The sequence below is a fragment of the Microtus pennsylvanicus genome, chromosome 7 (assembly GCF_037038515.1).
Source record: "Microtus pennsylvanicus isolate mMicPen1 chromosome 7, mMicPen1.hap1, whole genome shotgun sequence".
Classification (NCBI taxonomy): Eukaryota; Metazoa; Chordata; class Mammalia; order Rodentia; family Cricetidae; genus Microtus; species Microtus pennsylvanicus.
The window spans coordinates 118,803,051-118,940,149 of record NC_134585.1 but is presented as its reverse complement, the minus strand read 5'-3'; the positions used below and the strand labels follow the sequence as shown (position 1 = coordinate 118,940,149).

The 137,099-nt window shown below is 42.3% G+C and overlaps 3 protein-coding genes and 1 long non-coding RNA gene across 8 annotated transcripts; 3 read left to right on the top strand and 1 right to left on the bottom strand.

Annotated features, from left to right (window-relative positions):
* Nucleotides 1-37,129: 37,129 nt before the first annotated feature.
* Nucleotides 37,130-38,663, bottom strand: LOC142853914 (uncharacterized). The gene is made up of 3 exons (XR_012911288.1): nt 38,494-38,663; nt 38,252-38,346; nt 37,130-37,452 (listed from the first exon to the last, which is right to left on the bottom strand). It is a non-coding gene; the product is annotated as an uncharacterized LOC142853914 (long non-coding RNA).
* Nucleotides 38,664-39,524: 861 nt separating this feature from the next.
* LOC142854076 (histone-lysine N-methyltransferase SETDB1-like) lies at nt 39,525-49,203 on the top strand. The gene is made up of 5 exons (XM_075979190.1): nt 39,525-39,601; nt 41,736-41,907; nt 45,422-45,521; nt 46,061-46,186; nt 46,348-49,203. The coding sequence occupies exons 1-5, from the start codon at nt 39,525-39,527 to the stop codon at nt 46,608-46,610; spliced, it is 738 nt and encodes a 245-aa protein (XP_075835305.1). The 3' UTR covers nt 46,611-49,203.
* Nucleotides 49,204-49,700: 497 nt separating this feature from the next.
* Nucleotides 49,701-119,292, top strand: Arnt (aryl hydrocarbon receptor nuclear translocator). Of its 3 annotated transcripts, XM_075978161.1 has the most exons (22): nt 49,702-49,889; nt 68,283-68,394; nt 72,797-72,841; nt 75,561-75,605; nt 81,338-81,382; nt 89,196-89,409; nt 91,094-91,307; nt 92,784-92,886; nt 96,213-96,278; nt 97,215-97,300; nt 99,397-99,473; nt 103,888-104,022; nt 106,012-106,086; nt 107,320-107,471; nt 110,890-111,000; nt 111,178-111,274; nt 111,863-111,986; nt 112,174-112,276; nt 112,638-112,785; nt 115,576-115,723; nt 116,386-116,552; nt 117,397-119,292. In XM_075978161.1, exons 1-22 carry the CDS (start codon nt 49,865-49,867, stop codon nt 117,484-117,486), a joined length of 2,382 nt encoding a protein of 793 aa, XP_075834276.1. In that variant the 5' UTR covers nt 49,702-49,864; the 3' UTR covers nt 117,487-119,292. The 3 variants fall into 3 exon arrangements, with proteins under 3 accessions (XP_075834278.1, XP_075834276.1, XP_075834277.1); XM_075978163.1 differs by lacking the exon at nt 103,888-104,022 and having other exon boundaries at nt 49,701-49,889; XM_075978162.1 differs by lacking the exon at nt 81,338-81,382.
* A 98-nt stretch (nt 119,293-119,390) lies between these two features.
* Nucleotides 119,391-130,749, top strand: Ctsk (cathepsin K). Of its 3 annotated transcripts, none has more exons than XM_075978166.1 (8): nt 119,391-121,065; nt 122,515-122,635; nt 123,065-123,187; nt 123,276-123,434; nt 124,343-124,561; nt 128,208-128,373; nt 128,515-128,620; nt 130,278-130,749. In XM_075978166.1, the coding sequence occupies exons 2-8, from the start codon at nt 122,516-122,518 to the stop codon at nt 130,375-130,377; spliced, it is 993 nt and encodes a 330-aa protein (XP_075834281.1). In that variant the 5' UTR covers nt 119,391-121,065; nt 122,515; the 3' UTR covers nt 130,378-130,749. The 3 variants fall into 3 exon arrangements, with proteins under 3 accessions (XP_075834281.1, XP_075834280.1, XP_075834279.1); XM_075978165.1 differs by having other exon boundaries at nt 122,455-122,635; XM_075978164.1 differs by lacking the exon at nt 119,391-121,065 and having other exon boundaries at nt 121,072-122,635.
* The last annotated feature ends 6,350 nt before the right edge of the window (nt 130,750-137,099 follow it).

The following is a 137,099-nucleotide window of genomic DNA, read 5'->3' as shown; positions in this document are numbered from 1 at the left end:
ACCATGACCAAGTCAGCTCTATATTCTTCTGGGATTAAAGGCGTGTGCCACCACTGCCTGGCACAGCCTCAGAGAAAATGAAGCATCTAGGAATAACCCTAACCAAAACAGTGAAGAACCTTTGCAATGGACTTTAAAACTGAAGAAAGAGGTAGAAAAAGACATTCTAGAAAATGGAAAGACATCCCATGCTGATGGATTGGTAGAATTAACATTGTGAACTGGGCAGTGGTGGTACATGCCTTTAATCTCAGCAGAGGCAGGCAGATCTCTGTGAGTTTGAGGCCAGCCTGATCTACTGAGGGAGTTCCAGGATAGCCAGGACTGTTACACAGAGAAATCCTATTTTGAAAGAAAAGTTAAAAAAATAAAAATAAAAGGAAAACCCAAACATTATAACCAAAAACAAAACAAAAAAACCTACCAACCTAATTGGGACTGTGAGGTGCTAAATTAACTTTGAACAATATCAAGAGGACTACGTTGTATCCTGGGTCACCAAAGGTAACTGAGCCTCAGACTGTGCGAGAAAGCTGGCCTGGAGCTCCTCCTCATGGCCAGACCATGGAGATGGCTGGGTGGATATCTGCCCCACCTCAGTGTACACAGACCAGCCACACAGACACAGCATCCTAAGGCGGTCCTTCTGAGCAAGGTTATATGCTTTCCGTGTGATTTAAATCGTGATTCCTCCCCGCTAATACCCATTTTTCATCAGTTTTGAGATTATCATACAAAGTAATGGGTTTTATTATGGCAATCTTTTGCCTTTTTTAGTGAAATATTGTTTTCTCTTTCCAAAGGATTCTTATTGGTTTTAAACAACATCTCACGTAGAGTAAGGTGATGTAGAACTCACTATGAAGGGGAGGATGACTTAAACCCTAATCCTCTCAGGCGCTGGGATCTGGCTTCCGTGGGAAATCCTTTCCCTAGTTCTGTGTGGGATGCCATTGAATTTTGATGGTGATTATGATGACTCTGTAGATAGTTTTGCTTTGGTAATTATATAGTTTCGCAATATTAATTCAGCCATTACACAATCGTGGAAGTCCTTTTGTTTTCTAGTGTCTTCTTCAGTGTCTTCAAGTTTTCCTTGCCGCAGTATTTCACCTCATTAAGGTTTATTCCTTTTGAAGCTGTTGTGAGTGGGATATTTTTTTTCTCTACAAGTTTATTAGTATATTGAAAAGCTACTAATTTTTGTATGTTGATTTTTTTTCTTTTGGTTTTTGGTTTTTTGAGATAGGATTTCTCTGTGTAACAGCCCTGGCTCTTCTGGAACTCACTATGTAGACCTGGCCTTGAATTCACTGAGATCCACCTGCCTCTGCCCTCCGAGTGCTGGGATTAAAGGCGTGCCCTATCGCTGCCACTGTCTGCTGCAGATTGACTTTGTATTATGCCACTGTGCTGAAAGTATTCATCAGATCTGAGAGTGTCCTCAGGACCTTTCAAGGGGAGGGTCTAGTCACCTGCAAATATACATGATCTGATTTTTTCCTTTCCTACCTGCACTTGCTCCATCTTTTCCCCATTTATTGTCCTTTTGCTTTAGCTAAGACTTCAAGCACGATATTGTATAGACTAAGACCAGGGGGCACCCTTTTCTCACTCCAGACTTTAGAAGAAAGGCTCTCAGTTTTCCCCAAAAGGTGAAGTACCTCCCTAATTTGTGTCATCTTTGTGCAGGCACATGCTGCCCCCTCTATGTCATTCCCAGCTCAGTGTGTGCCGCCCAGTATGCATTCCTTATATCTATTCATTTCTCTGTGGACCTACTTCCAAAATGCTTCTTTAATTATCTCTGCAAGCCAGTTGCTACCCCCGTGCTCCAGGAGATCAAATGCCAAATTTCTGTAAATACACTCTGATTCCTAAAAATGCTCTGATTCCCCTCCAAACCACCAAGTAATCTCCCCCCACCCCAGAAACCCTTTCTATGTAGCCCTGGCTGTCCTGGAACTCACTCTGTAGACCAGGCTGGCCTCGAACACATAAAGATTCACTTGCCTCTGTCTCCCACATATGCGGGGATTTAAGGCATTTGCTACACACCTGGCTATATCTAAACTTCTTTCCCTCTCTTCCTCTTGTCTGTCTGTCTGTTTTCAGATAATATCTCACTAAGTAGCCTTGACTGTCCTGGAACTCAGGACATGGATGTAGATAGACAACGTTGGCCCTAAACTCACATAGATCCTCCTGCCTCTGCTTCCCAAGCACTAATAGTACTAAGGAGTGTTCCACCACCTGGGTTTCTTGCTACATTCTCTCCCTTGTCCCTTTTGTTCTTAAGGACTTGACTGACTTCCTGAGTTCCATGTGTCTTTCAGAATTCCCTTCTTGTCTCTTTTTCCCACTAAGAGTTTCTTTGAATTGTTTTCTTCCCTCTCTACTTTCAGGCCTTAGCTTACATGTTAATTACCCAGGGAGATGATCATGTGATGGCCACTATAGTTTATTATGCTTAGAGTCTGTATTATCTGGCCATATAATAATAATATATAAAAAGAGAGAAAGCCAGGCCTTTAATCCCAGCACTCAGGAGGCAGAGGCAGGCAGATCTCTGGGAGTTCGAGACCAGCCTTGTCTAAAAGAGCTAGTTCCAGGACAGGCACCAAAGCTATAGAGAAACCTTGTCTCAAAACAAAACAAAACAAAACAACCCAAAAAGCCAAAAATAAATAAATAAGAGAGATCATATTTATTTCTTTGTGTAAAGATTTATTTTATGCATATCTGTGTTTTGTCTTTATGTATGTATGTGAACCACATATGTTCCTGGTGCCCTTGAAAGTCAGAAAAGGACATCAGATCCCCTGGAACTGGAGTTCAAGATACTTGTGACTTACCACGTGGGTAGGGGTAACCGAATCCAGTTTGTCTATGGGAGCAACCAGTGCTCTCAGTTGCTGAGACATCTCTCCAGCCCACATATCTATTTCGAGGCTTAGAATGTGTAGTAAATATCTGTTTAGTAAATGAAGAGCTATGTCTTGCTAATGTGTGCCTGTAAAAACGGTCGTTGGTAACTGGAGATGGAACTCAGTAAAAAGAGCATTTGCCTGGCATATGGGGAGCCCTGGGTTCAGTTTCTACACTGCATAAACTGGGCGTGGTGGTGTAGACCTGTAGTACTAGTACTTGGGGAACAGAGGCAGGAAGAACAGAAACTCATCATCATCTTTGGGAGTTCAAGGCCAGCTTGAGTTGTGTGTGAGCCTGATTCAAAATGACAAAAAGTTCAGAGTGAGGTGAACGTTAGAACTCAGAGAGCCGGAGTGTCGTCAGGGCTCTGCCTTTATACGCCAATGGCCTCCATGGCTCTTCTCACCCTGTTTTCCTTCAGTGTGACTTTGAACCCCCAGATTGGTATCAAGAATGGGTCTATACAGCTGTGCAGTCTTTGTACTCAGGGGTCAAGGCAGGAAGATCAAGGCAAGTTTGAAGCCAGTCTGGGTTACATAGTGAATTTCAGACCAGCCTGGGACTAAAGAGATACTGTCTCCGTCTGCTCCCCACAAAACAGTGAGTTTGCAGGTTCACAATTCCCCTTCATGCCATCTTTCTCTCCTCCACTCCCCAGGACAAAGGAACGTTTCTGTCTGAGTCAGGATTCCTGATTCTGAGCAATGGAAATGGAGTCCTGTAAGTAACGGAAAGACATTTGTTGGAGAGAAATCAAGCAGCTTTCAGGGGGATTGTTAGTCTTATAACCAGGTGAAAGTCCAGACAAGTCCGAGTGAGCAGAGTCCGGTTAGGACAATGGCAGCAGCAGGCACTGTTGCCACCGGACAGGACTGACCGTAGGGAGAACTCCCGCACAGCTGCAGCTGGTTCCTGAGCGTTGGCATGCAGCCTTAGTCGGTCTCCGGCACCTTCTGTTTGGCATATGTGAATTGCGTCTGAGAGATTCCCAAGGGTACGAAGCCTATGTGAAACTTGGCTGGGAAAAGCCCAGCACACTGAGATATTCCTTAATCAACAGTTCACATTGGCATCGTCCCTCTGGAAGCTTAGGTAGGAAGTTTAGGAATATGGACATCAACTTGCTAAAGGTATAAGGTGGAGAACAATAAAGAGGCCCTTGGCTAAGGGAAGGTGTCCCCACCCCACCCCACCCCCGCCGAAGCTGGAAAGGCTAACATTGTTCTTAAGGTGCCCTGTGCCCTGTGTCTTCTTCCACAGACCTGTGTGAACCCCCACCTATCGACAACATTTGGGGCCTGATGTGAGGTGTGAAGACGTACAGTTGTTCTGGACACTTTGAAGGACTGGACGAAGCATGCTCTCGGGGTAAGAGGACTCCAGTATTGGCAGGGTCACGGGACACTTCCCATCTCAGGGGCAGCAGTATGTGCACCTATTAAAATGCCTGTTAAAAGGAAGCGGAGTGGAAGGGAAGGAGACGCAGCTACAGAGCTTTTGATCTTAATTAAACCACACTGCCATTTGGTTTCAGGCAGCTCCTCATGCTCTGTTAAAACTGGTGGTGTGGAAGCAAGAGTTTTTCTTTTTAAAGATTTTATTTACTTATTATGTATACAGTGTTCTTCTGGGGACACCAGGTCTCATTGCAGATGGTTGTGAGTCACCATGTGGCTGCTGGGAACTGAACTCAGAACCTCTGAAGAGCAGCCAGTGTTCTTAACTGCTGAGCCATCTCTCCAGCCCCAGAAGCAAGTGTTGAGAGCTTTGAGGAGAGCTCATCAGAAAGGAGAGTCCATACCATTAAAAATTTGACCTTTATACAATTTAATTTAAAATGTCTGGAGCTGTTGCAGAGTGAGGTGTCTCTTAAAGCTCGATCTGAAACAGGGAAGTGAAAGGGAGCACATTCTGCCTGGAAACTGTCGTCAGCAGAGGAGAACGCTCTTCTCAGAAAGACAAGAGTGCTGTTTCAGAGGAAAGTCAAAGTGGGGAGAGCCAAGTCTGTGGAGATGACTCTCCTCCCTCTCCATCTGATGAAACAGATTTACAACTGAGAAGGGCTACAAGGCCCTGAGACAAAGAATGAAAAGGGAAAAAGGAAACTTCTCAGTAGAGAAAAGGAAAAGAAAGGAAATAAAAAAGGAAATCTTCCCAATAGAGAAGAGGGAAGGAAAGGAAGGAAATTTCTCTGTGGAAAATGGAGAAATGTTTAATCAAGAAAAAAAGATTTTCTCAGTAAAAAAGGGAAAAGATTTTAAACAAACCTAAAAATTAAAAGGTCCCATAAACTAAAAATAAAGGAAAGAAAAAAGCCTCTTCCTAATAGAAATAGAGGAAGAAAAAAGGCTCTTCCTAATAGAAATAGAGGAGAAAAAAGCCTCTTCCTAATAGAAATAGAGGAAGAAAAAAGGCTCTTTTCAAAGTAAGTGAGGTAGCTGAAATGCTGACCTCTTCCTGCCGGTCAGCTTCCTCATGGATCTGCCCAAGAGCTCAGAGTGGCATCTGAATCACAAAGAATCCAGAGGTGACCGCAGGCGCACACAGGGCTGCAGCCTCAACAAGTACAGGTGGACCACACTGCTGCAGCCTGAAGGAGCACAGGTGACTGCACCTCGGCAGCCTGAATGAGCACAGGTGGCCAGCTCCCTGCAGAAGTAGCCATTATTCATTGTCGGGGACATCAGTCCTCCAAGGACCCAGTGGCCTTAGGCAATGCCAGCTCTAACTCAGTGGCCTGGGGGCTGGCCTCCAGCTTCTCAGATTCCACAGAACATATTTTGTTCTTGACTCCCTCCTATCAGCCCTGTTACCAACCTATAGAGAGGGACAAGCTTATAAAAGGCAGAGGGGGGGGGGACACAAAAACAAAGGACCGATGGTTCTATTTAAATAACCGTCACATCCTTCCTCAAGACCAGGCACTGTCAATCATTTCAGACATCCACCAGACCTTACACATAGGCCCCAAAGCTTTGTTCTGCTTTTTGGAGCCTCTTTTTGATCCCACCCATCTCTGAGATCGTATTTTACAGGTTCACTCCTCCTGCCAGACGTGTGCCCAGGCCAATCCACAGGGGGCTCTCCACATACGTCAGTCTCTACACCAGCTTCGCGGACACCAACTGGGCAGAGATTGGCAGGTTGATTTCACTCATATGCCTACTCATAAGAAGCTCCATTGTCTCTTAACACGTGTGGACACTTTTACAGGATGGATAGAAGTGTTTCCAATCTCCAGGGAAACAGCAGATGTGGTGGCTCAGGTACTCCAGGACCACATCATTCCTTGGCTTGGTGTCCCACAAACCATCCAGACAGACAATGGTGCCAGCCTTCACTTCCAGGGTCATGGAGCTTGTGTCAGAAGCTCTTAACATCTGGCAATTCCATACCCCCTACCACCCACAATCCTCGGGAAAGGTGGAGAGGGCCAATGGACTCATCAAACAACAGCTAACCAAGCTCTCCATTGAATTCAGGTTATCTTGGCCCTCCCTTCTCCCCATTGCCCTTACTCACCGTAGGGTCACCCCATGCTCCCCTATGGGCCTGAGCCCTTTTGAGCTGTTTTATGGCAGGCCCTTTCTCCTTAACCATCACCTCCCAGTCCAAACTCCTCCACTGGTGGGGTACCTTCCCTACCTCTCCCTTTTAAGGTCCCTTCTCCGTTCACAAGCTGACAGTTGTCTCCCTGCCACCGCACCAGTGGACCCTAATGCCCCTAAACCTGCCCCACTCTCCCCAGAGGACAGAGTACTCCTCAAACAGTTAACTCCTAGGTCTCTTGAACCTCAGTGAACAGGACCTTACACGGTAATCCTCACCACACCCACGGCTGCCAAGCTCCTGGGACACCTGCCTTCTCACCTCCCCTGAGAAGCAGATGCCTCACATCTCCAGGATGACAGTAAACAGGATGCCTTTCCAGCCACACTTCTCACTGAGCTTGGACCCACCAATGATGTGGGAGTCCCCTCTGTGTGCCGTGATTATCATTAATGAATAAAGAAACTGCCTTGGCCTGTTGATAGGGCAGACCTTAGCTAGGGAGAGAAGACTGTACTGAATGCTGGGTGGAAGAAAGCAGAGCCAGGGATGCCATGGATCCACCACCTGAGATAGACATGCTGAAAATTTGCTGGTTGACCACGAACTCATGGTGATATACACATTAACAGAAATGGGTTAATTTAAGATGTAAGAGTTAGCCAATAAGAAGCTAGAACTAATGGGCCAAGCAGTGATTTAATTAATATAGTTTCTGTGTGATTATTTCGGTTCTGGGTGTCTGGGACAAACAAGCGGCCCACTGCAACAAATTGACACCAATGTGGTGAACTAAATCCACTTAAAAACCTGAGAAGGAGGGGGCTGGAGAGATGACTCACTGGTTAAGAACATTGCCTGCTCTTCCAAAGGTTCTGAGTTCAATTCCCAGAAACCACATGGTGGCTCACAACCATCTGAAATGAGATCTGATGCCCTCTTCTGGCCTGCAGGCAAACACACAGAATATTGTATACATAATAAATAAAATTTAAAAAAAAACCTGAGAAGGGAAAAAAAAACCTGAGAAGGCTTGAAAGGGAATTCTAGACAAAAAACAAACAAACAAACAACAACAAAACCAGCTTCTTGCTGTTTGCTGTTGGTGTGCTGCAGCTCCTTTAAGAGAGGGCGGTGGTGGCGCACACCTTTAAGAGGCAGAGGCAGACGGATCTTTGTGAGTTTTAGGCCAACCTGGTTTACAAGAGCTAGTTCCAGGACAGGCTCCAAAGCTACAGAGAAGCCCTGTCTCGAAAAACAAAAAATAAACAAAAAAGAGGTTTTCCTGACTCAGCAGCAGCTGCAGAAAAAAAAGCTGTGCAGTTTTAAAACGTGGCTTCCTGGGCTGTGCCGCCAGCATGAACTCTGGCTATAGAGTATTTCGATAGCATTTGTGGGCCCGGGTGTTTATGTGCCCACTCAGGGTTGGGAGAAAAGTAGCTGAGACCACAGCCACTGCCCAGTGCTCCCTGCCTGGGCAGGCAGCGGGATCAGGACTACTAGGCTTGCGCAGGTGGGAGAACATGGCAGATTCATGCTGCCATACACAAAGATATTTCCAGGCCGTGCAGCGCACTGCATGGCAGATTTAGCTATTACTCAGATAAAAAGGGTTTATGTGCTGCACGCTCATTCTCAGAGTTAAAGTGCTGAGTGTGGTTCCTACCTGGCGGTCCCAGAGCTAGCAAAAATGTTATGTCCACCATTTTGAAAGTGGAGAGAGGTGGAGCCAACATCCAGAGCAGCCACAACCAAGCTGCTTGGTATTTTAAAAGCTCTTCTGGACACTAAAGAATTACAGATTCACAATAGGACAGATTCAGACATAAAAGACCTCTAAATGGGTCACAGTGTGAATAAATGTATATAGGCTTGGAAGAGAGAAGAAAAAGAGTATAGAGAGTTAAAAAAGAAATAAAAAAGTCTTTAAAGAGACAGAGAATAGATAGTCATAAATTAAAAGGAGTAAAGAAAAATAAGCCACGTAAAGATGGAAAATTCACAGAGAGTCTAGATTATGTATATTTTTGTGTTTTCTTTGAATATTTTGATTGTGAAGTAGCTAAGTACAGAGAAACATTCCATTGTATGGGCTGCTAAGCTAAATCAGCACATATATTATAAAGGTATCACAACTTTCAAATTTGGACCTAAGGATATGTTGCTTTGGAAAAGAGGTTCTTCTTTTGTTTCCACAGAGGATGAGAACCTGTGGAATCCTTCCAGACCAATATGGTTTCATGGAACAAAACTCCCAGAAAGATGTCTGTGAACACCCCAACAAAGAAAATATTTTGCCCAATTGCTGACTGAGATGAACCTAGCACACAGGATACACCATGAAAGACCTGATTAACAGGGTCCCCAAACAGCAGGAAGCAGTATGGACAGAACTATCCCCATATTCCCAAATATTGTTTATAATTGTTTGTTTACATTTAAAGGGGGGATATGATATAGAGATTTGCATTGGTATGAATCTTGGTTTATTGATACAAATTTAAGGTCACTTTTGTTATATGTATATTTCTGCTCTTGATTAAAGTATTGTGATTGTGTAGTTCATTTAAAAATATAATGTATAGGGGCTGGAGAGATGGCTCAAAGGTTAAGAGCACTGCCTGATATTCCAAAGGTCCTGAGTTCAATTCCCAGCACCCACATGGTGGCTCACAATGATCTATAATGAGATCTGGTGCTCTTTTATGGCCTGCAGTCATACATGCAGGCAGAACACTGTATATACAATAAATAATTTAAAAAAATAAATAAATAAAATATAATGTATAATTAAGAAATATAGGGTAATAGATAATCATCTATAATAGTCAATCTTGTAGTCATGTTAGTTAGAGTTTTTTAGATGTATAGAGATATATTTCAGATGGATAGGCATTCTTCAAACCTTTCAAAGACTAGAGAATATGGCATTTAAAATGTTTAAGAACTTAAGACTTTTCACGACAATGAGACACATCTGCTCCTAGCAGCACTAAGCTACTTCAAAAGGATGATGGGCATTTAAGAGGTTCCTTACGGCAGTGATTTAATTAATATAGCTTAATATAGTTTCTGTGTGATTATTTCAGATCTGGGTGGCCAGAATGAATGAGTGGTTCCTTGCAACACACCAATATTCAGCTCTTCCCTGCCCCACATTGCCCAATGCCAGACTTGAGTCAATGCCCCTTTTACCGAAGTCATAAAAATCACCTCAGCTTCCTGTCACCCCTATACAAAGGATCTGGAATATAAATCCCAATCTCAGGCCTCCATCTCTGGATGCCCTGCCCCTGTGCTTCTAAACCTTGACCCCTCCCCAGGAATGGTCAAGACTACTCCCACAGGCTCTTTAAACTGCTCCTGGAAATAAACACGTGGTTTTCCCTCTTTCCCCCTGGTGTGTTGCTTTGGCAGCTTTCTGGTTCCTCCAGGGGCCACCCAAGAGCGCAGGAGTCCAACTATACTTGGATATCTTTTAATTTGGTCTGATTTGGTTTGATTGGAACTATTTTGCGTTGGCAGAGAGCTCGTGTTAGAAAATATTCCTAACACTTGTCATAGCTAAAAATGTGATCAGCCCACCTGGGGTAGTCCTCCTGCACTAACACTGCTTTAAAATATGTTAAGCTGCTCTTTACTATTGTCAGTTCTGCTGTTAACCTTCTATTGGAAGCAGTTTTTTATGCTTTCTGTCTTTTACAAGTATAAATCTTTCCTGTTAAGCTGAGAGCCAGTACAGTGAAGCTTGGACCCAGCTCTCCAGGCAGAACCTATAACTTATCTATACCTGGTAAACAGCCCTCAACTGCTCAGAGATCTAGGGAATAGGCATTTAAATGCTCAATTATTAAAAGACTTTTCATAACAAAAAGACAGGTTGGCTCCTAGAAGCAGCACTCTACTTCCTCCAAAGACGACAGAAGACAGTTGGGCACAAAACAACGTCCATCTGCAATTCACTTCAACTGCAAGCACTAACCACTGGGAGAAACTGCCTTTCATCTAAACTGAAGATCACCAGACAGTGGACAGAATCGCTGGAATCAAAAGCATAGCTGATCAGGTCAAGATAGGCTTGTCTTCCTACAGATTTCTTAACCCACAGGATCTTCTGGAGCCTGGCAGGCCCTGTGCTAAACAACAAGAGGCAAATGCAACCCTCAGCGACCATGGAGGACCCTGAGGAGAGGCTCTAGGTAGACAACAAAGTAAGTTCTCATTTTTAATCAATAACTCAAGTAAAATTTTATCCTTCTCAAAGATCTCTTATGCAATTTGACAGCTGAGAGGTTTTGTCTCTTTTTATTTTATTGATATTTATTGAGCTCTACATTTTCTCTGCTCCCCTCCCGGCCTCTCCCCTCCTCCCCCTAACTCTCCCCCAAGGTCCTCGTGCTCCCAATTTACTCAGGAGATCTTGTCTTTTCCTACTTTCTACTTCCCATGTAGATTAGATCTATGTGAGTCTCTCTTAGTGTCTGCATTTTTGTCTAAGTTCTCTGGGATTGTGGTTTGTAGGCTGGCTTTCTTTGCTTTATGTTTAAAAACCACCTATGAGTGAGTACATGTGATAATTGTCTTTCTGTGTTTGGGTTACCTCACTCAAAATGATGTTGGTGTCCAATTTCTTGAGTTCTTTGTCTATTTTGGAGATCAGACTTCTGTCTGATGTGGGGTTAATGAAGATCTTTTCCCATTCTGTAGGCTGTCATTTTGTCTTATTGACCTTGTCCTTTGCTTCTCAGTTTCTGGAGGTCCCATTTATTGTTTCTCTCAGTGTCTGTGCTGCTGGGGTTATATTTAGAAAGTGGTTCCCTGTGCCAAAGTGTTCAAATGTACTTCCCACTTTCTCTTCTATCAGGTTCAGTGTGGCTGGCTTTATGTTGAGGTCTTTGATCCATTTGGACTTGAGTTTTGTGCATGGTGATAGATATGGGTCTATTTTCATTCTTCTACATGTTGACATACAGTTATGCCAGCACCATTTGTTAAATGTGCTTTCTTTTTTCAATTTTATATTTTTTGCTTCTTTATCAAATATCAGGTGTTCAAAAATGTATGGATTGATATCTGGGTCTTCTATTTGGTTCCATTGGTCCTCCTGTCTGTTCTTATGCCAATACCAGGCTGTTTTCAGTACTGTAGCTCTGTAGTAGAGTTTGAAGTCAGGGATTGTGATGCCTCCAGAAGTTCTTTTATTGCGCAGGATTGTTTTAACTATCCTGGGTTTTTTTGTTTTTCCAAATGAAGTTGAGTAGTGTTCTTTTGAGGTCTTTGAAGAATTTTGCTGGGCATTGAATTGAATCTGTGGTTTTGTCTTTTAAAAGGACAGCCTCACTAAACAAATTTTAATAAGGTGCAAGTTAACAAAATTCTCTCTCACACTGCCTTTCATAGTCTTAAAGATACTTTTCAGTATGCAAACATATCTGTCACAGTCATTCTGCTGCTGTTTAAAACTTATGTTTTACAAACCCAAAACATTCTTGTGAGTTTCACAGAGCTGAATTAAAGGATCCACCTTAAACAGGTCAGATACACCCTTCCCAATTCCCTGGTCCTAATTTTTTCCCCCTAAACTTAACTTTGTCCTGTGTTCTGCCAGTATCTTAAACAGGTCTAAGAGACACTGGATATTTCCATACCACAAAGACCAGACAGGAGCAAAAAGGCCAGCTACCCCAGGATGTGACCAGCACCTAGTTTTCTCAGGTCCCCTCCCAAGATGATGCCCACAAATAAGCGAGAAGCAGTCTTGAGGATCCACCATCCCAATTCCTCTAACCTGTTGTGCCTAACTTCCTGTCTTTTTATTATAAAAGAGAGATGGGAATGTAATGGTTTGTCCTGTATCCTTAAGAGACAAGCCCTGCCCATTCCCCCACTTCCACTGAGGCAGGCAGATCTTCCTTCTGCTTCCAGCCTGGGCTCTCTCTGTCCTGTCTCTCTTCAGAAGAGGTAGATGCTGCCGTGGCTTCTCTCTCTCCCCCCTTCCCTTTCTTCTCATAACCCATTAAATAAATACTCACTCTGCATGGCATGCTTATCCATCTCTGTCTCTCACCTGCTGTGGCACCTCATGGAACCAGCTGCCCTGCTGACCCGCCAAGGTCTCTCACCCACTGCCTCCCACTTGCCTGGGAACCACAGAAGCTTCAGGTGGTGAGATTGGCTGCCCTAAACCACTGGTGGTCCGCTGCCACCCATCAGGGAACCGCAGTATTTTATCTAAATCGTTACAGTACCCATGTGTGCTAGTATTCTTTAACTTACTAAAATATTCCTTTTAATCTTCCTACATTTACTAGCATTGGTAAGCTGTAACTAATTTAGTAAAATACATGTCTAAATTTAACTTATATGTCTAATTTAAATATAACTAACAGTTAATGGTACCTAATTCTCAAGTGCCTTTACAGAGTATGGCATTTAACAAAAGAGCTTCTAACACAGAGACATGACAGCTCCTACAGCATCCTATATCTTCTCCAAAAAGATCCTTGATTGCAAAAGACCTTCTGCCTGGAGACTTGCTTTGGGGTATGACAAAGCCACCCATGCAGCAAAAAGTGGCCTTCTATCTCATCAGCTTCCTGGTTGCTACACTGGGGGATTGATCATCTCATCCTGCCAAGACAGGTAGACTATGTCTTCCCCCGTGGAAAAATCTTCAGGCACCTTGGACTCAGCAGCTAAAGGCAAGCATTGCTTCTAAGACTGGCATTTTCCAAGGACTATGGAGAGACTTGGGATTGTCTGCATAGCTAAAAGCTGTCTCATTTCTGCTCATTTATCCCTCCCAGATCTGTCTAATAGCATTTGATGACTTAAGGTACAGGTAGCTCATTACTTCATTTGTTAAGTTTTCTGCTAAAAAAAATAGAGACAGCCTCTTTCACAGGCTTCATAGTCCAGGATTAACAGGTTTCAGGTGTGTCTTAAAAGATCCAGCTTTCCCAATTCCCTTTAATTGTCTTCTAAAATGTTTTTGTTCCAGTTGTCTTACAGATATCTGCAGGTTCCTGAAAAAGTTCTGCTGCTTTATCAGGAAATCTGGTCTGGCAAAAAATAACAATTTCCAGAGCCTGTTTTAACCCCACCCATTTTCAAGCATATTTTTACAGGTCACTCCTGCTGTCTGGGCCAAGACCAACTTACAAAGGGCCCTCCAGACAATGCCAACACCTGCACCAGCTCCTGGGACTTCACCATTGGTACCAACTCTCCTGGTGCAAAAGGACACCTGCCAACTAAAATCTGATTTTAAAAGGGCATATCTACTCTCGTGTGTCACTTATACGCCCAAGCCTCTCCTGTACAACCAGGGCACTTCTCTGTCCCATTCTTTCTGGCAGTTAATGACCCTTTCCATCGCTAGCCACATCCATAGGGCCAAAAATAATATATATTTTTCTCCTAGCTACCTGCCTTCTCATCTCCCTAAGGAACAGATGCCTGACATCTCCAAGATGGCAGTAAACTGGATGCCTCTTCAGCCACACCTCTTGCTGAGCATGAGCTCACTAACTCCCAGCTTTCCCCTCTCCCATGTCACCCCATGCCTGCAGGAAGTAGCCAGATTTGAGCCGGCACCCCTTTAGCCAAAGAGTCTGGAATGTTTGGTTGGAAGCCTCACCCCCATCCCCTGGCATCCATATATTCAAGGAGTCTGGAATGTTTGGCTAGGGGTCTAAGCCCTTTTCCTGGGAGTGGCTTCAGTCCAGACTCCACCTCCAAGAAAGCCTGCCAAACAGTGACCCCTTCCCAGGGAGGGTCAAGACCACTCCCACAGCCTATTTAAACTGCCACTCAGAGAACAAACATGTGGTCTCCCCCTTTCCTCCTCTGTGTTTTCCCAGGGGGCTGCCCAGGAGCACTGGCATCCATTAAACCTGAACTTCTTCTAAGTCAGTCGGATTTGGTCTAATTTGGATTATTTCATTGGCAGAAAGGCTTGCTAGGCCAGAAAAAAACTTAACAATTACCAGGGAGAAATTAAAATTTCGGCACATGTAAAAAGGACCATGCAAATAGAAGCTGATGATAATTGCTCAGTGGCTATGACTTCCATATTTTAAAGGCAAAGCACTCCAGTGAGTAGGACAGGAGGTTTGGGAAGTACTGGAAAAAGTATTTTGGCAAACGGTCATCAACGATGAAAGGCCTAAATAAAAAATAAAACTAAATGGGACTGAGATTGAAGGAATATTGGATTCTGGTGCTGATGTATCTATAATTTCTCAAAAATCCTGGGATCCCAGCTGACCTTTTCAGGAAGTCTCTACTCAGTTTGTAGCCATTGGAACCTTATCACAGGTAAACAGAGTTAAGAGTGGATTAAATGTGTAGGACTAGAAGGACAAATAGGGATGCTAAAGCCTTAATGTAGCTGATACAGCCATGGTTTTATGGAGGGAGAGATTTATTATAACAATGGGGAATTCAAATTAATATTCCTCCATTTTCAGAGACAGCTTGCAAAATGATATTAAATGCCAGGCGGTGGTGGCGCACGCCTTTAATCCCAGCACTCGGGAGGCAGAGGCAGGCAGATCTCTGGGAGTTCGAGGCCAGCCTGGTCTACAAGAGCTAGTTCCTGGACGGGCACCAAAGCTACAGAGAAACCCTGTCTCGAAAAACCAAAAAAAAAAAATGATGTTAAAAATGGGGTGTGTTCCTGGAAAAGGTCTTGGAAAAAATTGTCAGGGAAAATCACAGGCCATACAGACTGTCCACTGCCAGGACAAATAGGAATTGGCTATTCATGTGGAGTAGGGGCCACTGCCAACTGTTCTGCCTTTGAAAGGGTCGACTAGTAAGCCTGTGTGGGTAGATCAGTGGCCCTTAACTAAAGAGAAATCTCAGGCACTTGAAGAACTGGTAAAAGTACAGTTAGAAGCTAAGCACATTGAGGAAATTACTAACCCTTGGAATTCTCCTGTGTTTGTAATAAAAAAGAAATCTGGAAAATGGGGAATGTTAACCCATCTAAGAGCTATTAATAAGATAATTCAACCTATGGGATCTTTATGGCCTGGGATTTCTTTACCTTACCTATTATCTAAAGATTGGCCTATTGTAGTTATGAATTTGCAGGATTTCTGTTTACTGGTTTTTTTTTTTACAAGAACAGGATAGAGAAAAATTTGCTTTTACAGTTTCTGCTGTAAACAATGCCCAGCCAGGGAGATGATTTCATTGGAATATCCTACCACAGGGAATCCTAAATAGCCCAACTTTGTGCCAATATTTTGTAAATCAACCAGTGAAAGTGGTACATAAACAATTTTCTCACTCTATTATATATCACTAAATGGATGATATTGTATTGACTGCTTCTGATACAGATACCTCAGGAAAAATATTTAATGTAGTACAGAAAATCTTACCCTGTTGGGGATTTCAGATGTCTCCTGAACAAACAAACAAACAAAAACAATGGGGATATTCTTTAAACTACTTAAGAGTTAAATGAAATAAACAAAAAATTCAGCCACAAAAGATACAGATTAGAAGGTATCAATTTCATACTCAATGATTTAAAAAAATTATTTGGTGATATTAACTAGTTGCTGCCGACTTTTGGATTATCTACCCAGGAATTGAGTAATTTGTTTCAAACTTTGCAAGGTGACTCAGATTTAAACAGTCTAAGACATTTAACAGCTGAGGCTGTAAGGGAATTAGCCCAGGTAGAACAAAAACTACAAAATGCCCAATGGATTGATTGAATCTTACAACTGAATAAATTTTAGTAATTTTGCCTTCCAATCATTCCCCTACTGGACTCATCATCCAGAGGGAGGATAGTATTTTGAAATGAATTTTCCTAGCTCACAAATAGTATAAAAAATCAAAGACCTATACAGAGAAAGTTTCTGAACTAATTTTAAAAGGAAGAATAAGACTTTGTCAATTGTTAGGTATGGATCCAGCTGAGATTGTGGTACCCTATACTAATGCTGAAATTGTGCAATTGTGGGAGATTAATGATGATTGGCAAAGAACTTGTAGTAATTTCTTAGGAGAAATTAGCAACAAATATTCAAAAAGTAAGTGGATTCAGTTTATAAAAGAACGGAATGGATTCTTCCCTGCATAGTGAAAAGGGCACCTATTTCTGGGGCTCTTACATCTTATACTGAAGCAAATAAATTAGGAATGGCTGTTTATAAAGCAGGAAATATCAGTTAAGTAATTCAAAGTCCATATGACTCAGTTCAAAAATCAGAGTTATAGGCCATTCTGATGGTTTTATTAGCTTTTAATGAATCTCTTAATGTAATTACTGATTCTCAATATGCAGAAAGTGTTGTATTGCATGTAGAAACAATTGCACTTATTCCTGATAATTCAGAATTAACTTATACTCCTACAACAGGCAATTCGAGAAGTAAATTCCCACTTTATATTACCCATATTCAGTTTCATAGGGGATTGCCTGGGCCATTAGCAAATGGAAACAAAGAAAATGATCAATTATTGATAGAAAATTGTTGGAAGCTTCAAAATTTTTTAAGAAACATCATGTTAATACTAGGGGCTTAAAAAAATGTTCCACTGGGCAGGAGAAAACACTCAGACAACAAATGGAGACCACGTGGACAACTGCATCCACACAAAGCCTGAGAGAGTTTGGAAAGTAATCATAGACAGAAAAGAATAGAGTAAAGCATGGCTTCTTGATAGCAGCATTTTCTCAGGTGGACTCTGTTTGCTAGAGGCAAATGAGTCTCTAAGAAATTTGGATTCTTAGACCCTGAGGCAAAAGCCTCATTCTCCTGTGAAGACTTCTCACTGAGATTTGTTAGGCTCAAGCTTTTCTTTCCTTTCTCTCCAAAAGTACAAATAAAAATATCTCCATGGCTCTTAATTTTATGTGCAGAGATCTAGATTTTACAGGACCTAACATTTACAAATACCTCTTTAATAAAAAGAATACAAGTGCCTAAGTACAAAATTAAATAAATATTGTTGCTGCCGTGGTTTTGAGACAGGCTTTCACACCAGAATTCACCTTATAGCCCAGACTGGCCTCATATTTGTTGATGATAGGCTTATCTCAGCCAGCTAAATTCTAAGATTCCAGATATGAACCACCATGCTCAGATCTATTTTTTTCAAGCCAGGGTTTCTCTGTGTAGCCCTGGCTGTCCTGGACCTAGCTCTGTAGACCAGGCTGGCCTCAAGCTTGGAGATCCCCTGTCTCTGCCTCTTGAGTGCTGGGATTAAAAGTGATCACTGACACTACTCAACTAAATAAATTTTTAATGGAAAAAGTCTACAAATTGTTGGAAGCCGGAGAAATGGAGCTTATGGAGTACAGCTCATCTGAGAACACAGCTAAGATCAGTGCATCCTAAGAGGCGCCCCGAGAGGCACCCAACTCCAGGGTTGGCCTCCAGAACTCCCCTCAGCCCTGCTGTGCCTTCTGTTTGCTGCTGTTGTGTTCTCACTGTATTTGGCACGGTATTGCTACTATGTGAAAACATCCCACTGTATCTAGTATAGTGTGATTGTTTCATGGGAAAATTCCACTCCTCACTGGGCAACTTACTAGCAGATCATAATGAAGATGATTTTTACAAGAACAATGATGCTTAGTTGGATCAATGATTTAGTTAACTTTTTGAGTCAACCAAGAAGATATAGGTGGTTAAGACAGTTAGTGAAGATGATTAGGGAAATGCTTTAGACTGTTCTGCCAGTCACTCCAATGAGTGTAATGCAAACCTGAAGGAAGAGGCAATGGTAGAAAAGGTCTCAGTTTGTATTTTAAGACAGGGTTGTACAATGTAACCCTGGGCTAGTCTAGCATCTCTGTGAAGTCCAGGCTGGCCCAAAATCTGAAACAATCCTGCTGCCTCAAGCCCTTTGAGTGTGGGAAAATAGGCATGTAACATATTGTTCGGATAATGAAAGTTTCTTACAGCATTTCCTAAAACAAAGACAAAGCCATGCCCAAAATGATCACACACACCCCCAATGAATGTTTCAGTTGTTAAAACAAAGTTCTTTACTTCTTCTAGGGGTTTCTCCCATAGTTTTATGCTCCTAAAGTCAAAATTATTGGAATTTTCCCCAGTAAAAAAATACCACCAAGAAAGTAACACAGGCAGTCACTTACTTTTGAGAGACCCATCCGAAGACAGGCTTGTCTGTTGCCAGGGTGTGCTTGGGGCGGTCTCCTCCTGTTCACAGGTGAGCCTGGGGCAGACTCCTCCTATTCACACACATCTTTTGGCAGCCTTGCTCTTTTTATCACCCCTCTAAGGAGAGCAGAGTGTTTGGTTAGCTCTGTCCCCTCTGACTTGCACCCTGAATGCAGAAGGTTCATAAATACTTCAACTAAAACAGAATCAAGTTTCAGACACGCTGCGAGTTGGAAATTGATCCACTACATTGAATCGGAACCCTGAGAAGCAAAGAGATATTTCCAAAACTTTGCCGGGGCTGGGCACCTGTGGGGGTTTGAATATGAATAGCCCCCATAGGCTTGCAATTTTGCAGGATTGGTCCTCAGGTGATGAGCTGTCAAGAGAAGAAAATGGAGGTGTGATCTTGCTGGAGGCGTGTCACCCGGAGAGGGCTTTGAGGTTTCAAAAGCCCAGGCTAGGCCCAGTGTCCATGTCCTGTCCTGTTAAGTCTAGCTTTAAAGAAGAAGAAACAAATCTAAGGGAGGTTGGCTGCTGGTATTTTCTTTTCTTTTAAACTGTATCTTTCTTATTTATTTATCGTAAGTTATTATGTGACTCTGGACCAGGGTGGCCTGGAACTCACAACAATCCACCTGCCTCTGCCTCCAAAGTGCAACGGTTAAAGTTACGTGCCACCACTCTTAGCCTAAAATTTATTTAATTTTTATTTATTCATTTACTTTTTATTTTTTGAGGCAGAGGCTCATGTAGCACAGGCTAGACTCAATGCCTTGAACATCTGACCTTCTTCCTACACCTCCCAAGGATGGAAGTTACAAGCGTGCACCATCACACTTGGCATCTGGAATTTTGTTTTGTTTTTGAGACAGGGTTTCTTCTCTGTGTAACAGCCCTGGTTGTTCTGGAACTCATCCTGTAGACCAGGTTGGCCTCCAACTCACAGAGATCCAGAGATCCACCTGCTTCTGCCTCCTAGGTGCTGGCTGGGATTAAAGACCACCACACCTAGTTGTATCTCTCTCTCTTTCCTTCCTTCCTCCCCTCCTTCTTTCTTTGTTTAAATTTGTTAGAGACAGGGTTTCTCTGTGTAGTACTGGCTGTCCTAAAACTCACTCCATAGATAAGGTTGGCCTCAAACTTATAGTGACTCACTATATGCCTCTGGCTAAAAAAAAAAATTTATAAGAAAGATGTCAGAGCTGTCCAAAACAAAAATAATTTTAAATTTATTCTTTGGGCTGGAGAGATGGCTTCGAGGTTAAGAGAACTGGCTGCTCTTCCGGAGGTCCTGAGTTCAATTTCCAGCAACCACATGGTGGCTCACAACCATCTGATCTCTGGTGCCTTCTTCTGGCCTGCAGGCAGAACACTGTGTACATCATAAATAAATAAATAAATAAATAAATAAATAAATAAATAAATAAATAAATAAATAAATAGAAACAGAAAAAGAAAACGTCTACCCACTAGGAAATACAAGCACATCCTTTTTTTTAAAAAAAATTATTCTTTGACAATCATATATTTTGATAATATTCATGAACCATTTGTTATTATTTACGGCATGAGAGGGACCTTGATGAATTCCCATAGTGGGTTGGGTACCATGCAGGAAACAGAATATGCCTTGCAGAGATAGTTTGGGTATGGGGAGTTTATTTGGTAGGTATTGGGAGGATATAGAAGCGGAGGGCATATGGGGGAAGAGAGAAAAAGAAAAAGGGAGAAATTGAGGGACAGAGAGGGGGAGAAAGGAGAGAGAAGAGGAGAGAAAAGGAGAGAAGGCAAGGGGTAGAGAAACAGAAAGATGCCTCTTCAGAAGAATGGCAGGGAGAGAGAGAAAGAGAAAGGGGGCTGAGGCAAGCTTGCCTCAGGAGGCCTACAGAGACTGGGAGTGGGCAGAGCTTGTCTCTTAAAGGACAGGCTACTGACAGGGCAGCCAGCAAAACCGTAGCATCCCATCTTCCCTCAATCACAGAAGGCAAGGAGCAGGCATGGCAGGTTACGGGATGAGGGCCTCTAGTTCATAAAACTGCTTCCTGCGGATTTGTGGGTATCAAAATCTTGGGGGATCTGAGGAAGCTGAGGTGCTGGCCACGTCCTAGGGTATCCAGTTGCTTCCCTGTTTTCCAAGCTCTATGGAACTGTCTGGTGTCTCTTGAGCCTGGTGAGGTGTTGGCAGAGCAGAGGACAAGGTTAAGTTTAGGAAGAAAAAATTTTCTTTAGGTCCTGGTGATTGAGGAGGAAGGTGTCAGGACCAGGGAACGGTGGGAAGACTTGGGCTCTTAGGGTCCGGTAATTGAGGGAGGGGTGCATCGGACCTGTTTAAGGGGAACCCTCCAAGTCTGCTCCCTGGAACTTAGGAGAGTTTTTGAGTTTGTGAAAACAGAAGTTTTAGACACATACATTGTATAAACGGCAGCATAGTTGTGCCAGAAATGACTGCGACAGGTGTTTTTGCACAATGAAAAATATTTTTTAGGTAGAAAACAACCAAAGAGAATTTAAAATCTTGACTTTGCAGTGTAGTAGTGGTAGCGCTCTGCCAGAGCTAGATTAATAGTTTATCAGAATTTTATTGATTAATGTTAAGACTATGAACGAGAGAGAAAAATCTGATAGCTTGCGTTTGTACTCCTTAAAACATTTTCTTGGACCCTAAAACATTGTTAGATCCTCACATCTTGAGCTTTGCATCTGAAAACACCTTTTATTTAAACATAGTAAAAAGTTATGCTAAAATCTATTTAGTGAGATTGTCCTTTTTATTTTTTATTATTATTATTATTATTATTATTATTATTATTATTTTTGGTTTTTCGAGACAGGGTTTCTCTGTGGTTTTGGAGCCTGTTCTGGAACAAGCTCTTGTAGACCAGGCTGGTCTCGAACTCACAGAGATCCGCCTGTCTCTGCCTCCCAAGTGCTGGGATTAAAGGCGTGCGCCACCATGTCCTTTTTAAACTGGCAAACCTCTCAGCTTTCAAACTGCATGGCGGCAGGCAGTCACGTGGTCGCCCTTAGTTAAGTTGGTGGTGGTCACATGATGCAAAACACTGAGAATAACAAGAGAGAGAGAAACAGCATTTACAGGCAGACGGGGTATCTCACCCCAGACAGGCTTAGATGCGGTGGGCGGCCCAGCTGGTCAGAGTTTAGCATGGCTGGATGTATAAAAACTTCTCCATCTGCATGTTCACTGACAGAAATTAGAAAGCTCCCGTGTTGGGGTCTGCTGTTAGGTGGCTACTTTAGATTAAGGCCTATTTCCCATAGCTGAGGAAAAAAATAAGATAAATGAGACCCAATGGCTAACTTATCTCAAGCATCCTTGAGACAGAGCGAGGGTCGGGTGAAATGGTACAGACCCGTTGAAGGCCGGTCGGCACAGGGAGTGGGGTCCGGGGCTGAGGAGTCCGAGGGACAACAGTCCTAGAGGAGAAACGAAATCTAGTCCTCCCCCGTGGGGAACTGCTGGAGGTGAATGTCAACAGAGCTGACATCCTGGAGGAGGGGATCTACCAGTTGTAGCCAGTGTTGTGCGTGGCGATGATGCAGTGGACAGGGAGCTGGAAAGTGGGCTGGTCCTGGTCTGGGTCCAGGACCCGCATGTGCCTCAGCCTGTCTGCCCAAATGCAGGAGGGAACACGAGAGAGCCTGGTGAGTCACACACCAGTGCTACGATTTAGGGCATGAGGGACCTTGGTGGATCCCATAGCGGGTGGGGGACCATGTGGGAAACAGAGTACGCCATGCAGAGAGAGCTTGGGTATGGGGAGTTTATTTAGTGGGTATTGGGGGGGGGCCGTAGGGGGTATGGGGGGGAAGAGCGAAAGAGAAAAAGAGAAAGAAATAGAGGGAGGGAGGGAGGGAGGGAGGGAGGGAGGGAGAGAGAGAGAGAGAGAGAGAGAGAGAGAGAGAGAGAGAGAGAGGAAGAAAAGAAGGAGGAGGAGGAGGAGGAGGAGGAAGAGGAGGAGGAGGAGGAGGAGAAGGAGGAGGAGGAGGAGCAGGAGGAGGAGGGGGAAGGGGTGGAGAGACAAACAGCTGCCTCTTCAGAAGTGGGGGAGAGAAAGGATTGAGGCAAACTTGTCTCAGTGGGCAGAGAGGTTGGGAGTGGGCAGAGCTTGTCACTTAAAGGGACAGAGTACTAACAAGGAAGGCCAGCAAAATCATAACACCATTCTACTCTCTTACCCCTCTCCCCAGCTCCCTCTGGAACGCTTCTTTCTAACACATCCCTTTTTGGTTTTGTTTTTTGAGACATGATCATCTGTAGCCCTGGATGGCTTTGAACTCCTTCTGTAGTAGAAAGGATCCCAAAACTCCTGAACCTCCTAATTCCACCCCCCAATGCTGAGTTTATATGGTGTACTATATTGCTCTGTTTACAACCAACTAGTTTCTTAATTTTAAAATTATTCTTATTGTATGTGTATGTTTTGCCTGTATGTATGTCTGTTTACCTTCTGACTGTGCTCATGGAGGCCAGAAGAGGGCACTGGATCCCCTGGAACTAGAGTTATAGAGGGCTATGAGCCGACATGTCAATTCTGAGAACTGAACCTGGGTCCTCTTGAATGGCAGCTATTAAACGGTAAGCTCTTTCTCTAGCCCTAATTTCTTAAGTTCTCTCTCTGCTTGTTTTATAGTAATTTCTTCAGCATAACATATCCCGAAATCTTGAAAGAAAGCTCCTTAATACATATGATGTTATAAAGCGAAGTGAGACATTTCATCCTATGGTGATCCCTTGCTTGTGCTCTAACAAATAAAGCTTGCCTGAAGGTCAGAGGGCAGAACTAGCGGCTAGTTAACCGTAGAGGCCAGGCAGTGGTGGCACACACCTTTAATCCCAGCACTAGGGAGGTGGAGACAGGAAGTGATATGGCTGGACAAAGAGAGGAATGTAAAGAAGGAGGAGACAGGAGCTCAGCCAATGTCAAGCTGAGGAGTTGGCTGGGTAAGATGGCTGTGGCTTGCTCCTCTGTTTCTCTCATCTTTCAAGCTTTTAGCCCTGTATCTGACTCCGGGTTTTTATAAATAAGACCAATCAGATTCATATTACACCATTCTGTAGGAAACTTCCTTAAAACTCAGCAAGTAAACACCTGAGAAGCTTCAGGAAGTCCTTAAAACTGACCAGATGCACTTGGCCCCTCCTCCCTCACACTTACTAAGCAGTAAGGACTACTGTGAGCAGGTCGCAAACAAGCTGAGCTGCCTGTGACAGGTTCCCACTACTGTTCAGCTTCCCGGAAAAGACAAACCAGCCAAGGGGCCTGGAGAACCCACTCCAGCTCGTCCAGTGGACTGCAGGTTTCCAGCTTAGGTGAGCTGTCCCTGATGCCGAGGTGCGCTTTGGTGGTGCAGCTGTCTTTGAGTCATTTCTGTTCCTGTAAGTACCCCTCATTCATGGGTCTGTTAATGATTCCAATAAAAGTTTACCAAGTTGGGTTTTGGAGGTATCCTTACTTTGGTCAGTCATTAGTTCCCTATTCGGGGTGAGAAGATGACATTTCTTCACATCTTCCCAGAAATAGTGTTACACAATACAACAAAACTGGAAACCCTGAGTTTGTCGGGGTTTTGTTTGTTTGTTTTTGTTTTTTTGGCTCCCAGGTGACTGTAAATAGTTAGAGTTGACATAAATGCACAAACATAGGTAGGCTACTATTATCATTGCTATTGTCGTCCTCTGGAGGCGGGCACTCACTGTCTAGCCGTTGGCTGATCTAGAAGTCACTATCAGATAAAGCTTGTCTTGAGCTCACAAAGGTTCACCTGCCTCTGCCTCTCCGGGGTTAGGACTGAAGGCATGAGCCACCAGGCCAGGCAAATCACAGACAGTCTGTAGCGGAAGGTAGCTTTCTGGAGTTTGCCATATTCTAAGTGAAAGCACAGAGAGTAACTGCAAAAATTGAGTGCTTTAGTTTGAGAGAAAGCAGAAGTTGGGCTCAGTTGCCTTAAGCACTGCAAAGTGTTTCCTGATTGTGTTGCAACACTTGGAGGTCATTTGAAAAGTTTTCAATAATGGGTTAGTCTTTTTTTTTTTTTTGATGACTAGTGAAAAAAATCATGTGTTGGAAAATAAACTCTTGATGGTCAAGCCATTTATATCAATTTGGTCTTCTACAAAATCTTTTAAAAAATCTATCATCTACCTACCTACCTACTTACCTACCTACCTACCTACCTACCTATGTATTGTATATATGGGGCTGAGTATATGTGTGTACAGCACCTGTGTTCAGTGTCCTTGGGGATCAGAAGACTTCAGATCTCCTGGAACTGAAGTTACAGGCAGTTGTGAGGCACCATGTGGGGGTTGGGAACAGGTCCTGGGTGCTCTTAACCTCAGAATCATCTCTCTATCCCCCTCAGAGAAAATATTAATGCTCTTTTTGACAACAGAAAACGTGGCTTTGGAATTGAAGAGATGACTCAGAGGTTAAGGTTGCAGACTTCTGCTCTCCAGAGCTCTGAGAGGACATTTCTGTCCCTTTATATAACCCACCAAGGGAATTGTAACAATCACAGGAAACTTATTGATAATACTGGACACATATATAAATACATACCTACAAAAACCAGAACATACTCACAAGAGGTTGTATACAGTGTATGAAAACACCATGCTATTTTACATAAGAGACTTGAGTATACATGGATTTTGTTACCTATATTTACTGAGGATAACTATTGTCTGTAGTTGTTAGTTGGGTTTTTTTTCTTTTTGGGAGTCTGCCACGCAGTTCTCAGATAAATACCCAGAGACTTATTCTTACTTATGAATGCCTGGCCTTAGCTTGACTTGTTTCTAGCCAGCTTTTCTAACTTAATTTATCCTCTTTCTGTTTAACTATGTTTTACTTCTGGGCTTTTTACCTTTCTTTACTCTATATATCTTCCATTCCTTCTTACTCTGTGGATGGCTGGTCCCTGATATCCTCCTCTCTTCTCCCTTTCTTGCTCCTCATCATCTTCCCTAGATTTCTCCTATGTATTCTTTCTGCATGCCAGCCCTGCCTATCCTTTCTCCTGTCTAGCTATTGGCTGTTCAGCTCTTTATCAGACAAATCAGGTGTTTTAGGCAGGCAAAAAAAAAAAAACCCACAGTGTTACAGAGTTCAACAAATGCAACATGAAAGAATGCAACATATCTTTGCATCATTAAACATTCCACAGCACAAACAAATGTAACATGACTTAACCTAATATTCCACAGCAACTGTCCCTTTGTAATGATTTCACTACAGACCTGGGGACCAAACTCAGAAGTGTCCTTATCCACTGAGTCATTGCAATTGACTTTAAAAACTCATGACATTTATATATTTAGTCTATGTGCATGTATTCCTTTACTCACTGAGCCTTCTTACTAGCCGGGGTTTCACTTTCTGGGGTTCTTAGTTCTTTGAGGTTTCAGTCAATCATGACCCAAAAGTATTAAACATGAAATATCAGAAATAAACAATCCATCCATTTTCAGTTGCCTGCCGCTTCCCCAGCATGTCCACTGCACACAGACATGTTTGCAGCAGCTGTCTCACTAGGCTCCACTCACGCCATCCTTACTTTGCGCAATCCTGGCCTCAAAGCTCAAGGTTAATCAAGCTGGCAATTTGGATGTGCTAAACATACCACAAAGTGACTGCCTGCTCTCTTTTATTTCCTTTCTCTCAGCAAAGTTTGAGATTTTATTATAGTATTTTAATATAGACTCAAGCAGGAGGGTTAGGAGAGACACTCACTTGGAAGAAAATAAGACATGAAGAAAGCTTGTCTGTGGGCTTCTCAAAGATGAGTTGTGATATTTTTTTTTTGGGAGGGGAGGTGTCGGGTCTTGCCTGGCTTTCAACTCAGACTCTGTTCTCTTCCTGCCTTGGCTTCCCAAGTCCTGGGTCCACAGGTATATGCCATCATACACTAAAAGATTCAAAAGGATTTGACTGCAGTGGTGTTGGTTACACTGGGAGTCAAAGACCTTCCTATCTTAAGGATAGGGAACTGTTCCGTTATAATAGTAGTTTTAGAAGTGACAGGGCCTTTAAATGCCCTTTTGCCTTATACTTTTGAGTCTCAAACTTGTTGACATACAAAGAGTTCCACAATAACCCAGAATGGAGTATAACAAAGGTTTATTTATTTGGGAATAAACTCACGGAAAGGGTAGCGATCTGCAGTCCTTTGTATGTACTGTGAACTGGAACCGCATCCAGCAGCCAAGAAGCACATACACACTTTGCATCTGCATTTATAGTACATGAGACCACACCCAAAGTGGGCTGGTATCTTAAAGGTTATTGGCTGAAGGAGTTCCCATAGCCCCTCCTCCTTTTGTCTAATTAAGAGAGTTCTAAGCCTAATACAAAACTATATATAATAAGAACAAATATCAAGTACTGTCCAGGGAAAATAAAAGGAAAGAACATGCATAAAATTAGAATTACAGCCAGCACGAACAACATCAAACAAGAAACATATGCTAAATGTTTCAATAGTTGTTGTAGGAGGCCACTTGTTGTTCCCAGCTGCTCAGCCCCGAAATAACCACTCAGAAAGTGTATTAATTAAATCACTGCTTGGCCTATTAGCTCTAGCTACTTATTGGCTAGCTATTACATCTTAATTTAACCCATTTCTATTAATCTGTGTATCACCACATGCCAGTGGCTTACTGGCAAGGTTCTGTCTGGTGTCTGTTTCTGGCAGAGCTACATGGCTTCTCACTGACTCTGCCTTCTTTCTCCCAGAATTCAGTTTAATTTTCCATGCCTAGCTCTGTTCTACCTTGCTATCGGCCCAAAGCAGTTTCTTTATTAATCAATGGTAATAACAGCATACAGAGGGGAATCCCACATCAAATAGTTGTCCTATCCTAAGGAGTCTAAGTCTTATATTAAAAATGGCTTACTAAGTCATGAGAGAAAATTAACTATGTCTATCTATTCTTCAATCCCATTAAAGACCTGAGAAGGGAAATAATATTACTTGAGTAAACAGGAAGTGCAATCAAACAACTTCCAAAAGGTGCAAGAAATGACAGAGACAACTGGCTACCAGTGCAATCACCCAAAGTCTCATTTGCATCATTGGTGAAACCAACTTTGGCTAAGGCCCAAAGTATCTAACAAACCATTTTCAGAGTCAGGAAAATTTTCAAAAACATCTTACCCTGTCTTGGCAAGGTTTGGCAGTCTTTTTCCTTGTGTCCTGCTTATCCAGACTGGACACCATGTACTTTGTCAGTGATTGAGACATGGGCAGTTCCTTGCCCAAAGGCCAGTTTTGCCAAGAAGAAAACAAGCTCCAAGTAGAGTGTCTTCAGTGCTCAACCTTCTCTCAGGAATAGATTGGTGCTTTCCAGAGCAATCGTGTCTCACATCAATGGAATCTGAAGTTATTTAAATGCCATGTTCTACAGTTCTTTGAAGTGGTTGAAGATTACCTATCTATGCCGAATACAATCTGTATGCATCTCAAGAACCTGATTAGTCTAACTATAGGTATGACAAACATGGATGACTATTGACCTGTAATTCTTAATACCTATATAGTTTAAAGACTAATGCTTCATATTAAAAAATTAAACAGTCTTTAAACAGATGTTCAGCAGATGAAGACAATTATCTTAAAATGTAAACAATATATAAGCATCTTGATCAGAAATAGAAATGTATAGTGCAATATGATAAATATATCCTCAAATTACATCAATATACAAAATATCTTAAGCAGAGCTAGAAACATTCATGTCATACAAATATGACAAAATAACTTTGCATAGGTGCACAAATATTGTAATCAGAAATAGGAGCATATAACAATAGCAATATAAAAAATATAATTCAAATTTGTATCAATATACAAGAACCTATACCAATGTAGATTTCCTATAAATAATCACTCACAAGTAAGCTCACTATTACTCACTATTATTATTAGTGTGAGTAATCTCACACTAATCTACATATTATCCAATGCCATCCATTCCCATTTTTTTTCAAGAGAGATTCCTGAGGGCTGGAGAGATGGCTCAGTGGTTAAGAGCATTGCCTGCTCTTCCAAAGGTCCTGAGTTCAATTCCCAGCAACCACATGGTGGCTCACAACCATCTGTAATGAGGTCTGGTGCCCTCTTCTGGCCTGCAGGCATACACACAGACAGAATATTGTATACATAATAAATAAATAAATATTTTTTTAAAAAAGAGAGATTCCTGAGCCTACTTCATTTCCAATCCCAACCCTATACCAGTTATAACCTTAATAATGTTCCTAGCCCTGAGGACAAACTTCGTTGGGAGAGGGGATGTTTTCTAGAATTACTTCTAGCTGTCCTTGTCATGGGAGTAATGTTATTTCTTTTCTTTCTTTCTGGTTTTTTTTTTTTGGTTTTCTGAGACAGGGTTTCTCTGTAGTTTTGGAACCTGCCCTGGAACTAGCTCTTGTAGACCAGGCTAGCCTTTAAGCCTTTAACTCACAGAGATCCACCTGCCTCTGCCTCTCCAGTGGGGGTTGATGTTATTTCTATGGGATCCTATAAAAACTAAAATGATGATTAAGTTTCAAGATTACTGTCTGGTATAATTGGAGATAGTATTTGGTACAGTGATGGAGAACCTCCGCCAATCACATTCAGTTTTGGGCGTGTTCCCCCAGGGCCCCAAATAGCCTATGAAACCATCTATATGCGCTTGTTTTTCCTCTTTGTTTTCCTGCGCTCACTGGAACTCTGGCTTTGTAAGTTCACTTTTTCTTCCTTTTATTAAAACTAAATGTTAAAGCTAGTCTGGTTAATTCTATCGACCACTCGCCAACAATACAGCACATTTCCAATTAATAATCTATCGATTTCTGCATTACCTTGTTCTAGAGGACCTGAGAGACCCATATGGGATCGGATGTGTGTTATGTATGTGGGACAAAGCCTATTCATGATTATATCTTGAAACTGAATAAATAATGAAGTCAATTTTGTATCACCTGGTATAAATTTAGCGGTTTCAATATGCAAGACAACTCTTTCTGCATATTGTGAATTAGTAATTATATTGAGAGGTTCTTTAAATTCCCCGAGTACAATGAGAATAGCATATAATTCTGATTTTTTTTTCGAGACAGGGTTTCTCTGTGGTTTTGGAGCCTGTCCTGGAACTAGCTCTTGTAGAACAGGCTGGTCTCGAACTCACAGAGATCCGCCTGCCTCTGCTTCCCAAGTGCTGGGATTAAAGGCGTGCGCCACCACCGCCTGGCTATAATTCTGATTTTTGACAGAATCATAAGGGCTTTGCTCCACTTTACTTAACTCTTCTGATTTATAACCTGCCTTTCCTGATCACTATAAAATGTACAGGTTCCAGGTATTGCTGTGTCATGTATAATGCACAGAAGGCTCCAATTCTGGAACTAGCCCTTGTCGACCAGGCCAGCCTTGAACTCACAGAGACAATTAGTTCTCTCTATAAGGTTAATTCTATTGCATTTTGGATAGTTGTTATTAATCTCTCCCAAAAAATTAGTAGAAGCCGGGTGGTGGTGGCGCACGCCTTTAATCCCAGCACTCGGGAGGCAGAGACAGGTGGATCTCTGTGAGTTCGAGACCAGCCTGGTCTACAAGAGCTAGTTCCAGGACAGGCTCCAAAACCACAGAGAAACCCTGTCTCGAAAAAAAAAATTAGTAGAAGCTCTTTGCCAGAGTTCATTGTCTTCTCATAATTTTCTAATTTCATCATTATTAAAAGGTACTATAATTTCTGCTTGGTCTATTCCTACTAATTGATGAATTTCCAATTTTTCTTTTTTAATTAATTCAGAGACCTTTTCTACATAAGATTTAAATTTTTCCTTGGTTTATTCAGTTAAAAAGATCCATTTGAAGATAATATCTCCCTTCTGCATTAAAATTCTGGTAGGGAAATATTTGTAGGGTAATATGACTAGAATGTAGTTAAGATTAGGATCCATACAATCCACGTGTACCTCCTGTAATTTCTCTTCAATTAAAGTCAATTCTTTCTCAACTTCAGCTGATGATTCCCTGGGACTATTTAAGTCTTTGTCACCATCTAAGGTTTTGTTTAAATGAGTTATTTTATCAGGTTTTATTTTAGAAGTGGGTCATATATTGGAAATGTCTCCTAGCAATCTTTTGAAATCATTAAGAGTCTGCAACCAATCTCTCCTAATTTGCCCTTTTTGTGTTCTAATTTTCTGTAAACCTATTTTATAATCCAGATAATCAATAAAATCTCCTCTTTGTGTTTTTTTCAGGATCAATTTGTAATCCCCAACTAGGTAAAACTTTCTTTACGTCTTCAAACATTCTTTCTAAAGTATCTATATTTGAATCAGAAAGCAAAATATCATCCACGAAATGGCAAACTATAGACTCTGGAAATTGCTTACGTATTATTTCCATTGGCTGACTTACAAAATATTGGCACTGGGTGGGGCTATTTAACTTTGTCTATGGGAGGAGCCTCCATTGTTATCTTTTAGTAGCTTGAGAATTACTGTAAGTAGGCACTGTGAAGGCAATTTTTTTCTGTATTTTTCTTGTAAAGATATAGTGAAGAAACAATCTTTTAAATCAATAACTATGAGACCATCCTTTAGGCAATAGGGAAGGCAAAGGAGTTCCAGACTGTAGAGAATCACCTATTAATAGCTCTTTGATCTGTCACCATTCTCCATTTTTCAGATTTCTTTTTAACATCAATTACAAGAGATTCTCAATTTGGTTGATTCTTCAATATGCTGAGCATCTAGTTGCTTCTGTACCAGCTGTTCTACAGCCTGCAGTTTGTTTCTCTATTGTTAAAGGCCATTGTTTCACCCATTTAGGATTCTTAGTTAACAATTTTAAAGGTAGGGCCGTTGGTACCTCTGAAGTTTTATTAGTTATTTTGTGTTTTTGTACAGCCTGAATGGTTGGTGACAGTTTTTTATAGTCCTTTATAATATCCTTCCCAGAAACATGAGCTGGCTTATGGTCTGTTTCTGAGACTGCAGGAATGTTAATCTGGGCATTCCATTGTTGTAACAGATCATGGTCCCATAGATTCACTGCTATATTAGCCACATATGGCCTCAGCCTTCCTCTCTGTCCTTCTAGTCCTATTCATTCAACACATCTTGTGCTTTGTCTTACCTGAGATAGGGTTCCAATTCCTAAGAAATGGACATCTGCCTTCCAAAGAGGCCAATTTGTATGCCATGATTCTGGAGTAATAATAGTTACACCTGGCCTGGCGGTGGTGGCGCACGCCTTTAATCCCAGCACTCGGGAGGCAGAGGCAGGCGGATCTCTGTGAGTTTGAGACCAGCCTGGTCTACAGAGCTAGTTCCAGGACAGGCTCCAAAACCACAGAGAAACCCTGTCTCGAAAAACCAAAAAAAAAAAATAATAGTTACACCTGCACCTGTGCTTAATAATAATCCTTCAATTATAATGTTTTTTATTTGTACTCTGAGCTTTGGTCTTTGATCATTTATAGAAGTATTGCAAAACATACTTTCCCTATTCCCTGCAAGAATTTTTGATTCATCCTCCATGTTCATTCCATCATCCAGAGCAGTATGGTATTTTTACACTAGGCAAAGGATTTTATAAATTTTCGGTGACTGGGAGCAGCTGGACAGTGTTTGACCTAGGTGCCTGTGAGAGGCCCCCAAGGAGTTTCTCAGTGGTAACAGGTTTCCTTGTCTGTCTCTTGTTGATCTACATTGATTGGTCCAGTGTCAGCCTTTGCTGTATCTTCTACATAGCCCAGAAACTTGAGATCTTCTATTTTTGTCATTCCCAGAGGAAACATTATTTCTAGGAATGCTTTGTCTACAATCTCTTCTCAGATGTCCTCGTCTACCACAATTAAAACATTTGGTATTTTGATGTCTCTTTATACTTTTGGAAATCACTTCTCCTACCCAAGTCTCAGTGTTACAGTCAAATGAATCAACATTGGCTGTGTGCAGGACCCATTCATTCACTGATGCTGATTTGACCTTTAAAGGCCCATGTATCTTTTTGCATTCTAAGATGGCTTCTTGTTTGTTTGGTTGGTTTTGGTTTTTCAAGACGGGGTTTCTCAGTAGTTTTGGAGCCTGGCCAGGAACTAGCTCTTGTAGACCAGGCTGGCCTCAAACTCACAAAGACCTGCCTCCCTCTGCCTCCTGAGTGCTGGGATAAAAGGCGCGCACCATTACCACCCAGCCTAAGCTGGCATTTTCAAAAACCAATGATTCAATAAGTATTTGTCTAGCTTCTGGATCTGTTACCCCTATTTGTACAGCTTTAGTTAATCTTTGTAAAAAGTCACTAAAGGGTTCTCTTGGTGTCTTGTATGACCTTAGTATATGATTCAAATTTTCTTTCTAGTTCTTGAATCCTGTCCCAAGCATTCCAGGTTACTGTATAGCATGGGGACAAGATGTGTTCATTGTAAACAGCTTGACTCTATGGATCAGCATAATGGCCCTCACCCAGAATTTGATATTGGGAAGCCTCAAACCTTTTGACTCTATCTTGATGTTCCGGGGCTTTAGCTTTCTCTCTCTAATAGCACTTTCTCTGTAACTGTGGTCCATCTTCTAGCACCACAAAGACTAATTGAAGCCAACCATGTAGAGTGACCGTATTGCTTGAAACTCATGCCTCTACCATCTCCCTAACAAATGGTGAACGCATGCCATATGATACCACTTCTTACTTAATTTCTTTTAGATCTTTCAGACCTATAGGTTTCCATATACATTCTGTATATCTGTTTGGGTTTTGAGTATTTGCTGGAAACTCTTGTTAAGTCTTCTCTGACTCTGAGAGGTACTGGCAGTGCTCAATCCTGTACCTTCTTTCCTTGCTTATCAGTTCTGACAGGTTCCTCAATCGATTCACATGTTTTTATCACTCTCTTTTGTAAATCCCAAATCTCTTGACCTGTGAATATTTCTAATGATTTCATCAAATAAATTAACTTCAGGGTCTCATTCTGTACATGTGATTGCAAGGTTTTAAAATTTTCCATTAATGTTATCTTCTCATCCTTAGATATTATTTGGGTGGCAAGTAGATTGCCTTCCTGGAAGGATGTTCTATCCGCTAACTTATAACTTTTTAACAGATTTTGATTGTCCATTTCAACAGTATGAATCCTTTCAGTTAATATCTCAGTACCCCTTTGTAAGGCTTCATAACCCTTTGACATGAATTAAATTTTGCCTATCAAATTAATATTATCATTTTCTATAGTCTGAATCCTTTCAGCTGAAGACTGTATCATTCCTAAAAGTTTCTCATTCTTGACTCTGTTATCAAACCATTTCTTCAAGGATATAAAAGTTAAAAGCTGCCAAGGCCACAAAAATATACGTACCAGTTAGGTCACATAACTCTTATAGAATTTCATCCATAGTAGAAACAAAAAGGTTGTTAAATTCGTGGATTGTGGTATTGTCTGAAATTATCTTTGGGTTGGTTTACAATTTTCAAATTTATTTATTAATCAAATTAACTTACCTCCATTATACTTTTCAGTAAATTGTCATAGGTCTAATAATCTTGATTGGCCAGCAGGTGTCACAGTTGCAGCAGTAAGGCAGGTCCTAGATCAGTACCTGAATTACCTGAACTTAGAATTAATATCAAATTTAGATAATTACTTAAGAGCAGCACAATCACATACAGACAAGGTTTGACTTGGGCAGGATATCAAGGAACCCAGAGCTTGCAGGTAGTGGCAAGCTGCAAGGTTACTGGACAGATCTCGGGCCAGGCATTTGCAGATCTGAACTGGGAACACAAGCCTGTGTTCCAGGTGCATGGTTAGAGCCCCTGCTCCAGGAGGCAGAGCTCGGCCTGATGAGAGTAGACCCGGAGCAGCCAGATAAAACGTGGAGGAGTTCCGGTAGAAATCCACAGGCAGCAGTGACTTTGCCGCTTAGTAGGTCGGACCAAGCCACGCTGACAGGCTGGCAAGTATTGCCATGTTGCCGGGGTGGGCCAGTCGAACCAAACCGCGCACAGCTTCACAGGGGTATTTCAGCTGCTTGGGGTGTGAGAAGGTCACAGGCAGGGCTCTGGGCAGGACCCCCGCAATGCCGTGGACTCAGGCCCCGTGGGCGATAACTTGTTGGCATACAAAAGCGTTCCACAATAGCCCAGAATGGAGTATAACAAAGACAGAAAGGGTAACGATCCGTAGTTCTCTGCCTGCGCTGGGAACTGGAACTGAATCCAGCAGTCAAGAGGCTTGTGCACGCTTTTCATCTGCATTTATAGTACACGAGACCACGCCCAAAGTGGGCTGGTATCTTAAAGGCTGTGGGCTGAAGGAGTTCCCACAGTAGAAACTCAGGAATTTTCACACATGCAAGTCAAATGTTTACCACTGAGTTATATCCCCAGCACTAAGAAGTGCTTTCTGTAAGTGCAGAGGCAAAAATTCTCCACTAATAAGGAAAGGGGTTGGAGAAATGGCTCTGTTGTAAGGAGTGTTTGCTTAGAGGACCCAGGTTCAGTTCCCAGCATCAACATGGCAGCTCACCTCCTAGTCCTCCAAAACTGTGATAACTAGTGACCAAGCATCCCAATGTATGAGTTAATGGGGGCCATTCTGGTCCAAACTGCCACACGTGGCTTCAGGGATGCAAGCTCAGGTCTTCACTGAGGAGCACTGCTTTTACCCACTGACCCATTTCCGTAGGCTATGACATTAAAAAAATTATTTTATTTATTTTTTTAAATGGAAGTATCCCTGCCTCTGCACCCCCTGTCTCCCCTTCCCATGTGTTCTGTTTTCCTGCAGGCACCACCATACTGAGTGAACATGAAGCATAGGAATGGAACCAAGTATTCCTATGTACTGGGCAAGCACTCTACCAACTGAGTTATAGCTCCAGCTGAATCTTGTATTTTGAGCAAGATTTCATGTCAGTAGGAAATATATCCTTGATGGATTTTTTTATGCCTGACATTTTTTTTTTTTAACCTTGGGTTCTGGTACCTGAACTCAGGTTCTCATGCTTGTGGTGAGATTGAGCCAGGGGCCTCTTTTTTACCCAGCAAGCACCTCCCCAACTAAATCTTAACTCCATCGCCTTTTGTTCTTTTTTTAAAAACAGATGAAAAGTATGCCATTGTTTGAGTAAGCTGTGAAATTACGAATTACTGGAAACAAATCTACATTGTTTCCAAATCTTCCCCCTTCTCTTTTCCTGTTCCTTCTCTTTGATCCCTCCCTCCCTCCCTCCCTCCCTCCCTCCCTCCCTCCCTCCCTCCCTTCCGTTCCTTGAGATGGTCTCATGTAACTGGTCTTAAACTTCCGATTCTTTTTTCTCCCTCATCTCCAGGCTGGCCTCAATAGGGAACCAAGGCTAACGCTGAACCATTTATCTTTCTGCCTCCATCTCTAAAATGCTGAAATTATATACATTGGCTACTGTGCCCTGCTTTGCTTCCTACTCACAAGTCCCACTGTCCTTTGAAGAAAAACACAACTTTGGAGCTATAAAGGTAAAGAGCACTTGCTACTCTTGCACAGGACTTGGGTTTGGTTCCCAGAACAAACACAGCAGCTCACAACCCTCTGTAACTCCAGTTTCAGGGGATCAGACACCCTCCCTGGCCTCCACAGCCACTGCACATGTGGTGCACAGACACGGTGTTTCCATCTGGGCGCCAGCTTCCGTCATCTCTGCATGTGGCCTGTGTGAGGCCAGGATAAGGAGGGGAGAGCTTGCTTGAATTTCGCCATCGGCAAGACTGTTGTTTTGCAATATCCAATGTTAAAACAGGAGAAAAAATCTGACTAATTCTGTACTGGAAGTGTTTGCCTTTAAAGATGAGTAGGCAGAAAGACACAAAGAAGGAAGCGAGAGAAACACACACAGGTAAGATCTCTGGACCAAACCTCGAGGATAAGCCAAAGCATCAGCAAAACCAGAGAAGGAAAAACCACAGGAGGAGAGAAAAATCAAAAGAAACTTTTAAGGAAATGCTAATTCAAGATCTTCAGGGTCTTAAAGACGACACACAAAACAGGCATTAAACATGAGACTCTGGTGAGAGAAGAGGGTGAAACATGACCTAGGGAGCGTGAGAAACACACAGTGATTCCTTGTAAGGCTAAATAGTGGAGTTTGCCTTGATTTGTGTTTTATCTGAGATTACCATGGCAATATAGCTGTCTAAATAAATATTCTCTTCACATACTTTAACCTCTCTTCCTACTTTGAGTCTGTTGCTCTAAATGGTTTTACATGTATTTCTTCTTATCTTGTTGCTTTTTTAAAATTATATTTGGAATAAACCTCCAGGTTTCCATAAGACAGCATTACATCACTGATTTACAAAGCATGTGCTTCCGATGGGATACTTTTTTAAAGGTTTCCTGATATTAAGTCTCTGCTGATGCAATAAATCAGATCAGGACTAATTAAAAGTCCCGGTTTAGTGAGCAAAGCAACTCCCGGGTGGTCTTGGGTGGGGGAACAGAAATCGCGTGGCAGGTGAGGGGGGCTACATCCTAGTCTTGAGGATCTCGAGGGAGTAGGATCTTGGTGGGTGGGTTTTCTCAGGTTTGGAAAGGGAAGAGTGAGACCAGATGGTGTTTCCATCTAAACATCCCAGACTCCTTGGCTATATGGATGTAGGTTCAAGTCTGGCTACTTCCTGCAGGCATGGGATGATGTGGGGACGGGAGAGCTGGGAGTCGGTGGGCCCACGCTTAGTTTGGAGGTATGGGTGAAGAAGCATTTGGTTATTCTGGAGACCTCAGGCATCTGCTCCATGAGGAGGATAAGAAGGCAGGTTGCTAGGAGAAAAAATAGGTTAATAGTACCAGCCCTATGAATGGGGAGACTGCCAGAAGGGATGGAATGGAGGAACGCCCTGTACAAGAGAGACGACAACAGCAAGACACAACAACAGACATGCTCTTCATTGGGATATCTTGGAAAACCAGGTCCCAGTTGCTGGAAAGGTGTCCTCTTGAGCCGGGAGAGGTGGTACCAGCACTGAGGTCCCAGGACTGTCGGGGTCCGGTGGACCATAAATTATTTCTCTGAACTAGACCCCAACATAAACTATCTCTCTGGACCAGCATGAAGGTGCAGGAATAAAGACACAGCTCACATGGCTTTATCAGGAGGGAGATTCTCAGTGGTCCCTCATGAAGTCCTGAGTTCCTGAGAATTCTTCTCACTTTATTCTCCAAACAGCTTTTATACCAAAACATACACTGAGGGGTAAATACATTAGCATTCTGTCTCCTAGGTAACCAGGTGAATGTCTTTTACTCTTGTCCACATCTATCTATTTGCTCTGTAAACTAGCTGTCATGTAGGCCTGAATTAGCATCTCTATCAGGCTTCCTCCAAATTACAAAGAAAGGAGGAAAACAACATCCTGACCTTTTGTTAGGTTAGTGACAGCGTGTCTGGAATGTTACCTGACTTCTCTGGATACTAGTCATGGCCTGAGAACTTGGCTGTCACACCACGTAGAAATATGGTCCTACAATCCACTCTCTCTTATTAATTTTAATAAAGCCTGTGCTTCTGCAACAGGACAGACAGATCATGCCTGGCTTGGGCAAAGTCCTCTTCATTTACCCAAAATTTCCCGTCTTTGGAACAGGTATTCTTATATGCAAGCTCCTGTCTTAGGCATCTGAAGAAGCTTCACATTCGTCATTGACTGCTGATCTCTGAGAAGAAAAGAGATTAATGGAGAGAGATACTTTTGGGCCCTGTGTCTTGGAGCCATACTTTCTTGTCAGGGTAAATTATAATGCTTTATGAATAATCACGCTCCCAAAGGCTACAGTATACTATTTAAAGGAGAAGAGAATCACCTGAGTTGAGAATGCTTCTTCAGCTAATTTAGTGCAGCTCTTAAATCTTTAGATTTTCATACAATGTAAAAGATTGCTCCTGGCCAGGATTTGTGGTATGGAAATATCTGATGTCTTTTACACCTGTTTAAGGTATTGGCAGAACAGAGGACAAAGTTAAGTTTAAGAAAAAAAAAATTTAGGACCAGGGAATTGAGAGGGGGTGTATTTGACCTGTTTAAGGTGGATCCTTTAATTCTGCTCCCTGGAACTCATAAGAATTTTTTGGGTTTATGACTGTGACAGATATATTTTTTTAATATTATTTATTTATTATGTATACAAGGGCACCAGACCTCATTACAGATGGTTGTGAGCCACCATGTGGTTGCTGGGACTTGAACTCAGGACCTTTGGAAGAACAGGCAATGCTCTTAACCACCAAGTCATCTCTCCAGCCCCCTGTGACAGATATTTTTGCATAATGAAAACTATCTTTAAGAGTATGAAAGGAAGCATGAGAGAGAATTTTGTTAACTTGTTTGGTGAGGTTGCCCTTTTAAATGACAAGCCTCTCAGCTGTCAAACTGCATCAGAGATCTTTGAGAAGGATAAAATTTTACTTGAGTTATTGATTAAAATATGACAGAGAACTTACCTTGGTTGGCACCTACATATTTGCCTTTTGCTGTTTAGCGCAGGGCCTGCCAGGCTCCAGAAGATCCTCTGGGTTAAGAAATCTGTAGGAAGACAAGCCTACCTTCACCTGAGCAGCTAGGCTGTCGATTCCGGTAAGTCTGTCCACTGTCTGGTGGTCTTCAGTTTAGATGAAAGGCAGTTTCTTCCAGTGGTCAGTGCTTGGCAGTTGAAGTGAATTGCAGATGGACGTTGTTGTGTGCCCATTTGTCTTCTGTCTTCTTTGGAGGAAGTAGAGTGCTGCTGCTAGGAGCTAACCTGTCTCTTTTTGTTATGAAAAGTCTTTTAATAACTAAGCATTTAAATGCCATATTCCCCAGATCTCTGAGCAGTTGAGGGCTATTTATCGGGTATAGATGAGTTATAACTACAGTATAGAATCTGCCCGGAGAGCTGAGTCCAAGCTTGACTGTACTGGCTCTCAACTTAATAGGTGATATTTGTACTTGTGAAAGACAAAGTTTAACAGTGAGGTGCAGATCCCTGAGGGTGGGTAGCAGTGGCACCAGGGCACCACCTGAGGCCTCTGTGGGTCCCAGGCAGGTGGGAGACAGTGGGTGAGAGAGCTTGGCAGGTCAGTGGGTCAGCCAGTCCCACAAGGAGCCACGGCAGGTGAGAGACAGAGACAGATGGGCATGCCATGGAGAGAGAGGGCTTGGATTTAGTTTATTCAATGGGTTACAGAAGGAAAGAGAAGGGGGTGGGAGGGAGGGAGAGAGAGAAAGAGAGAGGGTGTGTGAGTGAGAATGATCGGGCTGGAAGCAGAAGGAAGGTCCCCTTGCCTTGGGGGAGTGTATGGGGCTTGTCTCTTAAATGGACTGGACAGACCATTACAGCCCAGAGCACAGAGTCTCTCCAAAACCAACTAGGAGACCGAGTCCTGTATATAAAAGCAAAGAGCCTTTGTTCTTACACAAGTTTGCAAACTTGTACTCTCTGTGTGTCCAACATATTGGAGTCCTCGGAGAGCCCTGAGCTCAGTTGGGGTTGGGTTTTTACAGTAGCAAAGGTGAGAGTGAGGGATTTCTAAGGTTCAGGACCCCTGATTGACCCACATTTATCTAGGGGTGTCCTGGTGAAAAGTGGTGGGTGTGTGCTGGCAGGTGATCCAATCTACAATGTTGGGAACGTTAGAAATTTCCTTTGGATATGTTCCTGGGTGGTGCCTGGGTGGTCTCAGTTTGTGGTCTTTCTCAGAACCAGGTATTGCCCTAGGGTAAACTACTGAGACTCAGTGCTGGGAGCAAAGCCCTATATTTGGTTATAGTCATCTAAGATCACAAAGTTAAGTAAGCTATTTACCTCTGCAGGGTAAGTTCCAGGTCCAGGAAATAACCCAGTATCTTCCTGTCTCCACCTGTGAGTTAAGAGTGCCTATACCCTTGCAGGCCCCAGGCCCCTGAAGTAATTAGAATCCCCCTCCCACCACTTAGTAAACATTTGTAGACCCTCAGCATTTCCTTATCTCTTCCTATAGCTAGGGATGTCTCCAGACCTGACATTCCAGCATCCTACCCTCCCCCCTGTCTTTTGCTATATAATGCTCCTGGGAAAAAATAAAATTGACAGCTTGATCAGAATACAGACTTGCTGTCCGTCTCTCGTGTCTCTTGCCCCTTTCATTCCTCTCCTTCAGGGTTTGTGCTCCAGATTCATATCTGCTGGTTGGGACCACTTAGGTCTCTATTGAGCTTGTCATAGCTGGGTCCTACAATGGTTTTCAATCTTAAGATGGAGTCAGGTTGGTCCATCATAGGTAAAACACACATAGATATAAAATTAACTTAAAAAATAATATATAAATAAAATTTATAAAACATATATATATATACCGTGTGTGTGTGTGTATATATATGTATGTATATACACACACACAAAACGGACGGTCTCACTGCATAGCTGTCGCTGTTCTAGAACTCACTATGTACCAAGCTGGCCTTGAGCTAACAGATATCTACTTGCCTCTGCTTCCCAATGGCTAGCTTTAAAAAAAATATTTACCTATTTATATGTGCATATAAACATGTATGCATATGTGTACACATACATATGCAGCACATACATGTGTACGGGCATACATGTGCATGCACGCATAATTGCATGCACAGACATATATACATGCATACTTGTATGCATATGCATGCACGTATATATTTACATGTCTAATATATGCAAACATATATTTGCATATTATATTTTTTTTTCAGTGACACACACACACATACAGAGAAAGGGAGAGGGAGAGAGACATAGGGGCGCCAATAGTGGTGGCAAGTGCCTTTAATCCTAGCACTTGGGAGGCAGAGGCAGGTGGGCTACAGATGGACAGCCAGGACTACACAGAGAAACCCTGTCTCTAAAAACCAAAAATAAAAATTAAAAGATATCTGAACAATAATAAATGGACCACTAGGGCGGGGAGCCTTCATAAAATAAACCTGTCAAAGCCCACTTTGTCCAACCAGCTCCTCCTCCAGCAATGCCCTGCTTGATGCCTCCATAATCTCCTTATTCTCACCGGTCCACAATGGCAGGCTGTGAAATTTGACCCCTTCGGCCTACCGTAGCCGGAAGTGCGCTCGACATTGCTTCCCGGCCTTCCCTTTGCTTTTCTCCCCCTCGTTTCCCTCACGCTGCTTCCCCACCCGTGCTGTTGCTCGCAGCGGTTTTTGTGTTTGTCGGCGAGGCCGAGCCCTGGCTTCGAAATCTGGGGTCCGTGTGGAGAGACGCAGCCCTGTGGTGAGGAGCGGCGTTGTGGGGAGGACGGACTGAGGGAGGCTGAAGCGGACCCGGGCTGCTTTTCTCGGAGCCCGCGGCTGTGCGAGGAGACTCGGCGGAGGGCGGAGAAGGCCGGGGGCGGGGCCGAGCGGGCGGCGGGTGTGAGGCCGGGGCTGCGGGCGCTGCACCGGGGCCGCCGCTGCTGCTGCCGCTGCGATCCCGTCGCCGCCCCGGCCGCCGAGCCCCGTGCGCGCGGTTCCTGGAGCGTGGGTGTGAGTGGTCGCCTTCGCTGCAGGCTTTGCTCTGTTCACGCAGGGAGACCTTGTCTGTCTTCCTTTGCTTTCTGCTGGGCATGGAATCCGGGGCCTGGTGCCGCTGAGAACCCCTTCCCCAACGCAGCCATCCCCCTGCCTGGTCGTAGGAGCTACTTTTCCACCGGGAAGCCAAGTAACGTGAGAAAGAGGAGTAAAAGAACCCAAGATGGAATTAGTTAATTACGATCCGCTGTCTGCAGGTGGCCGTGGCACTTAGGTTAGACGCAGTGTCGAGATAGAGTCATCCTATTACTTTTAATAAACACGAGATGAATACCCTAAGTGTTGTAGACGACCACCCGTCTACTTCATCTAGAGGTAAGCTTTGGCAGGCGCTTACTTTTTTTTTAAACTCCAGACTCCTTTCAATACTTTCTGTCCTCTATACTGGGACTTGAACCTAGGGACTCATATATGTTACCAATAAATGTTACTGCACCGGCCTTATACTTGTTTGTTTGTTTTGTTTTGGAGTTTAAGAGTTGGTTTTGCTCTTTTAAAGATTTATATCATTTTTTTAAAAAATTTATTTTTTTCTTTTGTTTGTTTGTTTGTTCATGAGATAGGGTTTTTCTTTTAGCCCTGGAACTCTCTCTGTAGAGCAGACTGGCCTTGAACTCAGAGATCACTTGCTTCTGCCTCCTGAGTCCTGGGATTAAAGGTGTGACCACTACTACCCATCTTCGTTTGAAGCCTTTAGTCAGCAGTTACGAGCGGGTACTGCTTTTCCAGAAGACTTGAGATCAGTTTCAAGCCTCCCCGTGTGGCAGATTTCAGCTCTCTGTAGCTTCCATGCCAGATCACCAGAATCTCTCTGGGCTCTGCAGGCACCTGGATAGAGGGTCCTGTCTTGTACACAGATACAAATATATCATAAAGTAGTCTTTAAAAAGCATTACAGTATTATATATATATACACACATAAATATTCATCTACATATGAATTTCAGGGACTGCAGAAGTTTCTCATTAGATAGAGTCCTTGCCTAGTTGCAGGGAACCCTGGGTTTAGTTCCAGCAGTGTGCCAGCAGCCGGGGTGATGCGTGCTTACAGTCTCAGCACTCAGCAATAAACGGTCATCTGCATGCCAATATTAAGTTCAAGGCCAACCTGCATTATGTATGACCTTTTCTTTAAGAAACTAATATGAATTTAAAAATGGCAGTAAGTTTTGACCTGGTCCTACCTTCAGTTTAACCTATGTATTCCTCATACAGTAAGCTCTGAGTTACAGTCTTCTCATAGGCATTGCCAGAATGCAGAAAAAGTAGGAAGAAGCTGAGGAGATGATGGCTCATGCCTGGTTTTGAAGTGTGAGGGACCCTTGGACTCACATAAAAAATTAGCTGAACAAGGCTGTGTATGTAATCCTAGCACTTGTAGGATAGGAGTGGGTGGATTCCCCAGGATCTCAGTGGCCAACTAGTGCATTGCAAACTTCTGGCTCAGTGATAGACCCTGAAGGCCTGGGCGAGCAATGCAGGATGATAACCTGGTGTTGCTTTAGCCTCTGCGTGCTTGGGGTTCTCATGCCTCCTGCTTGTTGCACAACATACAGAATACACATCAGAAACACAAAAAATGCAAAAGAAAAGTTACCAAGGGCTGTGTACACTGTTTCATTATAATAAGATCAGCTGAGTTCATGCCAGGGAGATAAGAAATGCCACTTCAGAATGACTTCTGTGTCAGATTAGTAAGAAACAGTATCTTGACAAAGTAACTACAAGCTCCCAAAACCTTTTTGTTTGTTTGTTTTTTGTTTTTGAGTCAGGGTCTTGCAGGCAGAGTTTTTCATTGGAACTGCTAGCTCCCAAATAACCACAGAGAGACTTATTAATTATAAATGCTCAGATAGCTTAGGCTTGTCTCCAGCCAGCTCTTACAACTTAAACTAACCCATGCTATTCATCTGTGTGCTGTGCTGAGGCTCTTCTACCTCATCTATGAACTTCCAATGTTTCTTCTACACCTGACTTGCCCTTCCTCTGACTCCGCCCTCTTCCACAGCATTCTTTTTACCCTGAAATTCCTGCTTAGCCATTGGCCAGTCAGCCTTCTGTTAACAACGAGAGCAACACATCTTCACAGTGTATAAAAGGCCTCAAATTCACAGGTGGATACCTGCCTCCGCCACCACTGCCCAGTTCTCTCTCTTTTTTTAAAAAAATTTTATTTATTTATTATGTATACAATATTCTGTCTGTGTGTATGCCTGCAGGCCAGAAGAGGGCACCAGACCCCAGTACAGATGGTTGTGAGCCATCATGTGGTTGCTGGGAATTGAACTCAGGACCTTTGGAAGAGGAGGCAATGCTCTTAACCTCTGAGCCATCTCTCCAGCCCCTGCCCAGTTCTCAAATACTTTATTTGTATTTTATATATGTGATTTATGTGTCTGTCTGTGTGTAATTGTGCCTGTGTACTTTCCTCTACCTTATTCTCTTGACACAGTATCTCTAATAGAATCTGAAGCCTATTGTTTTCAGTTCTGGGAAATACCCAACAGCACTGGTCTTATAGGCATGTAAGTCTTTGGCTGACTGTCATTGTCACTGTTCTTTTGCTGCGACGAGACACTGTGACCAAGGCAACACATAAAGCATTTAATTGTTTTGCTTCCAGTTTGAGAGGCTTAATTTATTATCATCATGCTGGAGAGCATGTTGTTGCTCATGACACAGCAGCAGTAGCTCAGAGCTACATCCCGATTCCCAGACTGAGTGATAGACGCAGGACCCGACATGGACCTTTGAAACCTCAAAGCCCACCCCTCCCCCTCAGTGACGCACTTCCTTTAACAAGGCCATACCTCCTAATTCTTGTAATCCATTCTAACAGTTCCCCTCCCTGGTGACTAAGCCTTAAAATATATGAGCCTGTGGGGGCTGTTCTCGTGTAAACCACACTGGTTTTTTAATATGTGTGCTGGAGATTTGAACTAGGATAATCTTGCTTGCACAGCAAGCTCTCCTACCCACTGAGCCCTCTCCCAGCCCTTCAAATATAGCTGAATCTCTTTTGGTTGTTGAAGATAGTTCTTAACAGGTAGCATCCCTTTTCTTGTTTGATTTATTCATTTGTTTATTTGCAGCACTAGGTATGTGAAGCAGGGGTCCCTGGACATGTTAAGCAAGTTCTGTCTCACTAAGTCCCTGGCTTTCTCATTGTGTCTTAACTCCTGATAACTGCATCCCTGGACCCTTCTGTTTTCCTACAGCTCCGTGAAGCTATGGCTGCCTTAAGAAAATCAGCTCAGGATGTCCAAAAGTTCATGGATGCTGTCAACAAGAAAAGCAGTTCCCAGGATCTGCACAAAGGTTGGTGTTGAGGAGTAGCTACAGAGATGAGAGGTGTCCACAGTCGGCCTGAGCTTGTTTGATGTGGTGGCTCAGGCTGGTAACTGTTGTTACTATTGCTGTTAGTAAGGACGTGCTGGTAGGGTGTGCCGAAGGATACCTTTAGGTGTGAACGTGGGGATGTTCGGTATTCAGCGTTCTGTTTCTCCTGTTAGCATAAACAGTTGAGTTGTCTTGTGTTGCTGCCTTTGTCCAAGAGTTCAACAGAAGTGTCTAGTGGTCGCAGGATACCTCAGTTTCCTTTATTTCCTATACTACGTTCTTGTTTTTGAAATAGTATCTTTGGTATTCCAGGCTGACCTTTAAATTTGCTGTGTTGCTAAGGACGATTCTCCTCCCTTCTCTACCTGAGTTGCTGAGGTTCACATTCAGGGCTTTGTGCGTGCTAGGTAAGCACTCCACCAGCTGAGCTGCACCCCTATCCTACCATACTGCCCTCTTGACCTTTCCTTTTTCTAACCTATGACGTCACTCTTTATAATAACTCTATGTGTCCGTAGGAACCTTGGGTCAGATGTCTGGAGAACTGAGCAAAGATGGGGACCTGATAGTCAACATGAGAATTCTGGGCAAGAAGAGGACCAAGACGTGGCACAAAGGCACCCTTATTGCCATCCAGACTGTTGGTATGTTCAAGCCAGAGGACGGACTAAGGAAAGTCTCCTGTGGGTCTCCATTGCTGATCCTTTCCCCAAAGCCTTTTCTTTCATCTCCTACATTGCACCCAGGTCTTAGAGTTGTGTTGTTGTCGTTGGTTTTGTTTTAATTCTGTTTGTCTTACACCCAGGGCTAGGAAAGAAATACAAAGTGAAGTTTGACAACAAAGGGAAGAGTCTGCTGTCCGGCAACCATATTGCCTACGATTACCACCCTCCTGCCGACAAGCTGTTCGTGGGCAGTCGAGTGGTGGCCAAATACAAAGACGGAAATCAGGTCTGGCTTTATGCTGGCATTGTAGCTGAGACCCCCAACGTCAAGAACAAGCTCAGGTACCTGGGCGGGTTTGTAGATTGTAGGGGAGCTGGGAGCACAGCACCCCACTATTCATAACCATGGGCAAGATTTCCCTGCCAGCTTTTGTGTTCTCATCCTTTGTAATCAGAAACCCTTCCTCTCTTCCCATGTCATATATTTTCTTCTTTTAAAGACAGCATCTCTATGTGGCTATTGTCATATTTTTGTTTGTTTGCTTTTTGAGATAGGGATTCTCTGTGTAACCCTGGCCATCCTAGAACTTGATCTGTAGGCCATGATGGCTCAGAACACAGAGAGCTACCTGCCTTTGCCTCTGGAGTGCTGGGATTAAAGATGTGCACCACCATGCCCGACTTTCTGCCTGCTCATTTTAATATAGTGTAGGATAACCTGCTTAGGGTTCGCCCTCTGCAGTGTGCTGGACTATCCCACAAGAAAATGCCTTACACATTTGTCTGCTGGCCAGTGTAATGGAAGGATTTTCTCCTTCCTTTTCAATTTTTTTTTAAATTTTTATCTATCTATTTATTTATTTATTTTGGTGACGGGATCTTTAGCTCTGGGTAGCCTAGCACTCAGTATATAGCCCATCCTGCCCTAAGGCTCACAGAGGTCCACCAAGTATTGGCATTCAAGGTTGATGTTTCCTCTTCTCAAATCATCTTATACTTGTGTTATATTTGCAAAATAAACAGCACACTTGAATTTATAAAATTGTAGTTTAGCCATGTATGGAAGCGAATGCCTTTAAGGAGGCAGAGGCAGAGGGCTCTCTGAGTTGGATCCCAGCGTGGTCTACAAAGGCAGTTCCAGGACAGCCAGGGCTGTTGTACAGACAAACCTTGTGTCAAAAAAACCAAAATAAAATACATAATTTGCAATTTAAAAAAATTGCTGTATGACTTGCAGGGTGACTCAAAACTATAATCTTGTCAAAAAGCTGTGGCACAAAGATCACTTCAAATTTGAGGATAGCCTGGGCTACGTGGTGTGGTCCAGTGTAGCCTAAGTGACACTGTGAGATCTTGTCTCATAAAGCTATCAATTGTTAGCTGGGTGTGGTTCCAATTGCTTATAATCCCAGCACTTGGGAACTGGTAAGAAGAGGTTCTCAGTAGTTCAAGGTCAGCAGCCTTGTGGTACTGAGACCCTATTTCAACAAAGGGCTAAAGACTTGTGTATGGGAGTACTTGCTGCTCCTCTAAATGACCTGAGTTAGTTTCCAGCAGCCATATCTGATGTTCACAACTATCTGTAGTTCTCCATGGGATCTGACATCTCTGCCTATTCAAGTGCCTGCTCTTAGGTACACAAACTTAAATGTAGGCACAGATACATATAATTAAAAATAATAAAAATTCACCCAGAGTTATATGGAGAAACCTTGTCTTGAAAAACCAAAACAAAAAAAAAATCAAAGAAAAATTTAAAACTACTATCCAAAGCCTCTAAAACAAACCATCCATTCAACCAATACAACCAAAGGCAACCAACAAACCAATTAAACAAGAAGCCAACATGATATGTATTCTCTCACTATATGTTCTTTTAGTGGATGATTTATTAAACTTTTGTTTGTTTATAGTTATTTTTATGTGTGTGAGTGTGTGTTTTGTATATATGGAGGTCAGAGGACAATAGTGAAGTTAGGTCTCTCCTTCCACCTCTATGTGCCTTTGGAGGATCCAGCTTCAAGTACCTTAGCTCTTGATCCATTTTACCTGTTCTACTTACTTATTTTTAAATGTTTTTTTTAACATACTGTGTGTGTGTGTGTGTGAGTACACATGTGTGAAAAACTGCAGACAATTTGTAGGAGTTGGTTCTCTTTCATCCTGTAAGTTTGGAGCATTGGAACGTGGGTTGCTAGGCTTGTCTGTGTATGCCTTTACCAGTGAAGTCATCTTGATGGCAAATTCTTAAATATTTGTTGAATTAGACTGTAAGACAAGAAGACATGGGTAGTGCAATATGCTGGTACTCCCAACATTGGAAGAAGAGCCAGTAGAAGCAGGAATTCAAGGCTATTCTTATCTACATTGTAAATTTGAGGCCAGTATTGGCTACATGAGACTTTGTTTCAAAGGGTAAAAATTAAACAAAACATAACTCCTTCCTCCACGTTTACATGGGAATGAATGTAATAGGTTTTGAGTGTTAGTTTCAGTTTGCTTCTCACTCCTGGGTTAATTTACAAGGTGTCATTTGCGTTTTGTCTCTATTTTTATTTTACTCTTTTTGAGACAGGGTCTCTCTACATAGTCCTGGCTATTTTGGAACTCACTCTGTAGATCAGGCTGGCTTTGAACTCACAGACATCCACCTGCCTCTGGCTCTGAGTGCTGGGTTAAAGGTGTTCACTACTATGCACTGCTTCGATTGTATATCTTGATCTGTAAAATTGTGGAATTTCTCTTATGGTGTTGTGCGTATACAGTGTCTGTCCTGAATGACCCTTGTACAATTAGATAATATTTTATAATTAGACAATATCCTTATAATTAGACAATAATTCTGTGTGGTTATCGCCTTACCATTTGTTAAAAACTTGCCACTTTATACTTATTGACTTAGGAGAACTAGTTTCATTTTGTAGTACAGACTGAAGTCTGCCTTCTGAGTGCTGGTATACATGTTTTAATAAAAATATATTCATTCATTGATTCCAGTTTTGCGTGTTGACATCTTTGGCACCACATGTTGATTTTTAATTACCCAGTTTCTTTTATCCTACCAAGTTCAAAACAGGCTTTAAAAAATTAGTTTTTTACCGGGACAAACAAAGGTCCTTAAAGGAAAACAGTCTAGATGGAATTAGCGATCACTACGTGAAGTTGACATATTAGAACACATAAAGATTACATAACAAACCATCTGTAGGGAGCATATTCGGACGAGTAGAATAGGAAAGTAAACTTTTTAGTAAAATACTCGCTTTTATTGCTTTTCACTGACGTCAGCCTGGTCCTGAATCTCTGACGCAAAGAAGGCAGGATTAGGGAAACAGCTGGTCGGCTTCCTAGCTCTCAGGTCGCTGGGCTCACAGACTTTAGTCCTTAGCCCGGCCCTCTGTCGACTTCGTATTCCTATTGGTCAGTTTTCCCAGGAGGCCGGCCGCCGCCTGGCCGCGCCCACCGCGCGGGGCGTGTCTCGGGGCGTGTCTTCTCCCGCAGGATGGGGGGGGTGGGCGTCCGCCATCTTGGATTCCGTGGTAGCGGTGGCGGCGGTAAGGTGTCGCTTCTGTGGAGTGGCTCTTCCCTCCCCTCCCCCAGCTCGGTGGCGGCGGCCCCTCCCACTGAGGGTGGCGCAGCGACGGTGCCATCTGGACCATGGCGGCGACTACGGCTAACCCAGGTGAGACGGGAGGGACTGACAAGTGCGGAGAAGTCGGCTGAGCACCCTGGCCGTGGCGGACGGGCGGTGGGGGAGGGGTGTGGGAGGCGCCTTGCCCGGAGGAGCTGGGGAGCGGGTGAGGGCGTTTGGGGGCTCCGGCCCAGGCTCGGAGTAGCGGAGGTGCCGGGTTGGGCCCCTTCCAGTGTGCGGGCGGCGTTCGGGAGTGGCGTGGTCTCAGCGCTCTGCCCGCTGACGTCCCGATGCAGAGTGGGCATGGTTTACTGAGAGTAGTCTGGGCTGTAAACATGGGACCACACTGATGCTTCCCAGGTCTGGATCTCACAGTTGGAAAGTTTACATTTACAGGCATAACTTCGTTCTTTAAGTATCTGCTCCGGTTCTTGTCGTTTGTAACTCCCCCGCCCCGCCACCCTCACCCTCGGGCTAGACTTTGAAACTTGGGGTTTCTGTGTAGTTAGTGCCTGCTGCTGAAGGCGGAGATTTGGGTAATAGTTTCATTTCATGACAGGTCTTTATCCAGAATCCAGGTTTAATCTTGTTAGGTCGAGATGGAGCAATTCCTATTTGAAATATTCTTTCAAAATATGTCCCATGCATTTGTCTGAGGACGCCCTCCCCCACCCTTCCTATTATTTTATTTTGAGACACGGTCTCACTCTATTCCCAGGTTGGTCTCGAACCGCTGCAGTTTTGTGTCTCAGCTTTCCCGCTACTGGAATTACCAGGCATGACCCATCTCACCCGATGGCCCAGTTCTCTTTCTACTACATTACAGTTATTTCTTATGAAATATTCCATTTTAGTGGTTTATCTTGACATTGTCCGACAAAGTAAATCCCCAATTTCCCAGAAATTTGTATCTTAACAACCTTTTAGAAAGTAAGGGTTTGGAGGGAGGAGTGAAGTGTTGGTTTCTGCTACATTAACATTTAACATTAAAATTTAAAGCAGTATTATATTGCAATAGCAGGTTTGCATACGCTAGTGAATCAGATCACTGCTTTTCCATTACATCTGGAAACCACCTTTTTTCCTTTTCTTTTTTTCTTTTTTCTTTTTTTTTTTTTTTTTTTTTTTTTTAGGGTCTCTCTACATAGCCCAGGCTGTCCTAGAACTCATTATGTAAGCGGCCAGCCTGGCCTCAAACTCATGGAAATCATATGTCAATGTCAGTTTTAAAAAAGTGATTTTTTTTTAAGCTAAGTGGGAATGTTTACTGGTGGGTGCAGGTGTGGGGAGTCCAGAATGAGGTGTTAGAGTAAGAGTGGTAAAGCCATGTGGTGTAGATGCTGGAGCCCCACCTAAGGAGTCCAGAATGAGGTGTTACAGTAAGAGTTGTAAAGCCATGTGGTGTAGATGCTGGAGCCCCACCTAAGGAGTCCAGAATGAGGTGTTACAGTAAGAGTGGTAAAGCCATGTGGTGTAGATGCTGGAGCCCCACCTAAGCCCCTACAAGAACACACACTGCTCACCACTGAACCTTCTCTTCAGCGCCTAAATATCAATTTTTTAATATTAAATTATTTTTTACATGAAAAAAGATGAAATAAATCTTCAGGATTCTATTAGAGTAATTGTGGAATCATAGAATGGAAGTATACAACTGGAAAATGTTAGGGAAAGCCAACCTGTAGTAAGTAGCTCAGGTCTGATTTAGAGAGTAAACAAGATTTCAAACTGATCACACATTGCAAAACCCTTATATAACTCTTCCGAGTGCAGCGCGATACTCTTGTTAAGAAGTACACAGACAAACAGATTTTGGTGTGTAAGTCAGGCGCTTTTCCAGCTGTGTGGGTGGAGCTGCCTTCTGCATTCTGTTTTTAAACAAGCCACCAGAATGACAGTTTCTGGATCAGACTTTTCTTTCCTGATCAATAGTAGCCTAAGTCTCTAAGCAGTAGGAATAGTTGGGAGACTGTCCTGGAGCTTTCTATGTAAATCAGGCTCGCCTTGAACTTGCAATGTCCTCTTCTGTCTTCAGGTGCTGGCATTACAGCATATAAACTTGCAAAACTTTTAATATGGTGAAGAAACTCTTTTAATGAAACAGTTATGTTTTTTGTTTTGTTTTGGAGTTTTGAGGCAGGGTTTCTCTGTGTAGTCCTGGCTGTCCTGAAGTTGCTCAGCTGGCGAGGCGGACCTTGTACACAGAGATCCTCCTGCCTCTGCTCCCTAGTGCTGGGATTAAAGGTGTGCGCCACCAACAGTTGATTTTGTTTATTTTCATTTGATTGCTTTCTTCAATTTTGAGATTGCATTTTATTTTAATTAATTTATATTTTGGAGACAGCATCTCCCTGATGCAGGATAGGAAGATAGATAATTGTGGGGTCATGGGAAGGGAAAGGAGTCTTTTCACAATCTGACTGAAGACATTACTACATTTACTACAGCCTTTATCCTCTTCCTGCTGTAAAACTTCAGTTTTGTAGAAGTCTCACCAAAATTTGCCTTTGTAATCCAAGGGCACATTCTGAACCCCTCATGGAACCTCCTGGCTCCCGGTGTTGAGTCATCCTGTAATTGTACTCACTAAAGGAAGAAGGAAGACTTATGAACTCCTTTAATCTTTGCAGAGGCAGAGGCGTATCTGAGTTCAAGGCCATCTTGGTCTAAATAGTGAGTTCCGGGTTACACAGTGAGACCTTGTCAAAAAAAAAAAAAGGCAAATCAATACAAAGGGGAGGAGTGAGTTCTTAGCAAACCTTGAGGTGGAACCTGTGAATCACGAGTCTTGTAAGTCGTTTCAGTGCTGGGCTCGCTTAGTCAGCCCATACTCTTCTTTCCTGAGAGCCTTTTCTTTTTATTTTTAAACTCGTGTGCTTGAAATCTGTATTGTAATTGCTTTTAATAAACTTTAATCATCATACTTGCTTATCCTGAAATTCTTCTCTGAGTAAACTCAGGAATCCTAGGTTTGCCCGAGTGCAGTTCCCTAAAGGGAAAGGAAGCTCTCCAGACTTCTGTCAGTGAAAGCCTTGGACTCAGTCTTTGTTCCCGCTGTAGCTGACATCCCTGTGTAACCGAGGCTAGCTCAGCTCTGGAGTGCTGGGTCATAGGCATGGGCATAGAAAGGACCACCATACCCGGTGAGATTGACCCTCTGCTGTTTTTGTGTATCATCTGTCCGTCCTTCTTTCTCTGGGGCTACGTTCCCAGCCTAGGATTTCCATCTCTTCTAACTTACTGATTCCTGTTTCAGTAACATGTGGTAACGAAGTTAGAACGTAATGCCCTTTTGCTGTTGTTTCCCCCTTTCCTTTGTGTGTCAAATAGAGGATGTGTTGTGGACTTCTTAGTTACTGGTTGAATTTTGGAAAATGAGATCCATGACTGAAGGGGCATCCTATGGGAGATGTACTGTGTTCAATGAAAAGGAAGGAAATGATTTTTATGTCAAATTTCCTGCCCTCTTGAGACCAGGCTAGCCTGGAACTCACTATGTTGTCCAGGCTGTCCTCAAACTTACTTTGATCCTTCTGCCTTTGCCTCCTTAATGCTAAAATTATGGTTTTGACACTCAGCCATTAGGAATTATCGTGGCTTATTTCCTTGGATCAGTTTTAGAGACCAGTGACATCATTTCTTTGAATTTTTTTTCCTTTTTCTCTTTTTTTTTTTCTCCAGGATAGGGTTTCCCTGTGTAGCTCTTGCTGTCCTGGAACTCACTCTGTAGAACAGGCTGGCCTCTAATTAATTAGAGTCCCACCTGCCCCTGCCTCCCAAGTGCTGGGATTAAAGGTGTGCACCATCACTGCCTGGCTCTTTGAAATTTTTCAATTTTATTTTTGCTTAAGTGAGTTCTGAATATATTTCTTTGCAATTGTTAGTTTTGAAATGCCTGAAAAAAATTTCTTTTAAGTACTGTTGTAGGGCTGGAGAGATGGCTCAGCGGTTAAGAGTACTGGCTGCTTCTTCCAGAGGACCTGGGTTCAATTCTCAGCACCCATATGGCAGCTCTGTCTGTAACTCCAGTTCCAGAGGATCCAAGACTCTCACACAGACATACATGCAGGCAAAATACCAATGCACATTAAATAAATAATAATTTTAAAAGTGTTATGTGTGTATCTGTTTGTGTATGTTGCTCATGGTTTGCAGGTCAGAGATCAACTCTCCAGAATTGATTTCCTCCTGCTCATGCCTGTAATTCTAGTCCTTGGGAGACTGAGTTATGAAGATTATCACAGGTTAAGGCCAAACAAACAGAAAGACTTTTCATGGGCTGGAGAGATGGCTCAGAGGTTAAGAGCATTGGCTGCTCTAGGTCCTGAGTTCAATTCCCAGTCACATGGTGGCTCACAACCATCTGAAATGAGGTCTGGTGACCTCTTCTGGCCTGCAGGCATACATGCAGACAGAACACTGTATACATAATAAATAAATATACCTTAAAAAACTTTTCTCTCTGAGCTTCATTTAAGTTAATATTAGGGTTGGAAACATTCTTTTTTTTTAATATTTATTTATTTATTATATATACAATATTCTTTCTGCGTGTATGCCTGAAGGCCAGAAGAGGGTACCAGACCTCATTACAGATGGTTGTGAGCCACCATGTGGTTGCTGGGAATTGAACTCAGGACCTTTGGAAAAGCAGGCAATGCTCTTAACCGCTGAGCCATCTCTCCAGCCCCCGGTTGGAAACATTCTTGAGCATGTTAATTTGTGTGCAAGGTGGTGCTTGAGAGATAGCTTAGTGGTTAAGAGTACTGGCTACCCTTGTAGAGGATCCAGGTTCGACTCCCAGCACCCACATGACTTCACACAACCTCTAACTTCAGATCCAGGAGATCTAATGTCCTTTTCTGGCCTCTGTGGACACCAGATGTGCATGCTGTACACAGACACACATGTGGGCAAACCATCCACATATATAAGGTCTCTGAGATGGATCGGGGTTAATTATCTGCTGACAAGCCTGATGACCTGAGTTCCAGTGATGAACCCACATGGTAGCAGGAGAGAGCTGACTTCTGTAGGTCCTCTGACCTCACGTGTGCTCTTGTGCAGACACACGCAATGTAGTTTTTCAGGAGTCTACTAATGGTACTTTCTTTTGGTGTTAGGAATTGAACTTAGGGCTCCTCACATGCTATGCAAGTCTCTAACACTGAGTTATATTCCTAGTCTGTGTGTGCGCGTGCACGCATGAATAAACAGGCCTGTGCCCCACAGTATGTGTGTAGAGGTCAAAGGACAGTCTCCAGTTTCCTCATCTTCCGCCTTGTTTGAGACAGGGTCTCTTTATTGTTCGCTGTTGTGTATAGCAGACTAACTGTAGCTTTCAGGGATGCTCTTATCTCTGCTTCCACCTCACAGTAGGGACACTGGTTACAGATAACACTACTGTAACAGATTATACATGGATTCTGGAGATTTGAACTAGGTCTTCATACTTGTGCCACAAATGCTTTAGCCCTCAGCAGCCCCACTCCAACCCACTGTATTTTTCTTTTGATCCCACATCTTATGTAGCTCAGGCTGATCTGGAGCTTTGCTTTGTAGCTGAGAGGGACCAGGAGTTCAATCCTGTTGCTGTGTCCCAAGTGCTGGAACTGCAGGTGCACAGCACTGCACCAGCCTAGGAAAAATGTAAAAGTTAGCATGCATTTATTTATATTTGTAACTATTAGGGATGTCTATGACTGGCAGATATACAAGAGGATCACTTGTAAGAGTCAGTTCTCTCCTTCCAGCCTGTGGGTCCCTGAGGTTGAACTTGGATTCTCAGGCTTTTGTAACAAATGCTGCTCCCCTCCCTCAAGAGTTATTTATTTATTTAAAAATTTTATGTGTATGAGTGTTTTGCTTGCATGTAAGTACAGCGCATGCATGCAGTGTCCACAGAGATAGATGAGGGCCCCAGAACTGGAGTTACAGGTGGTTGTGAGCCACCATGAGAAAGCTGGAGTCAAACCCAGGTCCTCTGCAGTAACTGCCAGTGCTTTTAATTGTTGAGCCACATTGCAAGGCCAAGAAAAAAAGGATAAGTATAACTTTTATTTATATAAATTAGAGCTTTAAAAGCATCAGAAGTTTTACTTGGTACCTTTATTTACTTTTTTTCAGATATATGAGAAAAAAATCAGGCAGTGTGAAATTTAGATGTCAAGAATTTTTCCCCCTCCTTTTGGGTCCCACTGGGGTTTGAGCCCATGTTCTTGTGACAGACCTTAAACTGCATCCTTATACCATTGTTTTTGTTGATTTTTTTTTTTTTGTGTGTGTGTGTGTGTGTGTGTTTGTTTTTCAGAACAGGGTTTCTCCGTATTATAGCCCTGGCTATCCTGGAGCTTGATTTGTAGACCAGGCTGGTCTCAAACTCAAGAGTGCTGGGATTAAAGGAGCATGTCAGCACACTCAGCTTACAGACATTTTCTTTTTAAAACCATTTACTATATCTGTATGTGCTTGAGTATCTGTATACACACACCACATGCACGCAGGAGCCCAAGTCAGTCAAAGAGGGAGTCAGATACTATGGACCTAGAGTTACAGGTAGCTGTGAGCTTCTATGTGGGTGCTAGGAACTAAACCTGGGTCCTCTACAAGAACAAAAAGTACTCTTAGCTGAACCATCTCTTCAGCCACCCAATCTTAGTTCCCAACTTTTTATTAGTTAAGTTAAATGAATGAATTTTTTTTTTTAAATTTTTAAACATGTTCTCACGCTATAGCTCAGGCTAGTTTGGAACTTGCAGTGAGCTTTCTGCCTCGACTTTTAAGTGTTAGTATTACAGGTGTGAGCAATCCCATCTTGTTCCCTTCTGTGTGTGCGTGAGTGTAAGTGTGCACAGATACATGTGCAGGCCAGAGGTCAGTTCCTCCCTTAGGCACTGTCAACTTTCTTTTTTTGGTGTATATGTGGTCGAGGAGGTATCTGTATAGTGTATGCACAGGTGTAAGTGTCCACACACGGACAGAAAGCATTGGATGTTCACCTCTATGACTCTGTCTTACTCCTTTGAGGCAGAATTTCTTCCTGAACCTGGGCATTTCTTTAATGATTTATTTATTTTTATTCTATGTGTGTTGATGTTTTTCCTCCGTGCATATATGTCTGTGTGAGGGTGTCAGATCCCCCTAGAACTGGAGTTACAAACAGCTGTGAGCCACCATGTAGGTGCTGGGAATTGAACCCAGGACCTTTGGAAGAGCAGCCAGTGCTAACTGCTGAGCCATCTCTCCAACCCCTCTATTTTTTTTGAACATTATTTGAATTAAATTATGTACGTTGGTATCTTAGTTACTTTTCTCTGGCCATGAAGAGACACCATGACCAAGGCAGCTTACAAAACAGTCAATTTATTGGAATTTTGTAATTATATTTTCAGAGGATGAGTCCATGACTGTTGTGGTGGGAAGCATGGCAGTTCCACTGATTGAAGGAAGACCAGGCATTCAAATATATGAGCCTCTGGGGACCATTCTCATTCAAAAGAACACAGTTACTGTGTGCCTGTGTTAGGTTGTGCATGTGAATGCTGGTGCCCCTGGACACTGGAGAGAGCAGTCTCTTGGAGCTGCAATTTGCAATTACAGGCAGTTGTGAGCCATCTAATGTGGGTTCTGGGAACTGAACTTAGGTCCTCTGTAGGAGGAAGTAGTGGTCTTTACTACAGAGCCATCTCTCCAGCTCCCGAAATCTCTTTTCTTCTTTCTTTCTTTCTTTCTTTCTTTCTTTCTTTCTTTCTTTCTTTCTTTCTTTTTTTTTAAAATAATGAACCATTTTACTAACTCATCAGTTAAAATATAAAAACTTTTCTTTTTTTTTGAGGCAGGTCTCCCATTTAGTTCAGGCTAGCCTGAACCTCACTGTGTTGCTGAAGATGACCTTGATTTTCTCATCCTGCTGCTGTAATCTTTAAAGGCACAGCCATGCTTGGCTTCTGCTGTGCTAGGGATGGAGCCTATGGCTTGGTGCATGCTTGACAAGCACTCTGTCAATTAACTCCATACTCAATGGGTAACAGTTCTGAAAAAGAACCTCAGCTGGTGTATTTTATGCACTAGACTTGTGGTACCAGTTTTGTTTTGTTTGTTTGTTTTAAATCTTATTTTCTTAGAAATTAAGATGTAGAGACATAATGTCTGGGCATGGTGGACACATCTTTAAACCCAGCACTTGGGAGGCAGAGGCAGGTGGATCTCAGTGAGTTCATGGTCTATCTGGTCTACTTCAGGACAGCTAGGACATCAATAGAGAGAACCAGTCTCAAAAGCCAAAACAACAACAAAAATAGTAGAGACTCTTCTGTTCTTTTTTTTTTTTCCTTTTATTTGTGGCAGAGTCTCATTATTTGCTCTAGCTGTCCTGGAACTCACTTGTAGATCAGGTTGGCCTCTAACTCAGCGTGATATGCTTGTCTCTCCCTCCTAAGTTCTGCCTCCTAAGTTCTGGTGTTAAAAGCAAGCACTACAATGCCTAGCTGTGAGAATTTATGCATTCTTGTCATTTTGAAGTAGGAATCTCTTTGTTTAGGTTTTTTGTTTGTTTGCCATGCAGTCCTGGCTTGTTTGGAACTGGATATATGAATTAAATTTATTTCAGTACAGAGGTTTGCCTGTGTCTGCTTCCTGAGTGATGGCATTAAAAGCATGTGCCACCAGGCCTACTACCGGGCCCAGTTTCAGCTCAGCTTTTTAGCATTAGAGTCTGTCTTAGTTAGGGTTTCTATGGAGACACCATGACCACAGCAACTCTGATAAAGGAAAATTTAATTATGACTGGCTTACAGTTCAGAGGTTCAGTCCATCACTGTCATGGCAGAAAACAGGGCAGCAGGCAGACATGGTGCTAGAGCTGAGAATCCTTATTACATCTTGATCCAAAGGCAACAGGAAGTGAACTGAAACACTTGGTTTGGCTTGAGCACATATGAGACCTCACCTCAAAGTCCACCTATATAGGGACACACTTCCTCCAATAAGATCACACCTACTCCAACAAGGCTATATTTCCCTACTGCCTATGGGGGCCATTTTCTTTCAAACCACTACCAAGTCTTTCTCCTCACTCAAATAGTTTATCAAGGGATGAGAATAATATGCTCAACTGGTCCCAGTGGTACATACCTGTGATCTCATCTCTGGGGAAGCTGGGGTAAGGAAGATTAGGATTTCAAGGCCGGCCTCAGTACTTAGTGAGTTTCAGACCAGACTGGGCTATATGAGAACTTGCATCAGCAAAAAACAGGGAGCTGGAGAGTGGCTTTGCCATTAAGAGCACTGATTGGTTTTTCAGAGGACTCAGGTTTGGTTCCCAGCACCCACATGGTGCCATCCACAACTGTAATCCCAGTGAATCTGTTGCCCCCCTGGCCTCCTGGGTACCAGGTATGCGTGTATTACATGCATACATTCATGCAGGCAAAACACTCATACACGTTAAATAAAGTCTTTTAAACACAAAGCAGAAAAGTTCTCTGATGTTACAATATTATAAAAAAAAAACTTGGAAAACATTTATGTTAGTGCTAACTAGTGTTTTCTAACTGTTGAACGATTTCATTCAGATGTCGTAATGGTAAAAGAATGTCTTTAACACCCCTCCCAAAGTGCAGGGAGACATCACCAGTCCCCTCGCCCTCAGGTGGTAAACCATGTTTGTATAATCTTCGAGACAGGCTTTCTCCGTAGCTTTTGGTTCCTGTCCTGGAACTAGCTCTTTTAGACCAGGCTGGCCTCGAACTCACAGAGATCCGCCTGCCTCTGCCTCCCGAGTGGTGGGATTAAAGGCGTGCGCCACCACCGCCTGGCTTGTATAATCTTCTGGTTGACTTCTTGATTTGCTCTTTCGACAGGGTCTAGCTATGTGGCTGAGGCTGGACTTAAACTCCCCATCTTCCTGCCTCAGTCTCCTCAGTGCTGAGGAGATGGACAAGGGAGGATCAGGAAGGAGTACATGGCCAATCTCAGCTAATCTGGGCTACATGAGATTGACTCAGCTTCCTCAGTATTAGGTTTTATATAGGCTTGACTAGATCCATCTATTTTTAGGAATGCTGTCTTATTTTCCACGATAGCTTCAATAAGTAGCCATCAGTAAGTAAAGCACATTGTGAATAAGACATCCCTGTCTCTGAGAGGGTTTCAGTGCCTCCAAAGATCTGTAAGTTCCATGGCCACATGAAACTATACAGTGAAACCCTGTCTCAGAACAGAAACAAGCTGGGCAGTGGTGGTACATGCCTTTAACCTCAATACTAGGGAGACAGAGGCAGGTGTATATCTGTGAGTTTGAAGCCATCCTGGTCTAAACAGCTTGTCCAAGGGTATGCAAAGAAATCCTGTTTAAAAAAACAAAAGAAAAAAATAAAAACAAAGATAACTCTTTTTATTTTACAATAAGGAAACAAACCTAAGGAAAGAAATGAACATATTTACTAAGCATTTATTAATTTTCTCTGTGTGCCAGCTTCTACTTTACTGTTTTGTCATTTGTTCACTGTATTATTTATTTTTAAAATATTTCTTTGTTTTACGTGTATCTGTGTGCCTAAGTGTACCACATGTGTTTAGAAGCCTTCATTGGTAAAAAGAGGAGGCCAGTAGGTTTCTTGGAACTGGAGATACAGATGCTTGTGAGCTGCCATGTGGGTGCTGGGTCTTTTGGAAGAACAGCAGTGCTCGTAACCCATGGGCCATCTCTGCAGTTCTTATTGTCTATATCATGAAGTCTCTTCTACTTCCCAAATAAATTACATATTTAAAAAAATTTACATTTTTACATCATCTTTTAACTTCTCTATTTTCCCTTCTCATTTTCACTATCGTCACATGACCAAAATAAGTTTTCCTTGAGACAAATTTTCAAATACCAGGTTGACCTTGATCTTACTGTGTAGCTAAGGGTAATGTAATGTTGACATTCAGATGGCCTTGCCTGTACCTCTGTAGTGGTGCGATACAGTTATGTGCCATCACTCCAGGTTTATTGGGCTCAAGCCTGGAGCGTCGTGCATCCCAGGCAAGCACCTAGGTGAGCTACATGAATTCCAAGTCAGCCATGGATAGGGTGAGGTCCTGTCTTAAAATAATAATAATAATAATAATAATAGGCCAAGGATACAGCTCAGTTCAGTTAGTGGAGCCCTTTCTCGTCTGGCACAGGATCCTGGGTTTAATCCCCAGAATGTGAAAACCCCACCCTCCCTCAAACCACAGGTGGTTTCCAGTCTGGGTATGATGGTGGCTTAAATCTGTTTTTTGTTTGTTTGTTTGTTTGTTTTTCCTCTCTGAGATCGAGTCCTAACTGTGTAGCTGGCTTGAAACTTTGTGAAGATGAGGCTGCCTTGAATTTGGTTGGTTCTCCTACCTCTGCCTCCTCAGTGCAGGTACAGACCTGCACTTCAGACAAATGAATCTCAGTCAGAAAATTCCTTCAGCTCACTGCCTTTTTCATGTATATTTAGCTTTATCATTTTCCATGAAGGGGGAGTCAGCCTTGTTGATTGATATCAGTAATCTTTACGTTCAGACATAGACATATGTCTGTGTGTGTATACACACAGTTCCATCACCTTTACTGTTTCTTTTGAGACACGGTCTCACTCTGTAGCTCTAGATGGCCTGAAACATGCTATGTTGACCAGGATACTCTAGAATTAAAAGAAACCTACCTGCCTCTGCCTTCTGAGTACTCCTGATATTAAAGACATGTACCACCACTCCTGATAACTGTTTCTTAAAGATTTATTTTTAAGTGTGTGTGTGTGTGTGCGTGCGTGTGTGTACATGTGAGTGCAGGTGCCCTTGGGGTCAGAAGAGGTGTTGGGTTCCCTGGTGTAGGGAACAGAGGATGTCCTGAGTGAAAGTGCATTGTTGACATAGGCATGACCATGTTGAGGTCTCCAAGGCCTCAGACCCATGGGAAATTGACAAAGCCATTACCCACATGGTCCAGACTAAACAGGGCTGGCAGAGCACTCCTGATTCTCAGTGTGAGTGTGTGTTAGTTTATATGCTCATATGTGCGAGTGCAGAGGGCAGAGGTGAGTACCAGGTGTCTTCCTGCATTGCTCTTCATTTTATTTACTGAGTCTGGGTCTCCCTCATCCTCCTCCCTCGATTTCTTGAGTTTTGGGATTTTATACCTGCTTTGTATGTGACTAAATTCTATTTGGTAAACTTTCATTAAGTACTTTAGTATGTTTTCAGGAAGAACATTAGTCTATAATTTTGTATATTTTTTTCTTATTGTTTGTTTTAATATCAGGGTAATAGTAGATTCATCAGTAAAATGAGGTGGGAAGGGATATCTCATCCAGATATTTTCTGGAAGAGACTATGTAGAGTTGGTGTTAATTCTGTACCTGTTTAATTAAATCTGTAGTAAAATAATTGGAACTTGGACATTTCTTTTTGGAGGATTGTGAAATTAGGAATTGAGTTTCCTTAGTCATAGAATGTTATATCTATTTTCATTTTGAGTCCATTATAATTATATGAGTTTTCCCCCTCTTATTGGAGGTTGGGTCAGTTTTGTTGATCTGTTCAAAGAACCAGCTTTTGTTTCACTAGTTTTTACTGTTTTCCACTTAGAAATTCATCAACTTCTGTCTTTTTGTTTGTTTGTTTACTTTGGGCCTGTTTTTCCCCCACTCTAGATTTTGCAGTAAAAGCTTAATTATCGAGTTTTTAATTTATATCTCCCTCCTTCCCTTCCTCCCCCCTCCCTTTCTTTCTTTCTTTTTCTGAGACTGTTTCTCTGTAGCTTTGGAGCCTGTTCTGGAACTCGCTCTGAAGACCAGGCTGGCCTTGAACTCACAGAGATCCACCTGTCTCTGCTTCCTGAGTGCTGGGATTAAAGGCATTTGTCACCAGGGCCCAACCCAACTTTAATTATTTACTATGATTCTTTCTCTTTCTCTTTCTCTCTCTCTCTCTCTCTCTCTCTCTCTCTCTCTCTCTCTCTCTCTCTCTCTCTCTCTCTGTATTGGCATGTACAGAGTACGGCTTTGGGGAGTCATTTCTATCTTATTGTGGGCTCTAGAAGTGGAACTTCTGTCACATTTGCATGACTGGTACTTTTACTCTCCGAGCCACCTTGTCAGCTCCATAATATATATATATATTTTTAAAGATTTATTATGTATTCAGTGTTCTGCCTGCATGTATCCTTGCAGGTTAGAAGAGGGCACCAGAGCTCATTACAGATGGTTGTGAGCCACCATGTGGTTGCTGGGAATTGAACTCAGGACCTTTGGAAGAGCAGGCAATGCTCTTAGCCACTGAGCCATCTCTCCAGCCCCCATAATATATTTTTGTTTTGTGTATTTGTGCATATCTGTGTATGAGCTTTTGAGTGCAGTGCCCTTAGAGACCAGACAAGGATGTGGGGTCCTCTGGAGCTTGAGTTAGTAATGTTGTGAGCCAGCAGAGGAGAATGGCTGTGCGAGCAGTGCTTCTCTGAGCAGCCAATGATAATGGCACTGGGATTTGCCTCTACTGCATGGACTGGCTTTGTGGGATCCTAGTCTGTTTGGATGCACACCTTCCTAAGCCTGGATGGAGTGGGGAGGGTCTTGGACTTCCCACAGGGCAGGGAACCCTGCCCTCTCTTAGGACTGGAGGGGGAGGATGGAGGGTGAGTAGGGGAGCGGAGAGAAATGGGAGGAGGGGAGGAAGTGGAAATTTTGAATGGTATTATTTATAAAGCAATAAAAATTTATAAAAAAGAGCAGTGCTTGCTTTACTTGCGTTTGGTTAAGCTTCTAGTTAGTGATGTTGCCTTCCATTTTTTTGCGGATTTTCCAGTTACTCTTTCAGTTGTTAAGAGAGGAATGTACAGCGCTCCAGATAAGATGTGGTTTTTTCCCCTTTTAGTTGTGTCAGATTTTACAACACATTTTGCCCAGTGTTGTTTAGTTTATGTGCATTTCTGTGTTATTTTTGGTGGATTTTCACTGTGTAGTATCCTGAGGTGTAGATGTATATACATTTTTATTTGCTGTTTTATCAGATTTATTTGTAATATAGCCTTTCCTGTAACCAAAACTTTTAGGAGAAAAGCTTGGGCTCTCTTAGTGTTAGCTGGCTAGGCGCAATCACCTTTTACAATACACCAATCAGTTGACAAATAATGATTAAGAAGCAGATATACTTATGTGGCCACTTTGGGAGAGAGAACAGATACAAGGGTCCACTGACCCCCTAAGTCTTTTTCACTACACTGATAAGAGCTTTAGGTTCAAATAGAAAAGTTAGAACAGTAAGGAAGAGGTTAAGCAGTTCTGGTCACATTGTCTCAGGTCCTGCCAGGTGGTCAAATTAAATTTTTCTGGGCAGAATCAGTGTGGCTCCTACAAGATAGTTTATTCTGGCTGTAGCCTCTTCATCACAGGTAATTGTTCTCATTTATGGGTAGTCTACCCTCTGTAGAAAGTTCCAGTTCTTTATCATGAAGAAATTTATCTCGTTTTTGCTGGAATCCAAGATGACTCAAGAGGACAGATTAAAGACTGTGACCTAGCTCTGTGTCCATAGCAAAAGTGAAGGAGACAGAGACAAATGAAAGCAGAGATGCCAGACTTTCTAACTGATAGGATTTTGGTTTTTTTTGGGGGGGGGGGTATGCAGAAAGTAGGTTTCTCTGCCAATACAGTAAATCCGAATTTAAAAAAAAACAAAAACAGGTTTATTGGGCCAAGTGCTCTTGGGTGATTAAAGACCCTGTACATGTGGTCTTGAGCTTTGAGGGAAGAGCCTGGACTTTTGGCGTTCTTTCTCCCTGAGAGGGGCAGGATTTGGAATGGGGAGGAGTGAGGCTGAGGTGGAGTTTCTAGCTGGATATTTTCTACTTTTAGTTAAAGCAAGAGCCCATCATCAGCCATTGTAATAATAACTCTGTCTTAATTGGGGTTTCTGGTGCTTTGATAAAAACACCATCTGTGACCAGAATGACTTGGGGAGAAAAGTATTTCAACTTAGACTTCTACGTCCACATCACAGTCCATTACTGCTGGAAGTCGAGTCAGGAACTCAGGCATAAGCCAGTAAGTTCTACTTACTGGCTTGCTCAGCCTGCTTTCTTATAGCATCCAGGGCCACCTGCCCATCATTGCCTGCAGTAGGCTGGACCCTCCCATATCAATCACTAATTAAGGAAATGTTCTGTAGGCTTGCCCACATGCCCACCTAGTGGATGCATTTTTTTCAGTTGAGGTTCCCTCTTCCCAGGACTCTGGTTTGTGTCAATTTGACATGAAGTCATCCGGCATAGCCTCTGAGTCTATTGCAGTCTTACTTTCCTTTAATTAATGTGTGCATGATGTTTCTTTCCTTTTGAGCTGGGACTCGTGTAACTAGGACGACTTTGACCTTCCAGCCTCTTGAGTGCTGGAATTGGAGGAATGCATCAATGCTACACCCAAGGCCGCCAGTGCTCTAGACTAGCACTCTGCTGGCTGAGCCACACACCCAGCCCCATGTGACAAAGTGTGGATCCCTTTTGCGAGGACTCCTGCCTAAAAGACTCAAGAGGCTAGAGATGTCTCAGTGGTTAAGAACATGTATTGCTCTTGCATAGGAACTGAGCTTGGATTCAGGTTGCCCATATCAGGTGACTCACAACTGTGAGTCTTCAACTGCAGGGCATCCAGTACCCTCTTTTGGCATCAGCAGGCAACTGCATTCACATGTGCACATATTCCCCTCCAATTTAAAGTAAATCTTTAGAAAACATGCATTTAGAGGGATAGTTTATTAGAGTCAAATGGGAAGAGCAGGGAGGCAAGCTGGAGATCTCAGCACTGTCAGGAGGAAGGGGACATGAAGACAAAGGAAAACGTAGAGCAAGAGGAAAAAGGACACCTTGGAGGACAGGGGGACACACCAGAGAACTGGGACATTCAGAGCCTGGCACCAAACTGTCCTCCTCTCTGGGCCAGGAGGGCTTTGGGTACAAATTTATTTATTTATATATTTATGACACAGTCTCACACTGTAGCTCAAACTGGCCTAGAACTCACTATGTAGTCCAAGGTAGCCTGGTATTTGTGATCATCCTGAGTGCTGCAGTTACAGACAAGAAGCTCTACATTTGGATGGAAATATTAGTATTATTTGGGTTAGTTTTGTGCCCAGTCAAGAGTTGCTCTAGGTGGCCTAGGACTCAGAATTTGTCTTAGACTAGAAAGAATAATAACTAACTGCATTTTGTGTCGTTAGTTTACTGTCTAGTGTTGTTAGCTTTGGACCAGGAAGGAATAAATAACAACTTTGAATAATGTCAGTTTACCTTTAAAAATAATTTTAAAATTTGTTTGAGTTCTTACGTGTTTGTGTACACATAAATCTGTGGGCAACTTCAAGTGTTATTCCTTAGGAGTCTACTTTGTTATTTGAGACAAGCTCTCATTGGCATGGAGCTTACTAAGTAAACTGCACTGGGTGACTAGCTTGTCTACGTGTCTTTACCTCTTAGCTTTTACATCAGTGTTGGGTATCTGAACTCAGGTCCGTATGCTTGTGTGGTCGTATTAGGATTTTTATTGATGTGAAGAGACACCATGACCATTGCAACCCTTATAAGGAAAACATTTGATTTGTGTGGCTTGCTTACAGTTTCAGAGGTTAAGTCCATTATCATCATGGTGGGGGCATGGCAACATGTAGGCAGACGTGGTACTGGAGAGGTAGCTGAGAGTCCTACATCTTGCAGGCAACAGGAAGTTGATTGAGACACTGGGCAGTAGCCTGAGCATATGAAACCTCAAAACCCGCCCCCACAGTGATATACTTTCTCCAGCAAGTCCATACCCACTCCAACAAAGCCACCCTTCCAAATATGCCACTCCCTATGGGTTTATGGGGGCCAGTTACATTCAAATTACCACAGTGATAAATACTTTCCTGAGTCGTCTTTCTCTCTAAATCCCAAGGCTAGTTTTGGACTAATTTGAAGCTTCTACCATTGGCTCATTTAAAAAATTTCTTTATGTTTGTTTTTCACGAGCATGCGTATGTGCACGCTGGCAAGTACATAGAGACAGAGGACAGCTTGCTGAGTCGGTGTTGTCCTTCCACTGTGTATCCAGCTCAGGTGATCAGGTTCCTCCTGGTCAGGCTCTTTGCAGGCTGCTGCCTTGCCCATCGAGCCATCTTTCTAGACTCAAACCTGTCCTGACTTTTCACAAGTTTAATTATGATGTGTGATAGAATGGGTTTCTTTGAATCTTTTTTTTTTTTTGGACTTTTTGCAACTTCTTTATTATGAAGGTTTACACTTGTCAAAATTAAGAATTTTCCACAATTTTTTTAGCCTTGTTTTCTTTTTCATCTCTTTTCATGACTCCTATGATAAAATGTTAGCTCTTTCTGCTGTAGCCCTATGATATCTGAAGTTCTGGAAGTTTTTCTTCTGTTTGTTTTTGCCCTCAACCTGTTTTCTCTCAGTTCAGATAGTTGTTTTGTTTTGTTTTCTATAGCTGACTCATTTTCATTGATGTCCACTATCTATTGCTAAGACCATAGGACATTTTTATTTGAATTGTGCATATATCTATACACATAATACACTTCCTACTTCCTCCCCTCTCGTCCACAGTTGTGACTGTCTTACTGTGAAGTTAGTCCATGCTGCCTCAGACTATATATAGCACAGGTTGACCTCCAGCATTCAGTCCTTTGCCTCTTCCTTTCAAGTGCAAGCATTATAGGGATGAATCACCATACCTAGACCACTTAGAGTTTTTATTCCAAAGTTTCCAGTTTTTGTTTTTTCATATCCTGTGGCTTTATTTGCTAATGGCTGTCTTTGTTAAACGTTTGTTTCAAATGTTTTTTTAGTTGCTTATCAAAGAATTTTATCATTTTTGCTTGCAAAACTTAGACCCAAATTTGCTTTGTATGGGAAGATGACTTTGAACTCTTTTTGGTTTTTCGAGACAGGGTTGGTTCTCTGTGTAACAGATCTGGCTGTTCTGGAGCTCACTCTGTAGACCAGGCTGGCCTCGAACTCAGAGATCTGCCTGTCTTTTCAGTGCTGGGATAAAAGACGTGAGCTACCACTGTCCGGCTGACTTTGAATTCTTGATTTTCCTCTCTCTAGCCTTCCAAGTACTGGGATCACAGATGTTTCCCACCAGGCCTGGCCTGAGCATTTCTTTCTTTCTTTCTTTTTTTTTTTAACTTTTAAGTTATATTTATTTGTGTGTATGACTGTGGGATATCACAGTGCATGTGTTGAGGTCAGAGGCCACTTTATGAGTCAGTTGTCTCTGCACCACTGTGTGGGTGCTAAGTATTGAACTAAAGTCATCGGAGTTAGCAGCAAGTACCTTTACCTGTTGAACTGTGTGATGACCCCTAGTGAGAGTACTGTCTTTAGCCGGCGTCATGACATTGATTGTTGAGGATACTGATGATGATTTTCTTTCCTAACAGAAATGACATCAGATGTACCATCGCTGGGTCCCACCATTGCTTCTGGAAACCCTGGACCTGGGATTCAGGGTGGAGGAGCTGTTGTACAGAGGGCTATTAAGCGACGATCAGGGTAAGTTTGAATATATGTCCTCAGTGTCTCTCTTGTAAAATCAATTTGATTGACTTAGTCTCTGCTTCTACTTGTCTGTTCCTGAGCTTACTTTAACTGGTTCCTCACTACACTGCTGTCACATAACTAAGTCTTAGTCCCGGATTTTTCGTTATATAGGCTTGCTATCCTATGTAAATTTCTTTTTAAAAAAATCTATATAATTTAAGTAGAAATAAAGCATAGCTGCTCTCATCTTACCTCATTCAGAGAACCAAGTGTTTCACATGTAGTATTGACTCCAATTATTACACTACTTTCCTATATCTCACAAGAAAATTTCTTTTTTCCTTTTTATTTTTCAAGACAGGGTTTCTCTTTGTAATAGTCCTACCTGTCCTGGAACTTGCTTTGTAGACCAGGCTGGACTCAAACTCATGAAGATCCACCTGACTCTGCCTCCCAAGTGCTGGGCTTAAAGCATATGCCACCACCACCTGGCCCACATGAAAATTTCTAAGCAGGTTAAAAAAAATTTTCTGTTGATGTATCTTTTTGTTTTGTTTTGTCTTTCTAGACAGGGTTTCTCTGTGTAGCCCTGGCTGTCCTGGAACTAACTCTGTAGACCAGGCTGGCCTTGAACTCAGAGATCCACCTGCTTCTGCATCCAGAATACTGGGATCAAAGATGTATACCACCACTGCCCTATGGTTTCTGAACTTTAAAAGCTTCTCTTTCAATGTATCTTTATTGATAAGCAGGCTAAAACAAAAAAGCAAAAAACAAGCAAACAAAATATAAAAAAAAAAATCCCGCACATACACCAAAAACAAAACCCCAAGCCAAACAAACAAAAAACCCTCTGAAGGCTAGGCGGTAGTGCCTTTACTCCCTGCACTTGGGAGGCAGAGGCAGGTGGATCTTTGTGAGTTCCAGAACAGCTAAGGTTACACAAAGAAACCTTGTCTTAAACAGTCCCACACCCCTCCAAAAAAGAAAACTGTTGACTTTCTTTAAGTTCTTGTGTTTGCATTCTTAAATCATTTTCTAAGTTATTGGCGTGAAAAGCACAGTCCATTTAAGGTCCCAAAGTATTTATTTATTTATCTGTTTATTTTAAAGACTACCTACCTTCCTTCCTTCCTACCTACCTACCTACCTACCTACCTACCTACCTACCTACCTACCTACTATGTGTACAGTGTTCTGTCTGCATGTACACCTGCAGGCCAGAAAAGGGCACTAGATCTCATTACAGATGGTTGTGAGCCACCAAGTGATTGCTGGGAATTGAACTCAGAACCTCTGGAAGAGCAGCCAGTGCTCTTAACCTCTGAGCCATCTCTCCAGCCCCCAAAAGTATTTATTAAGTACTAAATTCAAATGTTTAAGTGTGCATGGGCAACCTGTTTATGGTGGTTCTCCAGTTGTTCCTATCCCGGGCAGTCCTAGATGCGTGTGTTCTTGTCATATCCAAGCTTCCACAGTCTTCCTTTATGCTGTCTATCCAGCATTTTGGGGGCTTCCTCTTCGCCTTATCCCGTGCACTCCTCTAAGAAGGACTATCTTTGGATATCTGCCATCATTCATTCTCATAACATAGTTAAGGTATTTTAAGCGCTGTTGCTGTATCCTGTAGTTTACTTTCTTCTGTAGATGGAGATGTTTCCTAATGTCATCGATGTGCAGCCTATCTCTTCGTGTGACAAGTAGAATCTTCCTGAGACATGCCATCTCGAACATACTCAGCCACTGTTTGTTCTAAGGAGCAAAAATTTACAAGATACTTGTCTTGAGCTGCCTTCATTGCAACTCTGAATCGCAGATAGATAGATAGATAGATAGATAGATAGATAGATAGATAGATAGATAGATAGATAGATATGATGCAAGATAGAATTTGGCAAAAATAAGTGAGGTGTGGTATCTCATACCTGAAATCCTAGTACTCTACTCAGGAGGATGGAGAATATGAGACCATCCTGAGTTACATAGTGATACTCTGTCTCAAAACAAAACTGAAAACAAAGAAAATTAACTAAAAATACACAACAGGAAAAAGTTTGTTTTGGTTTCTTCGAGAGAGAGTTTTCTGTAGCTTTGGAGCCTATTCCTAGAACTAGCTCTTGTAAACCAGGCTTGCCTTGAACTCACAGAGACCCACTGCCTCTGCCTCCCGCTGGGGTTAAAGCATGTGCTACCACCACCCGGCTACTTTTTTTTAAAGCATATAAAAACTAATTTTGGATGGAAACGATTCAGAACAGTTTTTGAAAGAAGGTTGCTTTGGGGCAGTGATTCTTACCCTCCCTAATGTTTGACCTTTAATATAGTTCCTCATATAGTGGTGACTCCCAACCATAAAATTATTTTGTTGCTACTTCATAATTCTAGTTTTGCTCTTGTTTTAAATTGTAATGGGAATATCTGATATGTAGGATAGAACTACCTAAGGTCCACAGTGAACCTTGGGTGTGACAGTAACACAAGCATGTAGGACGGCCAGGATAGGAACAGCTGGAGAACTGCCATGCACAGGCTGCCCATGCTCGCTTAGGCATTGCCCGGGCATAAATGATGGTGAGGACAGACCTACTGCTGTAGGGCCAGTGAGGTCGCTCAGTGGTTGAAGATGCTTGCCTTTGAGGCCAGTTACCTTTGCTTGGTCCCCAGAACCCATCTAAAGGTAGAAGAAAGAGAAAATCACCTCCACCAAGTTGTCCCTTGACTTCTACATGAGTGTGGTGCTCATCTATACATCATACTCTCAAACACAAAAAAATACTAAATGGATAAATAAGTAAATGAAACAAAGTTCTTTTAGAAGCACCTGGGACAGTGAATACTGTTTTACCCACTTTTTGCTACAAAATGTGTGTGTGGTGGGGAGTGGTGTTGGGGCTCAAACACAAAGCCTTGTGAATTCTTGGACCAGTACTCTACTAACGAGGTAGTTTCCACAGCCGTTACCTGCTTTTGTTTTTGTTTTTGAAATAAGATCTTGTATACCCCATGATCACGATCTGGAACTCATGATCATCCCCTGAATGCTAGGACCACAGTTTTGTATCACCAATCCTTACAGAAAAATACATGAAATATTTCATTTCAGTGAGATGTCTCAATGGTTAAGAGTACGTAGTGCTCTTACAGAACACCTGAATTCAGTTGCTAGTACCTCCTTTTGATGGGTCACAACCATATATGACTCCAGGTCCAGGGGGTCTGATGCCTTCACATGTGCACATGTCCCCGAAAGACATAATAAAATAAAATCTTTTTAGAAATCATAAGAGATGGTCTCTTCAATATCAGACACATATTTAAAAAAGTGTTTACTTTTTTTTATTTTGTAGCACAGTCTGTTTTTGTTATTTGATACAGCTTTCTTGTGGCGCCAATTGGGCTCCTGTTCCTCTTGGTTCCACTTCCCAAGTGCTTGAAAACAAAAACCTGTGACCACCACACCTAGTGTGTGGCTGTGTTGGCCTGGAGTTCACCTTGTTGCCCAAGCTGACCTCCCACTCATACTCCTCTTGCCTCTGCTAGATGTTCCAAAGGTACGACCAATTGCCACTACATGTCTTTGATCCCAACACTTGAGAGAGGCCAGCCTGGTATACATAGTGATTTCCAGATCAGCCAGAGCAATGTAGAAAGATCCACTTAGCATAGTGCCTTGAATATAGTGTATATTTCACTTTTAGCCTAACAGTATGTTATGTCTTCTTTCCTTTATGTAATATCATTGCTTTGAAAGATGTTTCAGAAAACTGATGACAGAGCTTAGATTAGACCATAAAAATGAGATCTTAGGATTTTAGGACTTTTTTTCCCCCAGGCAGGGTCTCATGCAGCCCAGGCTAACCTTGAACTCAACAATATAACCAGGATTGAGTTTGAGCTCCTAATCATCCTGTTGCCACCTCCCATGTGACAAGATTACATGTGTGTGCCACCATGCCTAGTTTTATGCTATAAAGGAAACTTCATATATGTTCTTAAGATCATGGGAACTATTTATACGTCTCTTGGGTCTCTTCCTGGTTACAGTACTTGCCTCGTGCATACAAAACCCTGCTGGAGCTATCAGTTGTGCTGCTGCTGCTTTCCCCTCTTCCTTCCTTTGGCCTTTGAAACAGTGTCTAATTGTAGCCAGGGCTAGCCTAGAACTCCCTATGTATCCGAGGGTGGCCTTTCAGTCTTCCTCTCTGGTTCTGCTTGATGGGTTGTAGGCATGTGCCACCATGGCTGTTTTGTTATGACACTATGAAAAACATGTATTTTAGATTTGTTTTGTTTCTTCCCACTTCTTTTCCTTCTATTTAGGTGAGCACATAGGCATCTTGTATTAATATATTGTACTTTCTTAAGATTCTGTATTATCAATAGACTCAGAATACTTTTCATTGTCTTTCCCTAGGTTGGATTTTGATGATGACGGAGAAGGGAACAGTAAATTTTTGAGGTAAGAGTTTCGATTTTTTTTAAATGCTTCTGATAATGTGCCCTCTGATGAGTGGGCTGGAGGGCTGGAGGGCTGGATCAGTGGGTATTTCTACTAAGCCTGATGGTCTAAGTTTGATTTCCCAGAACTCACATTACCAAAGGACAAAACTGACTGTTGCAAATTGTCCTCTGATCTCTACTTACTGCGTGTGGGACAAGTACCTTTCACCCTGACAATAAATAAGTAAAGGTCATAAAATTATTTAAAATCAGTGGACTGGGAATGTAGCTCGCAAGAGTGCTTGCCTCACATCAAGGCTTTGGGTCAGTCCTTAGTACCAAAAATGTTATTTAAGTATCTTTATACTTTTGACTTATAATGTTTTTGTTTATTGGCCTAGAGAATATTCTTTATAGCCGGGAGGTGATGGCGCACGCCTTTAATCCCAGCACTCGGGAGGCAGAGGCAGGCGGATCTCTGTGAGTCTAGTCTGGTCTACAAGGGCTAGTTCCAGGACAGGCTCCAAAGCTACAGAGAAACCCTGTCTTGAAAAATAAACAAACAAAAAAGAATATGCTTTATCCTAAAACTGTACATTTTCTTATATCATAGGACAATTTTAGGGATTCTATTATTTTTTGAGATAGCACATCAGAGAAGAGGGCACAGAAAATTTAGAAGACCATCTATAAACCAAGTCATGTGTTGATTCATGACTTAAAAAGAATAGCAGGCTTGGAAGATAGCTCAGTGGTTAAGGGTTTGACTTTCAAATCTAAGGATAATAGTTCAGATCCCCAGAACCCACATAAATGTCAGGTGGGCATGGCACCATGCTTGTAATTCTAGCCTTGGAAGGTGGAGATAGGAGACCCCTAGAGCAAGCTAGCATGGAGAGTAGTTACCTGCATGCTCTGAATTTAGAAATCCTGTCTCACTGAATAAGGTGGGAGAGGGATAGAGAAGGATTCCTGACATTGACCTTGGGCTTCTCTATACATATATGCACCTACACATATGAGTGCTGAATTTATTATTTTATTTCCTTCACTTCCATGAGCCTTGCTTGTGAGGAAATGATTCTCCCTCATCTCATAAGATAGAAGAGAGATGAAGGATCATTCCCCACATCAACTTTGGGCCTCTTCATGTACGCCCATCCAGACCTTGCCCATATACACGCATATGTGCACATACACACAAATGGAGAATTGTATGTTGGAAAAGAGTCAGTGGGTTGACTGACTCTTGCTTGGATTCATGGTAAGACTGTGCTCAGTCATCTGGTCCGTTGAAAGTTATACTCAACCAGCATAGTTGCACCTCTTTTCCATTCTCTCTTTCTCCATTCTTCCCGCAACTTCCTGTTCCTACCTCCTCCCACCCCCATTTCCTCATCTTGAAACAGGGCAGTGTGTGGTGATGACTGTAATACAAAGGGCAAGTCTTCGTGTGCTTAATAAACCTCTGCTTCTGTGACTTGTACTAATAATGTTGGCCAGAGTAGCTTGTTTTGTTTTTTCAAGACAGGGTTTCTCTGTAGCTTTGGAGCCTGTCCTGGAACTAGCTCTTGTAGACCAGGATGTCCTCGAACTCACAGAGATCCGCCTGCCTCTGCCTCCCTAGTGCTGGGATTAAAGGTGTGCGCCACCACCATCCGGCCATAGCAGCTTGTATATGCATGCCCTACATCACTGTTGAAGAGGGCTACAAAAGGATGTGGATGTTGGAAAGTATAATTTGATAATGTTCTACTTTGTCACACTCCAGTACCTGTTGACTCCTCTTTTAGGTAACAGGAATTGGAAATTTTGTGTATTTAAGTGTGTGTATGTGTGTTGGGATCGGGTGGCAGGATCCAGGCCAGCCTCAAATTTGGAGCCTAAGAGTGTATGGTGGTTTGAATGAGAAAGTTCCCCATAGGCTTGTATGTTTGAATACGTGGGTCCCCAATTGGTGGACCTGTTTGGGAAGTGTTGGGTGTGGCCTTGTTAGATGAGGTGTGTGTCAGTGGGGCATTCTCTAAGGTTTCGAAAGACTAGACCATCCCTAGTGTACTCTTTTTGCCTCTTGTTTGTGGAACAAGATGTGAGATCTCAACTCTTTATGCCAGCGTCCCTTTGCCTCCCCATCAGATGCTCCCAGGACTACCTACCCAGAGGAGGCACTGCCCTCATCAATTACTAAGAAAAATACCCTACAGGCTTGCTCACAGGCCATTTGATGGAGGCATTGTCTCATCTGAGATTCCCTTTCTCAGTTATATCTAAGTTTGTGTGACAAAACCCAATCAACACAGCAATTGAAAATATTCTTGTCACATCATCTTTTTGTGTGTCTGATAACTGAGAACCATGGCAGGTGATAATTGTTGGGTTTAAAATTCTCAGTGGTAGTAGATATCTGGACTCTTCTAATCTGAACTGTAACCAACACAGTCTTAATCTTTCTCCCACTCCACTGAAGTTTAGACATATTTCTTTCTGAATCTTGACCCCCAATCAACCTGTGTTTGACCATTTACCTAGGAGAACTTGTAATAATAAATTTTTCTACTCCTTTGAGATTTAAAAAAAAAAATTCTGTCAATTGCTGCTGGTATCTGTTGCTCTGTGATGCTTGTTCATTGGCCCTTTCCCTGTTGATTATTTTTACTTCTTTCTAGTTTTTATTTCAGAGTAGAATCGATAAGTGCAGTGGTTTGAATTAATCTTTTCCCTGCCCCCTCTCTTTTCAGATGTGATGATGAACAGATGTGTAATGACAAAGAGCGTTTTGCCAGGTAATGTACTAGAATTTTTGTCCTGGTTATGGGATCAAGCCATCTAAATATTGGATTTAAACTTTATCTAGGTGAGAGTGGATTTCTCTGTTTAGTGTCTTTCCTTTTCTGAATAGTTTTGAAACAGCCTATAATTTATGTGTGTTCAGATTACCTGACTTGAAACTAGTGATGTATTTTTACATAGTGCTTTTCTCATGTATACAAGTTACAATATTATGTTTACTGTATCTATGGGAACACAAATTATGAACTTCTTGTGTTGGTTGGTTTGTTCATTTTTGAGACAGTGTTTCTCTGTGTAGCTCTGCTGTCCTAGAACTCACTCTGTAGATCAGGCTGGCCTCGAGCTCAGAGATCCATCCTGCCTCTGCCTCCCAAGTGCTGGGATTAAAAGTGTGCATCACCACCGCATGGCTGGATATACTTATTATTAATTGGTACAGATAATGGAAGAATTTTTAGAGAAAATGATTTTTACTCATTTAAATTATTTTTTCTAGATAATAAACTTAAAATGGTTTAAATAAGTGTTAGAAGATTATGAAATATACTTATTTTACTTTTTATTAAAGAATAATATTTATCAACCCAAATACTGGTTTTACTTTTCGAAAATTCTTGCTATGAGTTACTCTTCAAAAGGAGGTTATGGGGCTGGAGACATGGCTCTGTGGGTGAGAATGCCTGCTGCATTTGCAGAGGACCTGAATTCTGTTTCCAGCATGAACATGGTAGCTCTTAACCACCTGTAACTCTAGCTCCAGGGAACATGACATCCTCTTGGCTTCTGGGGACTTACAAATGCACATGATCATACAAACATGCAGATGCGCATATATACACATAAATAAATACTTGGGGAGCCATGATGTCAGGTTCCAAGTATAAGCCTGTGCCCCTGGCCATTCTCCCCAGTACCCTTGACCCAGCAGTGTGACATGTCCCAGGAGATCAGAAAGGTACAGGTCAAGCACGAAACACCCCTTCCTAAACAGGAGCATCTTCTCCAGTACAGTGACCCCAAATGCCAAACACACATCAAAAATCTTATCTTCACTCACTGGACCTAAGCAAGTTCAGCAAATGTCATCATAATTTTATAACACTCCTAGGAACTAACTTGAGGATTTGGGCCCCTCAGCTTCTGATATTATGTTTCAAAACAGGGACAGAAAGGAAAGACTTAGCCAGGAAGGAAAATTGGACGAACATTTAACTTCTCATATTAAGTTTGGCAAAGATGACTTTTATTCTTGCATAAATAGGTCTTCTACTAATCACTGAAAATTAATAAATAAATACTTTAAGCTCAATCCCTAAGTCCAACTGTGAAAGGAAGGACTTATTCCCGAAAGTTACCCCCTTCCACACACACTGTGTCACTCAGGTGCCTGTACTTATACACATGTACATCATATAGATGCACATAATGATAATAAATAAAAATTTAGAAAATACTAAATTTTTGGATGAGGAGATGGCTCAGGGTCTAAAGTACTTATACCCAGAACTCACATAAAATCTTGATACAATATCCCAAGAGTCGATAATCCTAGTGCATCCTTTGGAGAGACAGAACAAGACGGGAGAATAGCCAAAAGCCCATGAATCAGCAAACTTGATGTGTGCAGAGTGAACAATAGAGTCATCCTATCTCAGACCAGGCATAGACCAACACCTGAGGCTGTCCTTCTACCTTCCCATGCACCACCTACATCCCAGCTGTAACCACTGGGATAAGTAATTTTTATTTTTAAATGTTATATTTATTTGAGTACTTTAAAAAATGATTTATTTTTAATTATGCTTATATGTGTCTGTGTATGGGAATACACATGTGAGTGTTGGGTGTCAAGAGAGGCTGCAAGAGCAGCAAGCACACTTCACCACTGAACTGTTTCTCTAGCCCAGTGAATATTGATTTAAGATTTTATTACATTCATTGATTGATTAATTGACAGAGAAAGAAAGAGCTGCATTCTACACGTGGAACTTAGAGCACAACTTCTGGGGGTGGATTCTTGCCTTTAACCCACTGAGCCACCCTGCCCGCACTTCTGTGAGTACTTATTAATAGTATTTATTCATTGTTGACCCTGCCTGTCTGGGGTCCACTTTGAGGCTACTGATGTAGAGAACTGAGAAGCAGATTAATTTAAAACTCTTAGAAACAGTGTTGGCAGTGTATAGGGCTGGTTGAAGAAAACAGGTAGGTAGGCAGAAAGAAGGAGGGAGGTAGACAGAAGCTGCTGAACTATTAGGACAGCTATGAAATCATTAGTCCCTGGGTACAGAGAAGTGGCCTTGGCACTAGGTAAAGAGTTTATTAAAAATGTCTTGAAATAAATGAAATCTTGAGGATACAAATGGTCTCCAAAGTGAAAAGTTAGTTATTGATTTTTGTGATAATGATCTAGATTCTATTAAAAAGTCAAGCCATAAAACTGGTGACACATGCCTTTAATCCCAGTACCCAGGAGGCAGAGGCAGGTGGATCTCTGATTTCAAGGCCAGCCTGGTCTACAGAACTAGTTCCAGGACAGCTAGGGCTGTTATACATAGAAAGCCCCGACTCCAAAAAAAGAAAAAAAAGAAAGAAAAAAAACCAAAAAACTGGATGTGGTTGGACACTTGTAATCTCCGTGCTCTAGAGGCAGAGGCAAACTATCAGAAGTCTGTGTTAGGGTCTGGAGAGATGGCTCAACAATTAAGAGCACTGGCTGCTCCTGCAGATGACAGGGATTCTATTCCCAGCACTCACATGGTGGTTCGCAACCATCTATGAGTCCAGTTCCAGGGGATCCAATACTCTTCTCTGGACTTGCATGCCCAGGCCCTCTTCTGGGCCTTGAATGCTTGTGGTGCACATGCATACATAACAAGCAAAACATACAGAAAAATAAAAATAGATACTTTTTTTGAAAAAAAGTTATTTGGTAGCCAGGCAGTGGTAGCACATGCCTTTAATACCAGCACACAGGTGGATCTTTATGTATTTAAGGCTATCCTGGACTAAAGAGCAAGTTCCAGATCATTAAGGCATGTAGTATAGGTTCACAATCTATTGATTGATTGAAAAATCTAGGAATCCATAAAAACACAACCTGGAGTATTTTAATCTACCTATTCCTGTTCTGTTCAGAAAAACTGGAGTATGCAAAATATGGCTACTAAAAGGATTTTTAAAACAAAAATTCATTTCTTTTGGGGCTGGAGAGATGGCTCAGAGGTTAAGAGCATTGCCTGCTTTTCCAGAGGTCCTGAGTTCAGTTCCCAGCAACCACATGTGGCTCACAACTATCTGTAATGAGGTCTGGTGCCCTCTTCTGGCCTGCAGGCATACACGCAGACAAAACATTGTATACATAATAAATAAATAAATAAATATTTTTAAAAATTTTCTTTCTTTCTTTTTTAAGTTGGTTTTTTAAGACAGGGTTTCTCTGTGTAGCCCTGGAATTCTCTCTGTAGATGAGGCTGGTCTCAAACTCAGAACTCAGAGATCCGCCTACTTCTGCCTTCTGGGTGCTGGGATTAAAGGCATGTGCCACCACCACCAAGCTAAGGAGGCTCTTCTAAATCATTTTAAAACATGGCCTATTAATATTCTGTCTTTAAACAATAGTTGAGTGTGCATATGTTTGTGTCTGTCTACATGTTGTGCATATGAGGGCATGTGCCTTTGAAAGCCGTAGGGTTCCCCAGAGTTTGATTTATAGGCAGTTGTGAGCTGTTCAACATTAAGTGCTAGGAACCAAACCCAAATCCTCTTCCAGAAAAGTGTGTGCTCTTAATCTCTGAGCAATATCTCTAGTCTCTTTTTTTGAGCTAAGATTTCACCATCCTTGACTTTTCTGGAACCTTCAGGCATTATTTTGCCTCTGTTTTCCAAGTACTGGCATTAAAGTCAGCTCTTCTTTTTCTACTGACCATTTTTTGAGTAAGTATATGTGCATACAAAGTCCAGAGGGACAACTTTAGGTGTCATTCATCAGGAGCCACCACCTTTCTCTCCATCTTCCCCCTGCCCTCAGACAGGGTCTCATTTCTCTGTCTTGGGATGCACCAAATTGGCTAGGCTGCTGTTAGTAAGCTCCTGGGATCCTCCTATCTCTGCCTTCCCAGTGCCAAGGTTCCAAGGATTTTACGTTTCTATTTTATTAGAATTTCTCCATATATTCTTAAAACATAATAATAATAATAATAATAATAAAGCTCATTGTTATTAAACTCAAGTTTTGCTCTTTTGCAAATTCCTAGGCACAAGCAGTTCTCCTGTTTCATTATCCCTAGTAGCTGAGACTATAAGGCCCCTGCCTCCTGATGTGTCAATCCTAACAGAGTCTTATTTTATTTGCATGACTGCTTTTATTGTCTTTGTTTATATGAGATAATCTCTGGCCTGTTGCTCAGTTCTCATGTTCATATGTGTTCTAACATTGAGATACATACTCCTTGTCATCTTAAATTTTTTTTCTTTAAACTCACTTATTTTATCTGTATATCTCTTGCCTGCATGCATGTCTCTGCAGCTGGTGCTCTTAACTACTGGCTGTCTCTCCAGCCCCATTGTTGTCATTTTGAATAGAGTTTACTTAGAAAACTTATTTGAGGCTTATCTCTCTTAAAGTAAGTACTGATTGAGTAAATTAGCTAATACCTTGTTTTTCAGTTGCTACCCCACACCTCTTTTTTGGGGGGTGAGGATTTTGAGATGATCTTTGTACATAGCCCTGGTTGTTTTGGAACTCACTATGTAGACCAGGCTGGCCTTGAGATCCTCGAGTGCTGAAATTAAAGACATGTACCACCACACCTACTCTCTGCCACCTGCCACCCGCCACCCAGTCTTAACAATATCTTGGTTTTCTGGAAGAATTTAGTGATAAGTTCTGTCTTTCTCCAAGGGAGAAGGAATTGATATTGATTAAACTACAGAAAAAGTGCCGAGGTGACCAAACCAGAATCGATTAGCTTAGGAGTATGTCAGTGATAGAGAAGATGATGCAAGAAGATATGCTCTTGGTTTAAGGATATAAATTCATGAGTAACATCTGGTCATCGTCCAGCTAGATGGCTCAGCATATAACTCATACCACCAAGCCTGAGGACCTAAGTTCTAACCCCCAAATCTCATGATGAAAGGAGAGAACAGACCCACAAATTGCCCTCTAACATCTACGTATACTCTTGACATGCATATGCACGCACACAGATTCACTAAACATTACACTGGGAAAAACAAATCTGGTCATCATTTTGTGTGTGTGTATGTGTGCATGTTTATGTTAGGGAATTATATTTCTGGTCAGTTGTTTGAAGCTGCTTGATTTAATCACTGTAGAATATTGTGTGGGTATGACTTTCTTCCCAGGTTGGCAGCAGCTTACAAGGATGATCATCCTGAGCTCCCTGACTGGCTCCTCTTCAAACTCTGTCTTTGGTCTCTAGAGAGATGAGCTGGCAAAATGTTTTTCTGAGTTGGGATCATGAAAGTTCCTGATTGGCCTTGCCTTTTGTCTTATAAGTTACTTAAAAAAAATGGTTCTGTAGATTATAAGCAAGGTTCCTGCTTGTATCTCCTTTTCCTTCCTTTTGTCTGTATCCATTTGATTTCTTTTTTCCCATTTGCATCTCATTTTTCTCCTCCTTTCATCCACCCTTTCTCTCTTCTCTCATTTCTTCGTTTTTATTTTAATTTTCGCTTAGTTCACCAATTCTGTTTTTAGGTCGGATGATGAGCAGAGCTCTGCGGATAAGGAGAGACTGGCCAGGTAGGAACTGTGTGTTAGCATGAAGCAAATGCTGCTGTTCTTCTTACCTTTGTCTCACCCATCATTTCTTCCCCTTTCTGTATTTTCTCTTATCTGTGGCAAAAAAAAAAAAAGGACACAATTTTTAACAAGTTTGGGTGTAACAGGAACTTCGGCTACCCCTTCAGAAAGTTGTTAAGCCGGGCAGTGGTGGCAGACTCTTTTAATCCCAGGTGTGACGAAGCAGAGGCAGGTGGATCTCTGTGAGTTTGAGACCAGCCTGGTCTACAGAGTGAGTTCTAAGACAGACAGAGTAACCCTGTCTTGAAAAACATAAAAACAAACAAACTAAAAAGAACAAAGATTAGAAATTGCTGTATTCGTTATTTTTAATTTTTAATTTTCTCTATTACTAAATTCACAGAATGAAAAGGATTTAGAAATAATGTAGTGGGGGCTGGAGAGATGGCTCAAAGTTTAAGAGCAAGCACTGACTGCTCTTCCAGAGGTCCTGAGTTCGGTTTCCAGCAACCACATGATGGCTCACAACCATCTGTAATGAGATCTGGTGCCCTCTTCTGGCATTCAGGTATACATGCAGGCAAAACATTGTACAATTATGTATATTGGTTTTTTTTTTAATGAATCATAAATTTTATTTCAAAATGTAAACGTCACTAAACATGCATACATGTTAAAACAATAAAATTTACAATTTCATTAATTTTTTTCTTTTGCATAGGACATTACAATATAGAATCTATGCCTTACAAAATACATAACAAAGTTTTATCCGAGCAAGCCAAGGCCAGATTGGGAACTATACAACTGTAATACTTCACTGTAGTGATCCAGGAAAGACGGAACATGGCCTTTGGAAGCATGTTGGGAGCTAGGGAAGTCTTAAAAAAAAAAAAAGTAGTTCCTATAGAAAAGAAAATCTGGAACTTGATGGAAATGGCCTTGGACCCTCAGATTTTGCCTTGGGGTTTTGGCAAAGGATCCCACAGAAGTTCCACCGATGGCTTTGCATGAAAAACAGTCACCTGGGCCTAGCCAACAAAACCGCAACAGAGATTTCCAGTCACCAAGGAGGATAGGAGCTCTGACGTCACAACGCACCAGGCACCCGGGGCCTCTCCAGTATGCAAGGGAGAACAGTGAGGTCCTTCCACTCACATACCAGGGTAGTCCTCCTAAATTCAGGTCTGACACTGGAGAGATGATGAGGCAGCGTCTGAGAAGTGGCCCCAGCTGCTCCTGGGGAAGGGCCCATCCCATCTCAACTTGGTTCTGAGGCCAGCACTGGGACAGACACAGGACTCACCAGCGTGCGGCCTCCCCGGGTGCAAAAAACGCGCACTCTGGTGTCCCTGGTGAAGGGTGTTTAGATGTGGGGAAGAGGGAAGATGACATTCTGTGGCTCCCAGAGAAATGTGGCAGAACAGACGGGGTTACCTTTCAAGACTTCCTGTCCAGGAGGCTGGCCCTTTTCTAGCCAGAAGCAGGTGCTACGATACGCACAAGGTCACAGCATTTCCTAGAGCTTCATCTGGGGTCTCCACGAAGCAGGGGCACCTTCCACGTAAGACAAATCTGAGCAATAGTTTGGCCTCGTTTCTCACTCCTGGTTGTGGCTTTGTTTACAAGGCTATCTAGTTTGACTTCTGACAGGTGTTACTGGTTGCTGCCCCCTCCCCCCAACACACACACACACACACACACACACACACACACACACACACACACACACTTTACAAAAGGCCGTTCGGTCAGAGACAGTGCTGAAAGGTTTATGTATAGCCAAGTTGCGATCAATTATGTATATTGTATACCTAATAAATACATCTTTAAAAAATAAAGAAATAATGTATTGGTGCTTTAACAGAAAAATACTCTATTAGAATACCTCTAATCTCCATAATTCCCAATATTTAGGACATAGCACTTACTTTGCACTTCCCTATGTAGACTTCCAGACTAGATTACTCTGTCAGCAGAACTGATTGAATCCTTGTCATTTCTGAGGAAAGTTTTAGCTACCTTAGTATGACTGTTTAAAGATGGAGAGATTGCTTGGTCTGTAAAGCATGCTGTGCAGGCATGAGTACCAGAGTTTTGTCCTCAGAACCCACTAAAAAGGAGGGTGTGGGTTTATAACTCTGCATATGTGTGTGATTCTAGCACAATAGGGAAGCAGCAGCAAGCAAATCCCTCAAGTCACCAGGCAGCTATACTAACTTAGTAGTCAAACCTGAGTCCCACTGAAAGATGCTGACTTAGAAAACAAGGTGGGAGGCGGGTGTCTTAAGAACTAACACCTGTGTGGTGACACACACCTTTATTCCCAGCACTCAGGAGGCAGAGTTAGGCAAATCTCTGTGAGTTCGAGGCCAGCCTATTCTACAAAGCGAGTTCCAGAACAGCCAAGATATACAGAAAAACCCTGTCTTGGAAAACCAAAATTAAAAAAAAGTAACTCCTGAGATTTGCCTTTTTCCACATCCATGCGCACAAGTGCTCACACACGCTCCTGCAATGTGCATATGTGCACACATTACTTCTCTGGACGTCACACTCAAATTTGTCAGGTACAAAGAAAATGGGTACTTTAAATTTGAGAGTAGATTTTTTTCTATGTCCCAGGCAAGGCAAATAAATATGAACCTATGTAGTGGGACCTTTTAGTGTTTTGGAAAGAGACTTTACAATCAGCCCATCTTTCCTCTTTCAAGACAGGGTCTCGTGTACCTATGCTGGCCTTAAACTCATGGTTCTCCTGCTTCTGCCTTCCAATTACTAGGATTCTGGGTATGTGCCATCATGTCCAGATAAATAATCTCTATAGTCAGATTTTCTTTTGAGGGAGTACTAGGGGTTGGAGTTAGCTTTGTGTGCTATGGATGAACACTGTGCCCCTCCCTCTGTTAGTTCTCTTTAGGGTACTGATCATGATAGAGAAATACTGCTTTACACCCAAACCTTTCTGGTCTGCTCTTTGAGTTGGCATGCCTTACTAGTAACTGGATTATTAATACAAATATTTTTACTATTTTCCCCCTATATTACTTCTTCAAGCTGGGCCCATCTCAATTCATGCCTACTACTGCTAATGCCTCTACCCTTCAGAGACCTGACTCAACATGACAGTTGTGAAGAAAGCATTGCACGGAGGAGGAGGAAAGCTCTGGGAAAGCCTTTAATCCTTTGACTTCATTTATCTCATTTTATAAGAAGTACATTTGTGTTAGAATAGTGTGGGGTTTTTTTGTTGTTGTTGTTTTGGTTTGGTTTTTGGTTGGTTCGTGTCTCTCTCTCTCTCCTTCTCTCTCCCCGTCTCTACAGAATAGATCCGTAAGTGGTAAAGAAGTACATAAAGATGGTAAAGCCCAGTTGTTCAGCCAGGAGCCAAAACGCAGCCTGTTCGGCTTTCTCTTTGAGGTTTTCTCTTCCATTATCATGGAAGCCCCTGAACAACCTTTTAACTTTCTGGAATTCCTGATTGTCAACTGACTCTTAGCTTATTCCTCTTAACAGTCACATTGTAATTCTGCCTCAGTTTGAAGATCTTTGTTATCTCGGTTAAAATCTTTGTTACCCTGGTGAAATCCAAGTTCTCTTTCCATGCTTTCAATTCTACATCTCCCTACTGTGCTTCTAATCCCTGCATACATTCTGCCCTGTCTGCGACCCACATGATAACTTTGTACTTTTCAGTTCAGTGCACTGCCAAACCCAGATACGAAGGTAGGACTTTTGTGCATTAGCGAAACAAAATTCCAGAATCTTTCAGTTCTGCATTTTAATGTCATAGAAACTTACAACAAAGCAGCATTTAGTATACTAAGAGAACTTATGCTATCATGTTTTCTTTTTTCTTCCTTTTTTCTTTTTGGGACAGGTCTCATTTTGTAGCCCTGGCTGTCGTGCAGCTCACTGAGATCCTTCTGCCTCTACCTCTTGAGTACTGGGATTAAAGACGGATGCCACCATATGTGGCTTCTCTTTCCCCTTTCCCTCTCCCTCTTCCTTTCTGTCTTTTCTTTTTCTTTCTTTCTTTTTTTTTTCAGAATCTCCTTTTTATTTTTTATTTTATTTTTTTTTATTGAAAAAAAATTTCTGCCTCCTCCCAGCCTCCCATTTCCCTTCCCCTCCTCCCACTCCTTTCCCTCTCCCCCCACTCCTCTCCCCCTCCCTCTCCAGTCTGAAGAACAGTCAGGGTTCCCTGCCCTGTGGAAAGTCCAAGGTCCTCCCCCCTCCATCCAGGTCTAGGAAGGTGAGCATCCAAACTCACACAAAGCCAGAACACGAAGTAGGATCAAAACCCAGTGCCATTGTCCTTGGCTTCTCATCAGCCCTCATTGTCCACCATGTTCAGAGAGTCCGGTTTTATCCCATGCTTTTTCAGTCTCAGTCCAGCTGGCCTTGGTGAGCTCCCAATAGATCAGCCCCACTGTCTCAGTGGGTGGGTGCACCCCTCGCAGTCCTGACTTCCTTGCTCATGTTCTCCCTCCTTCTGCTCCTCATTGGGACTTTGGGAGCTCTCATTCCAGTGCTCCAATGTGGGTCTCTGTCTCTATCTCCATCCATCGCCAGATGAAGGTTCTATGGTGATATGCAAGATATTCATCAATATGGCTATAGGATAGGGCCATTTCAGGTTCCCTATCCTCAGCTGCCCAAGGAACTAACTGGGGACATCGCCTTGGGCTCCTGGGAGCCTCTCTAGGTTCCAGTCTCTTGCCAACCCTAAGATGGCTCCCTGGCTCCCTTAATTAAGATATATACTTCCGCTGGGCAGTGGTGGCCCATGCCTTTAATCCCAGCACTCGGGAGAGAGAGGCAGGCGGATCTCTGTGAGTTCGAGACCAGCCTGGTCTACAAGAGCTAGTTCCAGGACAGGCTCCAAAACCACAGAGAAACCCTGTCTCGAAAGAAAAAAAAAAGATATATACTTCCCTGCTCCCATATCCACCCTTCCTTTATTCCAACCATCCCATTTCCCCAAGTGTCTCCCATCCTCCCCTTCTCACTTTTCTCTCCCCATCTCCCTTTACCCCCATCCTACCCCACCCCAAGATCCCAATTTTTTGCCCGGCAATCTTGTCTACTTCCCATATCCAGGATAAGTATATGCTTTTCTTTGGGTTCACCTTCTTATTTAGCTTCTTTAGGATCACAAATTATAGACTCAATGTCCTTTATTTATGGCTAGAAACCAAAGCCCAGACTATTATACCCAGCTAAGCTTTTGTTCACTATACTTGGAGAAAACAAAATTTTCCAGGATAAAAACAAATTTAAACAATATGTAGCCACAAATCCAGCCTTACAGAAAGTAATAGAAGGAAAATCACAAACCAAGGAGTCCAACATTACCAACACTGCCCACAATAACTCAGACATCTAGAGACCCTTCACCAGCACAACTCGAAGAAGGGAAACACACAAACTCTACTACCAAAAAAATGACCGGAGTTAACAACCACTGGTCATTAATATCACTTAATATCAATGGACTCAACTCACCTATAAAAAGGCACAGACTAAGAGATTGGATACGAAAACAGGATCCAACATTCTGCTATTTACAAGAAACACACCTCAACCACAAAGACAGGCATCTACTCAGAGTAAAGGGCTGGGAAAAGGCCTATCAAGCAAATGGACCTAAGAAACAAGCAGGTGTGACCATACTAATTTCTAACAAAGTCGACTTCAAACTAAAATCAATCAGAAGAGATGGAGAGGGACATTTTATACTCATAACAGGAACAATTCATCAGGATGAAGTCTCAATCCTGAATATCTATGCCCCTAATATAAAAGCACCCACTTATGTAAAAGAAACATTACTAAAACTCAAAGCAGTCATCAAACCACACGCACTAATAGTAGGAGACTTCAACACTCCTCTCTCACCAATGGACAGGTCAATCAGACAGAAACCTAACAGAGAAATAATTAATGGAGGTAATGAATCAAATGGACTTAACAGACATCTATAGAACATTCCACCCAAATAGGAAAGAAGATACCTTCTCTGCAGCTCATGGAACCTTCTCAAAAATTGACCACATACTCGGTAACAAAGCAAACTTCCACAGTTACAAAAAAATATTAGTAACCACCTGTGTCTTATCGGATCACCATGTATTAAAGTTAGAATTCAACAACAATGCTACCCCCAGAAAGCCTACAAACTCATGGAAACTGAACAGTCAACTACTGAACCAAATCTGGATCAAGGAAGAAATAAAGAAAGAAATTAAAGTCTTCCTTGAATTCAATGAAAATAAAGAAACAACATACTCAAACCTATGGGACACTATGAAAGCAGTCCTAAGAGGAAAGTTCAAAGCACTAAGTGCCCACTTAAAGAAAACGGAGAAAGCACACGTTGGAGACTTAACAGCCCACCTGAAAGCTCTAGGAAAAAAAGAAGCAGACTCACCTAGGAGGAGTAGAAGACTGGAAATAATCAAACTGAGGGCTGAAATCAACAAAATAGAAACACAGAAAACAATCCAAAGAATCAATAAAACAAAAAGCTGGTTCCTGGAGAAAATCAACAGGATTGATAAACCCCTATCCAAATTAATCAAATGGCAGAGAGAGAATATGCAAATAAATAAGATCAGAAATGAAAAGGGGGACATAACCACAGACACAGGAAATTTTTTTTTTTAGCACAGTTTTATGTATTCCAAGCTGGCCATGGACTTGATATGTAGCCAAGAATGAATTTAAACTTTTGATCCACTCAAATGCTGGGATTATAGGTTTATACAATTACACCTGTTTTATGAGCTGCTGGAGATCAAACCCAGAGCTTTGTGCATGCTAAACAAGTACTCGACTAGCTGAAGTAAATTCCCAATCTGAGGTGGTGGTTGCTGCTGCTTTTTCTTCTCCTCCTTTAAAAGGGGCAGGGAGCAGGGGTAGTTTTGAGACCAGTATTGCTGTGTAGCCCAGGCTGGTCTTAAACTCACTTTGAAGTTCATGATGATTCTCTTGTCTTAGCCTCCCAGTTGCTGGGATTATAGACAGGCATGTGCCACCATGCCTGGCCTCATTTGGTTCTTTTAGAACAGGCTATTACTATGTAGTTTAAGTTCCCCTAGATCTTACTGTATAGCTCTTACTGTATAGCTTACTGTATACCTCAGACTTAAAATTCTTGTGCAGGAATTATAAGCATGTGCTATTCATGTCTGGCCTCTGTACTATTACTTCTTTCATCAGCTATTGATCTACTTCAATTAGCAAAAGTCGGTCATTTTCTAGCCTTCAGGTGTTTTAATTAGTAACCATGCAGTCAGTGAAGCTGAGACTTGCTCCCTTAGGAACTTAAGTAAATGAAATCAACATTTTAAAAAATTATTATTTCTAGTGTTTGTTTGTTTGTTGTTTGAGACAGCATTTCTCTGTGTAAGTCTGGCTGTCCTGGAACTCACTCTGTAAACCATTCTGGCCTTGAACTCAAGAGATCTCCCTGTCTCTGCCTCCTGAGTTCTGGGATTAAAGGCGTGTGCCACCATGCCCATCTTTAACTATTATTTTTAAGACATTTCTTTACTCTGAAGAAATAGTGATCTAGAGGAAGTGGTTTCCTGGAGAGGCATTATATCCTTGTTCTTTGTCTAGACTTCCTTGGTTTGTTTCATGCTTACTCTGCATGAGGTTGACCTGCTTGACTTCTGAGACTTGAACTTTATTAAAACCTAAGTACTATATCTTTCAGCAGCTGACCTGGTACCCGTATCACTCTCCTGATACCAGAGGGCCAGACGTGACCACCTAGAATGGAGCTTCTCTCTCTTTCTCCATGCAGGGAAAATCATAGTGAAATAGAGCGGCGGCGACGGAACAAGATGACAGCTTACATCACAGAACTGTCAGACATGGTACCTACCTGTAGCGCCCTGGCTCGAAAACCAGACAAGCTGACCATCTTACGAATGGCTGTTTCTCACATGAAGTCCTTGAGGGGAACTGGCAACACATCCACTGATGGCTCCTACAAGCCATCTTTCCTCACTGATCAGGTCTCTGGAACTTAAAGTGACTCTGAGTAGATATGTTGAAAGCTTTAGACTAATTTCGTGTGGTTTTTGTTGTTTTGTTTTGTTTTTGAGGTAAGGTCTCATGTGGCCTCCAACTTACTATACTGTCAGCAGCGACATTGGCCTGATCTCTTGCCTCCACCTCCCACGTGTCACCATGACCAGCTTCAGAAGTTTGCTCAGGAAACAAACAGCAGACCACACGGAAAAATGAATTTCAGAGCCAGGCAGTGGTGGCACACGCCTTTAATTCTAGCACTCAGGAGGCTCAGACAGGCAGATACCTATGAGTTGGAGGCCAGCCCGGTCTGCAGCACTAGTTCCAGGACAACAGACTTGAAACTCCACTCCTCCCCCCCAAAAAAGAAAAAGAATTTCGATCTTTGGGTATAACTAAGTATTGGGGTAGTGAGAAGTAGACAAAAGTTGTGAGCACTATTTAGCAGTAGGTAGTAGGTGTTTTAGATCTTGACTCATACATACAGCCTGTGAAGTGGAAGGAGGCTGACTGCCAGAGAGAGGACCATGTTCACGGAACCAGGATTCCTTAGGTTTAGAATTCTAGAAGATGGAAGAGTTCTGTCTCAGCCCTGAAGCAACTTCTAGTCTAACAGGCAGTCGCTGTTGCTCCCTGATACGTTCTGTTAAATTTGGTATACACATGAAAACAGATGACAGAGATAGTTCCGTCATTCAGGAACTCCATGTAAGAGCTATGGCTGTGCTGGAGACCCTTGGTTCAGTCTATGCTACTGCTAGAAGAAAGACCTAAATTTGAACATAATACATATGTGAGTGGTAAAATTATAAATGAAAAATGATGGAAAGAGGCATATGGAGAGCCGGATGGCTTTTTTGTTAATACTTTATTTGTGGTAAATATAAAGGTGAGATGTCTAAATTTATTTAGTCTCTCTAACCTTGAATGAAAGTAACTGTGGAAGACAAGTTACATTTTAATTAAAAATCCAGGACATGCCTTTAATCCCAGCACTAAGGAAGCCAAGTCCAGCCTGGTTTACACAGAGAATTCTAGGTCAGCCTGAACTATGTAGCAAGACCCTTTTTCAAAAACTAAAAAAGATATATGATTGTTCATAACAAGAAAGCAAAAAACACTGAGTTTGATCCCTAACACCAAATACAACTAGACATGGTAGCTCATAACCTGTGATTTTAGCACTAGGGTAGGAGTAAGAAGTTGGAAGTCATCCTCCCAAGGGCCAGCCCTGTATACATAAGACCTTATCTAAAATAAATATGTGTACACATGCAGTGTGTGATTACTGTGACCATGCCTTTTTTTAAAAGCCAGTTATTAGCTATATGTGTTAGTTCTAATTCCGTACTTGTAGAGGATTGCCATGAGTCCAAGGCCAGAAGACCCCTGCCCCCCTCCAAAAACTTTATCATTGTAAGCCTTTTTATTCTCCCTTGAGTCTTAAGAAAAAGAGGTAGCTAGCATCTTAGAGAAATGGAATAAATATTTATTGTAAAAAACTTTGCCAGTGTATATTTAGGATGGGAACCCATGGCTTGGCTGAGATGTGAGCCTGAAATTCGTAATGGAACAATGTGTATACACAAAGGGTCTTCGTGTTTCTCATGACTAGAAATATATGTTTTTTCAGAGTTCACTGTTGACTTGACTTATTTTCTTAACCAGGAACTGAAACATTTGATCTTGGAGGCAGCGGACGGCTTTCTGTTTATTGTCTCCTGTGAGACTGGCCGCGTGGTTTATGTCTCTGATTCAGTGACTCCTGTTTTGAATCAGCCACAGTCTGAATGGTTCGGGAGCACACTCTATGATCAGGTGCACCCAGACGATGTGGATAAACTCCGAGAGCAGCTGTCTACTTCAGAAAATGCGCTGACAGGTGAGTGTTGGGTGGATAGCAAATGAGTGGGGAAAAGTCTTTATTTTGCTGAGGCATTAGAGATATTTAAGCCCTTATATTGGTTTGTTGAATCTGACAGAACTTATAAAAATTTTCCCTTTATGAATATAATTCTTAAATTTTATTCACGTGCAGAATATCTACTCTGTGGCTTATTCTTAGAAAATGTTTCATAAGTGGTTGTGTTCTTAAGTTGTTTTGTGCCCTAATTATACTGTTAAAAAACCAGGGAAATCAAAATGTTGCAATAGTTTCCTTCCCCTGTCTCTACATAATAAAAGAACTATCTATGCTTGTATTTCATTTATTATTTGCCATTTTTTTATACCAACTTGTGCTTGACGTAGTGCTAGGTTCTATGATAATAGATTCTAATATTATAGGAGAGTGGTTATTCATCAGTGTATACGGTACTTGGTTGTTACCCCTGTGTTCCTACTTTGTTATTCTTCCTCCACCCATTTAAATGAGATTCAGTCCTCTGCCAGAATTTGGGTAGAGGAATGAGTGTTATTTGTTCTGGGCAACTGTATAGGAAATGGAAAGAAATAACTGGTAGTTAAAAATCCATGAAATTCTAATATCTCTGTGGTGGACATGTTTGAATTAATTTTGTAGTTTAGTTTTTTTCCTTCTTTTGTGATTTTTGTACATTTTACTTCTCTAGTTTTCTGTTTCCCCAGAGGTTACTACTGCTTTCTTTTTAGTAAATAAAGGAGAGAAAAGTTTTGTTTTCAGACAGATATGTTTCTTAGCATGTAAAATCACTAGTTTTTAAACAAGGCACCCAACCCCCAAGCCTGAAGATAATTAGTAAACTGGCTAGACGGCTTAGTGGGTAAAGGAGCTTGTTGTGTGAGCCCAGCAACCTCAGCTTAGCCTGCAGAGCCTGGGTGAAGTGGAGGGGAGATAACTCCACAGAGCTGTCCTCTGACCTCATGTATATGAATAGACTCATGCATGCAGCAACAAAAATACTGAAGTTTTGTGAAAAAAAAAATCAAGCATAAGAATACACCTTGCTTGGCCAAAGCAGTGGTGTCACACACTTTAATACCAGTACTTGGGAGGCAGAGGCAGGCAGATCTCTGGGTTTGAGGCCAGCCTGGTCTACAATAATGAGTTCCAGGACAGCCAGGGCTACACAGAGAGCCCTGTTTCCTAAAACCAAAAGAGAGAGCGAGATAGACAGAGAGACACACGCAGTGCCTCTTGCTTCCTCCGGTATTGGAATGGAAATTCCTGCCTTGCCCAGAGACATTTCCAGTGCTGTCTTAGAACTGACAGAGAGTCCTAGATGGGGATTGGAGTAGTTGTGGCTTTAAAAAGGAAAAGCATCTCTATCATAAGCAAGACGACTGGAGGGCAGGGAAGGGTGCTTCCTTTGCCTCCTGTATCTCCTCCTTTTCCAGTCATAAGAATTAACTTCAGATTGCTCTCCACATCCTCCTCCAGGGCGAATCCTGGATCTGAAGACTGGAACAGTGAAAAAGGAAGGTCAGCAGTCTTCCATGAGGATGTGTATGGGCTCCAGGAGGTCGTTTATTTGTCGGATGAGGTGAGTATGAAGTTGGGATTGTGTTGTGGTAGGAATAACGAGCAGCTGAGGCTTCCATTCTGTCGAAGGCATTAACATTGAATTCCTAGAGCTACGTTCCTGGTCACAGTGGGTTATATTTAATTCTCAAGAACCTGATGTTTTGTCATAGTTCTAAATAGTCCTTAGAGAAACAACACTTAATGTGGCATAGTTGATAGGTCCTGTGTTTCTCCTTAGTTCTGTATTTTTATGGCATAGTTGATAGGTCCTGTGTTTCTCCTTAGTTCTGTATTCTTACTTTATTTCACAACTGTGCAATGCAGGAAAAATACTCACACATAAAATAAAAATAAGTCTTTAAAAAAACTGGATAGAGAATCTGAGGAGATAGTTCAATACTAAGTGCTTTCTGTACAAGCATGAGAAACTGAATTTAGTTCCCAAAACTCACAGAGAAAGCTGGACATGATCACTCTGCTCATCCCATTTCTGGAGAGGCCTAGCCAGATTGGTGAACCCAGGTCCTATTGGAGAGACTCTGTCTCAAGCATCAAGGTCGAAGGGGCAGCTGGAGTGATGGCTCAATGGTTAAGACCTTACTCCTCTCCCACTTACATGTATTCAGACTTCAGACTCAGTATCAACATGCTTCAGCATCTAAGTTTTGGGATTATAGGCATTTTTGTTGTTTTTCAGATTTAAAAAGATACCTTGTGCTTGCATGATAATATATGTGGATGTGGACTCGTGTGTGGAGGTTGGAGTACAAGTTGTTGGAGGTGGTTTCCTCGTTTGACCATGTGGGTTGAAATAATCCAATTCAGGTCCTAAGACTTGTGTGGCAAGTGCCTTTACCTGATAGGCCATCTCATTGGTTATGTTTTTCAGATTTTTGTTTGTTTGTTTTGGGAGGTTTGGTTTTGTTTTTTTGTTTTTGAGATGGGGTTTCTGCCCTTGCTGTCCTGGAACTTGCTCTATAGACCAGACTGGCCTTGAACTCACAGAGAGCCTCCTGCGAGCTGGGATTAAAGGTGTGCATCATCAGGCCTGGTGTTCTTTTGTTAGTTTGGTTTTGGTTTTTTCAGACTTTTGAGATGGAATTTTATGTAACCCAGCTGCCTTGGAACTTCTGCTTTTCCTGCCTATACCTCCCAAGTGTTGGTGCCAAAAAACATTTATGAAAGTCAAAAAATAAGCTCAGATTGCATAGTGTAGATAGACTATATCCTACTTAGAGAATGTTTAAGAGAAATGGAGTTAAAAAAATTTCCTGGCAAAGGTAAAAATTTCAATATTATCTAGTTTAATGGTTTAGGATTCAGATTACTATAGTTTGTTTTATTTTAGATGGGATCATATTATGTTGTCCTGGCTTATTTCAAACTCCTGGACTCAAGTTATCTTCCCATTTGAGTTTCCAAGTAGCTTGGGTGTAGAGAGAGTATACCATTATACTTGACAGAGTGTTAGTATTTAGAGACAGGGTCTCACTCGGTAGCCCTGGCTGGTCTGAAATTCGCTATATTGACCAGACTGGTATGAAACTCACAGAGATCTGCCTGCCTCTATGTTCCATGTGCTTTGTTTTGATCCATAGTATTCCATGGATTTGAATTCTAGTTTTGATATTATGAAACATGGTGCCTTGATTTCATCACTTAATACTGGAGATACTATTGTCAAATTTAAAAACGTTGGCATAAGGATTAGCTAGATTGATAGCATGAAAATACTTAGTATTAAATATTATGTATTTAAATACTTAGTGTTAAATATTATGTATTTAATGTTTAAGTCTATCTAAAATTTACCCATTCATTTCTTTATCCTCTGTTTTTGTTTTGTTTTGTTTTGTTTTGAGAGTCTCTTGTAGCCTAGACTGGCCTCAAACTTACTGTACCTGAAGGTAGGTAGCCCCGAGCTCCTGATCTGCTCATCTCTGCCTCCCGAGTGCTGGCATTACATATATGTCACCATGCTTGGCTTCTCTAATTTTTAAAGAAGTGAAAAGCTAGGCATGGTGGCACAGGCCTTTGCCAGCCCTTAAAACGCTGAGGCAGGAGGATTTCTATAAGGCCAGCATGGCCTATAGTGAGATTTTGTCTTAAAGGAAACAGTCAAGATCTGGTAGTGCATGCTTGTAATCCTAGAACCTTGGAGGCCAAGGGAGGAAGATCATCAGTTCTAGGCTAGCATAAACTACATAATAAGACTCTATCTCTAAAAAATAAAATGAAATAGAAAAGGGGACTTACTGCTCAGTGGTATTATGCTTGCCTGGGATACACAAAAGGTTTTTTTTTTATTTTGTTTTTATTGTTATTCTGTTTGTTTGAATTTTCAGGCCAGAATTTCTCTGCGTAGTCCTTGCTGTCCTGGAACTAGCGCTTGTAGACCAGACTGACCTCAAACTCACAGAGATCCGCCTGCCTCTGCCTCCCGAGTGCTGGGGTTAAAGGTATGTTGCTACTACCACGTGGCTAAGCAAAAGTCTTAATACTCTTAAAAACAAAAAAAACAACAACTTTTTTTTTTTTTGGCCAGGCAGTGGTTGTGGCGCATGCCTTTAATCCCAGCACTCAGGAGGCAGAGGCAGGTGGATCTCTGTGAGTTCGAGGCCGTCCTGATCTACAGAGCGAAGTTCCAGGACAGGCTCCAAAGCTACAGAGAAACCCTGTCTCAAAATGCCCCTCCCCCTAAAAAAAGTAAAATTTTTATGTCTTAATACTATTAAAAACAGTTTTTTAAAGTAGTCCACTAAATTGTTGGCATGGTGGTGCTTACCTGTAATCTCATCGCTTGGCAGTTAAAGGCAGGCAGACAGGGAGTTTGAGGTCATCCAGAGCCTGTCTCAAAGGCAGAAAGCCACATAGTGGGGAGAGAGAACCAGCTCCCCTGCATTTTCTTCTGCCCTTTACATGTACACAGTGACCCCACACACACACCAAATAAATGAATTATATATGCAGACATGTGTGTTTTTAACTGGTCTGGAAATGTGACATCTTTGGTAGAGTGCTTGTCTAAATGCATGGGGCTATGGGTTCAATATCCAACACCATATAAAGTTGGTGTGTTGGTACGTGCTTGAAATACCATCACTCAGGTACTGGTGGCAGAAGGAAGGGTCAGTTGAAGGCACTCTCTGGGCCTCAGATATTCCCAGGCCAGCCTAGGCGTAAAGGTGCTGTCTCCAATTAAACAAAACAATAAAAATATTAGTTTGACAAGTCATCTTGACTTCCTTGTTGTTGCCAGTTTTATATATATAGTTGGATCTCTTTTCCTCCTGTTGTTATTTATCATAGCCCTGCAAATTTTATTTTTTTTGTCTTTCAAAACAGGTGTGGCAATAGCTCCGTGGACCCAGTTTCCATGAATAGACTGAGCTTTTTGAGGAATAGATGCAGGTAAAATCCCTAGCAATGAAAACGGAGTTTACTTTAGCTAACCACTCTCTCTCTTTTACCTCACTGTTACTTACTTTCTAGCAGTGTTTCTCAGCTTATTTCTTATTTTTGTGTTTTCGAGACAAGGTTTCTCTGTGTAGCCCTAGCTTTCCTGGAACTCATTCTGTAGCCGAGGCTGGCCTTGAACACAGAGATCCACCTGCCTCTGCCTCCCAAGTTCTGCTATTATTTAAAGGTGTGTGTCCAGTTTCTGAACTTAAAAGCTTCTCTTGCTCATTCTGTTTAAGAAAGTTGCTTCTACTTTATCTATTTTTCTTGGTGTGTGTGTGTTTTTGTTATATGGTGTGGTTTACTTCAACAGGGGTTAAAAACTTGGCTATTTTGGGGGTGGGAAAGAGCAGGCACTGAGTAGATAGTTTTCTGGCTCTCCAGGAAGCTGAAGTTAAAGGTGCTTAGACTTTGTTTCCCTAAAAATTTGGGCTTCTGGGGTGGCTCATCTGATAAAGGTAATTGCTGCCAACCCTGACAACTGGCAGTCTCTGGAGCTCACATGGAGAGAACTGACTTTCTTAGGTTGTCCTCTGACTTCCATGTACCCCCCCCACATACATACATACATACATACATACATACATACATACATACATACATAAACAAGCAAATGGGGCCAGCAAGATGGCTTAGCAGATAAAGTCACTTGCTTCAAAATGAGTTCAGTCCCCACGATCCACGAAAGGGAAGATGGAAAGTCTCGATTCCGCGGAGTTGTTTTCTCCTCTGACTGCCAACCTCCACAGGTTTTAGGTGGTATATAAAGCCCCACACTTATACATATAGTAGTACTAATAAATGGATAAGTAAATAAGTGGATGAATGAATGCTTTTAGAGGACAAGTTGACTTCGTAGAACATGCCCCTGTTTCCTCTCTCTTCCAGAAATGGCCTTGGCTCTGTGAAGGATGGAGAACCTCACTTTGTGGTGGTCCACTGCACAGGCTACATCAAGGCCTGGCCTCCAGCAGGTAAGAAAGTGATGTCACAATTTCTCTCTTGATGCACTTGCTTACTTAGAAAATTGTCAATTAAAAAGAAAAAAACTTTTGATGGGGTTTTTCTAGGCAGGATTTCTCTGTGTAACAGCTCTGGCTATCCTGGAACTCTCTTTGTAGACCAGGCTTACCTCAAACTCACAGAAATCCTCCTACCTCTGCCTCCTGAGTGCTTGGATTAAAGGTGTGTGCCACTACCTCCTGGCTTTTTTTTTCCTCCTGAATGTGTCATTGGAAACATTAAAAAAGGCTGGAAAGAGGGCTCAGCAGTTAAGAGCACTGACTACTCTTGCAGAAAACCTGAGTACAGTTCTCAGCACCCATATGTTGGGTTACAACCACCTACAACTCCAGTTTGTTGGGATCTGATACCCTCTTCTGTGCCCTGAACTCACACAGGCAAATACACAAAAATAAATAAATCTTTTAAAGTATATTGCTGATACTTACTCATTTTTTAGTATGTAATATCATATATAAAATAGATACTTATTGCTGCCCTGGAACTCCTGAGTTCAAGCAGTTTCCCCATTTCAACCCCTTCCTGGAATTGCCAAACATGAACAAACAAATAACCAAGTAACTATTATATTATAGTTTTAAAATGTCCAAATTCATAATATTTTACACTAAATACTATGTCTTTAAGCAATTGTGGCAAAGAAACACTGGAATTTTATTTTACTTTAGACAGGGTCTTACTATGTAACCCTGGATATCCTGGAACTCTTTATATAGACCAAGCTAGCCTCAGACTCACACAGTTCCACCTGCCTTTGCCAGTTAAATGCTAGGATTAAAGGTGTGCCATCACTATGCCCAGCTGGAAACATTAGAATGTCATGCAATTAATTTGGGCAAACTGAAATGGGAGCGAGGCTTTGAGGAGTAAATGGAAAATTTCTTGATTGCAGTAATTTTAAAAGGGGACTTTTCTCTGGAAAGTGTAGATGTGAGTAGAATACTTTTATTTGAATTTGAGATTAAATCAGAGATGCGGCAAAGGTGGTATTGTGTTCAGATCAGATTTTTGTTTTGTCTTAAGAAGGTGCTCTCCTACTTCAGCCTGACAAGTGTCAGGATTACAGACTTGATTTTCCATGCCTAGCAAAATCAGCTTTTTACGTTGGCTATCAAGAGTTTCCAGGCTAGGCGGTGGTGGCACACGCCTTTAATCCTAGCACTTGGGAGGCAGAGGCAGGCGGATCTCTGTGAGTTCGAGACCAGCCTGGTCTACAGAGCTAGTTCCAGGACAGGCTCCAAAGTCTCGAAAAAAAAAAAACAAAAAAAAAAGAGTTTCCAAATCTTACCTTCTTTAGTACTTCCCCACTGGAAGAGTGTTATTGGGAAATGGGCATTTACAGAAGCCGGAAATGCAGAGAAAAGAGAGACAAGTTTTTTTTTTAAATATATTTATTTATTTGTTTGTTTGTTTATTTATTTATTTAGTATACAATATTCTGTCTGTGTGTATGCCTGCAGGCCAGAAGAGGGCACCAGACCCCATTACAGGTGGTTGTGAGCCACCATGTAGTTGCTGGGAATTGAACTCAGAACCTTTGGAAGAGCAGGCAATGCTCTTAACCTCTGAGCCATCTCTCCAGCCCCGAGAGACGTTTTAATTATTATTTATTTTATGTGTATGGGTGTTTTGTCTGCATGTATGTCTGGGCACCGCCTGTTTGCCTGGTGCCCTCAGAGTCCAGAAAACAGTATAAGATCCCCTGGGATTGGAGTTAGAGATGGTTTTGAGCTGCTGTGTGGGTGCTGGGAATTAAACCTGGGTCCTCTGGAAGAGCCAGTGATCTTAACCACTGAGCCTTTTCTCAACTCCTGTTTTTAAGAAAATTTTAAGAAAAAATTAACATTGTTTTGGAAAAACCTGCATTTTCTTTCTGGCATTATGTCAGCAGTTTAACCTATGGTAAGTTACTTGATCTTTACATCAGTTTCCTTATCTATGATTTGGTATAATATATCCTGAAATGTATTGGTGAACCTTTAGTCACTTGCCTTTAAAGGGATTTGAGTTTGAGATCTCTGAGTCATTCTTGTTTTCCTTCACGAAGGTGTCTCCCTCCCAGACGATGACCCAGAGGCTGGCCAGGGGAGCAAATTCTGCCTAGTGGCCATTGGCAGGTTGCAGGCAAGTGTGAATCTTCACATCTATGTTCCTTTCAGATCAGGAAATAAATCTTTGCAGGACTTTTTACTCTGTGAATACATAGAAAAAATCCATAAATCTAAAAATCTGAAAAAATATGTTATTTATAGTAAACCTTGCTTATTCTCAGATTTGCCAAAAGTCAAGAGCGTGAAAGAGGGTGTTGATACTGCTGCTGACACTTCCCTGTGTTGTGTAGACCTCTAGCTTATAGATTCAAGGGATCCTTCCACGTTAGCCTTTGAGAGCTTGGAGTTTAGGAAGGCAACACCATGCCAGGCTTTGCTTGACTCTGTTATTTATAGTTTTGCAGTAGTTACGTTTCCATTTCTGGTTAATTTCTTTTGTCCCTGTGCAAAACAAGTACAATTGGTTTTCTTTTGTTATTACATGCCTTATGATAGATTTTAAAAAATATTTTTAAAGTTTATTTTTATTTTGTTTATGGGTATTTTGCTTGCATGTATGTGTACCACTTGACCTGCCATATGGGTGCTAGGACTTGTATAGGTGGACTTTTCTGTCCCACCATCCAGTTCCCAAATAGCCACACAGATACTTAATATTAATTATAAATGCTTGACATATATAGATATAAATTTATAACATTTTTTATGTTATCTTTATTATTATGTATACAGTATTCTGCCTGCAAGCATGCCTTCAGGCCAGAAGAGGGCACCAGATCTCATTACAGATGGTTGTGAGGCTTAGGCTCATTTTAACTAGTTCTTATAACATAACCCATCTCTATTAATCTATGTGCTGCCCCCGGGCTCGTTTACCTAATGTATATACTTCCCATTCTGCTCACTCTACAGTTTAATGGTGTCTCCTCTGACTCCACCCCTCTTATTTGTTTGTTTGTTTATTTGTCTGCATATATGTCTGAGGTTGTCAGCTACCTGGAACTAGAGTTACAGTCAATTGTGAGCTGCCATGTGGGTGCTGGGAATTGAACCTGGGTCTTCTGGAAGATCAGTGAGTGCTCTTCTAAGCCATCTCTCCAGCCCTTGACTCTGCCCATCTCCCTAGTTTCATCCTAGTCTGGCTCTCCTGCCCAATCTCTTACTGCCCAGCTATAGTCCAGTCAGCTTTTTATTAACCAGTAAGAGTAATACATATTTACAGTATACAAAAATTGTTCCACAGCATTTCTCCCACTTTGTCTAATTTCAAAGGAAAGTCGTTAACTTTTAACATAGTAAAATTATATACAACAAAGCAGTTATCTAGTAAGAATTGCAGTTACATTATCCTGTCCATTTGTATTTGGCAAAATTAGAGAAAATGCTCTGTTATTTATCTTATCTTTGTGAGTGTAAAGTTTTATACCTCATTTGCCTTTTGTCATAACTTAGGAAAACTTTAGGTCTTAGACTAACTTCAACAAAGACCTTAGAAGGGTGTAATATTACCTAGTGACGGGATATCTAGCTGCCTAGACAGTTGCCCAAAGTTCTTCTGTAATGTTGGGGCATCTACCTCTGGCCTACAGGCCTAGTATGTCGTAATAGACATTTCTGGGAAACAGGGAATTTTGAAGTACTGTCCTGCCCTGTCTTAGCAAGGTTTGACAGTCCCCTTTTTTTTTGCACCTGCTTGTCCAGTTTGGACAGTATACTGTCAGCAAGGGCAGTTTCTTGCCCAAATTTTTGCTAGCTTTTTACCATAAGGGAAGCAGATTTCATATGGAGTTTCTTTGATGCTTATCTTCTTTTGAAGTAAATTAGTGCTGCCAGAAGCATATGTGTTTCACCTGTCAGAAAAAAGTCTCATATCATTAAAACATTTTAAATGCCATGTGTGGGCTGGAGAGATGGCTCAGAGGTTAAGAGTACTGACTGTTCTTCCAGAGGTTCTGAGTTCAAGTCCCAGCAACCACATGATGGCTCACAACCATCTATAATGAGATCTGGTACCCTCTTCTGGCCTGCAGGGACACATGCAGGTAGAATGCTATATACATAATTAAATAAATCTAAAAAAAATTATAAAAAGAAAATAAATGCCATGTGCATTTACACATCTTTGAAGTGTTTGAAGACCTTCTGTCTATCTAAATATATCTGTTTTAATCTTGAAAACATACCTAATAAGACTACAAGTTTGATTATTATAGATGACTAACTACTAATATGTCTTTCATATCTTAAATAACTTTTAGGAACTAAAACTTTAAATTATGTTTTTAAATGTGCCACATAGATACAATACCTTAAGATTAGAAGCATATATAAAGTATAATAAAAATAACCTTAATTTTTTATCAATATACAAAAATCCATACCAATGTAAAATATTTGAGACTAGTGATTGTTCAAAAGTAGATTCACTAATCCACCATTTTATTTAATCATTTTTATACTACATCCCCCCCTTTGTCCCTTCAGAAAGAGTTCCTCAATCTAATCCCCTTTGTTCAGCTTTGTTCCTGACGATGAACAACTACTTGTAACCAACTCCACTGAACAGTGACAAACATCCATAACCCAGTGAATGACCAAAAACCACCCATCCTACCTCTTAGGACTGTGGGCATCATATTCTCTAGATTGCTTCTTGTTGTCTGGGGCAATGGCATCTTTAGGGGACCCTGAGAAAATTAGTATAATTGTCAAGTCCTGGGAGAGCTAGCTGTATTGTTTTTTTTGTTTAGTGTCTGTATGATGGAAAAGTGTAGAGCTTGCCTGAAGTCTTGGCTGAAGTAGTCTGTGAGGCTGGACTATCTTAGCTAGCAGCTTTGCAGTTGCTCTGATGCAGAATTTTGAGGAAACTGCAAGCAGAGGCATTCTGAGAGGCTGGATCACCTGGCCTAATTGTCTTCATTGGGGTCTGGTCCTGTTGTTTCTTTCTGAAAAATGCATAAACTTTTAAAGGTAACATATATCTGCATTAATACAAGTTTGGAATGTGTGGTGTGCACAAGTCATTTAAAGATAATTTTTTCTATGTTTTAGCAGGTAGAAGGCATCTATCAACTTTATAAGTCCATTTGGACTATATAACCAATGTAATCTCTATCCATGTCATATGAAAGGATGACATATAATTATAAGCCATGAGGACTCTGTAGCCAACAAGATTTATCATGTATCATCCAGTCTCAGAGCTGTTCCCATAGTAGAGGGATCAGCATATATGTCATCTGTCCTGTAGTCTTTCTTGGTTTCTTCTTTATGTCTACAGCCAAGATTTTCATGAGGTCTCCCCAATCAAATCTGATCTTTATTAATTTTGAAGAAAACCACAACTTGTTATTTTTTGTGGAAACAAAGGCATAACCCCTTCCCCAGTACAACACATTCCCCAACTTCCATTCAAATGCCAGTACATCTCTAACACACACACACACACACACACACACACACACACACACACACACGTGCTGTTTTAATTCAGCAGTCCCTTCCATAATCCATTGTCTTAGCAGCTGCCATTCACTCATCAGCATTCATGAAATTCAACTGGGCAAAGCACCACACAGGATCCAGACGCTCTGTGTGTTTCCCCTCCTTATGTAGCATTTTTCCTTTGTATTACTTTACTCTTTCTTTAAAGATTTTCCTATGATTGTTTATACCCAGTTTTTGCTGTATCTGTTTAAAGGTTTTCTAACCTGGACTGCTTCACTGTGTACCCACAGCCTTCTCTGACCATGTGAGCCATCCTGAAACCTACCACATGGCTCCGCACTTGGAGCTGGCTGGCTCAGGCCTGCAGGCAGCAGTCAGGAACTGCACCTCTGTACGATGTGGTCCACCTAAGAGACTGCAGACTAGGAAACTATCTGGCTTCGTGTTTGTGTGTGGAACTTTTCTTTTTAAACTTTCTCAGGTCCTTTTTGGAAATATGTGCCCCGGTTTAGACTACAGATGTGACAAGTCTTTCTCTGTCCCACCAGCTCCCAGCCAATGACAGAGACTTAGGCTTGTTTTTAGCTAGCTCTTGTGACTTAAACTAACCCATTTCGATTCAAGTGACCTGCCATATGGGTTCTAGAACTGAACTCAGGGTCTCAGGAAGAGCAGCCAGTGTCCTTAGCCATTCGACCATCTCTAGCACCTTGATTTTGATTCTTTTCCTGAACACAGTTAAGTTTCTCAGAAACTTGAACCATTCTGAATAATGAACACAGGCCAACCAAATAACAGGAAGCTAGTTTAGAGTTGCATTCATATATTTTTTTACTTTACTAACGTAGTAAAGAAAACATGTATAGGAGTAGAGCTAGACTTTATGCGTCTCATTGGGATTGCCATTTTTGCATTTCTGGGGGAAACATAAGTTCCTAAATCTGGTAGTCTCATATCTACACAGATACTCTTAAGAGGATTGAAAATGTTTTTTGTAAGTAATGGTATTATTTTGGCTCATTTTCTCTCTCCACTCTCAGGTAACTAGTTCTCCCAACTGTACAGACATGAGTAACATTTGCCAACCAACAGAGTTCATCTCCCGACACAACATTGAGGGGATATTCACTTTTGTAGATCATCGCTGTGTGGCTACTGTTGGCTACCAGCCACAGGTGAGAATGGCCTTGCTACATTGTTGATACTGAGGCCTTTGCTTTCTGGTGCTAGTGTTGAGGTTACATGGCTATGTAATTCCAGGGACGATCAAAATATAGAAGTCCAGTTCAGGGAAAGAGATGCTCCTACTTTACTAATAGCAAAATCTAGTCTCAACTTCCTACCAAGGCTGTCACCCCATATAAAGAAATATAGTTTATGAAACCACATGGAAATAGTGGGTATAAATGTATGCTTACTTTTTATTTCTGACATTAATACAGATAATTCTAAAATATTTATTTTAATTATTCTAGTATAGCTACTCTCATTTAGGTAATTTATATAATTACTAATGGAATAATAACCTATAATAAATGTAAGTGTAGCACTGGTTATTAGAATGTTCTCATGCAGTAGATCCGTTAACTCTCCCTGACATACATGACCTCTGTGATCTGTATGAGCCTGGCTGTATATGTAAGAAATGGTCAGTGAAGAAGAAATCTTGAAAATGAAGAACTAAGTTGGAGGATTTACTTACATCTTGATCCAACCCTTCCTGTCAAGATTTTGTCAAGGCAGTGTGGCATTATTGTAGGGAGGTGTTAACTTACTGATCTGCTCTGATGACGAGGCCAGAAGAGAGCCTTTTTTTACATTCATGGTCATTGGATTTTCAGCAAAGGTGCTAAGACATTTCAAGGGGAAAAGATGTAACAAGTAGAGTATATCAGATCTATATGCACCACTACCCCTAAAAATCATCATACCATAGACAAAAATCAACTCAGAGCCCTAAATGCTAAGAACTAAAATTGGAAATAAGCTTTTAGAAGAAAGTCTTTGTGCACATAGGTAAGACCAGGGCACGGCCTTGGGGGTCACTGGGTACCATTTGTCTTTTTCATTTTGAGGCATGGCCTCTCATTGGCCTGGAACTTGAAAAGCTATCTAAGCTTTCTGGCCTCTGAACTCCCATAATTCACCTGTCTGTGGTTCCTCTGGAATTGTGAGAATGTACCACACTTGACTTGATTTTATTTTTTATTTTTGAAACAGTGTTTTACTATTCAGCCTTGACTCTATATATTTGGACCAGGCTGGCCTCAGGCTCAGGCCTAGGTGCCTGCCTTTGCCACCTAGGTGCTTCGACTAAAGGCGTTCACTACCATGCCCAGCTATTTTTTATTTTATGTGTAGGTGTGAGTACCTGAATATGTATGTGTACCATGTGTTTATCTGGTATCACAGAGGGCAGAAGAATGCCTTGGATTCCCTGGAACTGGGTTTATATGGTTAGAACACTTGTCTTGATAACAGCTACTTTATAGGAACTGTTGTTCAGGGATTGTAAATCCTACAACTTGGCTCTTCATTTTTAACTGCTTGGTGTATGATCTTTTCAAGAGCAAGAAGTGCTCTTAAGGGATGAGCCATTTCTTCTGTCTCACCTCAACTCCCCCACCTTTTTGAAAACACATATTCTAATGACCAAACTCAAGTCTTCATATTTACAAGGTATGAATGTTATCTATGTGTGGTTTTCTTTCCGTCTTTTTTCCCCCCTGAGATAGGTTCTCTCCCTACCTCAAACTGGAAATCTTTATGTCCTAGCCTCCTGAGATGCTGAGATTATAGGGTTTGCTTGACAAAAGTTTCTCCTCTAAACTGCTATCATTAAGACAGACAGTAAGATGACTTTGTAAGAAAGGCCCTTTGTTTTCAGCTGCTGTGTTGTGGCCTACAAATACATGCATACGTGCATGTCCTTAGAGCGCAGCTAGAGCTAAGAGGACAGCTTGCAGGAGCCAGTTCTCCACCATGTAGTCACCAGGCTTAGTGGCAAGTACTCATTGCACTGTCTCACTGGCTCTGCTTCTGTCTTCTGTTTGTTTCCTTTTCCCCCTCCACACACCTGTTTATAGTAGGATAAAGGCAAGAAATAACATTGACATCTCTAGCTGACAGGAAGATGTACATTTTACTTTTCTCTCTCCTCCTAGGAGCTCTTAGGAAAGAATATTGTAGAGTTTTGTCATCCTGAAGATCAACAGCTTCTAAGAGACAGCTTTCAACAGGTAACATTTTTCCTGGTTTGGGTCTGAGTACATATTTTGCCCAATTCCTTTTCTTTTCTTTTCTTTTTTTTTTTTTTTTTTGGTTTTCCGAGACAGGGTTTCTCTGTGGTTTTGGAGCCTGTCCTGGAACTAGCTCTGTAGACCAGGCTGGTCTCGAACTCACAGAGATCCGCCTGCCTCTGCCTCCCGAGTGCTGGGATTAAAGGCGTGCGCCACCACCGCCCGGCTTGCCCAATTCCTTATGTTTGTTCTAAATACTTACTGGTCAGTGTTCATTTGAGCACTGTGGTGGATACTATAGTTTATACTGAGCTTATATTCTAAGAAATAGAAAATGATAATACTTTGAAACTAGATAAAAATCCAAGGTGTTTCTGCTGGGCTTTAGCTACTTACTATCTTCTACTCAACTAACTGTATCCAAGAAATTATCTTCAAAGCACTTTAAGTATTACTTGTTTCACTGACCTTAGATCATAGCAGGAAAGTTTCCTCAGAATTCTTTTATAGATAACTGAAGGTTAACTCACTTGTAACTAATTGTAATTTTCAGGCCTGAGCTCGTGAAAATAGTGGACTTGGCTTTGGATAACTATTCTTTATATTTTACAAGTTAATCAAGTCTCTGTAGTGATCTTACTGATACAGTGGCTATACTAATACTTAGAGATAGGAGTTTGTGAGAAGGTTAAATAAGGTAATGCCGTAAGGCACATACAGCCCAGCATTTGATACATAAAAAATAAATATTAATTGCTAATATGCTGTTATTAGAAATGGAGGACTAAAAGATTGTCTTCTGTTCTGTAAGAGTAGGAACTAAAACTCTAGCAAAACTAAGGCTTCCTGTGTGTAGGGTTTTATGGAAACCAAAATTCTCAAGTTTTGAGTAGAATAGCTGGGATTGGTAAATAATGTGTAAAATGTATTTGGTGTCACCAAACTGGAATTCCTGGTATAGACTTACAAAGCCAGTTCATCTAGTGTGTCTGCAGAAAAGGAAACATGGAGACAGTCTCTTCTGTGCTCCCCCTGACTGTACAGTCATGCAGTCTGCAGCTCTGGGAAGATACTTGATAGATATATATATATCCCCTTAATCTCCTCTTCCTCTTGTTTGACCATTGAAAAAGACTGGTGCTTCAAGGACAACAACACAAGAGTCCTGAGGTTGTAAAAGTGGGACGGTTATTACTTTTCTTTAAGTCCACTGATGGATGAAAACCCTTTCAGGTGGTGAAATTAAAAGGCCAGGTGCTATCCGTCATGTTCCGATTTCGATCTAAGAACCGAGAATGGCTCTGGATGAGAACCAGCTCATTTACGTTCCAAAACCCTTATTCAGATGAAATTGAGTATATTATCTGTACCAACACCAATGTGAAGTACGTACTCTTCTATCTTTTTCTCATGTTGGGTTATTCCTCCTGTGGCCACCCCTGGGGTGGGGTGGGGTGGGGTGGGGTGGGGTGGGGTGGGGTGGGGTGGGAGAGAGCAAGTCTTAACCTTATGGCCTTCTTGTCAATCTTGATTTATAAAATACCATTAGTTTGAGAGTCCTCACTTAACAGCTTTCTATAGAATTTGATATAGTTGAGGCAGAGAGTAAGGTAGATTCTGTTTACTGTTGACAGCCATTTAGTAATTGGTGTGTATCACTCTGGCATGGAATAGAACATGTATGAACATTAGAAGACAGCTTGTGGGAGTAGTCCTCTCCTTTCTCCAAGTGGGGCCCAAGCATGAACCTATGTTGTCAGCCTGGGAGCAAGCACCTTTTCCCACCAAACCGTCTACTGGCTCACGGTAGAGGAAGTTTTAATAAGCAGCAGTAGTTTATGCTATGGATAGTGCCCATACCTGCTGCTGACGCAGTCTACTCAGTGAACTTATTTTCTTTCTGTAAGAGGGTGCAAATAAAACAGTAATTTAAAGATTAGTTCTTGAGATGGAAAGATTCTCATTTCAATTTTCTAGGTTTTATTTTAGTAATAGTTTTATTTTCCTTTATTAGTTAATTTACTTATTGCGCTGCTAATGGTCAAACCAAGGGATTTGCAGAAAGTAGGCAAACTCCTGTACCACTGAACTGTTTCCCTACCTCAGGATTTTTTGGAAGGGTTTTGTATTTGTTTTTAAGTCAGAGTCTTGGTGTGTAGTCCTGGCTGGTCTGGAATTTGACTTGTCGGCCAGGCTGGCCTTGCATTCACAGATAGCTACCTCCCTCCCTGAATGCCGGAGGTAAAGGTGTGCTCCACTTGCCTCCATGATTTTGTTTTAGTTCTAGTCTAGGAAGATTTTTATCTAGGACAAAGTTGGGCAGACTTTTCTGTGAAGGACAGGACGATAAATGCTTCAGCCTTGTCTGGACCATATGTTCTTTACTGCAGCTGCCCAGCTCTGCTGTTGTGAAACAGACACAGAAATAACATGGCTGTCTCCTGGAATTTTCATATATAAAACAGGCAACGGATTAAAGTTGATCCATGAGTCAGGTCTTGTTGCAGAGCATGGTCGCATCACACAATTTTATTCATTTTTGTTCCTTTCTCTGAACTTGCTTTTTGTTGTTGTTGGTCTTGTCTGGTTTTGTTTGGTTTTTTGAGACAAGGCTTCTTCTCTATGTAGTCCTGAATGATTGAAGCTCATTAAGTAGACCAGGCTAGACTTGAACTCACAGCAATCTCTATTCTTCTGCCCCATGAGTTCTGGGATTTCAGGTATGCAATACCATGCCAAGCCTTCAGTTTTGAGTGTTTTGCCTCCATGTATCTTTCTGCACTACGTATGTGTCCGATGTCTTCAGAGGCCAGAAGGGGATCAAATCCCTTGGAACTAGAGTTGGAGATAGTTGTGAGAAGCCACATGAGTCCTGGGAACTGAACCTGGATCCTTTGCAAGAACAGGAAGTGCTCTCAACCAACTGAGCCATCTCTCCAGCCCCTAGCTCTCAGGGTTTTAAAACATTTTCTTTAACTACATTGCACAGGCTATATATCCCACCCATGACACAGGAACTGTTTTTACTTTATTATATAGTCATGTAACTCGTAGAACCGTCTATTTTCAGAACATTTTCATCCCTACCCACTAAAATCGTCCATTCTCCCCTTTCCTCTAAACTCTTAATTCACTATCTCTATAAACCTGCTTATTTTAGAGATATGTAAATCACAGGATGGTTCCTTTGTGAGTGGTCTCACTGTTTCCTGGGTCAACCATGTGATATTGTTAGTACCTCATTTTATTGTTGGTGCTGTGAATTAATGCTCCATTTTATGTACGTAGCATTTTTTTGTTTTAAAGTTGCATACACTATATTCTGATCACACTTCCCCCCTCTCCTAGTTCTCTCCACCTACCTAACTCCACACCCTTTCTTTCCTTTCTCTTAATGCATGCGTGTGCACACACACACATACACCTACCCCCACACAAGCAGAAATAAAAACGTATATCAAAAAACAAATAAGGCAAATAAAAAATGCCCAAACAGAGCAATATGAGACAAAAAGTCTACAAAAATACCACTGAGTACACTTGATGTTGGCCAGCCGCTCATAGACAATGATCCTACTTTGAAGAGAGTGTGGTTAATACATCTAATGAGATTCCATTGGAGAAAATTAATTTTTCTTTTGCAAGTGAGTATCAGTTCCAGATAGCTTTTTGTCAGGTGTAATGTACTAAATAAACATGGAGAGCCCATTCTCTTTATCAGTTGATGGACACTGGGTTATTTCTACTATTCGGCTATTCAGGATGAAGCGTAAATATTCCTATGCAAGTTTTGTGTAGCATAGGAATGCTACATAGGCCTCAAACTTATAGAAATCCCCCTGCCTCTGCAGACCTCCAAGTGCTAGGATTAAAGTTGAGCACCACCGTGCCTGGCTTGAACTTATTTTTTAAAGATCAGATTGTTAACAAGGTATAGTGGTACTCAGGCGGATCTCTGTGAGTTTGAGGCCAGCCCAGTCTACCTAGAACAGTGGTTTTCAACCTGTGGGTCATGACCCCTGGGGTCAAATGACCCATTTATAGGGGTTACATATTGGATATTTACATTACAATTTAACTGTAGCAAAATTACAATTATGAAGTAGCAACAAAAATAATTTTATGATTGAGGCCACCACAACATGAGGAACTGTAATAAAGGGTCTTAACATTAGGAAGATTGAGAACCACTGACCTAGAGAGTTCCAGTACAGTCAGGGTTTCATAGAGATACTCTGTCTTAAAAAAGCAAAAAGATAAAATTGTTTTAATTTTTAGTTCTTAAAATTTTTAAAACTAGGGATATGGGCACACACATATTCACAATACCCAGGAATCAAATAGCTTGAAGGAGTTAGAAAACAAACCTGCTGGGTGGGACTATAGCTCAGTTGGTAGAGTGCCTGTCTAGCATGCATGTGACCCTGAGTTTGATCCCCAGCACCTCATAAACTGAATGTGATGGTGCATGTTTGTAATCTCTGTCCTTGGAGGTCGAGGCAGGTGATCAGAAACTAAGTCACCATACTTGTGAGTTTACGCTAGCCCGGGCTGTCTGAAGCTGTTTCAGAACAACAAATAAAAACAGGATAAACCCTTGTTTCTTAGCCATGTTTCAGTTAGTACCATGTAGTCCATAACATACGTCTTTTTGCTGAAACCAAGGTCATAGGCTACCTATGGGACTGCACTTTGTAAAGATCTGTTAGTGTTGCCTCCCATTACAGGTCAGTATGTGGAATTTATTATATGAGTCATTCCTTGTTTCCCCTTTCTGTGTTCTTGTCTACTTTATTTTCTTAGGAACACTAGCCAGGAACCACGGCCTACACTTTCTAACACAATTCAGAGGTCACAGCTAGGTCCGACAACCAGTTTATCCCTAGAGATGGGTACAGGGCAGCTGGCATCCAGGTAAGAAATGGTGAAGTAATTATGTTTTGAGCAGTCACTAGCCAGAAAATAGTGATGTGCAATCATATTTTTACTGTTGCTTTATGTGTTTTATGTTTTTAAAGGCCTTTTCTCCAAATTCTTTGTCAAAAATCTTTTTTCCCCATTGCCTTCCCACACTGGCATTTGACATAACAGGCAGCAGCAGCAGCAGCAGCAGCAGCAGCAGCAGCAGCAGGCAGAACTGGATCTGGTACCAGGAAGAGACGGGCTAGCCAGCTATAACCATTCCCAGGTGTGTGTGTGTGTGTGTCTTTTTCTTTTAAGAGGAAAGTGAACTTTTTTTTTTTTTTTTTGGATTTTCGAGACAGGGTGGGTTTCTCCGTAGCTTTTGGTAAGTGAACATTTTTTAAAAATGTATCTCGAGGCTGGCAGGATGTCTTAGCAGTTAAGGGAGTTAGCCACTTTTGCAGAAGACCCAAGTTCAGTTCTTAGTACCTACAGTGGGTGAGGTGACTCACAACCACCCGTAACTTTAGCTCCAGGTCTGATGCCTCTGACCTCAGGAGGCACTGTATTCATGTGTGTATGTGTATACAAACATGCATAATTTAAAAAGATAAAAAACATTGCCGGGCAGTGGTTGGTGCACACCTTTAATCCCAGCACTCAGGAGGCAGAGGCAGGCCGATCTCTTGAGTTCAAGGCCAGCCTGGTCTATAGAGCAAGTTCCAGACTCCAAAGCTACAGAGAAACCCTGTCTCAGTAAAATAAAATAAAATAAATCCTAAAAACTCCCAGTATCAGTGAGAATATGAAGTTGAATGCTGTTGAATTGCTACATTAACCATTTATTGATTGTTTTCATTATTTTATTCCCTAGGTTTCTGTCCAGCCTGTGGCAACTACAGGAGCAGAACACAGCAAGCCCCTTGAAAAGTCAGATGGTCTCTTTGCCCAGGACAGAGATCCAAGGTTTTCAGAAATCTATCCCAACATCAGTGCAGGTACAGCTTTCTTCTGCAGATTCCTTTTACAGTCTATTTTGTCATCACTGATGGGACTGCTACTGCCCAATCAGTAGTCTTCCAGCATACTTCCACCTAAATTACGTACTTCTTAGTAAATAGGAATTTATTAAACTATATACTACAGCCCCTTGATGGCCCTCCCCCAACTCCTTTTGGTCCACAGATCAGAGTAAAGGCATCTCCTCCAGCACTGCCCCTGCCACCCAACAGCTATTCTCCCAGGGCAGCTCATTCCCTCCTACCCCCCGGCCGGCAGAGAACTTCAGGTGAGCCCATCTGTGTGTGCTGCTTGACAGGGCTCTGCAGGATTCAGTTGGTGAATCCGCATGTCATTCTTCCCTTGCTTTCTCTGGTCGTTTCAGACAAAGCAGTAGAACTCACTAGACCTAGGGTGAGACAAAGGAGCTGCTTTTTCCGCCTATTCCTTGCACCTGTCCTATTGCCTTGTAGGCTCTCTGTGTGGTCAGTGTGTGCTGTCAGTCTTTCTTCATGGTTTTCAGATTTATCAGGTTTTCCTTAACTCCAAGGGAATCAGAGGGATCTAGGGCTAGAATTTGGTTGTCCTTTGTTTCATAGCTTCCTTGATAGGGTCACCTTTTAATCTTTTACCTGTCTGTTTGTTCCTAGGAATAGTGGTCTGAGCCCTCCTGTAACCATTGTCCAGCCGTCATCTTCTGCAGGGCAGATGTTGGCCCAGATTTCTCGTCACTCCAACCCTACCCAGGGAGCAGCTCCAACTTGGACCCCTAGTACCCGGCCAGGCTTCTCTGCCCAGGTATGTTGTTTTTGTTTGTTGGGGTCTTTTTTTCCCTATAAGTGAATTTATTATTGTCGTCATAGACACCTCCTCTCCGATCCCTCTCTTGATCTTACTTATAATGTTCATGTTTGTTGAGAGCAACCACATGATTATAATACCAAAGATTTAAAAAAAAAAAATCTTCTTAGTACCTGTGGTTTTCACATTTTCACCTTAAGTCAGAACAGTTTAAACTACTGTGATTTCAGGCTTGTTTAGAGCAAATTCAAAGAGTTTTTCTTCATTTAGGACTGTGAAATACAGTACCAAAGTAGAGAATTAGTAATTGTCTTCATTTAGGATTGTGTATACAGTACCAAAGTAGAAAATTAGTAATTATATTCATCGACTGTTTATTTGTGAAAATAGTGAAAATTTTGGCATTGTATCCATGTATATAACATATAGTGAATATATTAGGCTTATTTCTCTTATATAAATAATATTTAGAAAAGTAAAAAAATGAAAACAAGCCAGGCTTCAGAATTGTGTAAAAATACACAGAAGGTGATCCATTTCTCTATTGTTCAGGATGAGCATTGAGGTTGAAGACAGTTACTGCCATAGTTTTCAGGGCTTTGATATAATCAAGCATACATATATTGTCTCCCTCGGAGTTATTTTTAAAATTGTGGTATTTACAAATGTTTGCAGAAATTATGATTCCACTCTGGTGGTGGCACACACCTTTAACCATAGCATATAGGAGGCAGAGGCAGGAGGATCTCCGTGAGTTCAAGGCCAGCCTGGTCTACAGAGTGAGTTACAGGATAGCCTGGGCTGTACAGAGAAACCCTGAAAAACAACAAAAAAAGAAGAAATTATGATTCCATAAAAAATATTGAGACAATGACTAGTTTCTCAGTCAATAAACAGTACACTGGGTGTGACAGTGCACAGCTTCAGTCCCTACACATAAGACCTGCCTGGGCCACATAGCGAGGTAAACTGTTTCAAAAAAGGAAGAACAAAAACAAATGCAAAAGAAAATAAAAGCAGGAAGTTGTTGTCCAAAGAAAGTATCAGCCATGAGTCTCCTGGTGAGCTTAGTAATGAGGCTTCATCTTTTTCCAGTTTTTTTTTTTCCTTTTCTTTTTGAAGCAGATCTAGAGTTTTTATTAAAAAATTCAAGAGCAAAAGAAAGGCACTCAGAAAGATATAACTGAGTGTGAGCGTGAACTCCCTAAGAGAGCCATCACCACATTGTCCTGTAATACACATATATTCCTGTCCGAAGGAAAAGGTCACTCTTTTAGGAACAGAATCTGGAAGAGATGGAATGCAGACTGAGGACAATGATGCCCTGGTTTTCATTTCTAAAACTCTACTGGGGACTGGGGAGATGACTCTGTGGTAAAGTGCTTGTCACTCAAGCCTGATGGTAATCCCCAAGACCCCACGGTGGAAAAGAGAACCAACTCCTGCATGTTATCTCCTAACGTCTAGGCTCATGCATGCATGTGTTCACATGTGTGTGCGTGCTCATGCACTCAAAATGTTTAAAAAGAAAACAAAGTTAATCAGGTGTGATAGAACACACCTGTATTCCCAGCACTGGGAAAGTGGAGACGGATCCCTAGAACTTCCTAGCCAATTAGTCAAGCCAGATGGATAAGTTTCAGGGTCATTGAGAGGCCCAGTCTCATAAAATAAGGTGGAACCTGGTGGTGGTGGTGGTGCACATCTTTAATCCCAGCACTTGAGAGGCAGAGGCAGGTGAATCTCTATGAGTTGCAGGCCAGCCTAGTTTACAGAGAGGAACCTTGCCTCAAAAAACAACACAAAATGTAAGGTAGAGGGCAGTAAAGGAAGACACGTAACATTGGCATCTGGCGTCTATACATGTGAGTACATGCACCCGCCTACCCACAGATGTACATGACATTTTCTTTTTTTCTTTCTTTTTTTTTTTTGTTTTTTTGTTTTTTTTTTTCGAGACAGGGTTTCTCTGTGGTTTTGGAGCCTGTCCTGGAACTAGCTCTTGTAGACCAGGCTGGTCTCGAACTCACAGAGATCCGCCTGCCTCTGCCTCCTGAGTGCTTGGATTAAAGGCGTGCGCCACCACCGCCCCGCCCGGCCTACAGATGTACATGAACACACATAGGGTGAAGAACAACTGAAGACACATTGATCTCTGGCTGCTATGTTTGTGCACACGCACTTGCACATATATGTTAAACACATGTGCAATTTATAACATGCTTTCTGTTGATTCTTAAATTTTTATGAGCTCATTATATATAAGAACGGGTTTGTTAAAATGCATTCATGTATGTGTATAATGTATTTTGACCATGACCTCTTGTTCTACTCTAGACCGATACCTCTTCCTCTTATCAATCAGTCCCTATTCTATTTTAATGTCTTTTTTCCCCTTATTTCTTGACCCAGTGAGCTTAGCTAATTATTATAATTTTTATTAAACCTGTAATTCTTTGCTTTTTGTACTTTTAGTTACCTAAAGAAAATAGTTTTAAATCCCAGCACTCGGGAGGCAGAGGCAGGAGGATCTCTGTGAGTTTGAGACCAGCCTGGTCTACAAGAGCTAGTTCCAGGACAGGCTCCAAAACCACAGAGAAACCCTGTCTCAAAAAAAAAAAAAAGAAAATAGTTTTAGGAGGAGCTGGGAGTAAATCAGAAGTCCACAGGTAGAGCCGGGTGATGAGCTGTGTCTGGAATCCAGTGGTTGATGAGCATTGATGCAGAAATGAAGTGCACAGGTTTCCCTTGTTCTGACCTCCTTTTCTCTACCCGGTGCCCACCCAGGCTACAGCCAAGACTCGTTCTTCCCAATTTGGTGTGAGCAACTTTCAGACTTCCTCCTCCTTCAGTGCTATGTCTCTCCCGGGTGCTCCCACGGCCTCCCAGGGTACTGCAGCCTACCCTGCTCTCACCAACCGTGCATCCAACTTCCGTAAGTTCAGATGAGAGGGAAGATGACAAGAAAACCAATCTACTAAAGAAGGAGGATTTGGTGGTTAGAATTGTTTCCCTGTGTCCTTGATGTGCTGACCTAGTTATAAAGGAAATGCAAAGTCCCAGTCTGTTTGAAATTAAAAACCTTGCAGAGAGGATGTTGAAATGGCCCATTGGGTGAAGTGCTTGACTCACAAGCCTGAGTACCTGAGTTAGTCCCCAGAGCCCGTGTACAGGAGCAAGCTGACTCCACTATGCTGTCTTGTGACCATTGGGAGCCACAGCACATATGCTCACATGCACCAAACACAAAACAGTAATAAACTTTTAAAACCTTTATAAAAAGTTGCTGTAGGAAAACTATCTCAACACTTGCAATAAAAACCACATGAGTTATTGTGAAATTTACAACACTAGTACTACAAAACCCACATATACTTAATGGAATGCATATTTAAATTAACAGAATTCTTTAGAAATGCTGTCTTGAGAATGAAACTTAATTTGAAACTGGGCTTTGAAGTAGAGGCATTGGTTAGCAGCTAGACGGGCAGAAGGTATCATACATAAAATTACTAAGTTTTATGTAGCTGTGTGCTGGTTTCTCTCCTCCATTGAAATTAATAGATTCAAGCTGTTTATCCTTAACTACATTTCTAGCTCCTGAGAGTGGACAGACTTCAGGACAGTTCCAGACCCGGACAGCAGAGGGTGTGGGTGTCTGGCCACAGTGGCAGAGCCAGCAGCCCCATCATCGGTCCAGTTCCAACGAGCAACATGTTCAGCCAGCGTCAGCACAGCCATCTAGCCAGCCTGAGGTCTTCCAGGTGAGTAGATACATACTTCGGAGAGAGAGTGAGTCAGGGAGGAGAGATAGAAGGGAGCGTGCATGGTACTGATTGGGGTCATACGAGGAGATAAGCAGAAGGGAAGACAGAAAACTAGGGATGAACGTCAGTAATTGTCATGATCATTATGAACCAGAATTACTGATGTGAAGCGCCGTGTAAAGATAATGAAGGAAGTTATTTTATTTCATGTAACTACATCTCAAAGTAGCTTTGGATTTAAATAGGATAATTTAAAAGTACACTACATAGAACATACTGATTATAGCTATAAATATCTGTTTTCCCCTGAGGGGTGCTATAAGATTGAATGGGATAATCTTAGGCAGAGAATAAACTAGTCAAAAACACAGCAAAAAGAAGACAAAATAGGGTTTGGTCGAAAACAAATGTGATGAGATATGTTTCAGACATGACTGTAGGGGTTAAGTGAAATGTTGGCATGCATATTTTCTTCCTTTGAAAATATCAACTGGGGCTGGAAACATGACTTAGCTGTAAAGGGCACTGGCTGCTCTTCCAGGAGGCCTGGGTTCAATTCCCAGAACCCACATGGTGGCTCACCACTGTCTGTACCTCCAGCACCTTCACACAGACACACATGCAGACAAACACCAGCGCACAGAAAAATTAGAAAAGAAAGAAAATATCAAGGCCTAGAAACGAGAAAAATAAAGGAACTATAGGAGGAAGATGGAGACAGGACTAGGAAAAAGGCTGTGAGCCGAGGCTTCTGCAGGTCAAGAATGGTGGGCAGGGAATGTTGAGGGGACACAATAAAAGTAAGGGTGTGTGACCCAAATCTAATCTTTTTCTTCATTAGGAAATGTTGTCCATGCTGGGAGACCAGAGCAACAGCTACAACAATGAAGAATTTCCTGATCTAACTATGTTTCCCCCTTTTTCAGAATAGAACTATTGGGGTGAGGATAAGGGCGGGGGAAATCACTGTTTGTTTTTAAAAGCAAATCTTTTGTAAACAGAATAAAAGTTCCTCTCCCTTCCCTTCCCTCACCCCTGATATGTACCCCCGTTCACCCCTTGACTCTGAAGTAACATTTATAGAAGAAATGAAATGAGTTCCCAGGCTTTTAGGGTCCTCTGAAAATCTGAAGACAGGTGAGGTTGGAAGTCCTGTCCTTACATCTTCTTACCAGAAGTGGTGTTTGCCTGAGTCAAGGGGCAGAATAGAAGAACCTGACAGCACTAATTGCCTTGGAGACTGTGGCTTGTTTTGAATACAAACTCTGAATAGAATGGAGGAGAGGAGAAAGAAACATCCTCATAACCAAGGGTCATGAAAATTCATAGGTATATGTGGAGCTTTAGGAGGTGAATAATCCCCTGGAAAGGAACGAGAGAGAGAGAGAGGAGAGAGAGAGAGAGAGAGAGAGAGAGAGAGAGAGAGAGAGAGAGTGTGTGTGTGTGTGTGTGTGTGTGTGTGTGTGTGTGTGTGTGTGTGTGTGTGTGTGTGTCTGAGCCCCTCTGTCGTGTCCTTCCTCCCTGTTAGGGAGTATATGCAAAGTTTGTCCCAGATGTTCTTTGTCTTTCTGCTTGGTCTTCAAAGAGTCCTAAAAAGGTAATTTTTCTAGGTATTATTGTGTTTAGTATTGCAGCCAAAGAGTATTTAAATTAAGTCTTTGCTGCACTTAAACCGATGCCCAGCCAAAATGGAACTTTAGGCCAATGTACAGTCTTCTGTTTATACAGAACACATTAATGATCAAGCTGGATTACTCCTCTTTGGTGCTCTCAATATATGTGGAAGATCTGCAGATCAAAATAGGCTGGCCAGATAAACACTGTCAGAAATCTCAGACTTGCCCATAAGTTAATGCTGCATTTTTCTGTCAGAGTCACACATGTTCTGGAGAGGTTATTTCCGCATGGAAGCTTAACTTGTTGGATCAGCTATCTGAGTGACGAGGGTATAAACCAAATAGCCCTGCTACATACTAGCCTCTCCTTCCTTGTCAGAAGCACGTGTAGGTCTTCCTGAAGTCTGCCCTTTGCTCCCTCTCCAAACCTGGATTTGGGCTTTGCTTTGGAATAAATGTGAGTCGATGTGTTGTTAGTCCAGACTCAAATCCGCACAGGGTCACTTGATAATCACAGCCATAGAAACGCAGATACAAGCTACTGCCTTCACCCTTTCCTGTCCTCAGGTGCGTCTCACGTATCAGTAGCCTTTTTCTTTCTCCTTTTTACTGACTCCTGTCAGTATATAAGTGAAAGATTAAACTAATACAGAAAAGATGTATTAAGTGTATTCATAGGGTAAGGAGCCCGGATGGAGAGGCTCATGGCGAGGCTGAGGAATTGTTGTGTACTAAGTTTCCCTCCATTTCTCTTCAGTCTGGTGCCAGGCAATAGAGTGGAAAAGGAGGCTATTTTTTTATTCTATATGCACACATACAGTATCATATATATTTATATCACAATTTACAGAACCAAAAAGTTGAGTTTCCAATGAAATATTTGTTTTTTTAATAATCAGCTTGTTTTTAAATGTGATCTGAACTATATAATGTACAGTTATTACAGGGCTTTTGAAGAAGGGGCGGGAGGGAGAAGCTACTCTGAGGGTTTTGTTCTGCTTTTCCTTCAGGGTTTTATTTTTGATTGTTTTTTCTTGTTAGCCATCTGTGCTAAGCCTTACAGTGGCAAAAATAATGACATGTAGCAAAGATTTTAAAACAAAGTATTTTTCTTTTATAAAGTTTATTGTGTTGTGTGATGTTGTTTGCGGCTTCATTATCCCCTTCCAGCTCATAAATAACAGACATGCGCAACTAAAAGAATCCCTAATTGGGCTCCAGACACATAAGCATAAAGCATAGTTGAGTTGATTTCGGGAATTAGAGATCATAGGGCCCTGATCACTCAGTCTCCTGTTCCTCACTTACCTCCTGATCCTGACACATTGTGAGTAATGTCAGTAGTCACACTCTGGGAGTGGGGGCTGTCTAGTCTCTTAGAAGTTGCTGGGAAGAGCTCTTGGAACTTGAAGCCACTGGGGGACATCTGGATGTCTTTTCCCCCGTATGTCCTCCCAATTAGAAGGTGGTTAGAGAAATGAGGGAATTGTCAATGATAAACTTTGAATATGGATCTGGGCTCCCTCTACACTCATGGTTTGCCTTGAAATCCAAAGGCAAACCTGGTCTCTGGAATTGGGGTTTACGTGAGGAATCCAGCTTGAAACGGAATCTAGATTTGTGGTAATATCCTTTTTATTCCAGGATCCCTCATTTTCTAATTTCTCACATCTGTTTATGGAAAGAAATGGAGTTTAGGGTTATGGTTGGCTGAGCTAGAGTCTTATGATCTGCCACATGCATGGGTTTTGGGGAAGCATTTGGAGAAGGTCTTGTGACTGGGTCTAGTTGGGGGTTTTAATAATTGAGATGCAGTGCTCATCAGATCCTCCCATCTGAGAGTTTACGGTAGAGTCACATGTGTGTCCGTCAGCCTGTTAATGCTGATTCCGGTGTTGTAAATAATTAGGTGCTACATTGGGTTGCTTTCTTTCTTAGTGCTGTGGCCGCTGAGCCCTGGGCCTCATACTGTTTGGCAAGCACACCACCACTGAGTTATGTTCCTCTTTTTTTAACTTTTCAGTTTTCGACAGGATCTAGGGTGGGCTTGAACTTGTGAGTCTGCTCTTATTTATTTAGAGACAGCATCTCACTGTATAACCCTGGCTGGCTTCAGACTCACTCTGTAGACTGGCCTGGCCTGACCTCACAGAGAACCTGTGGCAGGGGGAAAGGTGTACCCACAGCCAGCTTTGATTTTACTTCAGCTTCTTAGTGTGTGCACCACCACTTGCACTCAACTTCCTGACCGCTCCTACCCCATTTCACACTGACTTTGTGCACAGCCATGTGGGTTAGAGCAGCTGCTCCCTCCAGAAGCAGTAACACTAGCCAGGAGTCACAAATTTTTTAAAATGTTTAAATTGGAACCTTATATGCCACATATTACTCTTGTCTAGCCTTTGGTGTCCCCCTTCCCCTCCGTGTGTGCTCACACACTGCTCGGTGCCTGCTGTCATCTCAGAAGATCTGACACAAAGTTGAAAATGGTTCAGGGAAAGGGGTTTGGTCCATGACTGCAAGGGTAGAAAAAGATGGAATTCTCCAAGAAGACATTTGAGGAAGGATGGAGACAGCTGGGGCTGTGTCCTTTTATTTCCTCTCCAAAGCCTCAGTTTGAATAATGTGCTGTCTTATTTTCCCCCCAAAGACAGTCAGATGAAGCAGAACATTTAGCAGCTCTCAGGAACATTGTGCAAATGCGTGTCCATCCTTCCACCCTAACCCCCCTTTCTCATCCTATCCCTGCCTCCCTCCCTTATCCAAATTTTCCAGCCACCGCTGGAGTTGACTTCCGCAATCCTGATGGATAAATCTAGCACCCTTAGTCTTCTGCTCACAGTAGCCACACTTCCTGTCTGAAAGGAGCCTAGACAACAGATTCTCAACCACAGGTAATGTTTTTTAATGTTTTTAACTTCTGGATCTTTTAGCTTCTTATTCCTACCAGTTAGGTTCTCTTAAGAAGAGAAAGATATAGTGAGTTGGGGATCAAATAACTGAAGTTCCCTGAATAAAAAACATAATCCTTTCTCAGTTCATTTTCTGGCTAAATGAAATCTGTCTGGAAATCTTTAGGATTCTGTGTGTGATTGTGTATGTGAATGAATATGTGGTTGTTGGTAAAAGCGAAGGAGGATTGTGAGCTTGCCTCGAAAGTGGATTTTTTTCTGGAGTTCTGCTTAACGAAAGGGTTAAGTGGCTCCTGAGGAAGAGGAATAGTTAAAGGCCACGTCCAAGCCTGTAACGTTCCGGTCACTAAATGTTCTGCATATTGTGCTGCTTTGCAAAGAGCACATAAAAGTGTAGTCGGTGTTGCACAAGTTGTATTTGTACTGGAGACAGGGAATGGTTTTTAAATTAAGTGTGTGCAGTTAAGCCAACGCAAGAAGTTAATGAAGCCAGAGCAAATTCCTAAAAAGCTGTGAACTGTGACCTTGGTTATTACAGAATATTGTCCATCTGTCCTGCATTTTCCACTTAAGCATCTGAGGCTTTTGTCCTGTGAAGCAGCCACGTCTCTGGAAAAAAAGAAAAAAGAAAACCCGTGGCATCTGGTTAAGATTAGGGCCGTTTCCTGCCAAAAGAGGGAGAGTGAGGAAAGAAGAAATGAATTCGGCAAATGAAGGCACAGAGAACATGCCATAGATAAATGCTGTCACATCAGTCCTGTTCTCTCCTGGCAGGATAGAAAGGATGCCATCAACAAAGCATGAAGCATACCCGAGCTAGGACTCTGTCTCTGAGCACTGCCTGTGCATGGGGATACTGGAGAAGACTGGTGCTGAGCCTTTCCCTTTACCCATTCTAGTTGCCGTGTGTGCAGTGTTGGTGGGACATCTTGAATTGGAATAATTGAAAGCAGATGTTTTGGTACAACTCCCCCAACTTCGCCCATTACTGCTTATCATGAAAATTACCTGCAATTCCTTGTCTATTTTCCACATACAGCCAAATTTGCCAGCCTTGTAGTTCGAAAGAAGCAATTCTTGGGTTGGGCATAGTAGCTCATGCCTTTAATCCCAGCACAGGGTGGAAGGGGGGCAGATCTTTGAATTCAAAACCATCTTGGCCAACATAATGAGCTCAAGGATAGCCAAGACTTACAAAGCAAAAAAATCAAGAATGTGTGTGTGTGTGGTTTCTTTTGGGTTTATGAATTCCTTAGGATTAATACCTGTGTGTGTAATTTTCTGTAATTTTAAGAACTTATTTCTAAAGCTCCCGAAAGGTTAAAAGCCGCCTTCCTGGTAACGTGTCTGCTGTCATCTCCACACCCACAGGCTGGCTAGACCTGTAAACCTCCTGCCAATGGAAGTCTGCCCTAATTATTTCTTTGACAGGATGTGGGTGTTCAAGTTTCTACTGCTACCCGTGTTGAGCTTTGCGCTCTACCCTGAGGAAATGCTGGATACCCAGTGGGAGCTATGGAAGAAGACCCACAGGAAGCAGTATAACAGCAAGGTGCCTGGTCCTGCAAGGGGAGCATGTAGGAGGGCTGGGACCTGAGGCCTCTGCTTCAATCAAATAGAGGGCTTCACCCCAGCAAGCAGTCCCTATTTCCTAACTCCAGCTGACTTTGGCTTGTGTGCTCAGGCCCTCTGTCTGCCACACAGATATATTAGCTGGAGGGGTGGCTCAGGAATAGCACGAGTCCAGTATTCTGCACCACAGACGTGGCTATGTGGTGTGTATGTGGGAATGCTTCTCATAGTAGTCTTAGTATTCTATTGTCTCTTGAGAACTTTGTGTACATTTTCATGTGTATACTCATAAGAGTCCACTGTTCCCTAGCTAGACCAGACTTTCTGGTTATGGTGCATCTTTTCTCCTAAGCCTGCTTAGATAACCGCACACAGTCTATGACCATAGTCTATTGACTGTTCTATTTAGGTAGATGAAATCTCTCGGCGTTTAATTTGGGAAAAAAACCTGAAGCATATTTCCATCCATAATCTTGAGGCCTCTCTTGGTGTCCATACATATGAACTGGCCATGAATCACTTGGGAGACATGGTGAGTTGCCCTCAGATCCACCCACTGTCTCCCCACCACCCCCACCACCCCCGTCTCTGCTAATGCTTGACCTCCTCCCTTGTCTCAGACCAGTGAGGAAGTGGTTCGGAAGATGACAGGACTCAGATTACCACCACCCTCTCAGTCCCACAGTAACGACACTCTCTATATCCCAGAGTGGGAGGGCAGAGCCCCCGACGCCATCGACTATCGAAAGAAAGGATATGTTACTCCGGTCAAAAATCAGGTGCTTTCTTGTGTGTGAGTCTGGCTTGCAGTGTGGTATATCTCATGCTACAAGAATATAGCTATTTTGTATGTTTAGGATTTTTCTACTTTAAAGAACTTGGCATGTTACAACAAGCACGTTGCACATATATTTTCCTGCTCAAGTAGAAATATTTGTGCAAAATAAATTCTGAAATTGTAATTACTAGGACATAGAAAATCTTTCCCCAAAAAAGGTTTTTACAGTGTTAGGTTCTTATCTTCAGGAGAATCTCAGTTTTCCTAGGACCTTAACAGTACAGGGCTATGTCATCAGTAAGGGGAATAATTGATGTAACACTCATTCAGCAAACACCACCCCTCTCCTAGAGCCAAACAAGTCCAGCTGGTAAAGATTCAAGACTTCCTCCTCAGGAAATTCTCATTCTTAAAGAGTAGGAAATCCTACAATCCAGGAGAGCAAACACTATTAGCTGACGATTTCTGAGATTACTGTGCACAAGGAGTTCCTGCGATTTCCATGTAAATGAAGCCTCTCAGTGCTCACAAGAGTCAATTCATAAGCTATAGAGTATCACTCCCTTTTCCTCTCCTTTTGAGACAAGATCTCAAATTGCCCAGGCTGGCCTCCACTCCACTCAGGCTGAGACTGACCTTGAGCTCCCGATCCTCTTGCCTCTGCCTCTCAAGGTCACTTAACTAGTGTGGAGTCAGGGTTAGAATCCAGGAGAAGGTCCACAGCCTTAATGGACGCAGTGATCACAGTTGTTATCAGTAGGAGATGATAACAAGGCCTCACAATGAAGGCGGCAGCGCTTGTGCTTGAATTCTTAGCGTACGCACACGCACACGGATGTTTTTAGGCTGCTAGGAAGATGCACCCTGTGTGAGAAGTGATGACTGACAGTTTTTCTGTGTGTCTCTCAGGGTGACTGTGGTTCCTGTTGGGCTTTTAGCTCTGCGGGTGCCCTGGAGGGCCAGCTCAAGAAGAAGACTGGCAAACTCTTAAATCTGAGTCCTCAGAACCTTGTGGATTGTGTGTCTGAGAATTATGGCTGTGGAGGCGGCTACATGACCACTGCCTTCCGCTACGTGCAGACGAATGGGGGCATTGACTCTGAAGACGCTTATCCTTACGTGGGGCAGGTGAGACTCCGCCCACCGCGGGGTGGAGCCCTGTGCTGACTCTTCCCCCAGCGCGACCTTGTTTCCTGTTACTGTGCTGCTGCCTTTTCTTTGCTTTTCTTCTCTCCTTTCTTTCTCTCCTTTCCTTCCTTTGTTTCTTCCTCTCCCTCCCCGTTCTCTCTTTTTATCTTTCAATTTTGAGACAATATTTTACTGTGTATCCCAAACTAGTCACAACTAGGTATCCTAGGGTACCCCCTTTTTTGAGACAAGATCTCAGGTAGTCCATGTTGGCCTTGAACTTACTATGTAGCTGAGGATGACCCTGAACTCCTCTTGCCTCGAGCTTTCAAATGCTGGGATCACAGGCCTGGGTCCCACACATGGCTATCCTGCTTTCTTAATAAAATGGCCATAGGAAGCCAAAATTTCCATAATGTAGAAAAACTTTGAGCATCTCACCAGTCCCCTGGAGTTTCTAATGTAGATAAGCTGTGATGCGGACCTCTGAGAGAGGAGCAAGTTCCAGTGATACAGATGTTGGCGACTATCTGCTAAAGTGTGTGCTCAGCGTATTTCCTTAAAAGACTGGCTTATCCTTGATTTTTAAGGAGCTATTATAACGTGGTCAAATTCATACTGCAATCTGTAGCAAAAACCAAGATTTTATAAAACGCATTACTGTGTGTATTTGTGTGAACGGTGCATGTCAGTATGTGCAGGTGGGCTTGTGCTTTCTTGTGCATGTGAAGCCCAGAGAAAAACTTCCTGGATTCTCTCCTTCCACCATGGGTCCTGGGCCTCAAACTCTAGTTATCAGGCTTATTCGGCAAGAGTTTTACCTACTAAGCCATCTCACCAAACAAGATTTACCCACCAAGCCTGCTTGTCTGGCACTGCCTTTCCTCCCACGTGTTCATGTAAGACTTTTATAATACGCTGTTACCTTGGAACAGAGTCACCTGGGCTTGAAGGTGTCTGTGCCTTAAAATTTACTATATAATGTCCAATTGTTTGCCTGCAGTATATACGAAGTCCCACTGATTCACTGCCACGTCCCCGGCCATCTGTGTTTCTTCTTTTAGACTGAGGATGAGAGCCCGGGGGCATGCCTATAATCTAGCACCTGGGGTTGGGACATGTTGTAGGAGCTGCAGGCCACTTCCCGCCTCCCAGCTCCTGGCCACCAGCTAGCTACCCAAAATAATTACACGGAAACTGTATTCTTTTTTTTTTTTTTTTGGTTTTTCGAGACAGGGTTTTTCTATGGTTTTGGAGCCTGTCCTGGAACTAGCTCTTGTAGACCAGGCTGATCTCGAACTCACAGAGATCCGCCTGCCTCTGCCTCCCGAGTGCTGGGATTAAAGGCGTGCGCCACCACCGCCCGGCAGAAACTGTATTCTTTTAAACACTGCTTGGCCCATTAGCTCTAGCTTCTTACTGACTAACTCTTACATCTTGATTAACCCATTTCTAATAATCTGTACCGGAAAGGATCTTAACCTGCGTCCATCTTGGAGAGGAGAGCTATAGCGTCTGTCTTACTGCCTTCTTCCAGCATTCTGCTCCACCTATCTAAATTCTGCCCTATCAGGCCAAGCAGTTTTCTTTATTAGTTAACCAATGAAAGCAACAGATAGATAGAAGACACTCCCACATCAGGGACACAAGGGTTAGGAGTTCAAGATCATCCTAAACTACATGGTGAATCTGAATGTAGCCAGCCTGAACTACATGAGCTCCTTTATGGGGGGGGGGGGGGGAGGATGGAACAAAACACCAAAACCCAAACCCAAAATAAAATAGTAAAGGAGAGACTCTTATAGTCTAGTCTGTTGCCTGTTAATGTACTGACGTTACGTAACGTATTTCCTACTCACCAATTAGAGGATAGATTTGAGAAAAGTATAAAGAACTAGGAATTAGTCACTTAACAATTGACAACTTCCATCTTTTTAGAAGATTGTTTTCTATTTTATGTGTATGAGTGAGTGCATGTCCATCATGTGTATGCCTGGTGCCCCAGAGGTCAGAAGGACATTGGACCCCTGGAGCTGGAGTTACAGATGTTGTGAGCCACTCTGTGGGTGCTGGGAGCCACACCTGAGTCCCCTGCAAAAGCAGGTGTCTTAACTGCTGAACAGTCCCTCCAGTCTGGCTAGCATGGTTTAGCCAGCACTATACTCATCAAATTGGTGAGAATTTTTTTTTTGGCCTGGAGTTTTGTTTGTTTGCTTTGAGATTGTAGTCCAGACCGGCCTGAGTACACACAGACCCAGTCGCTCTGGGTCAAAGTCTGTGCCAGGCCAGGCCCTGATACTTACTAAGTCCATTCACAAGATACTTCATTTCCTTTGTAGATATGATATTTCATTTGCACAAGGTCCTCTCTCTCTCTCTCTCTCTCTCTCTCTCTCTCTCTCTCTCTCTCTCTCTCTCTCCTCCTCCTCCTCCCCTTCCTTCCTTCCTTCCTTCCTTCCTTCCTTCCTTCCTTCCTTCCTTCCTTCCTTTCCTTCTTTCTCTTTGAGATCATGCAACGCCAAGGCTTAGCCTGAATTTGAGATCCTCTGTATGGTGCTGAGCTCACAGGAATGTTGCCACACAATGGTGTCTTGTTGATCTGAGAAGTTTAACACCAGATTCATGTGTCAGGGAACAAACAGGTTTTGAGAAATTGAGGCAGTAGGTCATGTCACCTTAGACATCAAATGCTGGCAGTAGTGTTGGTGTTAGGTATGTGCTCTTACAGAGCCTATCTTAGTGTGCTCAAGGTCTGGTATGTAGGAGAGCTGCCATAAAGAGCGCACCACCTTGACAGACCTCGTTTTGTTAGTGAGGCCTGCAAAGCTTGCATGGTTCTGAAAGATCAGAAGTTAAGTTACTTAGCTGTTAATTTATTTTCATGTCATGTTATGTACTTATTTCTGTCTCTGATCAAAACATAAGATTTAGCTTAAATTCTTTTGCCCATACTAGCATTGTTGAATTGTGTACAGCAATCAAGGCCATCTCTCCATCTGGACTTGGTGTTGACAAACTCCCCGAGGAGCAGCTGGTACCTTCCTGCACCCTGATCCTTACATATACTGTCCAGGCAGAAGATAATTTGCATTTCTTTTTTTAAAAAGAAAAACCCAGCACATAGAGACAGAGGCCAGAGAGGGTCAGGAGTTTAGGATCATCACTATATAACTATGTAGTGAGTTCAAGGCTAGCCTGCTACACAGTCTCAAAAAGAAGAAGATGCTGATGGCAAGGGCTGGAGAGACAGAGCAGTGGCCAGGAAAAACAGTCTCTTCTCTTGTGGAGAAACAGCGCAGTGGCCAGGAGAAACAGTCTCCTTTCTTGTGGAGCTGATTTTTGTGAGAAAGCAAGAAGCCACTTGACTTTTCTTCCTCACCTTTTTGTTTGTTTGTTTGTTTTTTGTTTTTTGAGGCAGGATCCTACTGTAGCCCAGGCTGGCTTTGAACTCATGGCAATCCTCCTGCCTCTGCCTCTTGATTGCTGGGTTTACCAGTGTGCATCACCAAACCTGGCTTATTTTCATAGTTTTCTAAAATGGTAAGACCCAAAAGCTGGTCCGTTGCCGCTCACGTTGGTTTGCTTTCTTACCAGCTTATTGCCAGTCGATTGCTACAGTCCTCTCCACCTTTGATTTTCTTTCCAGGATCAAAGTTGTATGTACAACCCGACAGCAAAGGCAGCTAAATGCAGAGGGTACCGAGAGATTCCTGTGGGGAACGAGAAGGCCCTGAAGAGAGCAGTGGCTCGGGTGGGGCCTATCTCTGTGTCAATTGATGCGAGCTTGACATCTTTCCAGTTTTACAGCAGAGGTGAGAGAGAGCCTCTTCCTGTGGAGCCCCCCCCCCCCTTCTAGGATGTGGGTGTGGTCCCGGTGCCATCTGCTAAGTCTGGTTCTCAATGTAAACCGTGACTGGGACCACCCAGGGCCTCATCCCCGGTTTGTTTCCTAGGTGTGTACTATGATGAAAATTGCGACCGTGAGAATGTGAACCATGCCGTGTTGGTGGTGGGCTATGGCGTGCAAAAGGGAAACAAGCACTGGATAATTAAAAACAGGTAAGAGCACTGCTGCCCTCTGCCCCCTCCAGCTCCCCAGTACTTCCTTCAGGTTCATAACCACAAACCTTACCGTGCGATGGGTGGACAAGAATGTCCAAAGTATACTCTGCTCAGCTGCTCCTTGTGCACAGACAACGGGGCAGACCCTGGGTCCGTGCTGGTGCAGCCCATCAGGAAGACTGCTGACGAAGACGGACAGAGAGCACTTCTTTCCCAGCGCTCTCTCCGGCCCACCAGATTCTACTCCAAATGTCCCCGCCCAGAGTAAAGCTAAGCAACTAGATGACAGTAAAGGCCGCTCAGCCTAATGTGTTTGCTTAGCCGATGGATTTTGATTTTTTGAGACAGGGTCTCCTATGGCTCAGGTTAGCTTTGAGCTCAATATGGCCCCGAACTCTTCAATGTTATCTTAGTTCATCCCCTCAGGTCTGTCTCCCACTTGAATTTGCTTTATACCCTGGTTTTAGCCACATTGTCATAACATCTCCCTTTCCCATCTGTCCTCAGTTTTACATCCTTTACCTCCTCCTATCCCCGCAGACACCAAGTCTGTTCATCCTTCAGGTTCTGCCTTAAATACCACCTCTTGCTCATCTCTCCTCCTCCTCTGGAGACACGCTTCCTGAACTTGCTGTGTAGACCACGCTAGGACAGAACTCACTGAGATCCTCCTGCCTCTGCCTCCCGGGTGCTGGGATTAAAGCCATGCACCACCACACTCAGCCATCTCAAGTATCTGTAAGACCTTGGTTTAGTTTCTTTGGTTGCTGTGGTAGAGGATTCTGACTAAGTCAGTTAAGGAAGACAAGGCACTGGAGTTGTGGCAGCGGCGTCTCGGCAGCAGGAGCTGAGGCTGCTGTCACATCCCAGCCACAGTCAGGAGCAGAGAGCTGAGTCTGATGATTGCATGCTAGTGCTGGGCTACTGCAGGGTCTGTCCCGGGAATAGTTCTCCCACAGCAGTTAACATAATGGAGATAACGCCCTTAAAAATAAAACCCAGCCAGTGCTGCTGGCTCACGCCTTAATCCCAGCACTTGGGAGGCAGAAACAGGCCGATCTCTGTGAGTTCGAGATCAGCCTGGTCTACACAGTGAGTTCCAGGACAGCCAGGGCTACACAGAGAAACTCTGTCTCAAAAGAAACAAACAAAAAAACACATTGGCATTCTAGCTGGGCAGTGGTGGCGCAAGCCTTTAATCTCAGCACTCAGGAGGCAGAAGCAGGCAGATCTCTGAGTTCGAGCCCAGCCTGGTTTATAAGAGCTAAGTCCAGGGGGCTGGAGAGATGGCTCAGTGGTTAAGAGCATTGCCTGCTCTTCCAAAGGTCCTGAGTTCAATTCCCAGCAACCACATGGTGGCTCACAACCATCTGTAATGAGGTTTGGTGCCCTCTTCTGGTCTGCAGGCATACATGCAGACAGAATACTGTATACATAATAAATAAATAAATATTTAAAAAAAAAAAAAAGAGCTAAGTCCAGGACAGGCTCCAAAGCTACATAGGAACCCTGTCTCAAAAAACTAAAAAAAAAACAAAAAACAAAAACCAACTTGCTCATTTTTTGTATATTATCAGTGCCTAGTAAAATATAGTGAGTGTTTTAAGGACTATATAGATAAGATGCTAAGTATTTTTCTCGATTGGTTCTACAGCTGGGGAGAAAGCTGGGGAAACAAAGGATATATTCTCTTGGCTCGGAATAAAAACAACGCCTGTGGCATTACCAACCTGGCCAGTTTCCCCAAGATGTGATCCAGCCAGCCTAGACGTCCAGTTCTCCTGTTGTGGCGGTGTATTTGGAAGGGAGTTGAGAAAGCGCTCCTGAAGTGGGCGTGCTCCTGGTGATACCTCTGTAACTGTCCCTCTCTCCACCCAGTTCTCTGAGGCTAAGATCTGGTCCCGACTCACTGGGTTCTGCTGTCTGGGAGCTGATACTGTGTAGATAAACAGTGGAGGTCTCCAGCAGGCTGGAGTGACCTCCCCAAGTCCCTGTCTCCAGTGCCGAGATTCACAAACCCGTTCATAATTCTCTGACATATTTGCATGATATAAGAAATGTATGTTCTTTCCCTTCTTTGCATTTGAAATAAAGTATCTCATTTACAATTTAATAAATGACATTGTATTCACACTCACATCGGATATGGTACGAGGCAGCATTTATTAAGTACTTACTGTATCATGAAAACTATGCATTTCTGGGATTAAGTGCACCCAAGAAGATATCTCAGTATTTAAAACTGCCATGAAGCTGGACAGGGTGATGTGTTCCCGAGGTCCCAGCACTTGAGAGGCAGAGGCAGGAGGATCACAGCAGTGACATGCGTACCTAAGCCTTCAAAGATCAGGTTTCCTTACATTGTTTTAATTTTATTTTTATTTTTGAGATAGAGCCTCAACTAGATAAGGCTGTCCTCAAACTCACTATGAACCTGAGATAGACCACGAACTAAACTCCTGGTCAAAGTTTTGTTTTCTTTTTAAGAAAAACAAACCAGTCTCGTGTAGCATATGCTGGCCTGAGATTCAAGATCCTCATGTTGTGGTGACCCCAACCATAAGATTATTTTCATTGCTACTTCATAACTGTAATCTTGCTACTGTTGTGAATTGTAATGTAAGCATCTGTGTTTTCCAATGGTCTTAGACGACCCATGGAAGGGTATTTCAACTTCAAAGGGGTTGGGACCCACAGGTTGAGAACCGCTGTGCTAGAGGAGTAAATTAGCACAACCTGTTTTTCCATTTTCCACAAAGTACTATTATGCCATGTTCACAGCTACTGAACATTCATTGTCATGCACTCTTGTTTAAAATATTTTTAAATTTAGTCAGTCAGTGGTGGTGCATGCTTTTAATTCCAGCACTCAGGAGGTAGAGGCAGGTGGATCTCTGAGTTCAAGGCCAGCCTGGTCTACAGATAGAGTCCAGGATAGACAGGGCTACACAGAGAACTCTGTCTTGAAAAGAAAAGAAACAAAAATTAAATATTACACATTTGAATTATTTGTTTTATATATATGGTGTTTTATCTACATGTATGTCTGTGTGCCATGTGCATGTCTGGTGCCCACACAGGCCAGAGGAGGGCGTCAGATCTCCTGGGACTGGAGTGTGGATGCTGAGAGTCAAACTTATGTCCTTTGGAAGAACAGTTAGTGCTCTCAACCCCTGAGCCCTATCCCATGTCATAACTCTTATTTCACTCTTGGTAAACCCCTCCTCTACTCTTTTGGCCTATAGGTCATGCCAGGTCCTTTTGGAGTAGCATATGCCTTTAATCTGTGGACCTGTGTGAGTTTGAGCCCAGCCCCTTCTATATACTGAGTCCCAAGATAGCCAGGCTACAAAATATGTGGACATGTAGAAAGCTATATTTAAGCCTAGAAGGATGGAAAAAATTAGTTCTGACTTTGAGAATGTCATAGACGTGTGCTCATGCCATGTCCTGCAGTTTTAACTCTTTGAAAGGCGAAGCGAGAGAATTACTTACGTCCAGGGGTTTCAAGCCTGACTATGTACCATAGCAAGTCTGTCTCAAAAAACACACAGGCCCGGTGAATCTGGTCAGCTTCAGGAACTTCCTGAAACTCTTAACTTACTTTCTGAATTGGCAGGATTGGATGTTTCGCCTCCCTTAGACCATCCTGAGTCTTACATAATGAATTTTCCTCAAAAAAAAAAAAAGGTTTTAATCTCAGAAAGAAACAATAAACCTGCCACATGAGCCTACACTACATTGGTCTCTGTTTGCTCTGTGTTCCTCAAAGCGGGGGAGGGGTAATCCTTCACAGACGAACAGATCTTCAGACCTTTCCCAAATTCAAGTTTAGCAGATAGAAAATGCAAAACTGCATCCAGACGAAACAATTAACATCCCCAAGTATAGGTGTGACAGCATGTACATTTTACAATCTGCATGGTTCTCATGTGTTGGGGATCAAACCGAGGGCCTTACCATGTGAGGGAAGCATTCTCCTGGTGAGTTATATCCTCAGGCCAGCAAATGTGAAAATACACACACATGTATGTATATGTGTGCATGTTTATGTATACATACATACATACATACATACATATATTATGCCCAGATCACGGAATGCCCCTGAAACCAACTAGGAGACCGAGTCCTGCATGTAAAAGCAAAGAGCCTTTGTTCTTACACAAGTTTGCAAACTTGGACTCTCTGTGTGTCCAACGTATTGGAGTGATCAGAGAGCCCTGAGCTCGGTTGGGTTGGGTGTTTATAATAGCAGGTGGGGGTGAGAGAGTTCCAAGGTTCAGGACCCCTGATTGGCTGACATTTATCTAGGGTGTCCTGGTGAAAAGTGATGGGTGTGTTCTGACAGGTGATCCAATCTACAATGGTTGGAATGTTAGAAATTTCCTTTGGATGTGTTCCTGGGTAGTCTCAGTTTGTGGTCTTTCTCAGAACCAGGTATTGCCTTAGGGTAAACTACTGAGACTCCGGTCTCTATTGAGTTTGTCATGGCTGGGTCCTACGCATACATACATACAAACATATACATATAACCGAATATATATAATATGCATATGTATAACTAAATGCTCTTATTGAATGTTGAAAACACCAGAGAGAAGCTAATAGAATATCTGATTCTCTATTGATAAATGTGTGCAGAATTCTCCTGTTTTGATGTAGGATTTACTTCCCCACTTCTGCCTAAAGAATATCATTTAGGTTTCTGTTTTTTTAACTAATGTGTACATCTATGTGTGGCTATGTCGTGGGAATCAAACTCGGGTCTTTTGACTCAGTAGCTGGGCCATTATACAGGCTTCTTGCTAGTTTCTTGGTAAGTGTTTTTCAGAGAAGTTTGCCTTTTATTATATTTTGGCAGGCTAAAATGGGGTTTTTCCAATACATCTTATAATTGGGTATATTTATATATCTGAAAAATACTGATTTCTGTCTCATTCGGCTACCTTATCTTGAATTTTTTTCTTTGAATTTTTCAATTGATTTTCTTTAAATTTTTTGAGTATGAAAGTGTATAACACACAGATGTAAATCTCATCTTTTTCTTTCCAGTTTGCCTGTTGTTTCTCTCTGGTGTATTCGCGTTCCTCCAAAATGGTAGTATGTTGAATGGGAGAGCCCGCTGTTTGTCCCAGCTGCCTGGCTAGTTTACACTCGAAATAACCACACAGAAACTGTGTTAATTAAATTATTGCTTGGCTCATTAGCTCTAGCCTCTTTTTGGCTAACTATCACATCTTGATTTAACCCATTTCTATTAATCTGTATATCACCACAGGGTCGTGGCTTACCGGGAAAGATTCACCATGTCTGACCTGGTGGCTCCGTGGTGGCTCTCTGACTCTGCTTGCTTTCTTTCTCCCAGAATTCAGTTCTGTCTTCTCGGCCTACCTAAGTTCCACCCTATCAACTAGGCCAAGGCAGTTTCTTTATTCATTATCCTATGAAGGCAACACACAAACAGAAGGAACTCCTACACCAGTAGTGAATAATGGGAGTAAAAAATCTTGATCCAGAGACATAATTATTTTTGTAGGTGCAATGAATTCCACTGTGGAATGCGCAGGGCTGGTGCGTTGAGATGGGGTAAGAGCTCTTGCCACCATGCCTGATGATTCAGATGCAAGCCTTGAGACACCATGATGGGATAAGAGAGCTGATGCTGACCAGTTGTCTGACTCACACATATACACAATGAATAAGTAAATGTAAAGAAAAGTGAAGATATTTATTTAGTGCCCATTAATCAAACGTGGCTTTCAGTGTTCTAGGTTATGAATAATGTTGCAACCAATAGTTGATATTTTTGACACAGACAGTTAAAAATGATGAATTTGTCAGTCTTTTTAGTGCTTGTGGAAGTATATACATATGTTCTTGTGTGTGTGTAAGTCAGAGGGCCACCTTGCGTGTTATTTCTCAGATGCTGTCCTTCCTTTTACACGGTCGCTCATGGAACTCTCCAAGTAGGTGAGTCTGTCGACCAGTGGGCATTAGGGAATCACCTGTCCTGCTTCCTTAGCCCTGGGGTGACAACCACTTGTCACTCATGGCCCTAGCTAATTTGTTAACATTTTTTTTCCATATCAGTATGAGTTCTACTTGCCTGCTTGGTACCCAGGGAGGCCAGAAGAAGGCAGTGGGTCCTCCAGAACTAAAGTTAGACAGTTGGGAGCTTCCATATGGATGCTAGGACGGAATCCAGGTTCTCCCCCAGAAGCTGCCAATGCCCGGTGTAATGGGTTAATTTAAAAATACTGCGGATCCCTGAGTAGCTGCAGTGGCAGAAACGCTGCAGGTCCCCAAGCAGCAGCAGGCCATGTGGTGGCAGGTAGGGGGCAGGGGTTCCTGAGAGCAGCCAGTCCCGGGCAGAGACAGCACATGAGGCCACGCTGCAGGTCTCTGAAGGCGGCCAAAGGGACAGATGAATAGGCACGCCATGCAGAGTGAGGTTGGATATTTATTTAGTGGGTTATGAAAGGGAAGGGGGAGAAGGAGAAGAGCAGAGAGAGAGAAGAAGAAGGAGACAAGCTGCCTCTTTGAGAGGGAGACAGAAAAGGAAGAGACTCAGGCTGCAAGCAGGAAGGAAGATCTGCCTGCCTCAGTGGATGTGGGAGGGAGTGGACATGGCTTGTCTCTTAAAGAGACAGAACAGATCATTACATTCAGCCACTGAGCAGTCTCTCCAGCCCTGCCCATGTTTTAAAAAGGAAAATATCAAAACTTTACTTGTGAGTATGTATATTTGTGTGTGTATGCGTGTTCCAGAGTTCAGAAGATGTCTGAGTGGAGTATGTATATTGTGTGTGTGTCATAGAGTTCAGAAGATGTCTGAGTGGAGTATGTATATTGTGTGTGTGTGTGTCATAGAGTTCAGAAGATGTCTGTGTGGAGTATGTATATTTGTGTGTGTGTGTGTCATAGAGTTCAGAAGATGTCTGAGTGGAGTATGTATATTGTGTGTGTGTGTCATAGAGTTCAGAAGATGTCTGTGTGGAGTATGTATATTTGTGTGTGTGTGTCATAGAGTTCAGAAGATGTCTGAGTGGCACAGCTGGAGGTACAGCAGCTCTGGGCCTCCTGATGTGAGAGCTGGGAACTGAACTTAGATCCTCTACAGAACAGCAAGAGTCTCCACTGCTGAGCCATCTGCCCAGCCCTCACAATTGTTAAAATCATTTACTATTTAGTCCATGTCTAAATTTTCCTTCAGTTGTTTAAAGTACCTTTTCACTGCCAGTTATTTCAAGTCAGAACGGAAGCAGCTTTCCACACGATGTTATTTAGTCTACAGCGGGGCTGGTAAGGTGGTTCAGCAAGTAAGGGAACTAGCCATCAAGCCTGAGGTCCTGAGTTCAGTCCTCAGGACCTACACGGTGGAAGGAGGGCACAGGCTCCTCCAACTTGTCCTCTGACCTCCCCACATACATTGTGGTATACGCATGCATGTGCCCATACATGCAATGAACACACGTGCTGTTTCTTTATCATCTGCCCTTCCCACTCCCATCCTCCTCATACAATGCTGTTTCCATCTTCACTTGTTGGAGCACAAAAGCCCTCATCCTCACAGATAAGCACTCAGGAAAGCGGGTGCAGGCAGGATTGTCTTTGCAATGAAGAGATGTATAACCTCTTTTTCTGCCCAAACAACTGGGAATGGAGGTGATTAATAACCAGGTGATCTGTGCTACCTGTAGAGCCGGGTCACGCCAAGCACCCCAGGCAGGACTGGATGGAGATGCTTAATAGCCTAAGGTGACATTTGCATTGTGTGGACCAGAGGTGGCTGATAGCCCAGATGACCGCTACGCTATCTGTGTGACCAAAACCACAGCAGATCCACCCAGGCCCTTAACACGTGGAGCCTATCTCTAGAACCCGAGGCTCTTTAATAAAAAAAAAAAAATGTTATTTTATTAGTAGGGGGAAGCAGGTAGGGAGTGCAGTGCCCTCAGAGGCCAGAAGAGGGCACCAGATCTCCTGGAGCCTGTAAGACCGGCATTTGTGAGCCACCTCAGAGTAGAAGAGGGATGCAAACTGAGCGATAAGCCCCTTCTGCTAAACCATCTCCCTAGGCTCTGGAACACTTTCTATGGGTAGATTTTTATTATTTTAACAAAGGCTTTTGCTCTACCTCAGGCTGCCCTAGAACTTACTCTATAGCCCAGGCCAGCATCAGACTTGTAATCCTCCTGCCTCAGGCTCAGGGCTGTGATTATAGGCATATTTCATATGCCACCATATTTCGTCTATGGATCTATAGAATAAAGGTGCTGGGTTTGTTTGTTGTTTGTTTTTTTTGTTGTTTTGGTGTGTGTGTGTGTGTGTGTGTGTGTGTGTGTGTGTGTGTGTATGTATGAATGAAAGGCCTTATGTATAGGAAATTCATTGAAAAAAATCAGAATTAATGAAATGAGCTTGACATAGTTGCAGAACATAAAATCAAGATTTAAAAGGCAGCCAGGTCTAG

What these genes read in the sequence shown, in the direction of transcription:
- Arnt (XM_075978161.1), top strand. Translation starts at nt 49,865, where the DNA reads ATGGCGGCGACTACGGCTAACCCAG. An exon ending in GACAAAGAGCGTTTTGCCAG is followed by an intron (nt 75,606 to 81,337) that starts GTAATGTACTAG and finishes TTCTGTTTTTAG; the next exon opens with GTCGGATGATGAGCAGAGCT. An exon ending in TCGTTTATTTGTCGGATGAG is followed by an intron (nt 92,887 to 96,212) that starts GTGAGTATGAAG and finishes CTTTCAAAACAG; the next exon opens with GTGTGGCAATAGCTCCGTGG.
- LOC142854076 (XM_075979190.1), top strand. Translation starts at nt 39,525, where the DNA reads ATGAGTTATAACTACAGTATAGAATCTGCCCGGAGAGCTGAGTCCAAG. An exon ending in ACTGGCTCTCAACTTAATAG is followed by an intron (nt 39,602 to 41,735) that starts GTGATATTTGTA and finishes GGCCTACCGTAG; the next exon opens with CCGGAAGTGCGCTCGACATT. An exon ending in TATTGCCATCCAGACTGTTG is followed by an intron (nt 46,187 to 46,347) that starts GTATGTTCAAGC and finishes TCTTACACCCAG; the next exon opens with GGCTAGGAAAGAAATACAAA.
- Ctsk (XM_075978165.1), top strand. Translation starts at nt 122,483, where the DNA reads ATGGAAGTCTGCCCTAATTATTTCTTTGACAGGATGTGGGTGTTCAAG. An exon ending in GGAAGCAGTATAACAGCAAG is followed by an intron (nt 122,636 to 123,064) that starts GTGCCTGGTCCT and finishes TGTTCTATTTAG; the next exon opens with GTAGATGAAATCTCTCGGCG. An exon ending in TTTCCAGTTTTACAGCAGAG is followed by an intron (nt 128,374 to 128,514) that starts GTGAGAGAGAGC and finishes TTTGTTTCCTAG; the next exon opens with GTGTGTACTATGATGAAAAT.